The sequence below is a fragment of the Pongo abelii genome, chromosome 2 (assembly GCF_028885655.2).
Source record: "Pongo abelii isolate AG06213 chromosome 2, NHGRI_mPonAbe1-v2.0_pri, whole genome shotgun sequence".
NCBI lineage: Eukaryota > Metazoa > Chordata > Mammalia > Primates > Hominidae > Pongo > Pongo abelii.
Window position 1 is genome coordinate 196,598,027 of NC_085928.1, and position 117,759 is coordinate 196,715,785.

General features: G+C 43.2%; 3 protein-coding genes and 1 long non-coding RNA gene across 4 annotated transcripts; 3 read left to right on the forward strand and 1 right to left on the reverse strand.

The window, feature by feature from the left end:
* Positions 1-12,651: 12,651 nt before the first annotated feature.
* AHSG (alpha 2-HS glycoprotein) lies at positions 12,652-20,828 on the forward strand. The gene is made up of 7 exons (XM_002814384.6): positions 12,652-12,879; positions 15,214-15,324; positions 15,969-16,053; positions 16,712-16,875; positions 18,061-18,162; positions 19,373-19,456; positions 20,102-20,828. Exons 1-7 carry the CDS (start codon positions 12,667-12,669, stop codon positions 20,444-20,446), a joined length of 1,104 nt encoding a protein of 367 aa, XP_002814430.3. The 5' UTR covers positions 12,652-12,666; the 3' UTR covers positions 20,447-20,828.
* Positions 20,829-42,813: 21,985 nt separating this feature from the next.
* FETUB (fetuin B) lies at positions 42,814-56,149 on the forward strand. The gene is made up of 7 exons (XM_002832761.4): positions 42,814-43,614; positions 43,964-44,074; positions 45,406-45,493; positions 47,682-47,851; positions 49,241-49,342; positions 54,183-54,266; positions 55,228-56,149. Exons 1-7 carry the CDS (start codon positions 43,390-43,392, stop codon positions 55,594-55,596), a joined length of 1,149 nt encoding a protein of 382 aa, XP_002832807.3. The 5' UTR covers positions 42,814-43,389; the 3' UTR covers positions 55,597-56,149.
* LOC134761131 (uncharacterized) lies at positions 44,443-67,950 on the reverse strand. The gene is made up of 3 exons (XR_010139418.1): positions 67,895-67,950; positions 44,889-45,063; positions 44,443-44,557 (listed from the first exon to the last, which is right to left on the reverse strand). It is a non-coding gene; the product is annotated as an uncharacterized LOC134761131 (long non-coding RNA).
* Positions 67,951-68,350: 400 nt separating this feature from the next.
* HRG (histidine rich glycoprotein) lies at positions 68,351-80,507 on the forward strand. The gene is made up of 7 exons (XM_002814385.6): positions 68,351-68,533; positions 71,284-71,400; positions 72,286-72,376; positions 73,993-74,159; positions 75,153-75,233; positions 77,409-77,510; positions 79,326-80,507. Exons 1-7 carry the CDS (start codon positions 68,351-68,353, stop codon positions 80,157-80,159), a joined length of 1,575 nt encoding a protein of 524 aa, XP_002814431.2. The 3' UTR covers positions 80,160-80,507.
* The last annotated feature ends 37,252 nt before the right edge of the window (positions 80,508-117,759 follow it).

The following is a 117,759-nucleotide window of genomic DNA, read 5'->3' on the forward strand; positions in this document are numbered from 1 at the left end:
AACTCTGTCCTGTTTAATTCAGGAGCAGGAGCTCAAACTTTTAGAAGCTATGGGACACATATTGGAAAAGAAAAATCAAAGCTTGGCAGGGCGTGGTGGCTCACGCCTGTAATCCCACCATTTTGGGAGGCGGAGGTGGGTGGATCACTTGAGGTCAGGAGATCGAGACAAGCCTGGCCAACACGGTGAAACCCCATCGCTACTAAAAATACAAAAAATTAGCCGGGCATGCTGGCGGGCACCTGTAATCCCAGCTACTTGGGAGGCTGAGGCAGGAGAATCGCTTGAACCCGGGAGGTGGAGGTTGCAGTGAGACGAGCTTGTGCCACAGCACTCCAGCCTTCCACTCCAACAAGAGTGAAACTCCATCTCAAAAAAGAAAGAAAAAAGAAAAATCAAAGCTTGTTGAGCATGTGGCAAAGCTCAATATTTATGCAAATCTAAGGAATACAACAACATGTACATTGGCATGTCATTCACGATATGCTGAGTTAATATAAGTAATGACAGTCATATGTTCATAGACATACAATTTCAAATGCAAATTTTAGGATAGTCAGTTGAGGGTAGAAATTGTGAGATTTTTAAAAGAAAAATGCCTTTTTCTTTTTATGTTGTTTCTCATCTGTGTCACTATGATATGACTCTAGGTGATTTTATAAGTGCCAACACTTGCACTGTTTTCTGAACCACTCCAGGCTTCTGTTTGGGGAAACCCACCCTGAGGGAGTGAAGCAGGAGTTGTCGCACTGTGGGGCACAGGACACAGGGCAGGATTTGGATCCTGGTGAGAATTCTGCCTCTACCTCTTGCCAGCTGTGCAAATCCCTACACAGAAGTTGTGATATAAAAGACCAAGAGAGCAAGTTAGATGATGAGAATTGTATATATTTTTTCTCTTCCTTCCTTCCTTTCTTTCTCTTTCCTTCCTTCCTTCTCTCCTTCCCTTCCTCCTTTCTCCTTCCTTCCTTCCTTCCTTTTTCTTTCTTTTCTCTCTCTCTCTCCCTTCCCTTCCTTCCCTTTTCTTTTCTTTTCTTTTCTTTCCATGATGTTTTGCTACATTGCGCAGGCTGGACTCAAACTCCTGGGCTCCTAGTAGTCTCATCAGCTACTAGATACTCCTAGAAGCTGGTGATACTATAGGCACATGCCATGACACCCAGCTTGATAGGGATCCTTAATTGATTTTTCCCTTGGTCTGTATTTGATCTATTATTTGACCTGTTTTTAGTATTTTTCTTTTATTTAAATAACAATTTTTCCCCTTTTTTCAAGTCGGGGTCTCACTCTGTCACCCAGGCTGGAGTGCAGTGGCACAATCTCGGCTCACCACAGTCTCCACCTACCAGGTTCAAGTGATTCTCCTGCCTCAGCCTCCCGAGTAGCTGGGATTACAGGCGCCCACCACCACTCCCAGCTAATTTTTATTTTTAGTAGAGTCTGAGTTTCACCAGATTGGCCAGGCTGGTCTCAAACTCCTGACCTCAGGTGATCCACCTGCCTCGGCTTCCCAAAGTGCTGGGATTACAGGCATGAGCCACCACGCCCGGCAGTGACCATATTTTCAATTAAAAATTTCTGATTCTTTAAAAAATCTGCTTTTCTCCACCTGTGCTTTGAGGTTTCGATGAATAACATGGCTGGATTTGATTTATTAGTTGGGCAGGCACCTAGCAGAGTGGTACTTGGAAGAAAGGATTTAAAAGGCCTTGAAAAAGGCTCCCTGTAGAAAGGCCTGCTGAGCATGGCATTCCTATGGAAGGGCCCAGATGTGAGCAGCTCAAGAGCAGACTCCAGGTTCACAAGGATTTCTACCATTCCCTAAGCAAGGTCCATACTCCTACACCTCAACTTTGCCAACATATTCCTTCCAACCAGTAGCTGTACTCCCATTTCTATCTATCCAAATCCTGCCCATCCTTCAGGGTCAAATTCAAAGTGTCCCCTGTCCACAGCACCTTCTTTCCTCTCCCCCTGTCCACCCTCAGCTGGAAATGATCCACTCCCCCCACACCACCCCCACTCTCCTGCAAATGCCTACAGCATTTTGTTCCTCTAATGTACTAGTTATGATTAATGACCGGCTATATGATTTACATGGCCCAATGCAAGATGAAAACCCAGGGCCCTTGTTAAAAATTCAGGCTGGTCAACATGGTGAACCCCCGTCTCTACTAAAAATACAAAAATTAGCCGGGCGGGGTGGCACGTGCCTTTAGTCCCAGCTACTCAGGAGGCTGAGGGGGGAGAATCGTTTGAACCTGGGAGGCGCAGTTTGCAGTGAGCCCAGATAGCGCCATTGCACTGTAGCCTGGGTAAAAAACCGAGACTCTGTCTCGAATAAAAAAAGAATTTCAAGACAGCCACAGCAGAGCATTCCACAAGCACAGGGTCCTTTTAAGTGCAGGGCCCTGCACAGGACACACACCTGGGAAGCCGGCCCTGGTGATTATACTTGCAAACTCCAATGGGAAGCTGAAAGTCCACCGGGCAAACACAATCTTTTAAATGCCTATGGAATCCCCTCCCAGGGAAGCTTCTGAGCTGCTCGCCTCTCCTTCCTCAGCCCTGTTTCAGTGTCCCAGCACCTCTGTGCCTGCTTCTCCACCTTGCTGGAAACTTAGCTGTGTACTCTGCATCCCGAGCCCCCACCAGCCACTCTGACTATGCCTACTGCCTTCTTCTCTTTGAGTCCTGTCTCACTGGGTTCCCTGAGTTGGCCACTGTTCCTTGTAGCACAGGAACAATGGTCTTTGTAGCACAAAGAATGGGGAAAGATTGATCGGTTGTTTTCCTACAATACCACTATCCCCTTTTTTTTCTGGTTCCTCTTGCTACAGGAAGTTGCCGACACACAACCCTCTCTTTGCCAGCATGTTGATGCAAAAAGATGTGGCCTCTAGCACTGTTTACCTGTTATATTTCTACCATCTGAGTAAGTGGTAATATAGCCGCTTACCTGATGCCAGGAATGCTAAGCATACCGTATTATTTAATGCTCTCATTAGTCCTTTGAAGTATGCATTGCTGCTATTCCTTTTACAGAAGGATAAAATGAGATGCAGTGAGTTAAGTAATTTGCCCGAGGTGATAAAGCTAAGGAGTCCTTACTCTTAGCCACCGGGATGTATCGCTTCTAAAGATAGGCCACTTGAAGGCAAAGACCGTATCTTGGTCTTTAGTGTTCCCTATATTGCCTCTTTGTGCTCTCAGTCCTAGTGTATTATTAGAGCTATTGAGAACTCTCATTTATCGGCCAGGCGCGGTGGCTCATGCCTGTAATCCCAGCACTTTGGGAGGCCAAAGCGGGTGGATCACCTGAGGTCAGGAGTTCGAGAGCAGCCTGGCCAACATGGTGAAACCCCATCTCTACTAAAAATACAAAAATTAGCTGGGTGTGGTGGGCATCTGTAATCCCAGGTTCTCGGGAGCCTGAGGCAGGAGAATCGCTTGAACCCAGAAGGTGGCGGTTATAGCAAGCCGAGATCGCGCCCCTGCACTCCAGCCTGGGCGACAGATTGAAACTCCATCACCCCTCCTAAAAAAAAGGACCCCCACTTATTGATAGCTTACCATGTGCCAGGCCCTATGCTGAGCATTTTGCAAATGTTATCTCACTAAATTTTCAGCTCATCTCTACTAGCCAGGTTTTACTGCCCATGTTTAACAGATGAAGAAACAAAGGCATAGCCAGATTTAATCTCTAGTTAGGTCACACAGCCAGTAAATAGTGGCACCAGGGTTTGGACTTGGGTCTATCCTGATTCTCCATGTAAGCTCCCTCATCAGGTTGCTCCCACATTCCTGCCTCCCACCCATCCAGCCTCTCTCCATCTTACCCTTACCTTCCTGCAAGTATCCATCCTCCCACGCTTCAGTCTCCATTAGAATCTGAATTCTGGCCGGGCGCGGTGGCTCACGCCTATAATCCCAGCACTTCGGGAGGTCAAGGCAGGCAGATCACCTGACGTTAGGAGTTCGAGACCAGCCTGGCCAACATGGTGAAACCCCATCTCTACTAAAAATACCAAAAATCAGCCGAGCGTAGTGGCGGGCGCCTGTACTGTAATCCCAGCTATTCTGGAGGCTGAGACAGGAGAATCGCTTGAACCCACGAGGTGGCGAGATTGTGCCACTGTACTCCAGCCTGGGTGACAAGAGCAAAACTCCGTCTCAAAAAAAAAAAAAAAAAAAAAGAATCTAAATTCTGGAGGCTCAATCTGTTGCTTAACCCACCAAATGATCTCACTGCCTGTTGCATAATCCCAGCACAGACAGAAAACTGCCCACATTAGCTGCCCTGGCCCTGTGATCTGCACCCTTTTAATTTCAATTCATCTCCTTCTACTATTCTAACAAGAACATGAGAGGCAAAGACTGCCCATATCCTCAAGTGCATTCAAGAGATCAGACAACAAAGAGTAAAGAAATGCTACAGCCAAGAGCCATGCCAGATCCAAGCAGAGTGGGAAGCTTAGTCCCCTCTTATGGGTCTTCCATTAGCCTCATATATTTTCCCTCTCAACATTCAAGAAGTCTCATCAAGGTAGTCTATGGAGAAGAAGGACTTGTTTGTTGGTTTCATTGTTAATGTTTCTGAGGGTCCAGATATGCCTCTGAAAACCAAGAGAACCCCTCCTGTCCTGCCAGTAGCAGCTGGCTAATCTTCATCCTGTAATTGCTGAATTGTCCACATGTACACACATGTGCATGCACCAGATCACACCCACTCAGAGAGCTAAGAATTAATTTCACTCCTAATCACAGGATGATTCATCCTATTATTTAATCATTGGTGCTAGTCTTGCCTGGTCAATAGGATGATGATGTAGTCTCAAAACTAATTCACCTGAGAAGTATCTAAAGGAATAGGGATATTGGAGGCCAGAGAAGGAAAACAAAATACAGCACAGATGTCTCTAAATACCTGAAGCATAATATAGAGACCAGGGATTTAGTCTGTATAGTGTTTTAGTTCGTGTAGCTCCTGAGGGCAAAATCTGGGTTTGTTGGTGAGGTTACAAGGCAGGCAGGGAAATCTCTTAGTAATCAGTGTGAAGCAACAATGGAATGGGCCGCAGGAGTGGGAGAGAGGCCCTCATATCTCCACATCCTCAAGCAGACACCAAACACTGGAGGGAAGCTCTGCATTGAGTGATGGGCTGGTCCAGAGCAACCCCGTCAGTGATCAGGTTTGGGGCCCAACTGTGCTGGGCAGGAGGCAGATGCTGGAAATCAAGAGTTAATAAGGCATGGACACTGCTGTCGTCTGGAGACCCTTCCACCTCAGGGACTGTTCTCCTCAGGCTGAGGGCAAGAACCACAGCTTACACTTCCCTCGTGTGTTCACAATAGTTGTATGGCATCAGACCCAACAGTGAATACCCAGAAGACAAGAATTATACCTTCCATTTGTGTTTCCTTAGCACCTAGCACAATGTCCAAGAAACAGTTTTGAAGTTAATGAATGTGTCCAGAGAATACCCAATATGTGTCAATAAATGGTTCCACAGAATCTTCAATATTGACTCATTGTTGAAAGGACCCTTTCCAATCCCAGTAATCTGCATGATGGATAAAGAAGTGCCTAAATGTAATAAGGTGCAATGAGTTACTTGACTCCAGTGGCCTCTGTGTAACCTTCACTGGTAAGGCCATGGCTCTTCTGAAAATCTCCGTGACCAAGGACATCAGCAAGCACAGCACGGGGCTCATTAGAAGAAGATCATTTCACCTGCCATCTTCCTTCTTGTCTGATTTTACCTGCCATCTTCCTTCTTGTCTGAAGAGTGCCACTCACTCGCCTTGCTTTGAAGACATCAAAGTCTGGTGACAGAAACCAGCAGGAAAGATGGATGTGACTATCTGCATTGACTAGCATTTTCCCTGAAAAATATCTGACTAGAAACAGTGTAATCATTTACCCTTTATTTACCTTCTAAACCTGAAATAGAGATAACTTTAATACCGGCTGAGTCATTGCTAAAGTCAACAAGTCAAAGTGTTTTTTGGAAAAACTAAGATCCAGATATTTTCTACTGACTGAAATTATGGGCGCAAACTAACTTTTAAATTATTTAACTGTTGACCAAACTCAATACATTTTTCTGTTCCTTTCTTTTTTTATATTTTACATTTTTATTTTCATATCAACAAGATTGAGTTTGAATCAGTTTTCTTTTCTAATATAGCAACACGCAGCCATGTTTTCTTTTTTATCATTATTATACTTTAAGCTCTAGGGTACATGTGCACAATGTGCAGGTTAGTAACATATGTATATATGTGCCATGTTGGTGTGCTGCGCCCATTAACTCATCATCTACATTATGTATTTCTCCTAATTCTATCCCTCCCCCCTCCCCCCACCCCACGACAGGCCCCGGTGCGTGATGTTCCCCACCCTGTGTCCAAGTGTCCTCATTGTTCAATTGTTCAATTCCCACCTATGAGTGAGAACATGCGGTGTTTGGTTTTCTGTCCTTGCAATAGTTTGCTCAGAATGATGGTTTCCAGCTTCATCCATGTCCCTACAAAGGACATGAACTCATCCTTTTTTAATGCAGCCATGTTTTCTATTGTCAAGAATAATGATTTGCTCAATTTAGTGTCTAGCAGGAGACTGGTGTCTAGCAGCCAACCTCCCCAGCTTTTCTTGGGCCCCTTATACTTTTGGTTTGGGGTTAATACAGAAATAAAGTGATTGGGTTAAATCCAGGCCCTTCCATTTTCTTGGCGTGTGATGTGGTCAAGTTCCAGAACCTCTCAGCCTTTTTTCCCTCTGTAAAGGAGGAAGGATAAGAATAGTTCAGCTCTCATGCCTTTTATGAATAAGTCAGTAACAGGAGCTATGATGACGCTGTTTTCCTGAGCAGGTGCTGTTCCAGGCCTGGAAAGCTCAACTCTCCCGATTTCTTTAACCGTGAAGTGATTCTCTTATAAGACAGAATGTTTAAGTGAGTGTCAAGGCCACACTAAACAGTATGTAGTAGTAAGTCTCCTTCCTATTGTACAAAAGAGAATGGAAGGTTTCCCATTGTTTCTTATGTGATGATGAAAAGTTTACTGCAAGGATTGCTGTGTTTTGGGGCCCATTGCACACATAGGATCACCAGCCCAAATGTTAAAAGAACTTCCCTTGAAAGAGAAAAAATATTTGATGAAGTAGAAACATTTTTTCTTTTTTGGAGACGGGGTCTTACTCTGTCACCCAGGCTGGAGTGCAATGGCGCAATCTCGGCTCACTGCAACCTCCACCTCCTGGATTCAAGCGATTCTCCTACCTCAGCCTCCCGAGTAGCTGGGATTACAGGTGCGCACCACTATGCCTGGCTAATTTTTGTATTTTTAGTAGAGATGGGGTTTCTTCATGTTGGCCAGGCTGGTCTCAAACTTCTGACCTCAGGTGATCCACGCGCCGCGGCCTCCCGAAGTGCAGGGATTACAGGTGTGAGTCACCGCGTCCAGCCAGAAACATGTATTCTATCCTGGGTTTCGATTATGCCTCTTCCACAGGGCAGGACAAAGGTGCAGCAAGAGAGGTCTAGAGCACAACATTTAAGAAGCAGCAACTCCAAGGGAGAGGCCTCCTTGAAATCTGCACTTTTACCCACTCCCTTGCCCTACTCTAATCCAGGCCTTACTCTTCCCTTTATATGTTCTCAAATGCAATTTCCTTTCTGGGGTTTGGATTTGCAGAGCTAGGTCCTGCTTATCAGGGCAGGGTTGGAGGAAGGCTTACAGAGCCCTTTTTCCACCCCAAAAGATGGAGCCATTACTTATGGTCATTTTTGCCACGCTGTGGTTGGGCCCACATCTCCCAACTTTGGCGCTGAGTACAAGGGGCTCTTCCTAATTATGGGTTGATGACTTCCAGGGCACTTGGTGCTCAGTTACTTCCACAAGAAACCAGATGGGTCCTTGGACAAGGGTAATTTGCTTTCATTCACTGGTGCTTTACATCGGCGAAGTAAATCCCAATCTGTCTCCACAGGAAATTATGATAATTTGTATAACAATATTATGATAATTTCATATATTAACATAAAGTTCTTTGCTGATCAGGCATTGCCGGACTAAATGAGTCAAGATGAGCTCCTCCAGAGCATGTGGTTCTCATTACTCTGTGTCCAGGCATCTGATAACACAGATAGTAGGTGCTCAATGAATGTTTGTTCATTGAACATATGAGTGAAGAAACACCCAGTCTTTGAGTGAAATTAATACCCAGTCTATCAGGGCCTAGGCCCTTTAAGTACCAGAAAGGGCAGAGTCATCAACCTGACCTAATGATTTAAAAAACAACCACTGCTATTTCCTCCCTACAGAAACCAGTTGTCCTTCTGGCTTTTGCTGACAGGCACTTTTTCATCTTCTGTTTTGTGAGAGGCTGGTTTCTAGCTATCACCTTAGCTCTTGCTGCCTGACTGGATATTTCACATCTTTCTATATCTATCCTCTTCCTCCTATACCCATATCCACTAATGGAATCAACCTCTGAGAAACTCCGACCCTGAGCTTATGGTGATCTTTCTTGTTGCGGTTCCTGGCCTGCAACTATAAACACTGAATTCTGCCTTGGAATAGTTTAAATACAACACCTGCTCTAGTGGCTCCCTGGCAAAGAGTCCTTTCGACAAATTCAGGAACCCTGGTGCCATCCTTAGCTGCTGCTCTAGTTTGGATGTTTATCCCCCCACGTTTCATGTTGAAATTTAATCCCCAATGTTTGAGGTGGGGCCTAATGGGAGGTGTTTGGGTCATGGAGACAGATCCCTCATGAAGGGCTTGGTGCCATCCTGGTGGTAATGAGTGAATGCCCGCTATATTATTTTCCATGAGAGCTGGTTGTTAAAAAAAAAAAAAAAAAAAAGAGCCGGGCATCTCTTCTCTCTCTTACCATGTGCTTGCACACGCCAGCTCTTCTTTGCTTTCCGCCATGAATGGAAGCAGCCTATAGCCCTCACCAAAAGCAGATGCTGGTGTCATGCTTCTTGTTCAGCCTGCAGAACCATGAGCCAAATAAACCTCTTTTCTTTATAGATTACCCAGCCTCAGGTTTTCCTTTATGGAAACACAGATGAACTAAGACAGCTGCCATCTTGAGACTTCTGCCGTCAGCCACACAAGGGTTGCACCCAGCAGGCACTGCCCGGCGCCCTGCTGCCATCTCCTGGAGATTATTGATCCTCTCCTGCTCCTTAAACTGTTGGGCCTGCTCTCCTTGACCAGTTCTAACAAGCCCTTGATATCCTCAATATACTATCAGCCATCATAGTGTGAATGGAATGAAGATTATTTTATTGCTGTGATGTGAGCCTCATAGAAAAATGCACAGAAAAGTAACTAAAATAATGCAGCAAAGGACCAGAAAACGGAGGAAATGCCTATCTCCTACTGATATGCAAAGAAGCTGGAGCCAGTTAGATCAAACTGACCCAAGATTACTCATGAGTATATGTATTCAGCATGTGAAGATCACTTATGAGTCCCACATGCATTTGGCAAGTGAGAATCTTTTAAAGTTTAAAACTGGTGTCATCAGGCACAGGGAACTACCCATTGGCACTAATGCTACAGCCATCTTGGAAAACACACCAAAATATCATCTATTTTCTTCCTCATTTCCAGTAAGTAAATGGCAACATTTCTTTCTAAGGAAACTGAAGAAATCTAAGGGATCATTCTATTCAGCTTGATACCAAAGTTATTTTAGTTTATAAGTATTAGACATACGGAGTAGTTGAGATAAAAGCAAAGGTATTCATAAATTACATTTTAAAAAAAGAGTTCTGATAGTGTTCACATATCTACGTTCCCACAAAAGTCAGCATGAAAGCAGTAGCAGAGGAAAAGAGAAAACAGCTGAGCTGACATCACACAACAGCTAAATGGAAGGGGGATAAATTGGCATAGTCAAATAGACGATTTGACTATAGAAATTAAGAACTTTAAAAATGTGCAAATCATTAGAATCAATAATTTTACTTCTAAAAATCTATCCTGAAAAAAAGAATCAAAAGCCAAAGATTCCTAAATAAAAAAGTGGGGTTTTTTTTGTTTTTTTTTGTGGTTTTTTGTTTTTTGTTTTTTGTTTTTTTTGAGACAGTCTCACTCTGTTGCCCAAGCTGGAGTGCAGTGGCACAATCTCCCTTCACTGCAACCTCTGCCTCCTGGGTTCAAGCGATTCTCCTGCCTCAGCCTCCCAAGTAGCTGAGATTACAGGCATCCAGCACCACGCCCGGCTAATTTTTTGTATTTTTAGTAGAGATGGGGTTTCACCATGTTGGCCAGGATGCTCTCTATCTCTTGACCTCATGATCCACCTGCCTTGGCCTCCCAAAGTGCTGGGATTACAGGTGTAAGCCACCGCGCCTGGCCTGTAAACATAGTTTTAAGTCTACTTAATGACATAGGAAAATATTCAAGTTAAAATGATAGGTGAAAAAATTTTACAAGCTGTATATGCAGTATAATCAAAATTATATTAAAATATTATTTTACATAGAAAAAAAGAAAAGATATAAATGCACCAAAACATTAACACTGTTTATCTCTGCATGATGAGATCGTGAATGATTTCTTTTTTCAGACAGTCTCATTCTGTTGGCTGGGCTGGAGTGCAGTGGCACGATCATAGCTCACTGCAGCCATAGCCCACTCCAGGGCTTATGCTATCATCCTGCCTTCATAGTTGGGATTACAGGTGTGTGCCACCACACCACACTTTATTCAATTTTTTTTTTTTTTTTTGAGTCAGAGTCCCACTCCGTTGCCAGGCTGGAGTGCCGTGGCGCAATCTCGGCTCACTGCAACCTCCACCTCCTGGGTTCAAGTGATTCTCCTGTCTCAGCCTCCCGAGTAGGTGGGACTACAGGCATGCACCACCATGCCCAGCTAATTTTTGTATTTTTAGAAGAGACGGGGTTTCACTGTGTTGGCCAGGATGGGCTCAATCTCTTGGCCTCGTGATCTGCCCACCTCAGCCTCCCAAAGTGCTGGGATTACAGGTGTAAGCTACCGTGCCCAGCCCTTCAATATTTTTTAAGATTATATAAAGAAAAGCATAACTTCCACACACAGTTCAGGAGTCAGGGCCCTGAGTGAAATGGAGTATAAGGTGATGGAAGGTTGCCCCTGGCTTTGAGGATCATCTTGCTAGATGACCAGAGTGTGTTTTGCATCTGGAAGAGTCATGTTCCCCCTCTTGGAGAAAACCTGGAGTCCTGGCCACACCTTCTGAGCTTCTGTCATTAAGATTCTGTGCGGTGTGTGAACAGCTGGGAGTAAATGTGAAAACAGTCCTGCCAACTACCTTCTCTGCCCCATCACCACTCACTTCACCTCCCTCACCCCAATCCTCACCCCAGAAAATCAATATTAAGCTTCCCTTTGGAGGGGCCCCTCTTCTTCCTTTTTTTTAACCAGTTTTTTTTTTCTCTGAAGCAATATCAAACATTAGAACAAATTCACCCGCACACAATGATGGCCTCTAAATATTTGAAGCCCATGTTGGTCTCCATGAGAGGGCTTCTTTGCTTCAGACTAAACCAAACCAGGTCCTTGTGTGATATTTCCCAAGCCTCTCTTTATCCTGCCAAACCTCCTTGGATGTCACACTTGGAATTGTCAAGGGTCACTTAATAGGCAGTGCCTGGAGTCAACACTGGCCCTCTGTTCTGGCCAGAAAGACACACTGTAATTCTGCTGAGTCTGCAAAGAATGTTTGAGGGGCATTTGTGTCTTTAGCTGCTCGTGCAGCATCTCAGCCTGCAGTGTAGGACTCAAACCCAGAGCTGTGTCAAATGAGCAGCTGTTAGATCAGGACTCCCCTCTGCTGCCCTTGTGCACTGGCAGGGGCACTAGGTTACTAGTGCTAGGAGACTCTGGTCAGTGCCCATCTGTGTTGTCACATGCAGGGCCCTGGCAGTGACGTCTGGAGAAGGAAGAGAAGGGGCAGGGAACCCCACATGTTTTGCTGGTCATTTCCCACCCTGGTCCTGCCACAGGAACCCCCTCCTTCCACCTCCATTCTCCACTTTAGGCAGAAACATCTCTCACCCTTTCTTCTTTTCTCCAAGAATCTTCCCCCAAAATCTTGGCATCTCCTATACACATCTGTACCTTTGCTATATCTGTGGGCCTTGTTCTCCCTGTAGGACTCCTCTTGGAAAGCTAATTCCTCCTGACATTAGAGAATTTTATCAAATTGCTGAGTATCCTCCCTTCCCTCTCACAGACCCCATGGCATGCTCAGATCACAGTAGAAGACATTTCCTCTGCTGCCAAACCCATGGCACTCTGAGGCTGACCATGTCCACCTCATTCCCTCAGCTGTCTTCTCTTTGCTGCTATTACCATGTTCCAAGCAGACTTTGGAGCATCTCCCCCACAGTGGCATGGACTTTGGCAGATTTCTTGGGGACCAGCGATGTCCTAACCTGTTTGCTTTTCCAGGGCTGATGTTTGCAGGGTGTTTTTTTTTTTTTTTTTTTTTTGAACCAAAGCAGAAATCATCCTATATCCTTATGCAATTCTTCCGGCAGGCTCCAACAGATAAATAAAGCCCACCACTCTCCATGGGTCTACCTTTCCCAGCAGAGCACCTGGGTTTGTCCCGAAGCCTCCAACCACCTGCACGCCTGCCAGGGCCTCTCTGGGGCAGCCATGAAGTCCCTCGTCCTGCTCCTTTGTCTTGCTCAGCTCTGGGGCTGCCACTCAGCCCCACATGGCCCAGGGCTGATTTATAGACAACCGAACTGCGATGATCCAGAAACTGAGGAAGCAGCTCTGGTGGCTATAGACTACATCAATCAAAACCATCCTTGGGGATACAAACACACCTTGAACCAGATTGATGAAGTAAAGGTGTGGCCTCGGGTAAGTGGACCTGCTGTGTATGAGCTGAAATAATGTGTACGTGGAGCTCAATCAGGTGCCTCAAAAGATCACCATCACCCAGTGCAAATGAAACCACAGAGGAGTAAGTTCTCTGATTTCTTCCCAGGAGTGAGGGAAGGGGCAGGCAGAGCGCAAGAGAGGAGACATTCTGTACGGCAGTCATGGGTGTCAGGAGGGAGCTGGGTGGGGTGTGGGGTGGTGTGCAGAAGAAAAAGTGCTTCAAATGGTAGTTTGCAGATCACAGATGGAAAGTGTAACTTGCTGGAAAAACTAAGACCCAAGAGACCAGCTCCTAGTTGCCAAGTTACCACTGGCTGAAAATCACGTATCTGTCTTTGGTTGGTTTCTCTCTAACAAAGACTGAGAATGAATAAAACTAGCATCTGGCAGATGCCTACTATATGCCAGCCCCATTCACACAGATTATCTCATTTACTCTTTCCTGGTCCTGCCTCCTAGTGCTGTGTGGTACATATATACATATATTGTTCTTGTCTTACCCAAGAGGAGACCAAGGCCCTGTTGTGTGTGTGTGTATGTGGGTTTTTTTGGGGGGGTGGGGGGGGGTCCAAAATCATATAATTACTAAGTCTTCAGGCTGGGATCTGATTCCAGATCTGTGTTACTTCTTCTACACAAACTGCCTCCCAAAGAGAGTTACCCACATCCCAGAGAGAAGTCTTGGCATAAACACAATTCACCTCCTCACACACTAGACAAGAAACCAACACAGCTTGAAGCCAGTGACAAGAAAAATCAAGCTGGAAATATGCCTCGGGGATCAGTCAAGAGATTTGGAGAGGTGGGAAGAAGCTGTCTGTCTGTCTACTGCCTGTTTTGAAATTAGATTTATTTCTGATTAAGGACAATTATTTCAGCAAATATGTATTACAAGCCTTCCTTGGACAAGAACCAGAGATATTAGGTTGAACCATATAAAACTGCCATTTTTCTATATCAAAAGCAACCAAATATTGGCCGTTTTAATGGTTCAACCTAATACAGTGGTGAAAAAGGCATAATATGTGCCCATAAGAGCTTACAATCTAGGTTGGAAAATAAGGTCAACAACAGGAAGCCTGGACCGACTGACGACTGCCATCCGTCTCACAAAGAGACAAAATATTTCAAATCAGGATTGCTCCGGATGGATTTTAAGAGTGCTGCAGCCATATTAAAGCACAATGGTGGTTAGGAGGAAACACTGATCAATTCAGGAGAAATGAACACGCAACACGCACATCTGAGGGAAAAGGTAATCATGAATGGGCATTGTGCCTTTCACTAAAGGCAGAGCTTCAGAGTTGGTTTCCTTGAGAAACCCAGGTGCACCCGGTTCCTGTTCGCCAGAGCTGTGAACGCTTTCAGGCAGTCACTCTGGGCACACCTGGACATTATAAAATGCAGAGCTTCTCCCAGGGGAGGGGATGCTGAGGCTTCAGGTACTAGTGAGTCAGGCAGAACCAATGAGAGGCAAGCAGAGCTGGGCTGAGAGAAGAATAGGCATACTTGTACCTTCTGGATTTTTCAGGCTTCGAAGACAAGATACAGAAACAGGTGAACTGACGAGAATATCTCCAAGGATTGTTGCAAGCTCCCTCATGTCTGCACTAGTGACATCCAGTTTCCTGTCAGAGGGAGACATGCCCTTCCCCATTATCGCCAGCAGGGGGAAGTAGAGAGCAGCATCGTTGCATGCCGGCACCTGCTGCACAAGCCAAGACAGAGGAAAAGCCAAGGACAACAGCAACAAAAACCTCTAGGAGGGAAAAGAAAATGGAGGAAGGAAGGAAAGTAAATAATGAAAAGGAAGAAAGAAAGAAGGAGAGGAAGGGGTAGAGGAGATTTAAAAAAAGACAGTAAGATATTACCCTACACCACCTTATTTTGCAGCTTGTCTGAGAAAAATCCAAACCTGCATTTTCCAAAGCATTGCTTGAAGAGTGAAATCTTAAAAATAATAAATAAATAATAAATACAAATAAGTGTTAATACTCATTTGTAGTTTTCAAATAGAGCTCAGAGTGAGGGCTGTGGCTCCATCGACTTGTTCAAGCCCAGGACCCCGTCTGCTTTGCGAGCATCATCTGGTGCTTTCTTAATCAACAGACGAAGACCAGACAAGCCCTGGTCATTGTCCTGCCCACAGGCCAGTTCAGAGCTAGACAGAGTTGCAGACTGACAGTAAGAATGACATTTCCCTCACCTCTCCAAAAGGGGGGTGCGCTCAAGCCCAATGAGGGCGCACACCGTGGCCCGCACCACAGGATCAGGGGAATAGGCTGCTCACGGCTTCACTCTTTGTCTCCACAGCAGCCCTCCGGAGAGCTGTTTGAGATTGAAATAGACACCCTGGAAACCACCTGCCATGTGCTGGACCCCACCCCTGTGGCAAGATGCAGCGTGAGGCAGCTGAAGGAGCATGTGAGTACCCTTCTTAGGATGACTGTGGGTGGCCCTTCGGCCAGCTCCACCGATTCACCCAGCTTCTCAGCCTGCCTTCTTGGCTAGCCAGGGTGCAGTTTCTAAAATTGCCATTTGTGGCTGAGCGCAGTGGCTCATGCCTATAACCTCAGCACTTTGGGAGGCTGAGGCAGGTGGATCACCTGAGGTCAGGAGTTCGAGACCAGCCTGGCCAGCATGGTGAAACCCCATCTCTACTAAAAATACAAAAATTAGCTGGGCGTGGTGACGGGCGCCTGTAAATCCCAGCTCCTCGGGAGGCTGAGGCAGGAGAATCGCTTGAACCCGGGAGGCAGAGGTTGCAGTGAGCCAAGATCCTGCCATTGCACTCCAGCCTGGGCAACAACAGTGAGTCTCTATCTCGAAATAATAATAATCATCATCATCATAAATAAAATTGCCATTTGATGCCACTTGCCCTGGGGCTGATTTTTACAAGCGATTAACTATATCGTTGTATCCCTGAAAGCAGAGAGTGCCATGTTTCAGTATTACCCAGCGAAGGCGATTTTGCAAGGGGCACCTTTGACAGCCATGCCTGGAGGGAGCCTTCCCGGGGTGAGAAGGGGAAGGGCAGCCATCCTCACGTGGGTTTCTTTCTCCAGGCTGTCGAAGGAGACTGTGATTTCAAGTTGTTGAAACTAGATGGCAAGTTTTCCGTGGTATACGCAAAATGCGATTCCAGTCCAGGTACAGATGACTATTCTTATTCTTATTTTTTCCTTGTAGAGAAAGTGGGGAAGGGATCTGAATAATTTTCAACTTAAGTAGTTCTAGCTGCTTTGTCGGTGAGGAAAAGGAGAAGCCAAATTTCCTGGGTTCTGGGATTTTTAAAATTGTGTTTTAAGAAGCTACTCTTGGCCTGGTGCGGTGGCTCACGCCTGTAATCCACTCACCCGAGGCAGGTGGATCACCTGAGGTCAGGAGTTCGAGACCAGTCTGGCCAACATAGTGAAACCCCCATCTCTACTAAAAATAAAAAATGTGGTGGTGCTCGCCTGTAATCCCAGTTACTAGGGAGGCTGAGGCAGGAGAATCCCTTGAACCCGGGAGGCAGAGGTGGCAGTGGGCCGAGATCGCGCCACTGCACTCCGGCCTGGGTGACACAGAGTCAGACCCTGTCTCAAAAAAATAAGAAGTTATTCTTACTGGAGGTGAAAATTGCCTCGTGATGATAAGAGCTCCTGCGGAAATGTCAGCATAGCACGAGCCTTTTGAAGGTTTAGTAAGAAGCAGAGAAAGTGCCTGAAGCTATTTGGGGCATGCCTTAGCCCTTGCTAACGCAGCAGAGCTGGGGCCATGCCAGGGAGAATGGCTGCCCACATCCTGGTTTCCTCTCTCCGAGCAGACTCGGCCGAGGACGTGCGCAAGGTGTGCCAAGACTGCCCCCTGCTGGCCCCGCTGAACGACACCAGGGTGGTGCACGCCGCGGAAGCTGCCCTGGCCGCCTTCAACGCTCAAAACAACGGCTCCCGTTTTCAGCTGGAGGAAATTTCCCGGGCTCAGCTTGTGGTAAAGACTGAGATTCTTTTGACAGGTTGGGCGGTTCGGTGGCACTTCAGGAATGTACTGTACGTGGTGGAGCGGGAGGGAGGGAAGAACAGGCGCAGGGGCAGCGATGAGAAAGCAAGGAGAGGGTTGTTTGGAAAGGGAAGAAAGCATCCTAAGGGGGTATGAGGTTCCTGAGTGTCATGAGGACCCCAACACCCTCAGCGCCTCCCCCATGCTGAGCCACTGTAACGTCCAGCAGCCACAGCTGCCGGCAGGTACATCCCCACTCCCTCCGTTCCAGCTAAAACCAAAGCTCAGTGTCAGCCGGTAGAGGTTCCCACGTCGGCCAGAAGCACTCACTGTAAATTTGCTGGGCTCCATTATCACCCATCTCCGCTGAACGTCTGCCACAGACTCGTAATTAATACTCACTTGTGCTGATAAGCTTATAATGGCAAGATCCTAAAATGCCTTTGGAGTCACTGGAGAAAACATCTCATTGTACTGTGGGTGGTTTAGCACATTGGAATGCAACAGAATTCAAATGTTTAAGAAAATGTATTCTGGATATCAGCCATGGCCATACTTGGAAATACGCTAGTATAGACGGCAATTCTATTAATCAGAATATGTTATTCTCAGAACATCCCCACCCCAGACTACACCAAATAACAGATATTTTATTGTGTCCATATGCTCCAACTACTATAAGAAAGAAAAGCTCAAGTGATATCTTCCATACTTTCATCTAAATCTTTTCATTTGATCCTGCTCTATGAAACAGGTGGAAGAGGTATTAATCTCTTCACTTTCCCACCCTATCTTGGAGTAACCTGAACCTTGGGTCTCAAGTGCAGCCCAAGAGTGAGGGCTGCGGGGAGGCAGGGTTTCCACTCCTATCAGTCTAAGGCTGGCCTTCTGATTCCTGTTTCCTATCTGCAAACTCACCTCCACCCTGAAGGACCGGTGATGGATACTTGCCCCTCCTACAAGGAAGACACAACCCCTACCTCTAAATTACAAGCACTTGAGAACACAACCCCATAGCAACTGCCCTATGTAAGCCATTGAGGGACATGTCTTCTGGGCCGACCCATGGTCTGCATGAATGGTGCTCCCCGAAGGAGGCTGCTTCCTGCTCTCCTTCTCTGCCCTTTTCATTGTAAGTCATCTTTCCTCAAGAGCATTTTCATGTACTCTTCTCAGCCCCTCCCACCTTCTACCTATGTGGAGTTTACAATGTCTGGCACTGACTGTGTTGCTAAAGAGGACACAGAGGCAGCTAAGTGCAACCTGCTGGCAGAAAAGGTGAGTGGGCCGGGACCTTGGGGTATTACCACTCGGACAGAGCTGTTTGTGGAACAGAACCTCCTTGGTTAGTTTGTATCTCGGGGCTGCAGACAGAGAATAACAGTGCAAATGCCCACTCCCTGTGGATCACGGCAAGCCTTCCTTTAGGGTGTCGCCTCATCCCTTTAAGAGCTGTCATCAAATCATCTCACCCACTGGAAGCACATGGAGTTAGGGGAAAGACAGAGGCTATTTGCTAATGAAGCCAAGTCACGCCCACCCACTGGGAATGTGAAGTGCACATTTTCTATACATATAACCCTGATACAAAAGCTTTCAAGTCCTTGAGCCGATAATGTACACTTCTAGGATTTTAGTCTAAAGAAGTCATCAGTGGCCGGGCATGATGGCTTATGCCTGTAATTCCAGCACTTTGGGAGGCCAAGACGGGCGGATCGCGAGGTCAGGAGATCGAGACCATCCTGGCTAACATGGTGAAACCCCGTCTCTACTAAAAATACAAAAAAATTAGCCGGGCATGGTGGTGAGCGCCTGTAGTCCCAGCTGCTCGGGAGGCTGAGGCAGGAGAATGGTGTGAACCCAGGAGGCAGATGTTGCAGTAAACTAAGATTGTGCCACTGCACTCCAGTCTGGGCAACAGAGCGAGACTCTGTCTCAAAAAAAAAAAAGAATTCATCAGTGACATTTGACAGAATGTATCTATAAAAATGATTTATTATAGATATAAAGAGACCAAAAAAGAGAGATCTGTATGTCCAACAGGAAGGTGTCATTGAATAATGCATGCACATCAGTAAATAGAAAATTGTGCAGACAGTAAAAATTGTGTTTTCAAGGAATAATGAATGATATGAGAAAATGCTATTATGGCAAGTGAAAACACACAGGGTACAACATCGTATAGTCACAATGATCTCAATTTTTAAATCATATTTAATAGTATTTTAAAATAAGAAAGAAATGCATCAATGTCAACAGTCCTTCTTTCTAGGCCATCACCAGAAAGGGATTATGGGTAATCTCTCTCACTCTCAAAGTATTTCTGTATTTCCATGTTATATATAGAATCATATACCTCCCACAAGCAGAAACTATAACTTTAAGAAAAATGGTTTTTCAAACTAATTTAAGGTTGGAGTGTCAATGAAATTGGGGGGGGATCCATTTTTTAAATTAGTTAAAATAACTCCTCTTTCTCTGTGGGCAGCAATATGGCTTTTGTAAGGCAACACTCAGTGAGAAGCTTGGTGGGGAAGAAGTTGCAGTGACCTGCACGGTGTTCCAAACACAGGTAATAGCTCCGTGAATATTCTTGCCTACACCTTCAGAATACAACGACCCCTTCACATTTATGCAGTACAGTAGTGATGACAGGACATTTGCTCTCCTGTGCTTCTGAACCTCACAGTATGAAATAACACTCGGGTATGTGGAATCATCATCAAACGGAAGGATATTTTAGCTATGCCTTTCTCTCCCATGAACTAGTGACTACAGGGAAGAACAATCTTACTGTGTAGTTGACAAAGCCACCTTTTTATTTGTGGGAGGTGGGAGTGGTTTTCTGAGTTACAGAGACCAGGTGGCCAGATCTACCTGTTAGCTCCCAGTGGCTGCAGCTTCAGACGCCAAAGAGGGTTGCACTGCTGGGCAAGGGTGAGCCATAGGTGGAGTGCTTTTACTCATTGGACATGTGTGTGTGAGTCCACCATCACCAAGACAATCCTGGTGAGGCCAGGGCCACCATAGGCCAGTCACCCCTCCTTGTAACCTTGATGACAATCCCTCGTACTTAGGTAGGTCCTTTCTTGCTAGACTCTTTGCAAATAAAAATGTATAATGTGAGGAAATTGGGTGCCAGTGCCACCTGGGCCTGTGGGTGATCTTGCCTGGGAGGAGGAAGCAAACTAACTGAAGGAAATGGTCCTTTTTCCAGCCCGTGACCTCACAGCCCCAACCAGAAGGTGCCAATGAAGCAGTCCCCACCCCCGTGGTGGACCCAGATGCACCTCCATCCCCTCCACTTGGCGCACCTGGACCCCCTCCAGCTGGCTCACCCCCATACTCCCATGTGTTAGCGGCAGCTTCCCCAGCACACCAGTTGTACCGGGCGCACTACGACCTGCGCCACACCTTCATGGGTGTGGTCTCATGGAGGTCACCCTCAGGAGAAGTGTCGCACCCCCGGAAAACACGCACAGTGGTGCAGCCTAGTGTTGGTGCTGCTGCTGGGCCAGTGGTTCCTCCATGTCCGGGGAGGATCAGACACTTCAAGGTCTAGGCTAGACATGGCAGAGATGAGGAGGTTTGGCACAGAAAACATAGCCACCATTTTGTCCAAGCCCGGGCATGGGTGGGAGGCCTTGTCTGCTGGCCACGCAAGTGTCACATGTGATCTACATTAATATCAAGTCTTGAATCCCTACTTCCCGTCACTCCTCACGGGACAGAAGCAGAGTGGGTGGTGGTTATGTTTGACAGAAGGCATTAGGTTGACAACTTGTCATGATTTTGATGGTAAGCCACCATGATTGTGTTCTCTGCCTCTGGTTGACCTTACAAAAACCATTGGAACTGTGACTTTGAAAGGTGCTCTTGCTAAGCTTATATGTGCCTGTTAATAAAAGTGCCTGAAAGACCTTCCTTAATAAAGAAGGTTCTAAGCTGAATGTGGTCATGCTTATTGCAACTTCATCCCAGTTCCCCTCACATGCATAGCCTCTTATCCCAACAACCACATAGTGTCCCTAATCAAAATCAAAGTGAAAATAGAACCAAAAGAGAAAAAAACCTGCTGTATTGCCAGATACAGGAAAAAGTGAGACTAGGATCTTTCCACAACCCATAAGATATGACCATTTCTTTCTTTTTTTTTTTTCTGAGACGGAGTCTCACTCTGTCACCCAAGCTGGAGTGCAGTGGCATGATCTTGGCTCACTACAAACTCCGCCTCCCAAGTTCAAATGATTCCCCTGCCTCAGCCTCCCGAGTAGCTGGGACTACAGGTGCGTGCCACCACACCCAGCTAATTTTTTTGTATTTTAGTAGAGACAGGGTTTCACCATGTTGGCCAGGATGGTCTTGATCTCCTGACCTCATGATCCACCCACCTCGGCCTCCCGAAGTGCTGGGATTACAGGTGTGAGCCACCGCTCCCGGCCAAGATATGACCATTTCTTTATGAGAAAATAATTCTCATTTTATAAGAGAGAGAAAATATTGCTAAAGGTGGGCCAAGCTCCTGAACTTTGTACAGAATAAACTATCCATTGATTTTCTCCAGTACCGAGGTAAGGAGGGATTAGTAATTAATACAAGATCCTCACTTTATATCTGTTGTTAATTATGTTTAAGATGTATGTTGAGTGTACTGTATACACTTCATTTTATAATACAAGATTGGTCTTCCTAGCCAATCTATTTTAAGGACCCAAGTTAAAGCTGTGACTTGTAGTATCATTAGATAAAGGATACCTGGACAGGTGAATCCCGTGGACATTTGTAGACACCATCCAAGTGCTCAGATAGCATATGTGAATAAACGCTCCCCATTTTAGCATGGTCCCTGGGCAATTTCAATTTTTGTCCATCAGCATTAAGTTTTTCTGATCTGCCTCAGTGATGGGCCCTTTCAGATGGAATTTTAGAGGGTAGGACTGACACCCAGTTGAGTGACTTCACTTTAAACCAAGGAGAATGAATCAAGTGTTGACACTCACCTTATCACTTGTGCCTAGAGGTTTTGCCAATATTCCAGTAACCAAAAGGAAAGGCCAGAAAGGTAAAAAAAACCACTAGGTGTCACGGAAGCCAGAGAAGAAGGTATGGGCAGCTGTGCTAAATGCTGTAGAAAGAGCAGTAAGGATGACTGACTCTGAGGTCATGGTGACCACTGGCAGATGCAGTTGCTCTTGGGGCATCCTGGTTATCAAGAGTTTACTGGTGTTGTTGCTGTAGGGAGAGTGGAGAGTGGGCTGTAGCTGGGCAACAGTAGCCACAGGATAGAAAGTCACTAGAGCTTTCTAGAGAAAAGATGAACATGAGTTGGTCTAAGGTGGTGGGCAGCGGACATGATAAAAAGAGGATATAATTTGGAGGTAGAACTCCCAAGACCTGCTGATGAATTTGATGTGGGAGTGAGAAAGACATGAAGGATGATAATTCCTGGATTTGTGGCTTTGTGAACTGGATAGATGAGTGGGCAGGGGTGGGGGGGCGCATTTACTGAGGCAGTGAATTCTAGTTTGTTTCATTTGCATTACCTCAGTTTCCCTCCTCTCCAACTTAAAATTTGTGCAGATGATTTTTCTATGTCTATTTTTCTATGTCTGGCTAATGCATGCCTTGATCTCATGTCTCTCAAGGAAGCAGTGAAGTCATATAGACCTGCAAAACCTGAGCCAAACTGCTTCACCTTTCACTTCCTGCTGCCCACATTATACAACCAGACATAGATAACAGCTGATGTACTGGTGTTGGGAGGATTAAATGAGATGCTACAGATTTATGTAGGACACCTTCTTGACACATTCTAGGTTCTCAGTAAGTGCCCTCCCTTTCTGCTGCTGCTCCTCATCCTCTGAATTTGGTGGCCTCAGAAGATTATGTTGTTGACCTTCTCTTAAATATGTACTCTGCTTGGCAAGTTTATCCTCTCTCATGATTTAAACTATCATTGTTACCCAGATAACTGCAACTTAATAGCTCCAGATTGGACCTCTTTCTTGAATCCTAACATTGCATTTCCAAATGTCTTCAGGATTTCCTCACTAGAATTACCTAAAACAGTTTCCTATGTGACTTGTTTCCTCTAAATGATGCATACCTGGAGACAGCATTATTCAAAATGTGCATTATTTTAGAATTACTTATTCCCAATAATAATAGAGAGAATGAGTTATAGAGCTGTTAAATCTACTACCCTTATAGCACATTTTTTGTATTAATGCTGCTCTGTACTTTCTTAACATTATTATTTTACAGCGTGTTCTCTCCTAAATTAATAGCATTACATATGTCTCATTTATTTGCCTTCTTAGTGGATTTTAATCATGTCTAACACATGTTTCAAAGTTATTGGATTTCAGGTGCATTTTTCCATACTTGTGTCACTACTACCAATTAAGAATATTTGGTGGATGTCAAGATAATACAAAAATTGTCCAGGCGTGGTGGCTCATGCCTGTAATCCCAGCACTTTGGGAGGCCAAGGCAGGTGGATCACCTGACGTTAGGAGTTGGAGACCAGCTTGATCAACATGGTGAAACATCGTCTCTACTAAAAATACAAAATTAGCCGGGCGTGGTGGTTGCAGTGAGCTGAGATCGTGCCATTGCACTCCAACCTGGGCAACAAGAGCGAAACTCCATCTCAAAAAAAAAAAAAATTTCTGTACTAGTAGGCTGGCTAGTGAAATGATGTTATCTTCACTCCATGGACTACTTTGCAGAAATTTAAAATCGTGTTTATAAAAAAGTAACAATTAAATGTTATAAAAAAAGTAACAATTCATATAGAAAAACATTGATAATATATTTTGAAATGAAAAAAGTGGGTTATAAAGTGGCATAATCCTGAATTTCTAAAACTAATTTATATATATGTAGACATATTAATATATACATACAGACATAAAAAATTACCAAGTTACAGGAAGAAAAGCTAAAATACTAACAGTGATTATGTCTGAATTATGGAATAATGGGGAGCTGCTTTTCTTTTTGTATTAATGCTTTGTCTTATTTCCTAAACTTTCTATAATGCTCAAGTTTTACTTTCGTAGAAAGATATTTTTATTTTGTCTAGAATAGGGGTTAGAAAACGTTTTAGTGAAGGACCAGATAGTAAATATCTTTGGTGTTATGGACCATGTGGTCTCTATTTCAATGCAACTCTGCTATTTTAGGAAGAAAGCAACCATAGCCAATATGCCAATATATAAATGAATAGGCATGGCTGTGTTCCAATAAAACTTTTATTACAAAGTTAGCAGGGAGCTGAATTTGGCCTTTGGCTATAGTTTGCCAGGGTAGCCTAGAACAGTGGAAATAAGGAGAAATCGAGTTGGGGGAAAAAACGACAGTCAAAGAGTAGATCAGTTTCACGTGGAGTTAGATGCTGGTCTCTGGTGTCAAGCTGGTCAGGTGAGAAAGAAGTAAGGGTGTTGTCTGTACAGAAGATGAATCCATGTGAATAATGACAAGTGTGAAGGTGGAGGGCAGGAGTATAAGCCAGGAGACAAAGATGTTAGCAACATAGAGAGGCCAGTAGGTCAGAAGATGGCAGGAACAGGAAGAGGAAAGTGTCTGCAAGCTAGATGGCATGGTCCTCAAAGAAAAAGCGTTCTTTTGTTTTGTTTTGTTTTTGTTTTTGTTTTTTTTGCTCTTGCTGCCCAAGCTGGAGTGCAATGGTGCAATCTCGGCTCACCACAACCTCTGCCTCCCGGGTTCAAGCGATTCTCCTGCCTCAGCCTCCCAAGTAGCTGGGATTACAGGCATGCGCCATCATGCCCAGCTAATGTTGTATTTTTAGTAGAGACGGGGTTTCTCCATGTTGGTCAGGCTGGTCCTGAACTCCCGACCTCAGGTGATCTGCCCACCTCGGCCTCCCAAAGTGCTAGGATTACTGGTGTGAGCCACCACACCTGGCTGAGAAAAAGGGTTTTATGCGAGCACAGAGGACTAATATCCTGGAAGTAACATTGGAAAATGGGGAGGATACCAATGTTACTAAAAATAAGCATCCATTCCAGAGTTGTTATGGAGAAGTTGTGCTTGAGCAAAAGTGAGACTCAAGTTGAGCACAGAAAATGACTCAGTTAGTAGGGCAGGTAGTCTTTTATCCACTATAGAATGGAAATTTCAGAAGGCCTGGTGGAAGGATTTGGGCAAAGGAGGCATACCTGATGGTAAAGCAAGTCGAGGAAGAAGAAGCAGAAATCGAAAAGAGATGATACTTCTGAGAAAGGACAGACAACAAAAAGGGTTCTGTTTGAGGCATATCAAGCTTTCAGGAGCTAGGGTCCAGAATGAGTAGGCAGCAGCCTGCCTTGATCGTAGTTTGATGATTCAGGTCAAGACCAGGCCATGGGATGAATGAACTCTCAGGCCCTCAATACAGGAAGCGATGGCAATCTCTGGAGGATGGGAGGACTTTTCCAAACTGGATAGCTGCCAGCCCCTTTCTGGAATCCCATCTCATCCATAGCCCATACATTGCTGTGTTTCCTTAGGTCTCCACTGAGACAAGCCATGGCTATAACTGGATTGGGCAATAATGTTTTTATCATCTCCATCTCATCCTCCATTGCACTCTCCATAGCACCCAGTCCTGACTTTCTTTTTCACTTCACTACTTCTTGGTACACTGCCTAGAGGAAGGACTCAACAAGGCTTTACAAATCTGTTCCTTCCCCTTCTCCATCCTATTTCCTTTAAATACTATACTCTAACCAGGTAAGATCAGCTACTAGATCTTACTCGAACAAACCTGGGATTTCTTGTCCCTCGGTGACCGCATATTACTCCGTGTGTATTGCCTCTTGCCCCATTTCCCAACACCATAAGTCTAAATGCTACTTCCGCACCCACCTCAAATATCATTTTTTTCAGAAGCCTTCCCCTGAGCCCCAACTAGGAAAACCTCAGCTTTTTCTGGACCTATTTTATGGTACAGAGGTCTTTCTGATCTGTTTTGCGTTTTTTGATATACATGTGGCAGCTTGTCTGATCCATTTCAATTCTCTCCTCCCCTGCCCCAGCCACATTAATGACCCTGCTGATGGCCCACTCATCCAACATCTGCATCTCTTTCCATCTTGCCTTCTCGAACTCCACAGCATTTCTGCCACCCCCTGGTTCCCTCAGTCACACCCTCATGGATTAGTGATCCTCTTCCTGGATGGCAGACCTCACGTCCCCCTCACTCTGTCCTCAGCCACCTTTTGTCCACCTTTGATTCACTCTTGATCAGCTTCACTGAGAGCATCAATCCCTCTGTCCTGTGTATTGCTCAAGGTGTCAGACACTTCCTGGCTTCATTTCCTTGTCTTCTGGCCCCAACCCCACATTGGTCATTTCAAAGATATTCATGTAAGCACCCTCTGTGGATCTTAACCTTCTGTCCTCCAGACAACTTGCCCTATCAGGGCCCAACTCCAGCTGGACTTTCTCTCTGCTCCTGTTGCCACCCTGCGGTTCTCACTGAAGGGCTCTCCAGAGCGTGGCTCTTGATGCCCTGACAAAGGTTGTGCTCCAGCCTCAGGCGGGATCCCCTCAGAGCCCCACCATTATTCTTGTCTCCTCATGACTTCATTTCCCACTCCCCACAATGACTCAGCTACATATTTCCCCCTCTCAAATCCTAATCACACCCCCATATCTCAACCCTCAACAGTTGAATCTCCCAGCTTCCAAAGAAAATAAAAGCTATTAGGTAAAAATTCCCTCCAATACATCTCTGAAGTCACCCACTCTCACCTCCTTCTCTCTGGCTCAGAGGAAGTATCTTTCTCCTCTGTTAGGTTGGCTGCTCCTCCCACCCTCACCTTCCCCGACCACTTCGCCCTTCCCAGCATCCCCTCCACCTACACCAGCATCACCTTGTCCACTGACCACACTCTCAGATGACACCCATGCTAAATGATCACTCTCAAGCCATTTCCCTATTTCCCCCTTTGTTTTACTACCAAGCCTCCTTTTAAAAAACATTTATTCCATGGTGTATATGTGCCACATTTTCTTAATCCAGTCTATCATTGTTGGACATTTGGGTTGGTTCCAAGTCTTTGCTATTGTGAATAGTGCCTCAATAAACATACATGTTCATGTGTCTTTATAGCAGCATGATTTATAATCCTTTGGGTATATACCCAACATATACACCATGGAATACTATGCAGCCATAAGGAATGATGAGTTCATGTCCTTTGTAGGGACATGGATGAAGCTGGAAACCATCATTCTCAGCAAACTATCGCAAGGACAAAAAACCAAACACCGCATGTTCTCACTCATAGGTGGGAATTGAACAATGAGAACACATGGACACAGGAAGGGGAACATCACACACCGGGGACTGTTGTGGGGTGCGGGGAGGGGGGAGGGATAAAAAATAAAAAATAAAAAAATAAATAAATCTGTGTTTCTAAAAAAATAAAATAAAATAAAATAAAAAAGCCAAAAAAAATTTATTTCTACAAATTTCTAAATGCGACACGTTTACTGAAAAAATTATGGAAAACACTGAGAAGTTGAAGGAATGAAAATAAATGCCTCCCACAATCCCATATCTCAAATACAAACACCATTAACATTTTCCTGTATTGTGTTACCTTGCTTCTGCCTCCCACCTGCACCGCTGTGCAGGGGTGCTTTAAAAACACAGTGCTGTGTCACGGCAGTGTAGTTTCAATTGTCTGTCCTGCTTTGCAAGTTAACATTATAACATAAACATTTTCTATATCACTAAACATCATTTGTGATGGCTAATTGGTATTCATCAAATGTAGCCAAATTCAAGCTGGTACCACTTGCTGCACAACAGCCAGTAAGTCAAGAGACAAGGCACTGGGGCAAGGAAAGCAACTTTATTCTTACAGCAATACTTATTCTTTATTTATTCTTCTCAGCAAACTGAGAAGATGGGCAGACTCATGTCCTAAAAAGCCACCTTAAGTTAATATGCATTTCAGGCTCCTTTTATGTTAGGGTAAGGGAGAATAGGGAGGTGGTTGAGGTAAAGAAATAACCAATGACAGGCACCTGGGTGGCAGCAAGGGTCTGAGGAGGTGAAACTTCTTTGTCCTTGGCCAGGTCACAATGCTCTTATAAATCTTTAACATAACATTGTTACTTGTGTGTACACCCTTCTTTTCTCCTTGGGAGTTAGTTTTGGGAAGAGACTATTATCATCCTTGCTTTAAAGTTAAACTGTAGGCTGGGCGTGATGGTTCACACCTGTCATCCCAGCACTTTGGGAAGTTGAGGCAGGTGGGTCACCGGAGGCCAGGAGTTCGAGACCAGCCTGGCCAACATGGTGAAACCCCGTCTCTACTGAAAACACAAAAATTAGCTGGGGGTGGTGGCAAGTGCCTGTAATCCCAGCTACTTAAGGAGGCTGAAGCAGGAGAATCGCTTGAACCCAGGAGGCGGAGGTTGCAGTGAACCGAGATCATGCCATTGCACTGCAGCCAGGGCAACAAGAGCGAAATTCAGCCTCAAAAAAAAAAAAAAAAAAAAAAAAAAGTTAAACTGCAAACTAAATGCCTCCCATAGTTAGGTTGGCCTGTGTACAGAGATAAGCAAAAGCAGTTAACCTAAAAGATAACATTTTGGATGGAGTTGCAGGGAGATTGGGAGAAAAATGGAGTTAGTCATGTTAAGCCTCCTTTTCACTGTTACCTAAATGGAAGTTTACTTAACCATTCTCCTGCTGTTGGACATTTAGATGGACACTTTTTCATGCTTGTAAATGGCATATCAATAAATATTATTATGCATAAAATCTTTCCTATATGTGTGAATACTTTCAAAGGTAGAGTCTCATAAATATTACTAATATTCCAAAATAATATGAATATCTTACAACTCTTGACATGTATTGTCGAAGTGCTTTACAGACAGATTTTGCCGATCTGCACTTCCAAAACCTGAGTGTGCCCATCTCACTGAACCTTTGCTATTACTTGGCCTTATCATTTCTCTCCCCCCAAAATACCAATGTATAAGTGTCTTAGTTATTAAGAGATAACTTATTATCTCTTCATCACATCTCAATCCATTATACTTTGGTTCATATTCACACCAGTGTAGTAAGGTTATTCTGGCAAAGGTCATTGTTGATCTTCTTATTGTCAAAACCATTGACCCAGTAATTTGTTTTTCCTTCTTATGCTATTTGGTCTCTCTCCAATGTTTGATGTTATTGCCTACCTCCTACTTGGAACTCTTTCTGCCTCCATCTCCTCCAGTTGCCTCTAAAATGTTAGGGTTCCTGAGATTTTCACCTTTATTTTTCTCACTTTATATGTTCCCATTGGTAATCTTATCCACCCTTGTAACTTCAGTTTATTCTGTCTAGACTCCATCTCAAAAAATATATTTTATTTTATTTTATTTTTTGAGAGTCTCGCTCTGTTGCCCAGGCTGGAGTGCAATGGTGTGATCTCGGCTCATTGCAGCCTCTACCTCCCTGGTTCAAGCAATTCTCCTGCCTCAGCCTCCCTAGTAGCTGGAATTATAGGCACGCACCACCATGCCCAGCTAGTTTTTTGTATTTTAGTAGAAATGGGGTTTCACCGTGTGCCCAGGCTGGTCTCGAACTCCTGAGCTCAGCGAATCCACCCACCTCAGCCTCCCAAAGTGCTACGATTACAGGTGTGAGCCACCACACCCAGCTTATTTTTTATTTTGAGACAGAGTCTCACTCTGTTGCCCAGTCTGGAGTGCAGTGGTGCCATCTCAGCTCACTGCAACCTCTGTCTCCTGGGTTCAAGCGATTCTCCTGTCTCAGCCTCCCAAGTAGCTTGGATTACAGGTGTGCACCACCACACCCAGCTAATTTTTGTGGGGTTTTTTTGTATTTTTAGTAGAGATGGGTTTTAGCCATGTTGGCCAGGCTGGTCTTCAACTCCTGACCTCAAATGATCTGCCTGCCTTGGCCTCCCAAACTGCTGGGATTACAGGCGTGAGCCACTGCTCCTGGCCTTCTATTTATTTTTTTAAAGGTCTTTCCTCAACCTTGTATTCTTCTCTTTAATGCTTGTTTTCCTTCAACAAGCTTTTATAAACAATGGTCTATACTTGCTTGTCTCCACTTCCTGAACTCCTATTCATTTTTTTTTTTCACAGTAATCTGGCTTCTATCTCCACCACTCCTCTGAAACTGCTACCAACAAAGATCACGGGGGAACTTCTGGATCAAATGGATACATGTTTAGCCCTTTTTTATTCAAGCTCTCCATGGCATCTGACCCTCTGACCACGCCTTTCCTTTTTGAATGCAATTCTTCCTGGTCTATGGAGCTGTCTTTCTTCTCTGCAGCCTTTCAATCTCAGACTCTTTTTCTTTTAGCTCATCTTCCTCTGCTTCCTCCTTAAATATTAGTTTTCTCAGAGCTCCACCTCATTCTCATCTCATTGCCTTACCTGCCCTCCCAGAATGATCTCACCCTCTCCCAAGATTTTAGCCTCCACCTCTGGCTAATGATGATCTTGCTCATCCCCTTTAAACCTTGAGTCCATACATCCAACACATATTATGAGTCTCCACTTAGAGATTGCTCAGATTCTTCAAATTTAACAGCCTCAAACTCAGGTCCCCATCCCCTCCCCCTTCCAAATCTGCTCTATTCCTGTAATGGTAGCTCAACTCTTTGACTCGGTCAAATAACCTAAAAACTCTGGAGTCATTCTTGATCCCTCACCCTTTCTTGCTGCCATATTTTATTTGATTTCCTACATCCTCATTATATCTCGGATCCAGTCCTTTCTCTCTGTTCCCACTGTCACTTCCATCTTTTCAGCAGTGTCTCCTCTGACAGGCTTTTCTCACTCATAACTGTACCACTCAGGGTTCAGCCAGGTTTAGCATAACCGGGGAGGTATTATAGGGAACTGGCTTATGCAATTGTGGGGGCTGGATAAACAGTCCCTGTAAGCCTGTCTCTGTATCTGATGCTGGAGCCTGAAGTCCACAGGACAGGTGTTCAGAAAGAGAAGATGGATATGAAGTAGGGGGAATTGACAGCAGATTGGAACCCACAAGCATGAGCTGAGACCCTACGAGGATGGACCGTCACCCACATCTGTTTTTGTTGCCTATGGCCTTGGTGATAAGGGTATCCTGCAGAAGCTGGGGCCTTTCATCGCTGCTACCTGGAATGATCTTTCTGAGAATCTAGTTCTTAAAACCTTCAGTGATTCCCCAGTACTTTTAGTATGCTATGCAAATCATTACAGCGCAGAAGACTCTCAGGCTTTTGCCTGACTACTATTCTGCCCTTAATCTTGTCATTCCCTCGCCATGCCTCTTCTCACCTCTTCCCTCCCACTTTCTAGTTCTCTCTCTCTCTCACAACACACACACGCACGCACACACACACGTGCGCACACATAATCTCAAGCTATAAAGAATTACAGTAGAAAAAATTTACCCATAATATTTGGAGCCTGGTTTACTCAAAATTAACTATCTTAACTCCAGAAAAGAACACTTGAACAATTATGTTGTTACCTGCTAAAACATATGGAAGGCAAGAATTGTCACAAATTTTACATTACAAGCCAGATATCTCAAATATCGTGCGAGATTTCATTTCAAAGAGTGTTGCCCTGTTCTCATCAGGTAGGCTGTCCTCCCTGTTGTCACTGACCGGTCCTTGGCAGCCCTGTGGTGTCTGTTATGTTACACTTGAGCAAAGGATTCTTCAATTGTTACAATGCAGAGGATTGAAAACTAGGCACTTATTTATTTATATTTATTTATTATCTTTTTGAGACAAGGTCTCGCTCTGTCACCAGGCTGGAGTGCAGTGGCACAATCACGGCCCACTGCAGCTTTGACATCCTGTGCTCAAGTGATACTCCTGCCTCAGCCTCCCGAGTAGCTGGGTCTACAGCTGCATGCCATCATGCCTGGCCAATTTTTAAATTTTTTTTAAGAGATGGGATCTTGCTATTTTGCCCAGGCTGACCTAGAACTCCTGGGTTAAAACAATCCTCCCAACTCAGCCCCACAAAGTGCTGGGATTACAAGCATGAGCCACTGTGCCCAGTTAGCTTTTTAATTTTTTTATCCCCAACATCTGGCATAGTGCCTATCACAGAGCAGTTACTTCACTCACTGGAGAAGAACTTACGACATTACTTGAATGAAGGAACTTTCTTCTTACCCCCTAAACTCCTGATCCACCAGTCCATGGAGGAGCCCAGAAAGTCAAGCCTCACAGCCTCTCTCTGCTTTTTTAAAATTTATTTTATTTTATAATTTTTTTTTTGAGATGGACTCTCACTCTGTTGCCCAGGCTGGAGGGCAGTGGCATGATCTCGGTTCACTGCAATCTCCACCTCGCAGGTTCAAGCGATTCTCCTGCCTCAGCCTACCGAGTAGCTGTGACTACAGGCACGCGCCACCACACACAGCTAATTTTTGTATTTTTAGTAAGGACATGGTTTCACCATATTGACCAGACTGGTCTCAAACTCCTGACCTCATGATATGCCCACCTCGGCCTCCCGAAGTGCTGGGATTACAGGCGTGAGCCACCTCTCCTGGCCTCTCTACTCTTTCAAGATAAGTTTTTGTTTACTGTGCTTGGAACATTCAAATGAAGATCATTTCCTAATGCTTTATCCACTGCTGGTGTGAAGGCTATTGTTATAATATTTCTGGAGAGCAACATGGCAAATTATTATAATTATTAATTTTTTTTTGAGACACTGTCTTGCTCTGTCACCCAGGCTGGAGTGCAGTGGCACAATGATAGCTCACTAAGTGCTCAAACTCCTGGGCTCAAGTGATCCTACCACCTCAGCCTCTGAGTAGCTGGAACCTTAGATACATGCCGTCAAGCTCAGCTAATTTTTAAAACATTTTTTATGGAAATGAGGTATTGCTGTGGTGCCCAGGCTGGTCTTAAACTCCTGGCCTCAAGTGATCCACCCACCTTGGGCTCCCAAAGCACTGGCATGAACCATTGTATCAGGCCTAATATGGCAAATTACATCAGAAGCTTTAACATTAAGAATTGCCCTTGACCCAGTGATTCCATTTGAGGCATTTGTACTAAGCAAATTATTAAGGATATGAACAAAGATCTACTCACAACAATGTTAATTGCAACATTGTTTATAATAGCAGAGAATTGGAAACAATCTACCTGTCTATCAAAGACAGTTGGCTTGAAGAACTGACTCACCTGTCAACAGACTATTGTGCAATAATTAAAAATTAAATTGCAGAAATGGGTTATTTTATATGTCACGATGCTCAGGATCTATTGTTGGATTTTAAAGGCAAGTTACTATATAGTAAGTATACTACTACAGTATTTTTGTATAAAAATGCTTGTGATATATGCATACAGGAAAGTCTGGAAGGACATCCATCAACTATTAACAGTATGGTCAAATATTTTTGTCTTTTTATTTGCTTTTTAATTTTCTATAAGGTGCATATCACTTTGGTAATATTCTTCTAATGAGAAAAAAAGTTTAAATAACTTGTATTGAGTTCTCCAAGCCCTCCACCCAGCTCCATTCATAGTCATAAATACTTTTGGACCAAAAGAAAGAAGAAAACAATGACCAATTACCAAGACTTACTGTTGGGTGGGCATATATCACATACATGATCTCATTTAGTCCCATAAATATGCATGTTGTCTCCATTTTTACTGATGAGAAAACTGAGTGCCAGAGAAAATAAATGGTAGTTGTGCCTGAAGTCACACGGCTAGTAACAGATCTCATCTAGCGGGTCTACCCAACTATAAGCTCCAGCCCTTTCCACTACAGCACACAGCAGAGGGCTCTCCTGAGAGCACCCACCTCTGAGGCCATGGTCAGCACTGAGAAGGGTGAAAATAAATCAGTTCCCAGGGTCATTGTCCTCTGATGTAAGCCCACCAGAGGTCAGGGACCTTTGCATTAGTGGAAGCTGGGTCGAAGCTGCGGGGGTGTATATTGGCTTGTGGTTAATGGATAACAATGTATTTGTCCGAGTATTGACCCATGATGAACAACAACAACCAATATCATGCACTCACTGTAAACACCTGGCCAGAGAGTCTTGGGCTTAACTCCTGGCTGGATGTGTGGTCTTAGGCAGGTAATTCAATTTCTCAGGATTTTGGTTACATCATTTCAAGAAAGTAGGGTTTGGCCTACTGACTCTCTAGGGACCCTTCAACCTCTAACACTTTATGATTCTTTGATGAGTTGCAGATATCATGCACTTTTCTCTTTATCCCTAATTATCTCAGGGTCTAACTTTCTCTTACATAATCACCATATAGTTATCAAATTCACAGAATTTAACATGTGTACATTATTACATAATTTGCATTCCATATACAAAATCTGCCAACTTTCCCATGATGTTCTTTAGAGGAATTTTTACTTCTTATCTCAAGAGCCAATCCAGAATCAAACTGATTGCATGTTCATTTAGTTATGTAGTCTCTTTAGTCTCCTTTAATCTAGAACATTTCTCCAGCCTTTATCTCTCATGAATTGACATTTTGGAAGAGTACAAGCTAGTTGTCTTGCAGAATGCCCTTCATTTGGGTTTGTCTCGTCTTTCCTCGTGATTAGTGTAGGTTACCTGTCCCCTTTGGAATACCATAAAAGTGATGTTGTGTCCTTCTCAGTGCATCGCATCAGGAAACACATGGTATATGTCTGGCTTGTTATTGGTGATGTTGATTTTGATTATTTGGTTAAGGTGATGTCTTCCAGGTTCCTTTGGTATATAATTATAATTTCTCCCTTTACAGTTATTAAGTAATCTCTGGGGAGATACTCAGAGACTATGTAGATAACCTCTCCCATTTCAAATATTTACTCCCTAGTTTTAACATATATTGATGATTCTTGCCTGGATTTGTTATTACAATGATGATTGCAAAATGGTGATTTTTCTAACTATCATCTCTTCTATGTTTAGCAATTGGCATTTTATCGTAAGCAAACAGTTTTCCTTCTTTCTTATTCACTTGGTATCAGCATGGACCCATGGTTTGCTATTTTGTTCAGTGGATTGTAATTCACTACTATCATTATTTGTTTTGATGCTCAGCTTGTCCTAGATTTCACAATGGATTCTCTTCAAGTGGTTTCTTTTTACATGGACTTATCATTCTTTGAGTCCTTCCTCACTTTCTGCACAGGATCAACTTATACTCTCCCTTTTCCTGGAATCAGCCATTTCTTCAAGGAGTTTTGGTTGCTTTTAATGGGGAATCAGATTTAGAAACCAAGTTCTGATACTAGGTGGGCTTATTGGTACTGAAATATTCTTGCTTCTAGGGCTTCTCAGTGAACAAAGTTAGAAAGGACAGTAATTTCATATGGGTTCATATAAAATTATGACTTCATTCTGCTACCTCTAGTACCAATCCAAGATCCCAGAGTTTCTTGTCTTCCCTCATTCTCACTCTCTCTCACAGTGAGAATCCTGGTTTTCAAACAACAGTATTAATTTGCTCAAGATTACAATACACATAAACAGTTTTAGGAATTGCTACACCCATTCCACTATGGAAAAACAAACCTACTAAGTAGATTCCAAGATTTGGTTCCATTTCTTTTTGTTGTTGTTGTTTTTTAGACTGATGATATATACAATTGTCCCATGGTATCTGTGGGGGATTGGTTCCAGGACCCCAAAGGATACCAAAATCCAGGAATGCTCAAGTCCCTTATATAAAATGGCATAGTATTTGCATATAACTTATGACATCCTTCCATATACTTTAAATCATCTCTAGATTACTTATAATGTCAAATACAATGTGAATGCTGTATAAGTAGTTGTTACACTATATTGCTTTTTAATGATTTGTGTTGTTATATATATTTTTTGTTTTTTTCAAGTATTTTCACTGGTTGAATCCAAGGATATGGAACTTACAAATATGGAGGGCGACTGTAATCAAAGAATTGTGTCCAAAAGTTACTTGGATTAGTTTTCTTTTTCCCCTTTCATTGTGTCTAGTATTCATTTGAAACACAGTTAGGCTTATTTGTTTCTGTTTGTCTTTTAGTTTCCATTCCCCTATCTTTGCTCAATTGATTTTGTTTTAAATATATAAAACGCTAACCTGATTCCAAAAGTCAAAATTAAAGAAATACTCTGAGCATAGTATTGGAAATTTTGAGTAATTTTTTCTTTTACTCATATTTAGAATTCTCTTTTAATTATTACTGGATATACCTTCCTTCAATAGGATTTGACGAGATCGCCATTGAACATACCTCCTCCTTGCTCCATTCAATTTTGGCTGTCCCCATATACTTCTTTTGTTGTTGAGACAGAGTCTCGCTCTATCACCCAGCCTGGAGAGCAGTGGTATGATCTTGGCTCACTGTAACCTCTGCCTCCTGGACTTAAGCAATCCTCCCACCTCAGCCTCCTGAGTAGTTGGGACCACAGGCACAGGCCACCACATCTGGTAATCTTAAAATTGTTGTAGAGATGGGTTCTCCCTATATTTCCCCGGCTGGTCTCAAACTCCTGGGCTCAAGCAATCCTCTCACCTCGGCCTCCCAAAGTGCTGGGATTACAGGTGTGAACCACTGTGCCCAGCCCCCATATACTTTAAAAAAAAAGTTGTTGATGTTTTTATTGAGTTTTATTTTTAAAACATTTATTTATTTTAGATACAGGAGGTACCTGTGCAGTTTGGCACATGGGTATACTCTACCTAGGTAATGAGTGTAGTACCTAATAGGTAGTTTTTCAACCCATACCCTCTCCCATCCTCCCCACTCTAGTAGTTCACAGTGTCTACTCTTCCCAAGTTTATGTCCACGTGTACTCAATGTTTAGTTCCCACTTGTAAGTGAGAACATGTGGCATTTGGTCTTCTGTTCCTGTGTTAATTCACTTAGAATTATGGCCCTCAGCTGCATCCATGTTGCTGCAAAGGACAAGATGTCATTCTTTTTTATGGCTGTGTAGTATTCCATGGTGTATATGTACCACATTTTCTTTACACAATCCACCATTGATGGGCACCGGGGTTGTTTCCATGTCTTTGCTACTGTGAATAGTGTGGCGATGAACATACAAATGCATATGACTTTTTGGTAGAATGATTTATTTTTGTTTAGGTACATACCCAGTAATGGGATTGCTGGGTCAAATGACAGTTCTGTTTTAAGTTCTTTTCCAAATCTCCAAGCTGCTTTCCACAGTGGCTGAACTAATTTACATTCCCACTAATAGTGTATAAGCATTCCCTTTTCTCCGCAGCCTCACTGGCATCTGTTGTTTTTTGACTTTTTTTTTTTTTTTTTTTTTTTTTTGAGACAGAGTCTCGCTCTGTGGCCCAGGCTGGAGTGCAATGGAGCAATCTTGGCTCACTGCAACCTCCGCCTCCTGGGTTCAAGCAATTCTTCTGCCTCAGCCTCCTGAGTAGCTGGGATTACAGGCCTGCACCCGACCAGCTAATTTTTGTATTTTTAGTAGACATGAGGTTTCACCACGTTGGTCAGGCTGGTCTCAAACTCCTGACCTCGTGATCTGCCCACCTCGGCCTCCCAAAGTGCTGGGATTACAGGTATGAGCCACCGCTCCTGGACTTGACTTTTTAATAATAGTCGTTGTGACTGGTGGGAGATGGTATCTCAATGTGGTTTTGATTTGCATTTCTCTGATGATTAGTAGTGATGAGTACTTTTTCACGTTTTCTTGGCTGCTTGTATGTCCTCTTTTGAGAAGAGTCTGCTCATATACTTTGCCCACTTTTTAATGGGGTTGCTCACTTTTGTTGGTTGATTTACATTCCCTGCAGATTCTGGGTATTAGAATATGCATATTTTGCATATTGTCATATGCATAGCTTGTGAATATTTTCTCACTATCTTTAGGTTGTCTGTTTACTCTGTTGGTAGTTTCTTTTGCTGTGCAGAATCTCTTTAGTTTAATTAGGTTCCACTTATCAATTTTTGTTTTTGTTGTAATTGCTTTTGGGGACAGCCAAAAATCCTTTGCCAAGGCTGACATTTAAAAGGGTATTTCCTAGGTTTTCTTTTAAGATTTTTATAGTTTGAGGTCTTACATTTAAATCTTTCATCCATCTGAGTTAATTTTTGTACCCATATACTTTTATTTCTTCATCAGAACTTTAAAAATCTCCAATATTCAGGACAAATCTAGGAAAGAAGCAACTGAATCATAGCTGAGTTTCCACTGAGAGAAAGAGTGCCAGAGCCGTGACCTCTCCATGAGGATATGGTTTGCCATCAGATCCTGGCTCTGTTAATCTGGCAGATGTTATCACTGTGGGGTATTTGAAAGGATACATGCTTTGAGGTGACACGATGGTCAAATGGGATGAAGATACCTCCCAACAAAGCCTCATAGGATGAAATGTATGTACCTCACATTTAGCACAGTACCTGGCATACAGTAGGCAGGTGGTCGTGTTAATTCCCCTTTCCTTCTTTGGTCAGGGTATGGGTAGTACTGCTTATGATGGAATTTGGCAATAAAACTACCCATTGGGAGTGACAGCCCTAACAACCAGCAGCACTGAGTGAAGCAGTCCATCTACAGAGTGGCTGCACTCTCTGAGTTGGCTTGTAAAGATGTTGATGAGGTAATCTGGGAAGAGCCCAGGTCTGTGCAAAGTGTAGGGCAGCTCCTGAGAAAAAAGACTCTACCTAATTAAAGCTTAGCCTTCTGCCTATCACCCTGCCTTCAATTCAGGATTCAGGGTGTATGCCTGGCACTGGAATCCAGCTAACCACCTGTATTGTTACCAGGTGTTCTGAAGTGACGATGCAATCTGTTTGCAAGATATAGAAGGACAATCAGAGAGGAAGAACTTGTCAGCATTTGTCCAGCCCTGCTGGAGAGCCACTAGGAGAGGCATCTGTCTCCAGTACAAATTAACAAACCGACTTCTGGCTTATATATCAGTTGCTTGTGCATAGGGTCAGTGTACTCACCCCCAGGCCTGAACAACTCTGGGTCCTCAGGAACCCTGAAAGCGTGACTGGCAAAGCTGAGGCCCTGGCTCGGGAGCTGCTTCCCTGAGAGGACTGCGCCTACAGCATCCTTGACATCTTTTCATGAACCAGCACAACTGTGAGTATGAGATACGGCTTGAAGATCCTACCTGCCCCCTTCTTATCTTTTAGAATTTCTTTGGTGAGGTACTAAGGGCAAACTGCATGCCAGGCACTTAGTGTATAAAATCTCCCGTGGTCTTCATGTCCATCCTGTGGATTAGCCGTAGCCTCAGAGAATGTGAGAAACCCATCCTTGCACAGACCTAATGAATGGTGGAGCTGGGATTTGAACCCCTGTGCTCTTAGCCATACCGCCATAGGGATTTGTGGAGGAAATCCCACTTTTGATGCTATAAGGCAGATTTGCCCTAAGAATATTTTTGATTCTGAAAAGTGTTCTCTAAACATTTTGATTTTTTTCCACACATTGTCTAAATATGGCTGATAAGAGGAAGAGGGAGATTCCAAACATAGGATACTTCAGGAAGGAGTCAAGGACAAACTGCCACAAGGTAGCCCTGAGGCTAGCAGGTGGTTTGGGAGCCGCAAATACTATCCCAATGGCAGAGGAGACAGCTGCGAAAGTTGCAAGGACATAGAAAGTAAACGATGTGATTTACAATTTTTGCCTTTACAGCTCCTGCAGGAAAAGTGAACGCTCTGTTAAATACGCTCCCTGCCTTGTGCCTCAGGCATACTCTGTTCTTCCTTCAAGCTCCAGAGTGAATGTTACCCCCTCTAGGAAGCCTGTCTTGACTTCCCCAGTAGAACTAGTTTCTCCCCTTTGTGCGTTCCTAGCATCCACTCCTTGAGGGCAAGAACCATGCCTTCTTCTCTGAAGCCATATAGATTGGATGCAAACCCTGGCTATAAGACCTCAGTCAGGCAATGTAACCTTTCTGTTCCTCAGCCTCCTTATCTGTACAATGGGAATAATAGTGGTACCTACAGGCCTCGGTTGGTCATGGGCTTACATGAGAGAAGGAACACAGAGTGTTTAGCACAGGGCTGGGCACACACTGAGACATATCAGTTTCATATATAGTGCTGGGCCTTGGCAGTGAATGGAGTAGATGTTCATTCAGTGTTTGTGGAAGGAAGGAAAAATAAAGGGAGGAAAGGGAAGAGAGAGAGAAACACAGCAACTAGCTGCAGAGACCATCATGAACCAGGCAGCACCCACCTGGTATTTTGGAGCCATGGCTGCCGTCCAGTTTTGCTAAGTACACACCCCATCCGCTTAGGCCAAGACTTGGTACCTAGATTTCTAATTCCCCAGACGCCTAATCACGTGTGCTGTGTCTCTCTCAGCTCTGCAGCCAACAATGTCTCACCTGTCTGATCTCTCCCTGTTCTCAAATCCATAATCCTAAGTCACTGCCCTGGATCACACCTGTGTCAGGAGGTGGGCAGGCCAGGAAGCCCTGAGCCTCCCTCCTCACTCAAGGAAAATCAGCCTTGTTTCTCCCAACCTGGTTCACCTGGCGATGCATCCATTCAAGTGTAACCAGAAAAAGGCCACTGGCAGAGTCACATAAGAATCTGCACTGTGGGAGACAAAGTGAGGACTGCAGGGTACAGTCACAGCACTGACAGCTGTCCTTGGACGTTGTCTCTGGACGTCCTGTGCACCAGGGCTGTGCTAAGCACCTTTGCATACTTCCCCTGTGATAAGTCCGTATTGCAACCTCAGGAGATGGAGAATCCTGCTACCTTCCTTTTTACATGGGAGGAGCCTGAGGCTCCCAAGAGCTAGACCTGGGCTGTCTGATAAGGTACCCACATGCAACTCTTGAGCATCTTAAATGTGGCTACTCCAGATTGGGGCATGCCATAGTGTGAAACAAAGAATGTAAACTGTGCCTTTCATAATTTTTATGTTAATCACATATTGAAATTATAATATTTTGGATTAATAGGTTAAGCAAAATATTGTTAAAATTAATATCATCTGTTTCTTTTTACTTTTTGAATGCAGATACCAGAAATTTTAAAATTAAATATGTAACTTGCATTGTATTTCTATTAGACAGCACTGGATTCGACAAAGCCTAGATTGATCTATTTCCACAGCCTTGTTCTTCACTCCTGTGCTGAAATTTAACTTCCATGCTGATACTAAAGTTGTTCCCATATGTGATGGGAACCAAACACAAGTGTACCTGGGTTGGGCTTCTAGGGAGAGAGGAACTCTATTCTCTTTCTACAGGCAGGTGCAACTGTGCATGTATACATATGCTGGGAGTGCCATTGTTTTATGAATAAGGAAACAAAATGCTGTGTGGCACACCCAGTGTCACAGGCCCTCTTACCGTGCAGTGGAAGAGGTGGAATTTAAACCGAAGACTGCCTGATGCCAAAGGCTGGACTCTTCCCCTGCTTCCTCTCGCAGGGCTCCCATACTCCACAGCCTAGGAGAAGGCCAGCTCAGGTTGTTTGAGACTGGGTTGAAACCCAGGTGCGTAAGTGGTGGTGCACAAGTTCCATGTTATTGGATCTTTTTATCTGTTTGAGTCCTGCCTTTTATTTTAGTTGCACTCATGGCCTTCACCTATATAAGTCTAATATATTCCTCAGGTCCCAGACCATTCTCCTCCTCTTTGTTCTGTGTCCTCAGGCCCTACATCCTTCTCAACCTCTTTCTGTACATAGCTCAAGCTCAGTGAATGTTTGTCTCCTCACTAGCTGAAGCTAAACCTTTGTTGTGCCCCAGAATCTGAATGTCTGGTTTCCGTACACATTTTCTTAGTATCGTTCCTATTTGAAAACAATGCCTACAGCCCACATCCACGGAGCTGGGATCTTTAGATTTGGGTTTTTCAATCAATCCTCAAAAACTATTTCTCTCCAGAGATTAATTAGGGCTGTGCCTCGGTTAGTTTTGTGTAGTTATAACAGAATATCAGGGACCAGGGAATTTATAATGAACAGAACTTACTTTGGCTCATGGTTTTGGGGGCTGGGAAGTCTAAGATCGAGGGGCTATACCTGGTGAGAGCCTTCATGCTACATCATAACATGGTGGAAGGCATCACATAGGTGAAAGGAAGAGAGAAGGGGACCAAACACATCCTTTCATCAGGAACTCACTTTCGAGATAATGGCATATTCCATTCATGAGGGTGGAGCCCTCATGAACTAATCACCTCTTAAGGGCCCCAACTCTCAACACTGTTACATTGGGGTTAAGTTTCCAACATGTGAACTTTGGGGACATATTCAAACTATAACAGACTGTATCTTATTAATCTTAAAAGTTTTATTAACCCTTGATTCCCCCAGAATCTTATCTCAGTTCCTGGCATTTGTGGAGTTGCTCAATAAGTGCTTGTTGAGTTACAAGTAACTATCAGGATTACACAATAGCCACCACTGTGTACCAGCAAGCACACAGAAGGATTCAGCAGTTCCTAAACTTATTTGAATGCAGAATCCTTGGACAGAGATAGGAAGGAAGAAAGGGCTAGGAGTAGGGAGAGTTAGGGGGTGGTTACTCACCTCATGGACTAGGGCTTTATAGAATGCCCTTCATGATAACATCTTCTAGAGGCTTCTTTCCCATTTTGTCTCTTTTCTCTCATGACAAACTACTGCTGATATGTGTTTTTTGTTGAAATACAAAGTTTTTAAAAGATAATTGTCTTTTGTATGGTCCCAATAAGTAGAACCTTTCTGAACCACAAATAGAAGCTAAAAAAAAAAAAAAAAAAAAGAAGGCAAGAGTCCCAACCAATGTGTTGCCACCCACCTGCCCTTCAGTATCTTTCTTTTAGCAAGAGTATGGGGTTTCAGTCTCTTAATGAGTTTGCTTCCATACATATGCATAAAAGGAAGAATAGGCTTGAAATATGATGTGAAAACTTTTTATATCTCTTTGACTTTTTCCCCTTAAAAGTCATTGTTTAAAAATAACTTAAATGATGATAAGTAGAACATTTTCCACCCAGATGGCCAAAGTGCTTAAGGAATCTCAACTGTGCTTCTGGCAGATGACTGTGGGGTTCAACCACCTCCCTGATCTAACAAGGGCTTTGCACACAGAGTGTCAGCCAGGAAGTCTGAATTCACCAAGCACCACTGGGAAGTGAGATAAATATTAGAGTGGCCAAGGAGACCTCCACAGCAAAGGTGCTAGGGGAGACAGGGAGAATGGGACAGTCCTCTATATTCCTATTCAAGAGGGGACCTGCAATTCAGAATCTAATCATAAGAGCCTTGAACAAATGTTATGATTTCTCGGGAAACAGTTGGGAAACTTGAATTCGTTTGTATGTACAGGTGGATATGAGGTTGCTCAAGGGTCTAAGGTTAGAATCATTGGCAAATGCTATCCAAAGTACTGACTTAGGAAAATCCAAGTTCGGAATTCAAGGTGAACTTGGTTAGCCCTTCCAATTGTAACAAAACCGCTCAAGTCTGCCTTAAAGAGCCTCACAAGCCAGCCAGTCCCTGCAGCTCCACAAACTGACCCATGTTCTCCACAAAATGGGTCTGCTCCTTCCCCTGGCACTCTGCACCCTAGTCCTGTGCTGCGGAGCAATGTCTCTGCCCCAGCTGGCCCTCAACCCCTCGGCTCTGCTCTCCCGGGGCTGCGATGACTCAGATGTGCTGGCAGTTGCAGGCTTTGCCCTGCGGGACATTAACAAAGACAGAAAGGACGGCTATGTGCTGAGACTCAACCGAGTGAACGATGCCCAGGAATACAGACAGGCAAGTAGTGATGGTCCCCACTCTGGGGCAGGGATGTGGGCAAGCTGGAGAGACTGGCCAGGGTGAGGGAACTCAGAGACACCCTGGCAGATGTTTTCCATATTGGAAGCCCTGCCGAGAACTCTGTGTTCTCCTCTGCCAGGGTCAGCGACAACGCACTTATTGTTAGTAAAAACAAGTGTTAACAGTGATCCTACTCTGACACTTGTGTCAGATTTAATGGTTTACGGGGCATCTTCACAAACATTCTTTGGCTTTCCCATAAAGCAGGGTTTTTTTTGTGTGTGGTGGTCTTTCTGGGTTTCTGCTTCCTGTGAAATGTGTTGCATTTCTCTACCCCTTCCCACAGGATGGCCTGGGATCTCTGTTCTATCTCACACTGGATGTGCTAGAGACTGACTGCCATGTGCTCAGTAAGAAGGCATGGCAAGACTGTGGAATGAGGATATTTTTTGAATCGGTGAGTGCTTGTTTTTATAAACCATTAAGGGCCCTAGGGAAAGCAAGTAGGTACACTCTTTCTACAGGGTCAAGGGTGCTCAATATCTGCCATCTTTTAAATGGCCCACTTTATAATCTCCTGGCAGGTGCCCATGAGCTTATTCTAATGCTCTAGACAGAACAAAGTTTAACTCATGAGAGGAGTTTCTGAGAAGTCCCATTGCAGTCATGCAGAACAGAATGGAAAAGTTGCCCCAAGTTGTGTTTTTACCTCCAAGACCTTCTATTAGGCTCTGAACCAGTGTTTAAATTGTGAGAAGAAGACCTGAGGTATGAATATTCTGGATGTGGGGTTAATGTAGACTGCAGAAGTGATGGAGGTAGAGCTTTGTCTATTTGTTTTATTTTGCTTTGTTTTAATAAACACCGATGCCAGGTTTGAGGGGAGGAAAATGGATAACTTGCGGTATGAAAGCTCTCAAGGGCACCGTGTAAGGATTTCCTGAAACCACACAGCATAATAAAGGGCCTCAGAATTAATCTTCTAAAGATGATCATAGAAGAGACTTGAAAATAGATAATCCATTTCATTTCATTCTTAATTATCCTGGGATAATTTTCATTAATTGATATAAAACTTTACAATGTGAGTGCAGAATAGTGATATAAGTGTTTAGAAGACAACGATTTGATCAAGATATTTTTCCTAATCATGTAGCCAATTGGTCAAACTGTACCCAACTTGATTTTGAAAAGTGAGTATCCTGTTGTGAATTATATTTCTTATGGTGACACTAGCTACTAAAACACAGACACAAAAACTGTATACTCACTCTAACATGATAGAAGTTCATTTCTCACGCATGTAAAGTTGAAAGTAGAAGTTCCTGATTAGATGGGGGCTTTGCTCCAGGGGTGATTTGAGACCCAAGTTTATTCCACGCTCTGGCTCTAGACTCTGCAGCCTCAGCTCATGACTTCCATGGCTACCTGCTCATCTGCATCAAGCTGTGCACAGAGAAAGAGCATAGAGGACAGTGAGAACGTGGGAGACCCTTATGAGCCAGATCTGGAAATGGTTACCCCTCACTTCTGCTCACCTTCCTGTGGTTAGAACTCAATTATACACAGTCACACCTGTTGGGGAGGCTGGGAAACATATTCTAGCTGTGTCCTAGGGAAAGGTTAAACAGTTTGATCATCAACTGCAGTTCCTCCCAGCCAAAACCACAGAATTTGATCTTAAGTTTCTAACTACTTTAAAAGAAAATGTCTGACTTTAATTTTGGAGGTATTTTAAAAGCTCATAGTTGCATTCGCTATGTCATAAAATGTATTTGTTGGTTTCAGGTTTATGGTCAATGCAAAGCAATATTTTATATGAACAACCCAAGTAGAGTTCTCTATTTAGCTGCTTATAACTGTACTCTTCGCCCAGGTAAGAAATCACTACGATTTTGTTAGTTTCAATAAAGGATGGAAAAGAATACTTAACCAGGGCTTTGCCAAGAATGTATAGGGTGTCTCTCATTCTTATTTTCTGTTTATTCTTAATGCCAGTTTCTTAATATTTCCAGTACTTACCTCCTTACTGAAATTCATCCTATACTGCTCCTCTTCCCATGATTAATCTTACTAAACTACCTCTACATTTATATGCTGCATCAGATCTTACATTTTCAGTCTGACATAAATGGTATAATTTCTATGACTGTTCCCTCAGGCTTCCTTTCTTGCTATCTCTGCCATTATTTCCCAGACTACACCAACTCTTCACTCCATTCTACTGGATGCCACACTGTTTTCTGAACATGCACTGCACTTTCCAGTCTCTGTGTCTTGCTTGTGCCTCTCCCTCTGCTGAGCATGCCCTCCCGTGATGACCTCTGACCTTGGAACACACCTATTCTTTAAGGATCACCACCACTTCTTCCACAGTGTTCTCTATTCTAGAAAGGAATGGTGCTTTTGTAATCTGCATTCCTATAAAACTTTGTCTAAACTACTCAGGGAACACAAAATGCACTGCCTTGATATGAGGGTCGCATATCTTATATCATGTAGAATAGTTTCTCCTTTCTTCCTCCTGCTGCACCCTTCCTCAGTTCCCATCAAGTAGAAGGTGTCAGTAATGTTGTTAAGTAAATAATTGGACTAGAAATGAGGCTGAAACTTAATGACACTTGAAATATGCACATGCATTCATTTGGGACCTTCCTTTTCTCAAGGGAAGGTCTTTGGAAAGAGAGCATCCACAGTGCGGGAAAACAGAATTTGGTCCCCTGTCGAACAACTATGTGCATGTCGCTCCCCTGGTGGATCCTGTGCAAGTGTAGATTCTGATTCCATAGGTCTTGGTCAGGACCTGAGATCCTGCATCTCTAACAAGCTCCAGGAGATAAGAATGCTGCTGGTTGCTTTGAATAACAAGGCAAGCGAGCAAGCATTTTGTTAGGCACACTTTAAGGTTCCTGGTTGTGAAGGCAAGATTCACCGAACAGCAAGTAGTAAACAGTCTCAGGACTTAAATGGAAGTCATAGGTATCAGAGCTACGGGAGGTCAGGAAGTGACAGGTGGTGATTATTCAGGAGTGACAAGCTGTGGCTGGAAATCCCCCATTATCTCCACCAGTCCCCAAGTGCAAGCAGATAAACACAAAATTTCTAAAAACAATGTGTTTGCTCTGCAAAAGCAGCTTCAAGATAAATTCTGTACCTTGACTTTCACACTAGGCTTACTGCCCTCAGCTCCTCCCAAACAGAAATCTGACTGTACTTAATGTGATCATTCTACCCAGTCACACAGTGACTTTACCCATTTTGTTTTCTGACTCACTTGCATTTTTCTTCTTAAAAAAATATTTAGTCTTATTTTTTATTGATAAATAATAGTTGTACCTATTTATGGCATATATAGTGATATTTCCGTATATATACTGTATTGTGATCGGATTAGGTTATTAGTATATCCATCATCTCAAACCTTTATCACTTCCTCGTGTTGAGAACATTCAATATCCTTCTTCTAGCTATTTGAAATTTTATCTTATTGTTAACTGTAGTCATCCTACATTGGTCTAGAACACTAGAATTTATCCCCTTATCTAGCTGTAATTTTGTATCCTTTGACAGATCTCACTTGCATTTCTAACAAAAACAGGGTGCGGTTCCGCCTTCTACTATGCCATTCACTTATCCATTCATTCTACAAGCATTTACTAAGCACTTCCTATGTATCAGATATGATGTTCGGTGTTAGGAACTGAAAAGTATATAAGATATTGCGGTAATGAAATCCCAACCTCTGAAGACACTCAGTCTACTTTACAGGGTCAATAATGAGAAAAGATAGTGAACTAGTTGGAGGAAAAGGTCCTATTTTAATATGCTATATTACATGTCTTTGAACAAAATTCTCAGAGTAAATGTGTGTGAGGTGAAAACTTTGCTTTGCTTTGGTCTCTTTTTTAATTGTGAAAGTAATACATGGTCATTACAGAAAACACTGCTGACAGCTAACTTCTATTCCAGAAAATGTCTTCCTCGCCCCATCCTTGCCTCTTTGCAGTCATATGATTTATTGAAAATTAATAATATTTAAAAACTTTTGTTATTGGCATCAACAGTTTCAAAAAAAAAGATTTACATGACGTGCCCTGACTGCCCAAGCTCCATACCCACTGACTCTTCCAGTCGCCAAGTGCTGGAGGCTGCCACCGACTCTCTTGCGAAATACAACAATGAGAACACGTTCAAGCAGTATTCTCTCTTCAAAGTCACCAGGGCTTCTAGCCAGGTAAGGCTAAACTGCTCAAGCCAGTTACACAGTGTGTCTCATAACTGTTGCTGTAGGTTCCTAAGCTGGGAGGAGAATGTTAAGGCACTCATTTTGATTAGAACCAAAATACCTTTCTCTACTTTCCCCACTTTGATAGACCTGATGCCCATTGTATCATGTTTCACTTTCTAAGTGATTCCATGGCATTTCTACAAGAGTCAGGCGGCTTGATTTTGCTTCCCTAACCTTAAGGCAAGAAGAGAAATGAACTCCTAGTCTCCTTGGGGGATTATCCATACGTTCACCACTTACTGCTGTATTCTCAAATGTGACTGATCATGGACCATTTTACAACATAACTTTTACTCTAAGACCAGAGTGGGTGTTGAATTTTATGGATTAGGGAAAATGAAGGCTCATTTGTATTTAGATTATGTTGATTTCTTTCCTTCTTTCTCTATTTCATTCTTTCTTTTTATTTTTTGAGACAGAGACACTCCTTTTTTTCTCTCTCTCTCTCTATTTCTTTCTTTCTTTTTATTTTTTGAGACAGAGACACTCTGTCACCCAGGGTGGACTCAAGCAGTCCTCCTACCTCAGCCTCTCAAGTAGCTGAGACTCCAGGTGCATACCACCACACCTGGCTAATTTTGTATTTTTTGTAGAGATTGGGTCTCACTATGTTGCAAAGGCTGGTCTCGAACTCCTGGACTCAAAACAATCCACCCGCCTTGGCCTCCCAAAGTGCCGGGATTACAGGCATGAACCACTATACCTGGCCCGATATTTCTTTCATAAGCAGAAAAATCTAAAAGACAATTCTACATAAGGAAAAATAAACAAATCAAAAGAACGTGTTTAGGGCCCATTCAAATCTTTTTTTTTTTTTTTTTTTTTTTTTTTTTGAGACAGAGTCTCACTCTGTCGCTAAGCTAGAGTGCTGTGGCGCGATCTCGGCTCACTGCAACCTCCAACTCCCTGGTTCAAGGGATTCTCCTGCCTCCGCCTCTCGAGTAGCTGGGATTACAGGCATGCGCCACCATGCCCGGCTAATTTTTGTATTTTTAGTAGAGATGGGGTTTCACTATGTTGGCCAGGATGGTCTTGATCTCCTGACCTCATGATCTGCCCGCCTTGGCCTCCCAAAGTGCTGGGATTACAGGTGTAAGCCACCATGCCAGGCCTCAAATCTTAAAGAAGAGAAGAAAGGTGTGAGATTATGTTTTCTTAATAATTAAATCATGGTACATGGTTTGATCAGTGTGGGGATTTGTGGAACAACAGATATGTGCCTTGACAATGCCTCTGGTGACATATTGTTTCTGTAGATATAATGGTGCCAAACCTGAGTCTTTTCCCCAGGCAGAAATGTTTGATTTTTATGTCTCAACTCTTGTCTCATAACAGTGGGTGGTTGGCCCTTCTTACTTTGTGGAATACTTAATTAAAGAATCACCATGTACCAAATCCCAGGCCAGCAGCTGTTCACTTCAGTCCTCCGACTCTGTGGTGAGTTTTTCTGAATGTCTTCATAATTTGAGTGTTCACAGATCATCTCTAAGTGTTTGTGGAGCATAAATTACATATGAGGTGTCATAAGGCATGAGATGCTTTTCTTCCCCTCAAGGAGCATCTGACTAGTTAGAGATTAGACAGATCCAGACTGCATTCAATTGTAAGTGCAATTTTCATCAGTAGTTGCAAAAGTGATTATATAGAGCTGTAAAATATAGACATCTCAGTGATGGGTAATGGCCCTGCTTCAGTCTAACACAATCCAGTTACGTTTGTAATACAGCATGGTGTTCCATTCCTTGGACCACTCTTTAAGAAGGACAAAGTCAAATAGGCCTTCATTCAAAGAGGCATCCAAGGAAAGTGTGCCTTGAAGCCATCTGGAACACACCTGGTGGGAATTTAACTTGGCACGATGTGTTGGAGTGCAACTGGGCAAAATGCACCAAAATACTTTTCCTCTCATTTACTTACAGTAACAGCTTTATTAAGAAATAATTCATATGTTGTAAAATTCATCCATTTAAGGTGTACAGTTCAGTAGTTTTTAGTATGTTCACAGAGTTGTGCCACCATCACCACTTTCTTATTTTAGGATATTTTCATCAGCCTCAGAAGAAACCTCATGCCCACTAACAGTCATTCCCCATTGCCACCTTACCAAGCCCCTGGAAACCACTTACCTACTTTCTGTTTCTATGGCTTTGCCTATTCTGGACATTTCATATAAATAGAATCATACAGCATATGGTCTTTTGTGTCTGGCTTCTTTCACTTAGCATAGTGTTCTCAAAGCTTCTCCATCTATAAATAGATGTAGTTTTACCTCTTCCTTAGCAAATAATATTTTATTGCATAGATATTGTTTATTGTTTATCCATCTATCAGTTGATAAACATTTGAGTTGTTTCCTGCTATGAGCAAGTGTGCAAGTTTTTATGTACACATATGTTTCCATTTCTCTTGAGTATATACCTCAGAGTGGAGTTTTTGTCATATGAAAAACAACAACAACAAAAAACGCTCCATGTTTAACCCTTTCACTGCTGTACTGTTTTCCACTGTGAATGCATCAGTTTTGCAATCCCATCAGCAATGTATGAGGGTTTCAATTTCTCCACATCTTTGCCAACACCTATTATGATCTTTCTTTTGGTTATAGCCATCCTACTGGGCATGAATTGGTACCTCATCATGATTTTTATTTGCATTTTCCTAATAACTAATGATGCTGAGCATCTTTTAATGTGTTTATTATCCATTAGTACGTTTTCTTTGGAAAAATGTCTACACAAATCATTTGCCCACCTAAAATCCAATTGCTTATCTTTTCATTGTTGAATAATAAGAGTCTTTACATATTCTAGATACAATGTCCTTATCAGATATATATTTTTAAGTATTTTTCTCTCATTCTCTGGGTTGTCTATTCACTTTCTTGACAACGTTCTTTGAAATACAGAAGTTTTAAATTTTGATGAAGTTCTATTTATATATATTTTTTCTTATTTTGAATGTGCTTTTAATGTCATGTCTAAGAAACCATTGCCTAATCCATAATCACCAAGATTTACATGTGTAAAAATGCACGGGATCCAGAATGCCAAAATAATCTTCAACAACAACAACAACAAAATAAGAAGACATACTTCCCAAACTCAAAACTTACTACAAAGCTACAGTGTTTAAGACAGTGTCTTGGTGGTATAAGAATGATATGTAGATCAATGGAATAAAATTGAAAGTAAAGAAATAAGCCCCTATATGTAGGCCTATGACACATTTTGAGTTTTTGTACACGGTGTGAGGCAGGGAGTTCGACTTCATTCTTTTGCATGTGAATATCCAATGTTTCCAGCACTATTTGTTAAAAAGACTATTCTTTCCCCCATGTAGTTGTCTTGGCATGCTTCTTGAAGATCAATTGACCATAAATGTAAGAGTTTATTTCTTTAATCTCAATTTTATTCCATTGATCTACACTTCTAAGCTTATACCAGTATAACACTGTCTTGAATACTACAAAGCTTTGTAGTAAGTTTTGAGATTGGAACATTTAAGTCCTCTTATTTTGTTCTTCTTGTTCAAGATTGCTTTGGGTATCCTGGATGCCTTGAATTCTCATGCTGATTTTAGGACCAGTTTGTCAATTTCTATTTTTAAAAAGGCAGTTGGAAATTTGATACATTTGATTGCATTGAATCTGTACATCAACGTCGAAATTACTGTCATCTTAACAATATTAAGTTTTCAGTTCCATGAATATGTGGTATCTTTCCATTTGTTTAGAACTCATTTAATTTCTTTCAACAAAGTTTTGTAGTTTTCAGTGTACAAAACTTTCATTTATTTTGGTCAATTTACTCTTCGAATATTTTGTTCTCTTTGATGCTAATGTAATGAAACTGTCTTCTTAATTTCATTTTTGGATTGTTCATTGAAAGTGTGTAGAAAGACAATTGATTTTTTATATTGATCTTATATCCTATAACCTTGATGAACTCATTTATTAGTTCTAATAGTTTGCTAGTGGATTTCTTAGGATTTTCTATATGATCATGTCACCTGAAAATAGATAGCTTTTTACTTCTCCCTTTTAAATCTGGATGCCACATGTGTTCCCAGCCTCTAGGGCTCACATGTTCAGCACACTCATAAAGTCCCTTTGTGATCCACTCTAGTGTCAGCGCCAGGTAGGCCTATGAACTTTGGTAGCTCAGCAAATCCTAGCTAGGGTGGGAGTGGCCAGATCTCCTTGATGCAAGTAACTGCAGTTTCTCCAGAAGGTTCTCTGAGAGCCCCTCCTCTTTGTGACTTGGTGATGAAAAGAAGGAAAAGGCTGAAGCACCATTCCCCAGACAGTTCATACTTTAATAGCTTTTCCCACTTTAAGGAATTTCTAGTCTTTTTTTAATATGCTCTGGAGCTGAGTGACAGAGTGATATTTAGGCAATCTGTTTAGACACTTTTTTTCTTTTTGTAGATTTAGGGATACAAGTGCAGTTTTCTTACATTAATATATTGCATAGCGGTGAAGTCTGGGCTTTTAGTGTATCCATCACCCAAATAGTGTACGTTGTATTCAGGGTGTTTTGTTTTTGTTTTTTTTTTCTTTTTTGAGACAGAATTTTGCTCTGTCGCCCAGGCTGGAGTGCAGTGGCGCAATCTCAGCTTACTGCAAACCTCCATCTCCTGGGTTCAAGCGATTCTCCTGCCTCAACCTCCCAAGTAGCTGGGACTACAGGCACCTGCCACCTCACCTGGCTAATTTTTGTATTTTTGGTAGAGACAGAGTTTCACCCTGTTGACCAGGCTGGTCTCGAACTCCCGACCTCAAGTGATCCTCCTGCCTCAGCCCCCAAAAGTGGTGGGATTACAGGCGTGAGCCACCACACCCAGCTCAGGATGGTATTTCATCCCTCACCACCCTCCCACCTTTTGGAGTCTTCAGTGTCTGTTACTCCACTTTGTGTCCATGTATACCCTTTCTTTAGCTTCCACTTTTAAGTGAGAACATGTGGTTTTTGGCTTTCTGTTTCTGAGTCATTTCACTTAGAATAATGGCCTCCAGTTCCATCCATGTTGATGCAACAGACATGATATTATTCTTTTTTATAGCTGAGTGGTATTCCATGGGTGTGTGTGTGTGCGCACACACACACACATGCACATCACCTTTTAATCTAACCATCCATTGATGGACACAACATCGGCTTCACATATTTGCTATTATGAATAGTGCTGTGATAAATATACAAGCGCAGTTGTCTTTTTCTTATAGTAGTTTCTTTTTTGGCAGGGGTGGGGGGGTAGATAACCAGTTGTGGGATTGCTGGATCAAATGGTAGTTCCATTTTTAGTTTATTTTTAGACAAATTTAGTAAATTTTATGTGGATATACTTAAGAGCTCTTCTTTAGAAACTGAGGCAACATTTTATTATAACATTCTATTTATGCTTGAAAATGTACATACGGTATGACTCTAAAATTCCTCTTCTAGGAATTTATCCTAAGGAAGTAACTAGGAATACATGAAAAGATATAACTTCGATGTTTAAACAATAGAAAAATTAGATTCAATCTAGCCGTCCAACAAAAGAGAGCTTGTTAAACATCACAGAGGAATACTAGGTAGCCATTATTTTAAAAACCCTAGAAGATCATTCAATGCCATAAGAGGGTTTTTATAATATATTGTTAAGTGACAAAATAGAGTTATAAAGTAATATATATATAATATGACTCTATTTTGTAGAAGAAAAATGTATATGCATAGGAAGAAAAGAAATCAAATCACTACAGGTAACAAATATATTTCATGCAATTTACAGGTCTTTATTTTCTTTTGTTTATCTATATTCTAACTATTACATTTGTAATAAGGAAATAAAGCTACTTTACTTTTAAGTAAAGAGAAATTTAAGGAGCTGAGAGTGGTTTTGTCTGAGAAGAGAAATCTCAGGTGGAACACACTTAAAGGGCTGCTACATAAAAGATGAAAACACGTTTTCTAATTGACCCAAGGGTAGAACTAAGGCCAAGAGGTAGAAGTTGTATAGACATAACTTTCCACTCAACGCAAAGAATTTTTTTTAATAAACAGAGTTTCATTCCTCAAGAAATACTTAGTTTCTTATTATTGGAGGCAATTTAGCCTAATTTGGATGATTTCTTAGTAGGGGTGATCTAGAAAGAATTGACTCAGAGTCTACCTGTTACATAGTAGAAGCATAAAAATGTTGATTGGCTGTGTATCTACACAAGTAGAAAGCTAGTTGATTTCCATCTGTGATCACTGGTAGTACTCATATGACACTGTATTTTCTCTTTTAGCCTGTTGGTCTTTGCAAAGGTTCTCTGACTCGAACACACTGGGAAAAGTTTGTCTCTGTGACTTGTGACTTCTTTGAATCACAGGTATTTTTCAATCTAATTGCCTGTCTTTCTGTGAAGAAGAGCAGATTATCGATAGTTACCTGCCACTACCTTACCCCCTCCTTTGATTTTCCCAACCACCTTGCTCACCACTTTCTGCAGGCTACCCTGAGGCCACACCCACAGGATAGCTAGTCAAAGACCTGTTATGCCTTGTTTCAGTCACAATATGGTCCTGCAGAATAAGCAAGACAAATTCAGAAACAGGGAACTGCTGGCTTGGATGTGATTCAAGCCTCTGAGACATTAAATTCAGTGTCCCAAAGAAACCTTACCTCAAGCCACAGGGAGAAGTTATTTCCATGAAAATATTCAATCCCTTTCCAGAAGTGTTTATTGTGCACTTATTATAAGGTAGCCTGGTATATTTGAGAGGCAGTTTATATTTGAGGTATATTTGTGCCTGGTATATTTGAGGCAGTTGAAACAGGACACTTGGGATCCAGTTTTGCTCTGGTACCTGTGAGCTGTGTAACAGGCACATACTTACCTGTTTGAGTTTTGGTTGCCTCATTTATAAAATGGGATTGCAACACTGCATCATTCAGATCCCTGTGAGAAGCAAATGAAAGGACCTGAATGAAGGGTGCGGTACAAGGCCTGGTGCAGAATAAACAAGCAAGGAAAGGCACCTGCTGCTTCCACTACTGGGAACAGAAAGATAGCTTGCTGGAGACTTCCAGTGAGTCATTGAACCTCTCTGGGCCATTATTCAGCTCTGAAATTGTGAGACTCACAGTCTCACAGTCAAGCTTCTACAGGTCCTGGTTCCCCCTGGCCCTTATCTGTTTTGTTTTTTAACCCTTTCACCAGGAGGCCCATCCCTCTACCTAGTCTCCCTTTGAAATGTTCCAACAGAAAGGCACAAATCAGCTTAGGCTGGTACTAGGCATGGGCGGACCTTCCCTGTGGAACTCTGCATTCAAAAATGTTCTCATTCCAGGCTCCAGCCACTGGAAGTGAAAACTCTGCTGTTAACCAGAAACCTACAAACCTTCCCAAGGTGGAAGAATCCCAGCAGAAAAACACACCCCCTACAGACTCCCCCTCCAAAGCTGGGCCAAGAGGATCTGTCCAATATCTTCCTGACTTGGATGATAAAAATTCCCAGGAAAAGGGCTCTCAGGAGGCCTTTCCTGTGCATCTGGACCTAACCACGAATCCCCAGGGAGAAACCCTGGATCTTTCCTTCCTCTTCCTGGAGCCTATGGAGGAGAAGCTGGTTGTCCTGCCTTTCCCTAAAGAAAAAGCACGCACTGCTGAGTGCCCAGGGCCAGCCCAGAATGCCAGCCCTCTTGTCCTTCCGCCGTGAGAATCACACAGAGTCTTCTGTAGGGGTATGGTGCGCCGAATGAGATGGGAGGTGAGGGGGACGATGGACAGAGACAGAGCGTGCACACGTAGCGTGGCTAATGAAGGACGCCTTTTTGACTCTTCTTGGTCTCAGCATGTTGACTGGGATTGGAAATAACGAGACTGAGCCCTCGGCTTGGGCTGCACTCTACCCTGTACACTGCCTTGTACCCTGGGCTGCATCCCTTCCTAAATTGAGCAGTCTCATACCATGGAGAGATGCCCCTCTTATGTCTTCAGCCACTCACTTATAAAGATACTTATCTTTTCAGCAGTATATATGTGCTGAAATCTCAGCATGAAAGCATTGCACGAGTAAAGCTACTTTCCCTAACACCAGGAGGCATGAGCAACTAATGCCCAGCACAGTTTCAGTCCCTAAATTCCCTTTAATTCCAGGACAGGTATTAGCTGCATAGGGCCCATACCATTTCCAACCCCCTACCTCTTTTCATCTGTCTGGAAGTCTCCAGGTCTCAACAGTGGGGTAATTCACGTAGAGCTGGGGGCACATAGAAGAGAAGTGCACATGTGGCCTATGCTAGACACGGTGGGAGCAGCAGACCGTGACAGTTCTCATCACTGTTATAATTTCTCTATGACAGTTAGAGGAGGGCCCATCACAGCATTCAATTGCAGTCTACGTTTTCCTTCTTTCAAACACTGCAGGACCAATTTCCCCTCATTCAGTAATACATATGTGCACATGCACACATGCACTGCTGATAAGACTTTGGACATTTTGACAGATAATTTACAGATGCAGCTATTGTCCTCTACCCTGGTGGCTGTTAGAAGAGGCACACAGGCCTCGGCATAATTTGCATAAGAGAAGTAGGCAATATTCACACTCTGTTCCTCTTATCTGCTTCTCATAAGAAGGAAGTGATTATGTGGGGGTGTCATGTGGGGTCTTACACCCTGTTGGGCAGGGTCTGAAAGAAGCAGAATTGTACTCAGGTGGCTCAACTAAAAAGACTTCAGTTGGCTCAGTGCACTGGCTCACGCCTGTAATTCCAGCACTTTGGGAGGCTGAGGCGGGCAGATCACTGGAGGTCAGGAGTTCGAGACCAGCCTGGCCAACATAGTGAAACCCTGTCTCTACCAAAAATACAAAAATTAGCCGGGCATGGTGGTACATATTTGTAATCCCAGCTACTCGGGAGGCTGAGGCAGGAGAATCGCTTGAACCTGGGAGGTGGAGGCTGCAGTGAGCTGAGATAATGCCACTGTATGCCACCAGCATGGGTAACAGAGCTAGACTTCGTCTCAAAAAAAGAAAAGGACTTCAGTGAAGGGACCTTTAGTGAAGGCTTGTGGCTCAGGCGAAGGGAAGGCCAAGGGATGCTGAGGCACCTGGACAGCAGCATCAGCAGGGAGCCTTTGCCACCGAGGCTGAGCAGGAGCAGGAGAGGCTGGCTTCCCCGCTCTGTTGGAACTATCCTGTGGAGAAGCCACCCTGCAGGAGCCACCCTGGTGGAGGGATGCAGCCCCTGCAGAACCCGGTGCTGGAGCGAGAAGGAGCAGGGAATAAGCACCCTCCCCTCTCCCTCCCTTCCTGCTTCCTTCCAATCTCCTCCCAATGGCTGTTTGAACTCGATGGTAAACTAGCCAGCAGGGAGAGCCTGGGTCATTCAATTTCGTGGAGTCAGCCTGGGAGACAAGGCCAGGCAGAGAAAGTCAAATGATGGCCCTGAGGCAAACAGAGAGAAACCATTAGGAGCCTCAACTGGGGTTTCCCAAGGGGTGTTCTATAAGGCCCTTCTCTACTGTTAAAGGATGGGGAATGGCCTCAGACTTTGTTTCTCCTTCTATCTACCACCTCCTTTCTCTTTCCATGGCTTAATTCGTGAAAAACTAGATTGTTCCCATGCTTGCCACTTCCCCACCACCTCTTCATTCCTTAGGTCACCGTAATGTTAATCCATATCTTTTCACATAACCCACTGACTTGGTGTTCCCTAACAATCTTTTATTTTAAATAAAAAAAAAAATTATGTTCACTTTTACTTACACTTTCAAGCATCTGGCAATGCTGACTTTGCTTGCTCTTCAGACTTTTTCAAGGCGATTTTGTCCCACAGCCTCCAGGTTTTTCTTCTACCTTTTTGACCACTCCCCCTCATATCCTACCTTGGGCTCCTCTTTGGCTCATCTCTTAGATGCTGTTTCTGGCTTTCAGTCCTTGATCTTTTTTTCTTACTCTGCAGACTCCATGCAGACAAGCTAATCTGCATCCTTGTCAATAGCTGCAAAATGCTGCATTTATTACTGATCTGAGGCTCTTGTGTTCAAGTCATCAGTAGTTTGCAAATTGCTAACACTAATCTTCTACAACAAAATTTCAGGAGCTGAGTATTTCTAGTTATATAATATTAAGAGTTACCTCAGCTGAATGTTTAAAATGAACATATTCAACAATAGGAAAATGAACAACCCAATTTAAAAATGGGGCAAAACATTTTTTAAAAAAATGAGATCGTGTCTTTCGCAGGAACATGGATGGAGCTGAAGGTTATTATCCTTAGCAAACTCATGCAGGAACAGAAAACCAAATACCGCATGCTCTCACTTATAAGTGGGAGCTAAATAATGAGAACACATGGACACATAGAGGGAAACAACACACACTGGCGCCTACTCGAGGGTGGAGGGTGGGAAGAGGGAGAGGATCAGAAGAAAATGACTGTTTGGTAGTAGGCTTAGTACTTGCCTGACAAATAATCTGTACTACAAACCCCTGTGACATGAGTTTACCTATATAACAAATGTGCACATGTACCCATTAACTTAAAATAGAAGTTAAAAAAATAAAAATAAAAATGGGCAAAAGATTTAAACCTTACCAAAACAAAAAAATGGTAAGTGAACATCTGAAATGCTGAACTTCAGTGAACTTCATATGTCACCAAAGAAATGCAAATTATAACAATGAGATATCACTATATATCTGTCAGAATGGCCAAAATCCAGAACACTGACAATACTAAATGGTAGCAAGGATATGGAGCAAAAGGAACTTCTCATTCATTGCTGCTGGGAATGCAAATGGTACAGCCACTTTGGAAGACAGTTTGGCAGTTACTTTCAAAACTTAACATACTCTTATCATATGATCCAGTAGTCACACTCCTTGGTACTTACCCAAATGATCTGAAAACTTATGTCCATACAAAAACCCACACATGGATATTCACAGCAGATCTGCTCATAATTGCTAAAATTGGGAAGCAACAAACTTAGGCAAAACAATTCTAGTGATTCTCAAAGACATAGTCAGAGATTTACGAAGAGGTCCACTGTAGCATTACTTATAAGAACAAATAATTGGAAACAATATACATGGCCAAAAATTGGGGAATGTTGAATACATTAACACATATATAACATCCAATATTATGTAATCTCAAAAATAATCTTTCTGAAGAATATTTAATGATCTGAGAAAGTCCTAATGGTACAACCTTAAGGGAAAATACAATATTTAAGCCATATATAACAAGGGATTGTTAAAAGTCCTTCTCTTGGGAAAGAGTTTGGGAGGTGAAGAATGGAGGAAAGAGACTTAATTTTTATTTTACAATATTCTAAAATATTGTTTGCTTTTTTACTTTGTGCAGGGATTGTGTTTATGACTAAAAATTGTATACTTAAAATAACTCAAAATTTTAAAATCCTATAAAAGCACAAAAACATTTATAAAGCTTATATGGTTTCTATTAGTACCTGAAAAAAATAGAGGTTATAAGTAAATACATACTCAACTACAGTGGAGGGAAAGAAACACCTGTATGTACAGAATAATTCTAATGATGCAAAACATATATATTACATATATTCAAATAGCAAAAAGTGTATGAAGCAATTATGCATTATAAATAGTTGGTTTTCCTTATGGTTGTAGAATTAGAGGTGAATTTTCTTTATGCTTTTTGTATTTTCCACATTTTTTGCAAAGAGCATGTGTTCTATTATGAGTCAAAAAGGTTTAAAGAATAAAAATTCTGTTAGCTAACTCTTTTTTCTGATAAAATGGCCAGGACACACAGAAATAACATAAATGCGGAATGAAAATGTGAAGACGGCAGGGCGCAGTGGCTCATTCCTATAATCACACCACTATGGGAGGCCGAGGCGGGTGGATCACCTGAGGTCAGGAGTTCGAGATCAGCCTGACCAATATGGTGAAACCTTGTCTCTACTAAAAGTACAAATTTTAGCCAGGCGTGGTGGTGGGCACCTGTAGTCCCAGTACTCAGGAGGCTGAGACAGAAGAATTGCTTGAACCTGGGAGGTGGAGGTTGCAGCAGTGAGCTGAGATGGCATCACTATACACCAACCTAGGCAACAAAGCAGGCAAGGCTTTGTCTCAAAAAAAAAAAAAAAAGAAAAAGAAAGAAAGAAAAAAAAGAAAAGGTGAAGATGAAGATTCTACCTGCCCAGTCTGCCCAGATACTGTCAGGCCTCTGAGCCTAAGCTAAGCCATCATATCCCCTGTGACCTGCACGTACACATCCAGATGGCTGGTTCCTGCCTTAACTGATGACATTCCACAACAAAAGAAATGAAAATGGCCTGTTCCTGCCTTAACTGATAGCATTATCTTGTGAAATTCCTTCTCCTGGCTCATCCTGGCTCAAAAACTCCCCCACTGAGCACCTTGTGACCCCTACTCCTGCCTGCCAGAGAACAACCCCCCTTTTTCCTTTACCTACCCAAATCCTATAAAACGGCCCCACCCCATCTCCCTTCGCTGACTCTCTTTTCGGACTCAGCCAGCCTGCACCCAAGTGATTAAAAGCTTTATTGCTCACACAAAGCCTGTTTGGTGGTCTCTTCACACGGACACGCATGAAATTTGGTGCCGTGACTCAGATCGGGGGACCTCCCTTGGGAGATCAATCCCCTGTCCTCCTGCTCTTTGCTCTGTGAGAAAGATCCACCTACGACCTCAGGTCCTCAGACCGACCAGCCCAAGAAACATCTCACCAATTTCAAATGCTGTGAGCGGCCTCTTTTTACTCTCTTCTCCAACCTCCCTCACTATCCCTCGACCTCTTTCTCCATTTAATCTTGGCGCCACACTTCAATCTCTCCCTTCTCTTAATTTCAGTTCCTTTCATTTTCTGGTAGAGACAAAGGAGACACATTTTATCCATAGACCCAAAACTCTGGCGCCAGTCATGGACTAAGGAAGGCAGCCTTCCCTTGGTGTTTAATCATTGCGGGGATGCCTCTCTGATTATTCACTCAGGTTTCAGAGGTGTCAGACCACGCAAGGACACCTGCCTTGGTCCTTCACCCTTAGTGGCAAGTCCCGCTTTTCTAGGGGAGGGGCAGGAACCCCGACCTCTTATCTCTGCACCCCATCCGTTATTTCCGTGCCCCGACCTCTTATCTCTGCGCCCCACTCCCTATTTCCGTGCCCTGACCCCTTCTCTGCTTTTCTGGAGGGCAAGAATCCCCCACCCCTTCTCCATGTCTCTACTCTCTTTTCTCTGGGCTTGCCTCCTTCACTATGGGCAAGCTTCCACCTTCCATTCCTCCTTCTTCTCCCTTAGCCTGTGTTCTTAAGAACTTAAAACCTCTTCAACTCTCACCTGACCTAAAATCTAAGCATCTTATTTTCTTCTGCAATGCCGCTTGACCCCAATACAAACTTGACAGTAGTTGCAAATAGCCGGAAAACGACACTTTCAATTTTTCCATCCTATAAGATCTAAATAATTCTTGTCATAAAATAGGCAAACAGTCTGAGGTGCCTGATGTCCAGGCATTCTTTTACACGTTGGTCCTTCCCTAGTCTCTGTTCCCAATGCAACTCATCCCAAATCTTCCTTCTTTCCCTCCCACCTGTCCCCTCAGTCCCAACCCCAAGTGTCGCTGAGTCTTTCCAGTCTTCCTTTTCTACAGACCCATCTGACCTTTCTCCTCCTCCCCAGGCTGCTCGTCACCAGGCCGAGCTAAGTCCCAATTCCTCCTCAGCCTCCACTCCTCCACCCTATAATCCTTCTACCACCTCCTCTCCTCACACCGGGTCCAGCTTACAGTTTAGTTCCGCGACCACCTGCCCAACAATTTCCTCTTAGAGAAGTGGCTGGAGCTGAAGACATAGTCAAGGTACGTGTACTTTTTTCTCTATCAGACCTCTCTCAGATCAGTCAGTGTTTAGGTTCTTTCTCATCAGACCCCACTAAATATATACAGGAATTCCAATATCTAACTCTGTCCTACAATTTAACCTGGAGTGACTTAAATGTCATCCTGACTTCTACCTTCTTCCCAGATGAACAGGAAAGAGTTTTTTCTCTAGCCCAATCTCACGCTGATAACCATCAGCTTCACAAGCCAGACCTCCAGGAAGGCATTAGGGCAGTTCCCCGAGAAGATCCCCAATGGAACTATCAGGCAAATTCCCCAGGTATAGCTAGGCAAGATTACATGATTTCCTGCCTAGTTGAAAGGCTTAAAAAGGCAGCTTACAAAGCTGTTAATTATGACAAGCTTAAAGAGACTACCCAAGGTAAAGACGAAAACCCAGCCCAGTTCATGGCCCACTTAGCAGCAACCCTTAGATGCTATACCGCCCTAGACCTAGAAAGGCCAGAAGGCCGCCTTATTCTTAATACGCATTTTATCACCCAATCCACTCCTGACATTAAGAAAAAACTTCAAAAATCTAGCCCTCAAACCCCACAACAAGAATTAATCAACCTTGCCTTCAAGGTGTACAATAATAGAGAAGAAGCATCCAGACAGCAACGCATTTCTGAGTTACAATTACCTGCCTCTGCTATGAGACAAAACCCAGCCACACCTCCAGCATACAAGAACTTCAAAATGCCTCAGCCGCACATGCCTCAGCTGCAGCAGTCAAACATTCCTACAAGACTTCCTCCATCAGGATCTTGCTTTAAGTGCCAGAAATCTAGCCACCAGGCCAAGGAATGCCTACAGCCCAGGATTCCTCCTAAGCTGTATCCCATCTGTGTAGGACCCCACTGAAAATCAGACTGTTCAACTCACCTGTCAGCTACTCCCAGAGCCCCTGGAACTCTGGCCCAAGGCTGTCTGACTGACTCCTTCTCACATTTTTTCGGCTTAGCGGCTGAAGACTGATGCTGCCCGATCGCCTCAGAAGCCCCATAGACCATCACGGACACCAAGCTTGAATTAACTCTCACAGTAGAAAGTAAGTCCGTCCCCTTCTTAATCAATACGGAGGCTACCCACTCCACATTACCTTCTTTTCAAAGGCCTATTTCCCTTGCCTCCATAACTGTTGTAGGTATTGACAGCCAGGCTTCTAAACCTCTTAAAACTCCCCAACTCTGGTGCCAACTTAGACAATACTCTTTTAAGCACTCCTTTTTAGTTATCCCCACCTGCCCAGTTCCCTTATTAGGCCGAGACACTTTAACTAAATTATCTGCTTCCCTGACTATTCCTAGGCTACAGCCACACCTCATTGCCGCCTTTTCCCCCAGTTCAAAGCCTCCTTCACATCCTCCCCTTGTATCTCCCCACCTTAACCCACAAATATAAGACACCTCTACTCCCTCCTTAGCGACCGATCATGCACCCCTTACCATCCCATTAAAACCTAATCACTCTTACCCCGCTCAATGCCAATATCCCATCCCACAGCATGCTTTGAAAAGATTAAAGCCATCACTCGCCTGTTACAGCATGGCCTTTTAAAGCCTATAAACTCTTCTTACCATTCCCCCATTTTACCTGTCCTAAAACCAGACAAGGTTTACAGGTTAGTTTAGAATCTGCACCTTATCAACTAAATTGTTTTGCCTATCCACCCCATGGTGCCAAACCCATATACTCTCCTATCCTCAATACCTCCCACTACAACCCATTATTCTGTTCAAGATCCCAAACATGCTTTCTTTACTATTCCTTTGCACCCTTCATCCCAGCCTCTCTTCGCTTTCACTTAGACTGACCCTGACACCCATTAGGCTCAGCCAATTGCCTGGGCTGTACTGCCGCAAGGCTTCACAGACAGCCCCCATTACTTCAGTCAAGCCCAAATTTCATCCTCATCTGTTACCTATCTCGGCATAATTCTCATAAAAACACACGTGCTCTCCCTGCTGATTGTGTCCGATTAATCTCCCAAACCTCAATCCCTTACAAAACAACAACTCCTTTCCTCCTAGGCATGGTTAGTGCGGTCAGAATTCTTACACAAGAGCCAGGACCGCACCCTACAGCTTTCTGTCCAAACAACTTGATCTTACTGTTTTAGCCTAGCCCTCATGTCTGCGTGCAGTGGCTGCTGCTGCTTTAATACTTTTAGAGGCCCTAAAAATCACAAACTATGCTCAACTCACTCTCTACATTTCTCATAACTTCCAAAATCTATTTTCTTCCTCATACCTGACGCATATACTTTCTGCTCCCTGGCTTCTTCAGCCGTACTCACTCTTTGTTAAGTCCCACAATTACCATTGTTCCTGACCCGAACTTCAATCCAGGCTCCCACGTTATTCCTGATACCACACCTGACCCCCATGACTGTATCTCTGTGATCCACCTGACATTCACCCCATTTCCCCATATTTCCTTCTTTCCTGTTCCTCACCCTGATCACACTTGATTTATTGATGGTAGTTCCACCAGGCCTAATCACCACACACCAGCAAAGGCAAGCTATGCTATAGTACAAGCCACTATCCCGCCTCTTAGAACCTCTAATTTCCTTTCCATCGTGGAAATCTGTCCTCAAGGAAATAACTTCTCAGTGTTCCATCTGCTATTCTACTACTCCTCAGGGATTATTCAGGCCCCTTCCCTTCCCTACACATCAAGCTCAGAGATTTGCCCCCGCCCAGGACTGGCAAATTAGCTTTACTCAACATGCCCCAAGTCAGGAGACTAAAATACCTCTTGGTCTAGGTAGACACTTTCACTGGATAGACAGAGGACTTTCCCACACTGGATAGGTAGAGGCCTTTCCCACAGGGTCTGAGAAGGCCACCACAGTCATTTCTTACCTTCTGTCAGACACAATTACTCGGTTTGGCCTTCCCACCTCTATACAGTCTGATAGCAGACCAGCCTTTATTAGTCAAATCAGCCAAGTAGTTTTTCAGGCTCTTAGTACTCAGTGAAACCTTTATATCCCTTACAGTCTTCAGTCTTCAGGAAAAGTAGAACGGACTAATAGTCTTTTAAAAACACACCTCACCAAGCTCAGCCACCAACTTAAAAGGGGCTAGAAATACTTTTACCTCTTTCTTTTCTCAGAATTCAGGCCTGTCCTCAGAATGCTACAAGGTACAGCCCATTTAAGCTCCTGTATAGATGCTCCTTTTTATTAAGCCCCAGTCTCATTCCAGACACCAGACCAACTTAGACTCTGCCCCAAAAAACTTGTCATCCCTACTATCTTCTGTCTAGTCATACTCCTATTCACTGTTCTCAACTACTCATACATGCCCTGCTCTTGTTTACACTGCCAGTTTACACTGTTTCTCCAAGCCATCATAGCTGATATCTCCTGCTGCTATCCCCAAACTGCCACTCTTAACTCTTGAAGTAAATAAATAATCTTTGCTGGCAGGACTATGCTGAATCTCCTTAGGCACTCTCTAATTAGATGTCCTAAGTCCTCCCAATTCTTAGACCTTTAATACCTGTTTTTCTCCTTCTCTTATTCTGTTTAGTTTCTCAATTCATACAAAACCGTATCCAGGCCATCACCAATAATTCTAAATGACAAATGTTTCTTCTAACAGTCCCACAATATCACCGCTTACCGCAAAATCTTCCTTCAGCTTAATCTCTCCCACTCTAAATTCCCACGCCACCCCTAATCCTGCTTGAAGCAGCCCTGAGAAACATCGCCCATTATCTCTCTATACCATCCCCCAAAATTTTCGCTGTTGCAACACTTTACCACTATTTCGTTTTATTTTTCTTATTAATACAAGAAGACAGGAATGTCAGGCCTCTGAGCCCAAGCTAAGCCATCATATCCCCTGTGACCTGAACGTACACATCCAGATGGCCGGTTCCTACCTTAACTGATGACATTCCACCACAAAAGAAATGAAAATGGTCTGTTCCTGCCTTAACTGATGGCATTATCTTGTGAAATTCCTTCTTCTGGCTCATCCTGGCTCAAAAGCTCCCCCACTGAGCACCTTGTGACCCCCTACTCCTGCCTGCCAGAGAACAACCCCCCTTTTTCTTTTACCTACCCAAATCCTGTAAAACGGCCCCACCCCTATCTACCTTCACTGACTCTCTTTTCGGACTCAGCCCGCCTGCACCCAGGTGATTAAAAGCTTTATTGCTCACACAAAGCCTGTTTGGTGGTCTCTTCACACGGACGCGCATGAAAGATACCATCTGTGTAAAGTCAGCACTTCCATCTGAGGCTACTCTCTAGTTCCCATCATGCTAATAGGAACCATCCCCAAAGCCAAATATCACTTCCTGGATCACAGTTCTCAGGACAGAATGTCTCTCTTACTACCATCCAGCTTCCTCCCCACCATTACCATCCCAGCACACTTAATGTGCTCTCTCCCGTGAAGCTGCTCCAGTTGCTAGAATGGAATCATTAATACTGTATCGCTCTTTAAGATTCAATAAAGCAAGAGGAAGAGGATGCATGACTCCCTGAGGTACTCCTTAGTGTCAGCAGAACAGTACTGTAGGAAAATTATATTCCTGCTCTTGATGCCTCTTCCCATTCCCTCAACATTCCCATTCCTTTCCCTACACCAATATTTGGTTCACCCAGGACACCCCATTTAGGGTGCAGCCAATACAGCCATAATAGAAAAACTTCATTAAGGAGCTCAACTCATAATAACAAAAACCCAAAACAGTTTTTGTTTTAACCAATAGCTTTCCCCTTCCCCACTGGGTTGGAGCCTCTTAACACCTTGACCAGATTTCATACATTCCTGTCATTCTCCGTTACACTGGACTGGTCCCATTGGGTATTTAAAAATCAGGGTTACTGACATTAAAAGTTCAGTTGCAAACATTATTCAAAACATGTTGCACTCATTAACCCTGTGACTTGTGGAAATGAGATCTACTTTTCATATACCTCCCTTTTCTTTCTGTCTTCAAATCCTTTCCCTCTCTTCAGTTCACTCTAGAATCCCAGTGATTCTCAACCTTGACTGCACACACTGGATTACCTAGGAGTTTTAAAACTACCAATACCAAAGTCCACTCCCAGAGATTCTGATTAAATTGTCCTGCAGGGAGTCCTTGACATCAGGACTTTTTAAAGCTCCTGGGGTGTTTCTAACATGAAGCCGAGTCTGAGAGACATTACTGCAGACTCTCACAGACACTCACTGTAGACAGAACAGGGAGGAATGGAGATGCTGCCTAACTGGCTCTTTGTTGGCAGTGAGGACGGAACCTAGGCTGATTCCCTCTGGTCCCTTCTGATGCTGCTGGCTCTGCTGATCTGAGGGTTGCATATACGTATATGGGTTTCTTCTGAAGGGTGAAGGTAGGGGGTCAGCTGTATCATAGCCCAGTCCCCCAATGCTCATCCCTTCTCACAGTGGGACAGGCATCCAACTATTTGACTCTTACTCTCACCACCATCCTCTTCCACGTGAATCAATTCTTTTTGCAGGGAATTGGGATGGCATGAGGTATCCCCAACTTCTTCACAGGCACACTAATAATAATAAATAGCATCACTTATTCAGCATCTACTCTATGCCAAGAATTATATTGGTTGCTTTCTTTTTTTCTTTCTTTTTTTTTAGATGGAATCTCACACTGTCACCCGAGCTGGAGTGCAGTGGTGCGATCTCAGCTCACTGCAATCTCCGCCTCCCGGGTTCAAGTGATTCTCCTGCCTCAGCCTCCCAAGTAGCTGGCATTACAGGCACCCGCCACCATGCCCAGCTAATTTTTTGTATTTTTAGTAGAGACAGGGTTTCACCATGTTGGCCAGGCTGGTCTCAATCTCCTGATCTTATGATCAGCCCGCCTCGGCCTCCCAAAGTGCTGGGATTACAGGCATGAGCCACCGTGCCCAGCCTGTTTTCTTATTTAATTATCACACAAGCCTGGCAAGAAGTATCAATCCATATTTCATAAATGAAGAAACTAATTATCAGAGAAGTTTTGTTGCTTACCCAGCATTACACAGTAAGAAAGTAATAGAGCCAGGTTAGAAATTCAGATCTGACTTCAAAACGATAGCCTCTTCATTATTCTATTTTACCTGAAGTCACTTCCTTTTATAATGGTACTTGTTTAACATGTTCCCTCCCTTAGATAATGCAGCTGCCTTCTACTGAGGAGTTTTAGTGCCATGATCCATCAGTCCACTGACTGATGATGGAGATTTCCAGCTGAGACAGACAGGCAGACGGAGGAAAATTATCCCTAGCCCCACCCCCTACACCAACATAGGCACTGCTTATGTTCAAAGACGTACTTTAGATCTGCTATCTACTAGAAAAATCCAGATTTGTGCAGATCACAGTTCCACCCACTCATCAGCAGCATTTCTCAACTTTCTGTCCCCAGGACCCACTAATCATTTACAGCTTGTTGATGGTTATTTGAACCCAGGGTCAAGGTGAACACCCCCAGTTACACAACAAAAATGTATCAAGGTTTTGTTTAATCAATTGCATGTGTTTCAGAAATTCTGTATAAAATTCTCTGCAGTGGCAGATCATAGCAAGGGATGGTTTAACAAAATGAAGGCGCTCATTGCAGCACTGCTTTTGATCACACTGCAGTATTCGTGTGCCGTGAGTCCTACTGACTGCAGTGCTGTTGAGCCGGAGGCTGAGAAAGCTCTAGACCTGATCAATAAAAGGCGACGGGATGGCTACCTTTTCCAATTGCTGCGGATTGCTGATGCCCACTTGGACAGAGTGGTGAGGAATTGCCAATGGCAGAGCTGAGTTGGGAGATTATGCACGGGGGCAAATGTGACTCTACCCCCTAGGCTTACTGCTTTGCACAATGAATGGCTTTGGTCAGAGTTTTTTGTTTGGCTTCTGTGGCTGCTCTAAATTGTTCTTTTTTCCTTCAAACTAACATTTGTTATTAGTGTGCCCTCAACTATGATTCGATTTGTGGGTACGTATAAGCATTTATGCTGAGCCCAGTTACATGCCAGAGAAACATTAATGCTGCTGAGCCCAGTTACTGCCAGAGAAACATTAGAACAAACTATGGGTCTTGGCCTCCAGGAAATAATAATATGCTGGCACATACAGGCAAACAGTGTAAGTTACTAGGATAAACTAGAGAGAAGGAAAAGTTTTCTCAACCTTCCTAAGGCTCCTAACTGAGCCTGAAATAAAACTGGTAGACAAGGCCAGGCACGGTGGCTCACGCCTGTAATCCCAGCACTTTGGGAGGCCAAGGCGGGCGGATCATGAGGTCAGGAGTTCAAGACCAGCCTGGCCAACATGGTGAAACCCCGTCTCTACTAAAAATACAAAAACTAGCTGGTCATGGTGGTGTGCGCCTGTAATCCCAGCTACTTAGGAGGCTGAGGCAGAAGAATCACTTGAACTCGGGAGGCAGAGGTTGCAGTGAGTTGAGATCGCGCCACTGCACTCCAGCCCAGGTAACAGAGCTAGACTCCATCTCAAAAAAAAAAAAAAAAATAGAAGAAAACATACAAATTTACTTAATCCAAGGTTTACCTGACACTGGAGTCTTCATAAATGAAGACTCAGATATCCAAAGAAACTGGCCACTTGCATACTTAGAATCCACTAAGGCTGTGCAGAATACAGAAGTGTGATGGGACAAAAGGCTGTAATCTAAGAATCATAGACTGAAAGAAGGACCCAGCCAGGCCTCTCTGTTTGAGTTCTTCATGGCCTCTCTGTGTGACATTTCTTGCTCCCAAGTATGGGACAGGATCCCTTTGGAATGCGGATCTGAGGACCTACTACCAAACAGAGTAGGTCAGAGAATTTCTTTATGGCCAGCTCCTACAAAGAAAGATGCAGGGGGAAGGTTAGATTCATATTTTAGGATTTATGGATGCTTTCGGGGAGAGGGATTCTACCGTCTGTGACCTGCCCTGGAGAAGAGAAATTTTAGTTTCTATGGCTTGCGTTGGGGGCGAAAGCAGAGTAGGAGAACAAAGGGCAGAAGGTCAGACAGATCTGGCTTCTGAGGCCCTTCCCATTTCCTTCAGTTCAAAGAACTCAGCATGCCAAAGTACCATACTTTGAGGTACCATGTTCTGAGCCCCAACAACAGCCAAGTGACCAAAGGAGTGGTAAATGTACTGGAGCAGTTTAATGAGGGGAGATCTAGTAAGACTGGATGGGAAGAGGCTTCTGCTGTGTAATGACGCATGGGTAGGATTTGAACAGGTCTGGGTAAATGTGTTCCTGGTGAATTCCTGGCACCACCACTTCTAGGTGGGTATGGAATCAGGAAGAAGGGTGTTAGGGAGCCATTGAATATAAACAGGTGGGTTCCAGAAGTTCCATGTGGGCTCTGGAGCAGGCATCAGGTGGGAGCCAAGCCTGTGGCCTTGTCTTGAGGTGAAACAAGCTTATTGTCTTCACTTAGATTACACGCCTACCTAAACTGGACTAGAGGAGCTGATAGACATTATAGAGAGACATGAAGCCTGCCTCTAAGCTCCCCAAATAACCTACTCTCCCTCTGATGGAAAAACTGAAATTAGGGAGGCCAGACAAGGAGTACTACAGAGGACAATTTACCCTTCTGAAAGTATCACAGAGGGACACAGTGTGGGTTGCAGAGAACAGGTGTGCAGAAGTTTAGGATTCAACCAGTAACTCAGTGACCATTAGTCCCATGCCAGGCTCGTTGACACGTTAGGGTGTAAGATGCATCAGCACAGAGCTACCTCTGAGAGCTAGCGTAGAAAGCGGGTGGATGGGGAGGGGTCCTGATGTGCCTGGGGAACCTGAGGCAAGAGACAGGGACATGAAGTAGAAAGCTATTTATGTGTTCAGGAATGAAAGAACAAGGGTCAGACCTGGGTAGTGGGAGACAGGGCAATGAGACTGAGGAATAGACATGAGAGACGTTGCCAAGAAAAACCGTTCAGGGCCTGGTAATGGATAGCAAAAGCAAGGACAAGTAAGACATCTCGTAGGTTTACATGTTTTACCCCAGATTCTAAGGCAATATGTTGTTAGTGGTGCCACTGACAAAGACAAGGGAATTGGAGAGGGCAGCTGGTTTGTAAGACAAGAGAAAGGATTTAGCTTTGGGCAAAGCGACATCAAAGCAGAAAATCCCATGATTAGTAATAGAGGGGAGCAAGAGGACACAACTACAAGGACAGATTGGAGGCCCTGATGAGGTCGTCATGACTTATACTTCTAGGCGTGTATAGGTGATGACGCCTCCACTAAACCACCACTGCCATTTAGTGATAGCTTCTTAAAGTTTATGGTCAGAAGACAAATCAGGACCACTTAAAAAGATTTGGAAATAACTCATTGAAGCTATGTATTGGAATCAATAGATCAAATGACACAAAGGTAGGGCATCTGCAAAGACAGTGAGAGGAACAGGAATTCTGTTTAAGTAATAAATATATAGCTTTAATAAATAAATAAATAAATAAACCCGCTAGGTTTCCATGTGCTACTCACATGTTGCTTTTGGCATTCCTCAGGAAAATACAACTGTGTATTACTTAGCCTTAGATGTGCGAGAATCTGACTGTTCGGTCCTATCCAGGAAATACTGGAATGACTGTGAGCCACCTGATTCCAGACGTCCATCTGAAATAGTAAGTAAAGAGGGCACCTTCCCTCTGCTCTTATCATTCTTATTTTCCATCTACTCTGTTCACTCAGACAATGCCTGGGCTAACACAGTAGAAGAGAAAGGGCAGCTTTTGCCTTGAGATTCATAAAGATGATGTTAACCTTGAGCAATACTCTTGAGAGTCTTTCCTGGGAACCCAGTTCAAGACAACTCAGCAGGGCATGTGGTCCCATCAAAGAGCATAACCAGCTGTGAGTCCTTGGGCAAATCATCTAATAACATCCCTCCACTTTGGTGTTTTTTGACTGTGAAATAAGAAGTGGGTTTAGGAATTCATGGACTCTAAGGGCCTTCCACTCTTGACAGTTTACAGGTATGAGAATCTATGAACTTGTAATTGTGTCCTATGAACAATGGTCCTATTTTCAGGAACAGCTGAAGGAATTACTTGCAGTGAGGAATTGGGTTTTGTTCAGCACCTAGGATATATGCTGAGGAATAAGATCTGGCTTTGCATGTGGGAGGTGGGTACTCAAATGCCAGGCTCTCTGATGCAGGTGGAGAACATGAAGATGAATAAGCAGAGATTCAAGATTTCATTTCTAGAAAATGAGAGGTTCACACTCCTGGGACTTTCACCACTTTTTCCCTTGAAAATGTTTGGGGCATGGCCATGATGCTTTAAATAGTTTCTCACTGATTCTCCTGAGGATTTTGAGTGCCAACAGGATGCAGCACACAGAAACTGACTAAGAAAATGCAGGGTTTGAGACAAGCTTTGATGAAAGAAATGTGTTTTAAATGACCAGTAGGAGGGTGTTGCATCACCTTTTTGCTCTTTCATATCCGACCTGAGGAAGGCAGGATGCAATGACTCAGCAAGTCCTCAAGAGCCTCTTTCTTACAGGTGATCGGACAATGTAAGGTAATAGCTACAAGACATTCCCATGAATCTCAGTACCTCAGAGTGATTGACTTTAACTGCACTACAAGTTCTGGTATGGTAATCTGTTAAATTGCTAATTAATTCTTGATTAATACAAATTCAATCATACAGTGGTATTTGTCTCATCTATGTACATATGTATTCATATATATTCAGATGTATTCATGTACATCTATGATGTACATGAAAGAAAAGCCTTCATAGACTCCATTATTATTCATTCTCCAGAGAATAGAAGGGAGACAAGTTTCCCTGGTACTGGTACACCTTCTTTTAAAGAAATTCAACACATAAAAATAGAGATTTAGGAGAGGTAGGTTAGCATCATTATAGATATAGGCTTTGGAGTCAGACTTGCTTTAGCTTGAGTCATCATCTGCCAGTTGTATGTATAGTCTTGGGAGGAAGTAAAGTCTTGGGACTATGAAGTAAAGATTATGACACTTTCTATTTAAGACAAAATAATTGACTCATTGACTCTCAAAGAGGTTAAATGACTTGGCCTTGAGAACAAAGCCAAGATATTGTGAAGATGTGACACTATCCCAGAAGTATTAACTCTAAATTCCATAGCTTATTTATTTACTTATTTTTATTTTTGAGACAGAGTGTCGCTCTTGTTACCCAGGCTGGAGTGCAATAGTGTGATCTTGGCTCACTGCAACCTCCGCCTCCCGGGTTCAAGCAATTCTCCTGTCTCAGCCTCCCAAGTAGCTAGGATTACAGGCATATGCCACCACATCCAACTAATTTTGTATTTTTAGTAGAGATGGAGTTTCTCCATGTTGGTCAGGCTGGCCTCAAATTCTTGACCTCAGGTGATCTGCCCACCTTGACCTCCCAAAGTGCTGGGATTACAGGTGTGAACCACCAAGCCCGGCCTCCATACCCTTTTAATTTACATTTTCAAAAAGAATTATCACAGGTTTCCTTTTTAAAATAGCAAGTCCAAATATGATATTATATACAAAAATGCAAGCTACTGCTACAGGAGTTTGCATTGAATAAAGGATGATCTGTATCTTTTCCTCTCTCTGGGCAAAATTCTATGTTAATGCTCTGTCTTCCTCCTTGGCAACAACAGGAAGAACTTATTAAAATATTAGTGGCCTAGGGCAGTGGCTCACATCTATAATCCCAGCACTTTGGGAGGTTGAGGCCAGAGGGTTGCTTGAGCCCAGGAGTTTGAGACTAGCCTGGGCAATGTGACTCAACCCCATCTCTATTATTTAATATATATGTTAATATATATATATATCATATTAATACATAAATATATGATATATTATATAATATAAAAACATACAATATATTATATAATATATAAATATATAATAGATATTATATAATAGGTAACATATATTTATATATTAACAAATGTCGTAGTTGTCATATTTATATATATATATGTTAGCACTTTATCAGTGGTACTGGTGAAAGCATCATGAGTAGGGGTCACAACATAGACATGGGGATCAGAAAGACTCGAAGGAAGAATCAGCAGTTTAGTTCAGTTGCCAAATGGCTGATTGATCTTGAAGCAGTTACTTAGCTCTTCCAACCCTCAATTTGCCCATCCTTAAAATGAAAGTTATTGTCATTCTTGCCACAAAGCCACCATTAACATTTCCAGCCCTTTACTGTGACACTGCTATCTTCTTTCTCCAGTCTCTTCAGCACTGGCCAATACCAAAGATAGTCCGGTCCTCACAGATTTCTTTGAGGATACTGAGCGCTACAGAAAACAAGCCGACAAAGCCCTTGGGAAGTACAAAGAGGAGAATGATGACTTTGCCTCTTTCAGAGTGGACCGAATCGAGAGAGTTGCAAGAGTGGTGAGTCTCCACTAAGGTTCAGCTGGAGTCTGAAGGCCCAGACTCCAACCTGGCAGCAGGAACTGAACGGCACACCCTCTCCACCTGCCTCAGTTGATCAGCTGCCTTTTAATTTGTCACTTTTGGGGCCATAAAAGACAGGCAGCAGGTATTAAAAAAATACCAAAAAATTGACTTCCTCAAACACTTTTATTTTTAAAGGGTGGGTAGGGGACTGGATGTCTGACAGAGAGGGAGAAAATCTAAAGAGGAAACAGGGAAAGAAAGAACATATGAGGGTTGTGTCATTACAAAATCATCCAATACTAACCTTCTTGTACTATGATGGAAAACTGAAGTTCAGAGAAACTACCTCACCACACCCAGTAATGTGCCTATAGTTAGACGGTTCCCTGCTCTCTCTGCAAGGACCCAAGTGCTTTCACCCAGAGCTGTCTTGTAGAGCAACTGGTTGACATTTGCTATGCATTCAGAAAATGCAGCGTTAAATAGATTGTGTTGCATACAAGTGAGGAAATGAGTACCATGCAGTTGCTCAAAGAATGTTTGGACTCATGCACACTGGAGTTTGAAAACATATTGGTACAGGAAAATGCAGGTTATAGAACAGGACTTAGACTATGGACCCTTTTATAAGAAACACTTAGATCTACCTGTGTATGTGTAACACATCTAGGAAAACACTCGAAGAGGAAACACATCAAATAAATGAGAATGAAAACTCTGGGAAGAAGCTGGAGTGCAGGAGGGGTGATTTTTCACACTCTACTTCATCATGAATTTATTATTTGAACATTTTCAGTGCAATGGTATTCACCTTATCACTTAGGTGACACATTTTTAAAAGGCAGAAACCGTTTTAAAAAATGACACATACTGGTGATTTTGAATTCTCATACTGCCTTAAAAAATATTGAATGGTAGTTATCTACTGCTTTTCTTTTCCTTTTTCTTTCTCTGTTCTTGAAACCATTTTGATCCCATCTGTTCTAGAGAGGAGGGGAAGGAACCGGTTACTTCGTGGACTTCTCTGTGCGGAACTGCTCCAGACACCATTTCCCCAGACACCCCAATGTGAGTATAAGAAATGTCTGTGATCGTTGACTAGAGTCACAGAGAAAAAAGAAAGAGAAGAAGAAGAAGGAGAAGGAGAAGGAGAAGAAGGAGAAGAGGAAGGAGAAGGAGAAAATGGGGAGGGGGAGAAGGAGGAAGAAATATCTGTGAAATACAAAGTATCATCTGGGAAGCACTTAGCACCTGCCAGGCACTCTTCTACATGATTTACACATCGGATAACTTATTGTTTTGTTTTGTTTTTGAGATGGAGTTTCGCTCTTGTTGCCCAGGTTGGGGTGCAATGGCACGGTGTCGGCTCACTGCAACCTCCGCCTCCCGGGTTCAGGTGATTCTCCTGCCTCAGCCTCCTGAGTAACTGGGATTACAGGCATGCACCACCACGCCCGGCTAATTTTTGCATTCTTAGTAGAGATGGGGTTTCACCATGTTGGTCAGGTTGCTCTCAAACTCCTGACCTCAGGTAATCCACCCACTTCGGCCTCTCAAAGTGCTGGGATTACAGGCGTGAGCCACCATGCCCGGCCTATGATAACTTATTAACCCTCACACTACCATATGAGATAGATACTATTTTTATCCCAAATTAGCAGATAGGGAAACTGAGGCACAGAGCACATAAGCAAACCATAAGTACATGATTTTATAATATACATGATATATACCTAAACTTAAAACTAAGTTTCTAACTCATTAGGATTAAAGGCTTAGTTAGAACTATAGCAACTCGTACTAAGACCCTACACCAAGTGGTATTATTAATTCCACATCATCACACTCACAGGTATCCCACTTGACAAATGAGGAGGTAACTGAAGCTCAGCAAAGGAAAGGTCTTGCCGATGTTCACAACCAAGCTGAGATTAAAATTTAGTTATTCTCATAGAAAGTCCAGTGGGATTTTTCCTCGAATCATTTACAAATAGATTCCCATGTACCTGCCGGAAGTCATTATTAATACCACCTGGCATTTGCATGGTGACCTACAGTTAAAGAAACACCTCCACATCTGTTATTGCCAGGTCAGAGCCTCATGAAAATCCTGCTGACAAGGAAAAGCAAGTATCTGCCTACATTTCCCTGTGACAAGGGGACCTAAAATTAAAACCACTTACCTAAGGGCACTTAGCTAGAGAGTGTTAGGAAATGGAATTTTAATTATGATGCCAAATCCAGGATTTTTCTGAGGTTTAACAACACATTCTCCCTGGTCAAAAGGGAGAAACCATCCATTAGTACCTTTGTTAGCTGTTCTAATATCCACACTGAGCCAGGTCTAGAATCCTTCTTAGTGGCCGCCAGAAAAGACACCTCCCTCCCCTACTCCTATGGCTAGCAAACCCTTCATGATCTTGGTGTGGATAATGTAAACCCAGAGCTGAAGAGGAGGCTCAGGGGTAAGTGTTTTACAGCATCCTCTCATTTAATTAATCCCTCCCACAGCCTGTGAGTACATAGTATTATCCCCATTTTACAATGGCTGACTTTCAGAAATCTTTTGTAACTTTCCCAAACTCAGACAACTAGGAAATGGAGAAGCCAGGATTAACATAGGTCTCTCTGATTCCCAAACTGTACTCAGAACCTCAATGCTTAGCAATTTCTTCTAGCAGACAGCCATCCTCTTGTCCTAGTCGATCTTTCACAGGTGGGTTTAGGAGCATCTGGAGCACAGGAGTGCCAGCCAACTGTAGCCCTTGTACCTGGGTGGAGTCAGCAGACACTTGCCTTGACAATGTCCATGAAAACCCATCTTCATGCTATACAGATGCCCTCCTGTCCAACATTTTCCTCCAAGGGACCAGCTGAAGTTGCAAAAATCCCTCTTTGACACCATTCCTCATTGTCCTAGGCACAGGCAACTCAGATCTCCAGGGCAGAAGGGTTGGCCTAAAGGCAAGGCAGCAATGATGTGGTTTTTCCTCACCACCACCCATGGGGAAGCCCAGTGCTGGTGCCTGCTCACGAAAAAAACCACAGCAACTTGAGTGATACCCTTCACCACCTGCACTTTCCCCAAAGTGTTAACAAGGAAAGATTGCTGAACGACTGGTGGGAATATCTGATCATATTACCCTGATTTTTCTAAAGCACTTCTTCCTTTTCTGAATGTCTGGAAGCTAACTCTGGCTGGTCATCTTCACAACACCTGGACAGCTCCTCATTCCTTTGCAGGTCTTTGGATTCTGCAGAGCAGATTTGTTTTATGATGTAGAAGCCTTGGACTTGGAAAGCCCGAAAAACCTTGTCATAAACTGCAAAATCTTCGACCCTCAGGTGGGTTATCTAAGCAGACTTTGTCATGGCAGTGCCAGATTAAGTGACATATGTACACAAATAGTGTTGTTGGTTCCTAAAGCTCTATGTGTGTGTGTGTGTGTGTGAGAGAGAGAGAGAGAGACAGAGACAGAGAGAGACAGAAAGAGAGAGACAGACAAACATGCAAGAAAAAAGATACAGAGAGTATCCCACAACTGGGGAAAGGAGTGCGATTGCCAGATTACACAAAAAGTATGAAAACTTTTCCAAGAATTGGAGAGGGGTAACAATTGGCAGAAAATTAAAATCATGTCCAATTCAACCAAACTTGAAGGAATTTGAAAATGCTCCTTGTAGTCGGGACTCTAGTGCTGAGACTTAGTCATTCCTAAGCTTATATTATTGGGCACAGAATCTAAGGGGAATAAATCAGCCTCAAATTTATTATGTAAATGTATATAAAATAAGATGCAAAACCATATTGTGCATCTGTCTCAGAAATCTTTGGTATATTTTTTACATAAGTATGAAGATTTTCTTTATGAAATTTTTCACATTGGAAACAAAACTTAAAATAATCCAAACATCCAATCCCAAGTTTAAAAAAAAGAAAAAGGAACAAAGGGCAGGATTGTCACCATGAACATGGCTCTGTCTTTTTTTTTTTTTTTTTTTTGAGAAGGAGTTTTGCTCTTATTGCCCAAGCTGGAGTACAATGGTGCCATCTCGGCTCACCGCAACCTCTGTCTCCTGGGTTCAAGCGATTCTCCTGCCTCAGCCTCCTGAGTAGCTGGGATTACAGGCATGTGCCACCATGCCTGGCTAATTTTGCATTTTTAGTAGAGAAGGGGTTTCTCCATGTTGGTCAGGTTGGTCTCGAACTCCCGACCTCAGGTGATCCGCCTGCCTCAGCCTCCCAAAGTTCTGGGATTACAGACGTGAGCCACCACGCCCGGCCTCTGTAGCTATTTTTTAAAAATTAAACTCTGAACAAGGAAGAGAGAGAAGAGGTCAAGTGTTCAGCCTTTAGGAGTAAGGGATGTTGATACCATCAAGCCTCAGTTAAGAATATCAGTTATAAGGCACTAGTTTTCCAGTGTTGGTCTACAGATGGGTGCCAGGTCATAATATTGTTTCACCACTCTGTGTAGTAAAAATGAAAAAAAAAATGAGGATAATGAAGTTTTTTATATCTAACATTTATCCATCTAAAGGACAATCCTTTACTCTGATATTGTGTTTCTGGCTCTTTTTTTTTTTTTTTTTTAATCAAAATTTCATGCCAGGCTGGGCGTGGTGGCTTATGCCTGTAATCCCAGCACTTTGGGAGGCTGAGATGGGTGGATTACTTGAAACAAGCAGTTCAACATGGTGAAAACTGTCTCACTAAAAATACAAAAATTAGGAGCCTGGGCAAAAGAGTGAGACTCTGTCTCAAAAAAAGAAAAAAAAAATTAGGTGGGCATGGTGGCTTGGGCATGTAGTCCCAGCTACTTGGGAGGCTGAGGCAGGAGAATTGCTTGAACCTGAGAGGTGGACGTTGCAATGAGCAGAGATTGTACCACTGCACTCCAGACTGGGTGACAGAGCGAGACTCAGTCTCAGAAAAAAAAATCGTTTCTTTTGTGAAACAATGATGGTGGTAAATGATAGTTGTTTATATTTTAAATATCAACTGGGCTAGATAACAATTTGAGAATCTTTTTTCATAATACTTTTTAAATTGATTTGTGGAATCTATGATCTGGGAGCCACTGGTGTAAATCAAGTCAAGTATCTAACATCTTCTTTTATGTTACATGATGATAGGCACTTTTCTGTGACCTTTTCCAGGAACATGAGAACATCTATGGTGTACCGCCTCATTTGGGACATCCCTTCCACGGGGGTGGGCATGAGCATTCTTCTACCACCAAGCCTCCATTCAAGCCCCATGGATTCAGAGATCATCATCATCCCCACAAGCCACATGAACGTGGACCCCCACCTCCTCCAGATGAAAGAGATCACTCACGCGGCCCTCCTCCACTATTGCCCATGTCCTGCTCAAGTTGTCAACATGCCACTTTTGGCACAAATGGGGCCCAAAGACATTCTCATAATAATAATTCCAGTGACCTTCATCCCCATAAGCATCATTCCCATGAACAACATCCCCATGGACACCGGCCCCATGTACACCATCCTCATGAACATGATACCCATAGACAGCATCCCCATGGACACCACCCCCATGGACACCACCCCCATGGACACCACCCTCATGGACACCACCCCCATGGACACCATCCCCATGGACACCATCCCCACTGCCATGATTTCCAAGACTATGGACCTTGTGACCCACCACCCCATAACCAAAGTCACTGTTGCCATGGCCACGGCCCACCACCTGGGCACTTAAGAAGGCGAGGCCCAGGTAAAGGACCCCATCCCTTCCATTGCAGACAAATTGGATCTGTGTACCGACTCCCTCCTCTAAGGAAAGGTGAGGTGCTGCCACTTCCTGAAGCCAATTTTCCCAGCTTCCCATTGCCGCACCACAAACACCCTCGAAAGCCAGACATTCAGCCCTTTCCTCAATCAGTCTCTGAATCATGTCCAGGGAAGTTCAAGAGTGAGTTTCCACAAGTTTCCACGTTTTTTACACATACATTTCCGAAATAAAACGTGATTCCTTTGAAGAGGAAAATGAATACATTGAATTAGAATCATACATAAAATGACCAGTAATTGTGAAGATTACAGTTCTTTTTGACTTACTTTCATACTGAAGATGCAGCAAAATGTGAATGGGAAAAGAGATGGCCCGAGAAGAGAGATCAAATGGAAAGGAGAGGAAAGAACTCAGTGCTGCCAATTAGTAGTTAATTCTGTCACTCACCACTACATCACTTGAGGCAAATCTATGCCACTCAGAATCTCCTTCTTTCCTGGACTTAACTCTAATTCTAGAGTCTCTGTTACTGCTTGAGCTATACCTGGGCATACCAATAAAGTATGGTATTGAAACTATTGTTATCATTTATTTCATTTTATTTTCTAAGTTCCAGGGCACATGTGCAGGGTGTGCAGGTTAGTTATATAGGTAAAAGCATGCCATGGTGCTTTGCTGCACCTATCAACCCATCACCTAGGTATTAAGCCCAGCATGCTCTAGTTCTTTTTCCAAATGCTCTCCTGCTTCCCACCCTCCCCCTATTTATTATTATTAAAGTGACCTAAATTCTCTCCTAATGATTATTACTAGGCATCTAAATTTTCTTTTGGAAAAATAAGTTCTACATTCAGTCATGAAGCAAACAAACCTCTGGCTATAAATTGCAAAGAAGCTTGCTAGCATGAATCATGAAATGTGCACAAGAAATGTCACTTTATGCTCAGAACAAATTAATTTCTATTTGAGGATGCCATCCTACTGGCCTAGTGGGAAATTTAACCCCAGTCCTTCTTGGAGTCCCCTTTTCCTGCCCTGCTACTTTCCACACAAAGTTGGGCCACAGTTCTAGAATCTCACACAGTGCCAAGCTGTCCAGGTGGTAGGAAGCAGGATAGTGACTATCCCTCAGCCAGGGTGACTGTTGGTCCAATGATCATTATCATGAGTGATAGCCGTCATGCTCAGGGATAGTCACAACCCTGTTCACATCACTCTTTCAGTCTGATTTATCTGCTACTTCTGTAGAAAACTGGGGGTGTAGGAATGTCTGTACACTAGCAATGGACATGACTGCCAAGGTATGGCATACGGCTACTCTCTCCCTGGGATCTTGCTGTCTTCCCAGCTGCATGCCCAGAAAGCAGGGCAGAGGTCTCCTCTGCCTCAGAGACCCCTTACCTCACTCTTCTCCTTATACCTTCTCCCTCAGCTAAGGACTCTCTTGCTAGTCTCAGGTAACTTCACTTTATTTATGTTTAGGGCCAGAAGACTTTTTCCACTATGTACTCCTCTTTCTTTTTCCTCCTCAAATCAGGACTCAATCATTTGAAACAAACTAAAAGAATTCAGATTCTGTCTCTCTTCCAACTACAATAGTGATACTCAAAGTATTTCATAATCAACATGACCCAAGCACTGACCAATCAGACCAGAAACAACAACCTATCAGAACAGTTGCCATCCATAAACAACCAGCGTGACCACACTGGCAGGTGCAGCTGAATGTGGCCCTGCAGAATGACATTCCTCCTGGAGGCATGGACACCAGGTCAGCTGCTTGAACAGGGAGAGGAGAAAGGTGAGACCCATGGAGGGCAAAAGATACAGAGGTTAATAACTCAGAATGTATCCTCCCACAGAAGCACTGGAGTAGGGTCCAATAATTTACAAAGTACTTTCATAAACTTTGCTTGAGTTAATGAAAATATTCCTTGGAATACAGAGGAGTTGAAGCTCTCAGTTTACTTCAGTTAAGTGCATTCTTCCTATGCACACCCGACACTGCAAGCAAACAATGGGATAAGAAATCATTCCCACCCTGGGACGGTACGTTCTACTAGAGGTTTTAGACAATACACCATGCTTTTCTAGACTTCTTTTTGTTTGTTTGTTTGTTTTCACAGAGTCTTGCTCTGTCGCCCAGGCTGGGGTACAGTGGCGCGATCTCAGCTCACTGCAACCTCCACCTCCTGGGTTCAAGTGATTCCCCCGCCTCAGCCTCCCGAGCAGCTGGGACTACAGGCTTGTGCCACCACACCCGGCTAATTTTTGTATTTTTAGTAGAGACAGGGTTTCACCATATTGGCCAGGCTGGTCTCGAACTCCTGACTTCATGATCCACCTGCCTCAGCCTGCCAAAGTGCTGGGATTACAGGCGTGAGCCACCGCGCCCGGCTGCTTTTCTAGGCTTCTTATATCATCCCAGCTAAAAAGTGTGTCAATATTTGTTTACAAATATTTCATAAACTTTCAAAGGTGATGTTCACAGAGGCAACATAATTAATGCCTCTTCAAATGTCTAAAGCCCAAACTCCTCATTCTTCTCCAGAAAAGCTCTCCCACTTCCTAACATCTGTCAGTGGCAATACCATTCTTAAAATCCTTCAGGATAGAAATATTTATTGATTTTCCCTTTTTCTTCATCCCCAATTTATGCTATAACAGAAAACACTTTGTCTGCTTTGTTCATTAAAGCACTTGCCACACAATAAGGGCTTAAGAGATGTTTGTATAATAAGCAGGTACATTAAACATTTACTATGAGTCTGAAGATACGGCCGATCACAGTGGCTCATGCCTATAATCCCAGCACTTTGGGAGGCTGAAACAGGTGGATAACTGGCCAACATGGTGAAACCCCATCTCTGCCAAAAAATACAAAAATTACCTGGGCATGGTGGCTCACGCCTGTAGTCTCAGCTACTCAGGAGGCTGAGGTGGGAGAAATACTTGAACCCGGGAGGCAGAGGTTGCAGTGAGCCAAGATCCCATGACCGCACTTCAACTTGGGCAACAGAGAAAGACTCTGTCTCCAAATAAATAAATAAATAATAAAAATTAAAATTAAGTTGTTTAATATATTTTGTAATTTAATCTTTACCAACAGCTCTCTCATGCAGAAAATATCACTGTATCAGAATAGGCCAGTTGCTGGAACAAACTCAGTGGCCTAATGATGGAGAATTTGATTTCTCTCTCATGTTACAGGTCAACATGGGTTCTCAGCAGATGGCCATCCAAACGGTGATTCAGGGTGCCAGGCTCCTTTTGTCTGGGGGCTTTGCTCTCCCCTTGACCTCAGAATTGTCCCTTGGATCCTCTGCATCCAGCCCACATGGGGAGAGAGTGGAGGATCATGAAGGTGGTTTCTGTGGGCCAGGCCTGGAAGGTGCATGTATGATTTACGTTCACATTTCACTGGCTAGAACTCAGTCATATGGCCACACCTAATGCAAGGGAGATGGGGAAATGAAGTCTGCCTGTACTCCAAGGAGGAAACGGACATAGGTAGGGAAAATAGGCTGTACAATCAACCATTTCTTAGGGAAAGAAGAGAACCAAAGAGGTTGAATTACTTGCTTAGGATCTTGCAGTCAGTAAATGTGGGACTGGAATTAGAACCTTGATTGGCCTCTGCCACAGCCACATGCCGTCTTCTTGATGACACTGCCGGTGATGGTGCCCAGGCCTGTTTCTGAGTCTTCACTGGAAACACTTGCTGGTCAGCCGCTACCATTCTGGTCTACTTCCCCCTGGACAGTGCTCCCTTATGCATTTCTTTATCCTCCCAGTGTTCAGCTTCCACATTTCTGTTTCTCCTCCTTTCTCTCAACCTAAGAACTTCACAAAATCTCTTCCATTTTTCATATTTTCCACACAACTCCCCATTAAAATCTGCCTTCTTCTGTAACTATGCACTTGAACCTATTTGAGTCAGGCAGGGATTCTTAGACACCTTTCCCTAGTATTAGAGATAGTTTATAAGAACTAATCACCAGGTCCTGCACAGGAGTGAATAATTACCTCATTCACTCCTCAAAAACACCCTGTTAAGATATCATGATTTTCCACCTATTACAGGTGAGAAACCTAAGCCTCAGAAACTTTATGTGACCCTGTCTTCCTTGGGATCACATAGGTAAGTAGCAGAGTTCTGTTAGAATCCAGGTTGGACTTACTGCCAAGTTCATGCTCCTGCCCCACCCCTACAATAGCCCCATTGGCTCCCACTGCCCCTTCTTCTCCAGGGACTCCAGGGAGAATCAGTTGGCAAATTAGATTGGCAAGCGATCCTAACAGCAACAAAACTTCAATGTTTTATGTTTGTAAGACTTGAAGACACACATTTACTACAGGAAAACACATGTCTCTAACCTACCTTTAAAATTCCTCTCTCCAAATAGTCTAACATTATGAAAAAGTTTGCTTAGGCTTGGTGAATGCAAAACACCATATCCACTGTAGGGGCAAAAGGTGCAACGCCCTTCCTCACCCAACCTCAGGGTCACAGCTGACTTACCTACAACAAACGACAGGTAGGCAAGAGAAAGCAGAGCATATTTATTTATTCAATCCAAGTTTCCATAACATGAGAGCCTTCAGAATGAAGGCCCAAAGACCCAAGGGACAACTGTCCATTGCTAAGCTTAGATTCCATGAAGACTGGACAGCAGCGTGATCCAACAAAAAAGAAAAGATCTGATAGTAATAGACTATCAGGGAAACCCCACAAGGCCTTCAGTTGGAGTTCTCCACGGCCCCTCTGTGGCATTTCTTGCTCCCACTTACGGTGCAGGACCCATCTGTCATGCAGATCTTAGGACCTACTGGCAGACAGAGTAGATTAGAGAATTTATTTTATGGCCAGCTCCTACACAGAAAGTCCTGGATGATAGGTGAGAGTCATATTTTAGGTTTTATGGCTGCTTTGGGGCAGAGGGATTCCTTTTTCTCTGACCTGCCTGTGGGAAGAGGAATTCTAGTTTCTATGGCTTGCCTTGGGAGAGAAAGGCGAGTAGGAGAACAAAGAGTGGGAGCAGGTCAGACAGACCTTGCCTCTGAGGTCCTTTTGGTTTCCTTCAGTTCAATGGGCTCAGCATGCCAAGGCACCATACTGTGGGGTATCCTTTTTTGAGCCCTAAAATATTCAAGTGAACACAGGAGTGGTAAATGTACTGGAACCATCTAATGAAGGGAGATCTAGTAGGATTGCATGGGAGAAGCCTTCAGCCAATGTATTAGTCTGTTTTCACGCTGCTGATAAAGACATATCTGTGACTGGGCAATTTACAGAAGGAAGAGGTTTATTGACTTACAGTTCCACATGGCTAGAGAGACCTCACAATCATGGCGGAAGGTGAAAGGCATGCCTCACATGACAGCAGACAAGAGAAGAGAGTTTGTGCAGGGAAACTCCCCTTTTTAAAACCGTCATATCTCATGAGACTTATTCACTATCATGAGGATAGCACAGGAAAGGCCTGTCTGCATGATTCAATCACCTCCCACTGGGTCCTTCCCACAACACATGGGAATTCAAGATGAGATGTGGGTTGAAACAGAACCAAACCATATCATTCTGCCCCTGGCTTTCCTCAAATCTCATGTGATCACATTTCAAAACAAATCATGCCTTCCCAACAGTCCCCCAAAGTCTTAACTTACTTCAGCATCAACTCAAAAGTTCAAGGTCCAAAGTCTCATCTGAGACATGGCAAGTCCCTTCTGCCTATGAGCCTGTAAAATCAAAAGCAAGGTAGTTACTTCCTAGATACAAGGGGGTTACAGGCATTGGGTAAATACACTCATTCCAAATGGGAGAGATTGGCGAAAACAAAGGGGCTACAGGCACCATGCAAGTCCAAAATCCAACAGGGCAGTCAGATCTTAAAGCTCCATCATCTTTGACTCCATATCTCACATCCAGGTCACGCTGATGCAAGAGGTAGGTTCCCATGGTCTTGGGCAGCTCTGCCCCTGTGGCTTTGCAGGGTACAACATCCCTCCCAGCTGCTTTCATGGGCTGGCATTGAGTGTCTGTGGTTTTTCCAGCCACACGGTGCAAGCTATCAGTGGACCTACCATTCTGGGGTCTTTAGGATGGTGGCTCTCTTCTCGCAGCTCCACTAAGTGGTGTCCCAGTAGGGACTCTGTGTGGGGGCTCTGACCCCATATTTCCCTTCTGCATTGCCCTAGAAGAGGTTCTCCATGACAGCCCCACCCCTGCAGCAAACTTCTGCCTGGACATCCAGACATTTCCTTACATCGTCTGAAATCTAGGTTGCAGTTCCCAAACCCCAATTCTTGACTTCTGTGCACTCGCAGGCTCAACATCACATGGAAGCTGCCAAGGTTTGAGGCTTCCACCGTCTGACACCACAGCCCAAGCTCTACATTGGCCCCCTTTCAGCAATAGCCGGAGTGGCTTGGATGCATGGTATCAAGTCCCTAGGCTGCACACAGCACGGGGACCCCGGGCCTGGCCCAGGAAAACACTTTATCCTGCTAGGCCTCCAGATCTGTGATGGGAGGGGCTGCTGTGAAGCCCTTTGAAATGCCCTGGAGACATTTTCCGCATTTTCTTGGGGATTAACACTCGGCTCTGCAGCCGGCTTGGATTTCTCCTCAGAAAATGGAATTTTCTTCTCTATTGCATTGTCAAGCTGCAAATTTTCCAAACTTTCATGCTCTGCTTCCCTTATAGAACTAAATGCTGGCCAGGCACAGTGGCTCATGCCTGTAATCCCAGCACTTTGAGAGGCTGAGGCGGGTGGATCACCAGATGTCAGGAGTTTGAGAGCAGCCTGGCCAACATGGTGAAACCTCGTCTCTACTAAAAATACAAAAATGATCTGGGAGCAGTGGCAGGTGCCTGCAATCCCAGCTACACCAGAGGCTGAGGCTGGAAAATTACCTGAACCCAGGAGGCAGAGGTTGCAGTGAGCAGAGATCATGCCATTGCACTCCAGCCTGGGTGACAAGAGCAAAACTCCGTGTGAAAAAAAAAAAAAACCCAAATGCCTTTGACAGCACTCAAGTCACCTCTTGAATGCTTTGCTGCTTAGAAATTTCTTTCCCCAGAACCCATCATTCTCAGCAAACTAACACAAGAACAGAAAACCAAACACCGCATGTTCTCACTCATAAGTGTAAGTTGAACAATGAGAACACATGGACACAGGGTGGGGAACATCACACCGTGGGGCCTACTGGGAGGTGGGAGGCACGGGGAGGGAGAGCATTAGGACAAATAACTAATGCATGTGGGGCTTAAAACCTAGGTGACAGGTTGATCGGTACAGCAAACCACTATGGCACATGTATACCTATGTAACAAACCTGCACATTCTGCCCATGAAACCCAGAACTTAAAGTAAAATAAAAATTAAAAAAAAAGAAATTTCTTCTATCCGATGCCCTAGATCATCTCTCTCAAGTTCAAAGTTCCACAAATCTCTAGGGCAGGGGGAAAATGCCACCAGTCTCTTTGCTAAAACCTAACAACAGTCACCTTTGCTCCAGTTACCAACAAGTTCCTCATTTCCATCTGAGACCACCTCAGCCTGGACTTTATTGTCCATATCGCTATCAGCATTTTGGGCAAAGCCATTCAACAAGTCTCTAGGAAGGTTCAAACTTTCCCACATTTTTCTGTTTTCTTCTGAGCCCTCCAAACTGTTCCAACCTCTGCCTGTTACCCAGTACTAAGGTAACTTCCACATTTTTGAGTATCTTTTCAGCAGTGCCCCACTCTACTGGTACCAATTTACTGTATTGATCTGTTTTCATGCTGCTGATAAAGACATACCTGAGACTGGGCAATTTACAAAATTAAAGAGGCTTATTCAACTTACAGTTACACGTGGCTGGGGAGAACTCACAGTGATAGTGGAAGGTGAAGGGCACGTCTCACATGGTGGCAGACAAAAGAAGAGAGCTTGTGCAGGGAAACTTCCCTTTTGAAAACAATCAGATCTCATGAGACTTATTCACTATCATAAGAACAGCATGAGAAAGAGAGCCCCCATGATTCAATCACCTCCCACCTGGTCCCTCCCATAACACATAAGAATTCAAGATGAGATTTGAGTGGGGACAGAATCAAACCATATCAGCCAGGCAGTGATGCATGGTGGGAAATGCAATAGGAAGAGGGTCTGGGTAAAGGCATTTCTGGTGAATTCATGGCACACCACTTCTAGGAGGGCAGGGAATCAGGAAGAGGGGTGTTACAAGCCATTGAATATACACAGAGGGATTGCAGAAGGTCTATGTGGGCTCTGGAGCTGCCATCACATGGGAGGAGAGACTGTGGACTTATCTTCAGGCAAAGCAAGCTTACTGTCTTCACTTAGATTATTTGCCTACCTGAAGTGGATTTGAGGGGCTGATGGACATTATGGAGAGAACTGAAGCCTCCCTCCTCCATCCCAAAATAAGCTACCCTCCCTTTGGTAGAACAATTGAAATCAGGAGGACAGACCAGGAGTACTACAGAGGACAAGCAGAGCAATTCACCCTTCTACCCTCCTTAAAGTATCAGAGAGGGGGGCATTGAAGGTTGTAGAAAACAAGAGTGCAGGAGTTTAGGATTCAACCAGTAAGTCAGTGACCATTAGTCCCATTCCAGGCTCGTGGACACATGTTAGGGCACGGGATGCATCAACACAGAGCTGCTTCTGAGAGCTAGCATAGAGAGTGGGTAGGTGGGTAGGGGACCCAATGTGCCTGGGGAAACTGAGTCAATAGACAGGGAAATGAACTAGGAAGCTATTTTATGTATGCAGGTGTGAGAGAATGAGGGCCAGACACAGGCAGTGGGATTCAGGGCAATGAACATGAAGAATAGACAAGAGAGACATTGCCAAGAAGTCTATACAGGGCCTGGTAGTCGATAGCAAAAGCAAGGACAAGGAAGACATCTTATAGGTTTACACTTTTTAACCCAGAGTCTAAGGAAATATGTTGTTAGTGGTGCCACTGACAAAGACAAGGGAAGTGGAGAGGCAGCTGGTTTGTAAGAGAAGAGAGAGGATTTAGCTTTGGGCAAGGTGACATCAAAGCAGGAAATCTGTGATCAGTGATAGACCAGGGTGAGAGGACACAACTGCAAGAACAAACTGGAGGCCCTGATGAGGCCGTCATCACTTATACTTCTCAATGTGTCCCTTCAACACTTCCACCAAACCACCACTGCCATTTAGTGATAACTTCTTAAAGCTCAAGGGCAGAAGAAACATCATGACCACATAAAAAGAAGATTTGGAAATAACTCATGGAAGCTATTTATTCAAATTAACACATCAAATGACACAAAGGTAGGACATCTGCAAAGATGTGGACAGCAGTGAGAATTCTGTGTAAGATATAAACATAGACATTACCTTTATTAAAAAAAAAAAAAAAGAATTGGGAGGCCAAGGCGGGCAGATCATGAGGTCAGGAGATCGAGACCATCCTGGCCAACATGGTGAAAACCTACCTCTACTAAAAAATACAAAAATTAGCTAGGAGTGTTGGCACGTGCTTGTAATCCCAGCTACTTGGGAGATTGAGGCACAAGAATCGCTTGAACCCAGGAGGTGGAGGTTGCAATGAGCTGAGATCACGCCATTGCACTCCAGTCTGGCGACAAAATGAGACTCTGTCTCAAAAAAAAAAAAAAAAAAAAGAAAGAAAAAGAAAAAGATAAAGGAAAAAAAAAAGAAAAGAAGAAGAAAACTGGACTGCCACATGCTACTCATGTGTTGCTTTTTGCATTCCTCAGGAAAATGCAACTGTGTATTATTTAGCCTTAGATGTTCAAGAATCTGACTGCCGGGTCCTATCCAGGAAACACTGGAATGACTGTGAGCCTGCTGTTTCCAGGAGTTCATCTGATATGCTAAGTAAATAGGGCACCATCGCACTGTTCTATTCATTCTTACTTTCCGTCTACTCCATTCACTTGGGGCAGCCAATGCCTGGGCGAACATAGTGGAAGAGAAAGGGCAACTTTTCCCTTGAGATTCATGAAGATGATGTTGACTTTGAGTGATACCCTTGAGAGTCGTTCTTGGGAACCCAGTTCAAGATACCTCAGCAGGGCTGTGGTCCCATCAAAGAGCATGACCAGCTGTGAGTCCTCGGGCAAATCACCTAATAACATCCCTCCTCGTCAGGGTTTTTGATTGTAAAATAAGAAGAGGGGTTTGGAGTTCATGAACTCTAAGGCCTTCCGCTCCTGATCATCTATGAGTATAAGAATCTATGAACTTATAATTGTGTCCTAGGAACACTGGTCCTATTTTCAGGAATGGTCAAAGCGACATGTTGCGAATTCTCAGGGGACATGTGAGGACTCGGGTCTGCTTCTGTGCTTTCCTCATACACTGAGGAAGAGGGTTTCACTGTGTGTGTGGGAGGTGGGTACTCAAATGCCAGGCTCTCTGACACAAGTGGAGAACATGAAGATGAACAAGCAAATATTCAAGACTTCATTTCCAGAAAATGAGAGGTTCACAATCCTAGGAATTTCACCACTTTTTCCCTTGAAAATGTTTGGGGTATGGCCATGATGCTTTAAATAGTTTCTCTCTGGTTCTCCTGAGGATTTTTGGTGCCAACAGGAAGTAGCACACAGAAACTGACTAAGAAAACGCAGGTTTTGAGACAAGCTTTGATGAAGGAAACCCCAAATGCATTTTAAATGGACAGTAGGAGGATGTTACTTCTTTTTGCTCTCTCATATCTGACCCGAGGAAGGCAGGATGCAATGACTCAGCAAAGCCTCAAGAGCCTCTTTCTTACAGGTGATTGGACAATGTAAGGTAATAGCTACAAAACATTCCCATGAATCTCAGGATCTCAGAGTGATTGACTTTAACTGCACCACAAGTTCTGGTATGGTAATTTGTCAAATTGCTAATTAATTCTTGATTAATATAAATTCAATCCTACTGTGGTATTCATCACATAATGCCATAATGTACACAAAAGAAAGGGTCCCTGCCCTCCTGGACTCCATTACTCACTCTTCAGATGGTAGAAGGGAGACAGGTTTCCCTGGTACTGGTACACCTTCCTTTAAGAAAATTCAGTACATAAAATTAGAGATTCGGCTGGACGCGCTGGCTCATGCCTGTACTCCCAACACTTTGGGAGGCCAAGGCTGGCAGATCACCTGAGGTCGGGAGTTCGAGACCAGCCTGACCAACATGGAGAAATCCCGTCTCTACTAAAAATACAAAATTAGCCAGGCGTGGTGGTGCATGTCTGTAATGCCAGCTACTCGGGAGGCTGAGGCAGGAGAATTGCTTGAACCCGGGAGGCAGAGGTTATGGTGAGCCAAGATCGCACCATTGCACTCCAACTTGGGCAATAAGAGCGAAACTCCATCTCAAAAAAAAAAAAATAGAGATTTATGAGAGGTAGGAGAACATCATTACAGACATCATTACAGAGACATAGGCTTGGTCAGACTTGCTTTAGTTTGAATATGAATCTCATCACTTAGTAGCTGTGTAAGATTACACAAGAGGGCAGTTACTTAAACTTTTTAACCTTTTATCACTTGTAAAATGAGGATAGTAACAGCATTAGCTTTCAGGATTCTTGTTAGAATTGAATAAGATGCTCCATGTAGCACACTTTGCAGATTATTCTTAGCACTCAATAAATACTGACATCAATGTTTAAATGCCATGAATTACTCTACAGTTTACAAAGCAATGATACCTGTTATCTCATTTAATCTCCCAACAAGGTAATAAAATATAGATTATGATACCGTCAACTTACGAAATAAGTAATTGTGATTGGAAGAGGTTTAATGACTTGCCCTCAGGAACACAGCCAAGGTGCGATGAAGATAAGACTCTATACTAACAGTGTTGACACTAATTTCCATGCTCCTTTTTTTTTTTAACTTTTTTAAAAAAGAATTATCACAGAATTTTTAATGACAAATTTCACTATGATTCTATACCCAAAAATTCAATAGGCAAGCTACTGCTATAGGAGGTTGTTTTAAAGAAAGATTCTGTATCTTCTCCTCTCTCTGGGCAAAATTTTATGTTAATGATGCCTCCTCCCTTTTGACAAACACAGGAGGACTTCTTTAAAATATTAGCACTTGAAGAGTGGCAGTGGTGGAGGCATCATGAGTAGGGGTAACAACTGAGACTCGGACATCACAGGAAAGGAAGGAAGGATCAGCAGTTCAGCTCTGTTGCTGGTTGGCTGATTCATCTTGAAGAAGTCACTTACATCCCCCAACCTTCCATTTGTCCATCTGTAAAATGAAAGTTATTGTCCTTCCTTCCACTGAGCCCCCATTGCCATTTTCAAACTTTAACTGCGACACTGCCATCTTCTTTCTCTAGTCTCTTCAGCATTGGCCAATACCAAGGATAGTCCCGTCCTCTTAGATTCCCTCAAGGATACCGAGCTCTACAGAAAACAAGCCAACAAAGCCCTTGCGAAGTACAAAGGAGAGAATGATGACTTTCCCTCTTTCAGAGTGGACCAAGTCCAGAGAACTGCAAAAGTGTTGAGTCTGCACTAATATCCAGCTGGAGTCTGAGGGCCCAGGCTCCAACCTGGCAGCAGGAACTGAATGGCACCCCCTCTCCACCTGCCTCACTGGACCAGCTGCCTTTTCATCTGAGGCCCCCATTGTAGCATTCGGAGGAATAAAAGTCAGGCAGCAGGTACTGCTCTCTTGGAAGAACTGCTCTCCTGCAATTTTTTTACATTTTTTGGATGGTGTGGGGGCAGTGTATATCTGTTAGAGAGGAAGGACAATCCAAAGAGGAAATAGAGAAAGACAAGAGCATATGAGGGTTGTGTCATTACAAATCATCCGATATTAACCTCCTTGCACTATGATAGAAAACTGAGGCTCAGAGAAACTACCTCACCACACCCAGTGGTGTGGCTGGAATTAGACAGTTCCTCGCTCACTCTACAAGGACTCGAGTGCTCCCACCCAGAGCTGTTTTCAGAGCAGCTTGTTGATGTTTGCCATGCATTCAGAAAATGCAACACTAAATCGATCGTGAGGCATATAAGAAATGAGGACAGTGAAGTTGCTCAAAGAATGTTTGAACTCATGTGCATTTGAAAGAGTTTCAAGACATACTGTTATGGGAAAGGTTACAGAACAATATTTAGAAAGGAGTGCAAATGCTAATATCACACCAATAGTATAAAAACTTTTCCAAGAATTAGGGAGAAATAAGATTTGGCACAAAAGTAAAATCATGTTCAATTCAATCAACCTGAATGAATTTGAAAATGCTCCTTGTAGTCAGGACTCCAGCACTGAGACTTAGTCATTCCTAGCTTTTATTATTAGGCACAGAATGTAAGGGGAATAAATTAGGCTCAAATTTATTATATAAATGTATATAAAATAAGATGCAAAACTATATTTTACATCTGTCCCAGAAACCTTAGTTCTATTTTTTACGTGAGTACAAAGATTTGCTTCATGGAATTTTTTATATCAGAAACAAAACTGAAAATAATTCAAATATTTATGTCCCAAGTTTAAAAAAAAAAAAAGAAAAGAAAAGAAAAGAAAGAAAGGGCAGGAAAGTCACTATGAACATGGCTCCACAGATTTTTAAACATTAAACTCTGAACAAGGAGGAGATGGAAGAGGTTAAGTGTTCAGCCTTGAGGAGTAAGAAATGTTGATACCATCAACATCCTCAGACCTCTGTCGAAAATATTAGTTATAAATCACCAGTTTTCCAGTTTTCCAGTGTTGGTCTACAGATGGTTGACATTACATAATATACTTTTGCCACTCTGTATTGAAATGGAAAAACAAGGATTTTCAGACATTGCAGACAAACTGGATCTGTGTACTGACTCCCTCCTGTAATATTTTTGTGTCTAGCATTTATTCCATCTAAGGACTATTCTTTACTGTCACATGGTGCTTCTGAGGTTTCTATGGTTTTCCTCACCTTTGTTATCTTTTATCACTCATTTTGTCAAACAGTGATGGTGGCAGGTGATAGTTGTTGTTTATATTTTAAATATCAATTGGGCTAGATAACAACTTAGAACCCTTTTTTTATCCTACTTTTCAAATTCATTTGTGGAATCCAAAATCTGAGTGCCATTGGTCTAAATCCAATGTCTAACTTCTCTTAGAAGTTGAAAGTCTAGCTTCTCTTTGTGTGTTACATGATAATATTTATTTTTCTGTGTCCTTCATCAGACATGTATGATCATCAATTGCATGCAACCCCGTTTGGCCTATCCCCTCCATCCTGGTGGGTGTGAACATTCTCTGATGGCAAGCCTCCATATAAGCCCCAAGGATCCAGAGATCATCGTCATCCTGAGAAGCCACATGAACATGATGCCCAGTTCCAGCAGATGAAAAAGTTGACTCGGACATTAACCACTTCAAGGGCGGGGCCCCTCCACTATTGCCCCTCAGGGTCCAGATACAACCATGTTTCTTCTAGCACGATTGGAACCCAAAGTTACTCCCATAATCATAACTCCAGTGAGCTTCATGCTCATGACCATCATCCCCATGGACACCATCTCCAAGGACACTGTTCCTATGCACAACACCACCATGGCCGTGATTTCTTTGATGATGGACCCTGTAACCCACCACCCTATAGCCAAGGTCCCCAAGGTCACCATTGCCATTGCCATGGCCCACCACCTGGGCACTCAGAAGGACGAAGTCAAGGTAAAGGACACTGTGCCTTCCATTGCAAACTGGATCTGTGTACGGACTCCCTCCCATAAGGAAAGGTGAGGTGCTACCACTTCCTGGAGCCAATTTTCCCAGCTTCCCATTGCTGCATGATAACAACCCTCTAAAGCCAGACATTCTGACCTCCCTCAATCTGTCTCTGAATCATGTCCAGGGAAGTTCAAGAGTGAGTTTCCAGAAGCATTCAAGGCTTTTGGACATACATTTCCCAAACAAAATGCAATTCTTTTGATGGGGAAAAATGTATAATAGTTTGAATTAGAATCATAAATTAAATTACCAACACTCATGAAAATCACTGTTCCTTTCACCTTACTTGCATACTCAGGATGAAGCAAAATATGGATGGGGGAGGTCATGACCTGAGATAATAGAACAAATGGAAAGGAGAGGAAAGAGCTCAGTGCTGCCAATTAGTAGTCAATTCTGTCACTCGTCACTATATCACTTTAGGAAATCTATACCCCTCAGAATTTCCTTCTTTCCTGGACTTAATGCTAATTCTAGAGTCTCTGTTACCGCTTGGGCTATACCTGGGCATAGCAAGAAAATATGGTGCTTAAACTATTATTATTATTAAAGTGACCTAAATTCTCTCCTAGTGATTGTTTCTAGTCATCTAAATTTCCTTTAGGAAAAGTAAGTTAAATTCAATCATGAAGCAAACAAACCTCTGGCTATAAATTGCAAAGAAGCTTGCTAGCATGAATCATGACCATAAATTCAGGTGCACAAGAAATGTCACTTTATGTTCAGAACAAATTAATTTCTATCTCAGGTTGCCATCCTATTGGGCTAACAGGAAATTTAACCCCAGTCCTTGGAGTTCCCTTGCTCTGCCCTGCTACTGTCCACAGTTGGGCCACAGTTCTAGGATCTCACACAGTTGCCAAGCTGTTCAGGTAGTGGAATCAGGAGGTCAGATCCTTGATCATTGGTCCAACAGTCGTCCCTGCTGAGGGATAGTCAGGACCCTGTTCACATCACTCTTTGAATCCAGTTTATCTGCTACTTCTGTAGCAAACTGTAAATGCAGGAGTGTCTGTACCCTAGCAATGGACATGACTGCCAAGGTGTGGCACATGGCTACTCTCTCCCTGGGATCTTGCAGCCTTCCTGGCTGCATGCCCAGAAAGCAGGGCAGAGGTATCCTCTGCCTCAGAGACCCCTCACCCCACTGTTCTTCTTATATCTTCTCCCTCAGCTAAGGACTCTCTTTCTAGTCTCAGGTAAGTTCACTTTATTTATTTATAGGGCCAGAAGACTCTTTTTTTCACTCCGTAATCTTCTTTCTTTTTCTGTCTCAACTCAGGGCTCGATCATTTGAAACAAGCTAAAAGAATTCAGATTCTCTGTACCTTCCAACTGCAATGGTGATATTCAAAGTATTGCATAACCAATATGAAACAAGCACTGACCAATCAGACCAGAAACAACAATCGATCAGAACAGCCGCCATCCATAAACAACCAGTGTCGCCACACCGGCAGATGCAGCTGAATGTGGCCCTGCAGAATCACATTCCCCCTGGAGGCATGGACACCAGGTCAGCTGCTTGAATGAGGAAGAGAGAAAGGTGAGTCCTGGGGAGGAGAAAAAGGTGAGACCCAGGGAGGACAAAAGATACAGAGGTGAATAACTCAGAATATATCCTCCCGCGCAAGCACTGGAGTAGAGTTTAAAAATTTACAAAGTACTTTCATAAACATTGCTTGAGTTAATGACAATATTACCTGGAATGCAGAGGAGTTGAAGTTCTCAATTCATTTCAATTAAGTGCATTCTTCCCACGCACACCCAAACTTATCCATGGATAAGAAACCATTCCTGCGCTAGGAGCATATGTTCTATACTAGAGGTTTTGCACAAAACACTATGGATCATTGTTTTTCTATACATTTTATGTCATCATGGCTAAAAAGTCTATGTATCTTGTTTGCAATTATTCCATAAACTTTCACAGGTGATGTTCACAGACAGAATATAATAGGAGTGTCTCTTCAAATGTCTAAAGCCCAAACTCCTCGCTCTTCCCTAGAAAATTTGTCCCACTTCTTACCATCACCTTTGCTGTCAGTGGCACAACTATTCTTTAAATCCTACAGGCTAGAAATATTTATTGATTCTCTCTTTTTCTTTATCCCCAATAAATTCTATGACAGCACAGACTTTGCTTTGTTCATTAAGGTGACTCCCACATACTAGGGATACAATAAATGTTTGTTTAATGAGCTGGTACAGTAAACATTTATTGTGACTCTGAAGATTTTTCTGTTTTGTAATTTCATGTTTACTAAAAAGTCTCTTATACAGAAAACATCATTGTATCAAAATAGGTCAGTTGCTGGAACAAACAAACTCAGGGGCCTAATGATGGAGAATGTGATTTCTCTGTCATGTTACAGGTCAATATGGGTTACCAGCAGGCGGCCATCTACATAGTGATTCGGGGTGCCAGGCTCCTTTTGTCTGTAGCTCTGCCTTCCCCTAGGCCTCAGAATTGTCTCTCAGATCCTCTGCATCCAGCCCACATGGGGAGAGAGTGGAGGATCATGAAGGGGGTTTCTGTGGGCCAGGCCTGGAAGGCACATGCATGATTCATGCTGACGTTTCACTGCCTAGAACTCAGTCATATGGCCACACCTAATGCAAGGGAGATGGGGAAATGAAGTCTGCCTGTACTCCAAGGAGGAAAGGGACATAGGAAGGGAAAATGAGCTGTACAATCACCATGTCTTAGGGAAGAAAGAGGAGAACCAAAGAGGTTAAATTACTTGCTTAGGATCTTACAGTCAGAAAATGTGGGACTGGGATTAGAACCTTGATTAGCCTCTGCCACAGCCACGTGCTGTCTTCTTGATGACACTGCTGGTAGACGCTGCCCAGGCCTGTTGCTTTTGTTGTTGTTGAAGAGATGGAGTTTCGCCCTTGTCGCCCAGGCTGGAGTGCAGTGGTGCAATCTCGGCTCACTGCAACCTCCCCCTCCTGGGTTCAAGAGATTCTTCTGCCTCAGCTTCCTGAGTAGCTGCGATTACAGGCACCCACCACCATGCCCAGCTAATTTTTGTATTTTTAGTAGACATGGGGTTTCACCATGTTGGCCAGGGTAGTCTCACACTCCTGACCCCAAGTGATCCTCCTGCCTCTGCCTCCCAAAGTGCTGGGATTACAGGTGTGAGCCACCACGCCCAGCCTGTTTGTGAGCCTTCTCTGGAAACAAACATTCTGGTCAGCCTTGACCACTCCTGTCTACTTCCCCCTGGACAGTGCTCCCTCATGCATTTCCCCATCCTCCCAGGGTTCAGCTTCTGCATCTCTACTTCTCTTCCTTCCTCTCTGCTCAGAACTTCATAAAATCTCTTCCACTCTACATGTTTTCCACACATTTCACCATTACAATCTACTTTCTCCCATGACTATGAACCCAAAGCTATTTGAGTCAGGCAGGGATTCTTAGACACCTTTCCCTAGCATTAGAGGTAGTTTATAAAAACTAATCACCAGGTCCTGCACATATATTACCTCATTCACTTCTAAAAATTACCCTGTTATGATATCATGATTTTCCACCACTTACAGGTGACAAACCTAAGACTCAGAAAGGTTATGTGACCCTGTCTTGCTTGGGATCACATAGGTAAGTAGCAGAGCTAGATTGGAATCCAGGTTGGACTTACTGCCAAGCTTATGTTCCTACCCCACCCCTACAAGGGCCCCATTGACTCTCACTGACCCTTCTCCAGGGACTTTAGGGAGAATCAATTAGCAAGTTGGAGATCCTAACAACAACAAAAAGTCAACCTCTATGTTTGTAAAACTTGAAGACACACATTTACTACAGGAAAACACACGTCTCTAACCTACCTTTAAAACTCCTCTCTCCATATAGTCTAACTTTATGAAAAAGTTTGCTTAGGCTTGGTGAATGCAGAACACTATATCCACTGTAGGGGCAAAAGGTGCAATGCCTTTCCTCACCCATCCTCAGGGTCACAGCTGACTTACCTACAACAAACGACAAGTGAGCAAGAGAAAGCAGAGCATATTTATTTAATCCAAGTTTCCATAACATGAGAGCCTTCAGAATGAAGGCTCAAAGACCCAAGGGACAACTGTCCATTGCTAAGCTTAGATTCCATGAAGACTAGACAGCAGCGTGATCCAACGAAAAAGAAAAGATCCAATAGTAATAGACTATCAGGGAAACTCCGTAGGCCTTCCGTTGCAGTTCTCCATGGCCCCTCTGTGTGGCATTTCCTGCGCCCAGGTGTGGAGCCGGACCCATCTGTCATGCAGATCTTAGGACCTGCTATCAGACAGAGTAGGTTAGAGAATTTATTTTATGGCCAGCTCCTACACAGAAAGGCATGGATGAAAGGTGAGAGTCATATTTTAGGTTTTATGACTGCTTTGGGGTAGAGGGATTCCCTTTTCTGTGACCTGCCTGTGGGAAGAGGAATTCTCATTTCTATGGCTTGCCTTGGGGGAGGCAGGAGAGTAGGAGAACAAAGAGTGGGAGCAGGTCAGACAGATCTTGCCTCTGAGGCCAGATTTGGCTTCCTTTTGGTTTCTTTCAGTTCAATGGGCTCAGCACCCAAGGCACCATACTGTGGGGTATCCTGTTCTGAGCCCTAAAATACTCAAGTGAACACAGGAATGGTAAATGTACTGGGGCAATTTAATGAAGGAGGATCTATTAGGATTGTGTGGGAGGAGGCTTCAGCTGGGTAGTGATGCATGGGAAGGATTTGCATAGGAAGAGAGTCTGCATAAAGGCATTCCTGGTGAATTCATGGCACACCACTTCTAGATGGGTAGAGAATCAGGAAGAAGGGTGCTAGGGAGCCATTGAATATACACAGAGGGGCTGCATCTATGTCGGCTCTGGAGATGCCATCAGATGGGAGGAGAGACTGGGCTTATCTTCAGGGAAAGCAAGCTTACTGTCTTCACTTTTAGATTACTTGCCTACCTGAAGTGGATTTGAGGGGTTGATGGACATTATGGAGAGAACTGAAGCCTCCCTCTTCTATCCCAAAATAAGCTACCCTCCCTTTTGGTGGGACAATTGAAATCGGGAGGACGGACCAGGAGTACTAGAGGACAAGCAGAGCAATTCACCCTTCTACCCTTCTTAAAGTATCAGAGACGGGGGCACTGTAGATTGTAGAAAACACATGTGCAGGAATTTAGGATTCAACCAGTAAGTCAGTGACCATTAGTCCCATTCCAGGCTCATTGTCACATGTTAAGGCACAGGATACATCAGCACAGAGCTATCTCTAAGAGCTAGCGTAGAGAGTGGGTGGGTGTGGAGAGGACTCAGTGTGCCTGGGGAAACTGAGGCAAAAGACAGGGACATGAACTAGGAAGCTATTTTATGTATGCAGCTGTGAGAGAATGAAGGCCAGACCTGGGCAGTGGGTATTAGAGCAATGAGAATGAGGAATAGACAAGAGAAACATTGTCAAGAAAGACCATTCAGGGCCTGGTACTGGATAACAAAAGCAAGGTCAAGTAAGACATCTGGTAGGTCTACATGTTTTACCCCTGAGTCTAAGGCAATATGTAATTAGTGGTGCCACTGACAAAGACAAGGGAAGTCTTTGTCAGTGGCACCACTAATTACATATTGAGAGGCAGCTGGTTTGTAAGAGAAGAGAGGGGATTTAGCTTTGGACAAAGTGACATCAAAGCAGGAAATTCGTGTTCAGGAATAGACCTGGGCAACAGGACACAACTACAAGTACAGACTGGAGGCCTTGATGTGGCTGTCATCACTTATACTTCTCAGCGTGTCCCTTCAACACTTCAACACCTCCACCAAACCACCACTGCCATTTAGTGATAGCTTCTTAAAGCTCAGGGGCAGAAGAAACATCATGACCACATAAAAAGAAGATTTGGAAATAACTCATTGAAGCTATTTATTCAAATTAACGCATCAAATGACATAAAGGTAGGACATCTGCAAAGATGTGGAGAGCAGTGAGAATTCCATGTAAGATATAAAGGTAGATATTACTTCTATTTAAAAAAAGAAAAAAACCTCTGGACTGCTGCATGCTATTCACGTATTGCTTTTGGCATTTTTCAGGAAACTACAGCTGTGTTTTATTAGTCAGTGTTCTCTAGAGGGAAAGAACTAATAGGATATATATATATAGGAGTTTATTAAATATTAACTTACACAATCACAAGATCCCACAATAGGCTGTCTGCAAGCCTGAGGAGCAAGGAGAGCCAGTCCAGGTTTCAAAATGGAAGAATTTGGAGTCCAATGTTCCAGGGCAGAAGCATCCAGCAAGGGAGGAAGACATAGGCTGGGAGGCTAGGCCAGTCTTGCCTTTTCACGTTTTTCTGCCTGCTTTATATTCGCTGGCAGCTGATTAGATTGTGCCCACCAGACTAAGGGTGGGTCTGCCTTCCCCAGCCCACTAACTCAAATGTTAATCTCCTTTGGCAACAGCCTCACAGACACACCCAGGATCAATACTTTACATCCTTCAATCCATTCAAGTTCACACTCAGTACTAACCATCACAGTGTATTAGTCTTAGATGTGCAAGAATCTGACTATTCGGTCCTATCCAGGAAACACTGGAATGACTGTGAGCCAGCTGTTTTCAGATGTCCATCTGATATGCTAAGTGACAGGGCACCTTTGCCATGCTCTTATCGTTTTTACTTTCCATCTACTCTGCTCACTCAGGGCAGCCAATGACTGAGCTAACACAGCAGAAGAGAAAGGGCAGCTTTTGCATTGAGATTCATGAAGATGATACTGACCTTGAATAATACTATTGAGAGTCATTCCTGGGAACCCAGTTTGAGATACCTCAGGAGGGCTGTGAGCCCATGAAACAGTATGACCAGCTGTGAGTCCTTGGGCAAATCACCTAATAACACCCCTTCACATCAGTGTTTTTTATTGTAAAATAGGAAGAGGGGTTTGGAGTTCATGGACTCTAAGGCCTTCTGCTCCTGACTGTCTATGAGTATAAGAATCTGACAGAGGGAGCAGGAATAAGACTTTAGAAATATCAATTCTAATGTTCTTTAGATTATAATGTTCTAATGTTCTTTAGAAGCTCTGGCAGGTATAAGCAGGACATGGACTGGAACATATGCTAAATGACAGCAGACAAATTCTATTTCCTTACCTGAGCAAATATTTTACTGAAACTGCTTATATATATCAAAGGAGCCCACAACTTCAGTTACAGAGCTTTTTGTATTGAAAGAACTCATACTTTTTGTAGCTTTTATTTCACACTTAATTTAAAATGACTTTTAGCACTAAAATGCCTAGAAGATTTTGCTCCAGACCTATAAGGAAACGTTTAGTTTTTATGAAAAATGACAAGTCAGTGGTTAAACTTCTCATGTCTTTGGTGCTTTGGCCCTAATAGTGCTGGACAACACCACAACCACATGGAAACATATTTTTGGAAGCAAAACTTTAATTTTATATAACGTATGCTATACAGAGCTAAGAAAATTTAAGGACTACTTGTTTTCTTTTTTTTTCTTAATGAAATGGAATCCACTAGGTTGAAGACTCTTGATAGCATGTGCTTGTCTAGCCATTTTTTGTTTTATAAATTAAAATAAAATCTAGTTGTGATCATGGTCATCAAATGGATTTGTTTGGAAAGCTACCTCTTACTTGTGAAATGTTTTTTAAATCAGAGTAACCATAAACTGATTCATTCAGCTTTTCATTAGGTTGTTTTGTTCTTGGCTATAATACTTGTGATTCATGAAGAATTATGTTAACAAGCAGGATAAAATTCCACATGCATTTTATTTCCCAGTGAATTGTATAAACTTTATTTTTATTGAAGGTTGTATGTTAAATCAATATTACATTATTTTATCACTTCTTGAGAAGGAAGTTCCAATTTGAATTTATCATTTCCTTCAAAATGAAGGGGAGTGCTTCGTTAAATAAAAGATTGATGATATCTTTTCAGCCAAAAAAAAAAAAAAAAGAATCTATGAACTTGTAATTGTGTCCTATGAACACTGGTCCTATTTTCAGGAATGGCCCAAGGGATATGTTGCGAATTATGAGGGGATGTGTGAGGGCTCGGGTCTGCTTCTGTGCCTTGCACATACACTGAGGAAGAGGGTTTCATTGTGCATGTGGGAGGTGGGTACTCAAATGCCAGGCTCTCTGACACAGCTGGAGAACATGAAGATGAATAAGCAAAGATTCAAGATTTCATTTCCAGAAAATGAGAGGTTCACACTCCTAGGAGTTTCACCACTTTTTCCCTTGAAAATGTTCGGGGTATGGCCATGATGCTTTAAATAGTTTCTCGTTGGTTCTCCTGAGAATTTTTGGTGCCAACAGGATGCAGCACACAGACTGACTAAGAAAAATGCAGGTTTTGAGACAAGCTTTGATGAAGGAAACCCCAAATGCATTTTAAATGGACAGTAGGAGGTTGTTGCTTCTTTTTGCTCTCTCACATCTGACCTGAGGAAGGCAGGACACAATGACTCAGCAAGGCCTCAAGAGCCTCTTTTGTTTTTTTTTAATTTTAGATTTTTTGGAGATGGAGTTTTGCTATGTCGCCCCAGCTGGAGTGCAGTGGTCCAATGTCAGCTCACTGCAACCTCTACCTCCTGGGCTCAATCAATTCTCCTGCCTCAGCCCCCAGAGTAACTGGGATTACAGGCCATGCCACCACACCTTGCTAATTTTTGTATTTTTAGTAGAGACGGGGTTTCACCATGTTGGCCAGGCTGGTCTCAAACTCCTGACCTCCACTGATCTGCCCACCTTGGCCTCCCAAAGTGCTGGAATTACAGGTGTGAGCCACTACGCCCGGCCTCAAGAGCCTCTTTCTTACAGGTGATCAGACAATGTAAGGTAATGGCTACAAGACATTCCCATGAATCTCAGGATCTCAGAGTAACTTTGACTGCACCACAAGTTGTGGTGTGGTAATCTGTTAAATTGCCAATTAATTCTTGATTAATATAAATTCAATCATACAGTGGTATTCATCTCATAATGCCATGATGTACATGAAAGAAAGGATCCCTGCCCTCATGGACTTCATTACTCACCCTCCAGAGAACAGAAGGGAGACAGGTTCCACTGGTACTGGTACACCTTCCTCTAAAGGAATTCAAGACATAAAAATAGAGACTTATGACAGGTAGGGTAGCATCACAGAGAAATAGGCTCTGGAGCCAGACTTGCTTTATTTTGAATCTGAACCTCATCACTTAGGAGTTATGTAAAATTACACAAGGCAGAAGTTAACTCAAACTTTTTAAACTTTTATCACTTGTAAAATAAGATAGCAACATCATTAGCTTTTTGAATTCTTGTTAGAATTAAATAACATGCTCTATGTAGCTCACTTTGCAGATTATTCTTAGCACTCAGTAAGTATTGATGTCAACATTTAAATGCCATTAATTACTCTACAGTTTACAAAGCAATGATACCTGTTATCTCGTTTAATGTCTCAACAAGGCAATAAAATATAGATTATGATACTGTCAACTTAAGAGATAAAATAATTGTGACTGGAAGAGGTTTAATGACTTGCCCTTGGGAACACAGCCAAGGCGCAATGAAGATAGGACTCTATACTAACAGTGTTGACACTAATTTCCATGCTCTTTTTCTTTACTTATTCAAAAAGAATTATCACAGAATTTGTTTAATGGCAAATTTCACCATGATTCTATATATAAAAATTCAGTAGGCAAGCTACTGCTGAAGGAGGTTGCCTTAAAGAAAGGTCGAACTGTATCTTCTCTGCTCTCTGCACAAACCTTTATGTTGATAATATCTCTTCCTCCTTGGCAAACACAGGAGGACTTTTTAAAAATATTAGCACTTGATGAGTGGCAGTGGTGGAGGCATCATGAGTAGGGGTAACAACTGAGACTCGGGCATCACAGGAAAGGAAGGAAGGATCAGCAGTTCAGCTCTGTTGCTGGTTGACTGATACATCATGAAGAAGTCACTTACATTCCCCAAACTTCCATCTGTCCATCTGTAAAATGAAAGTTATTGTCCTTCCTTCCACTGAGCCCCCATTGCCATTTTCAAATCTTAACTGAGACACTGCCATCTTCTTTCTCTAGTCTCTTCAGCATTGGCCAATACCAAGGATAGTCCCATCCTCTTAGATTCCCTCAAGGATACCGAGCTCTACAGAAAACAAGCCAACAAAGCCCTTGCGAAGTACAAAGGAGAGAATGATGACTTTCCCTCTTTCAGAGTGGACCAAGTCCAGAGAACTGCAAGAGTGTTGAGTCTCCACTAATATCCAGCTGGAGTCTGAGGGCCCAGGCTCCAACCTGGCAGCAGGAACTGAACGACACCCCCTCTCCACCTGCCTCACTGGACCAGCTGCCTTTTCATCTGAGGCCTCCATTGTAGCATTTGGAGGAATAAGAGTCAGGCAGCAGATACTGCTCTCCTGGAAGAACTGCTCTCCTGCAAGTCTTTTAATTTTTTGGAGGGTGTGGGGGCAGTGAATATCTGTTAGAAAGGAAGGACAATCCAAAGAGGAAATAGAGAAAGACAAGAGCGTATGAGGGTTGTGTCATTACAAATCATCCAATATTAACCTCCTTGCACTATGATAGAAAACTGAGGCTCAGAGAAACTACTTCACCGCACCCAGTGGTGTGGCTGGAATTAGACAGTTCCCTGCTCACTCTACAGGGACTCAACTGCTCCCACCCAGAACTGTTTTCAGAGCAGCTGGTTGATGTTTGTCATGCATTCAGAAAATGCAACACTAAATCAATTGTGCTGCATACAAGTAAAGAAATGAAGACAGTGAAGTTGCTCAAAGAATGTTTGAACTCATGTGCATTTGAAAGAGTTTCAAGACATATTGTTATGGGAAAAGGTTACAGAACAATATTTAGAAAATTAACCCATTTATATTAATTACTTAGGTCTACTTGTATATGTGGTACATATCTAGGAAAAGTCTAGAAGGAAAAACACATGAACTGAATGAGTGAAATCTCTGAAAAGTAGAAGTTGGGGTGCAGGAAGTGTGTTTTTTTTTCACACCCTGCTTCATTGTGTTCGTATTATTTGAGCCTTTTCAATGAAATGGTATTCACCTTATCACTTAGGTGCTATATATTTTTAGAGGGCAGAATCCATAAGAAAAATGCACATATTGGTGGTTTTGAATCCTCCTAGTGCTTTACAATATGTTGGATGGTAGGTATCTGCTGCTTTATTTTTTCCTTTTCACTGAAAACTGAAAACTGTTTTGTTCCTGAAACTGTTTTGTTCCCACCTGTTCTAGAGAGGAGAGAAACGAGCCAATTACTATGTGGACTTCTCTGTGAGGAACTGCTCCAGGCACCATTTTCCCAGACATCCCAATGTGAGTGTAAAATATGTCTCAGCCAAAAAATTATCTTGAGAGCACTTATTATCTGCCAGGCATTCTTATAAGTGCTTTACATATATGGTAAATTATTAGCCCTCCCACCACCCTATAAGATAGATACTTTTTTTTTCCGAGATGGAGTCTTGCTCTGTCACCCAGGCTGGATGCAATGGCCCGATCTCAGCTCACTGCAACCTCCGCCACTCGGATTCAAGCAATTCTCCTGCCTCAGCCTCCTGAGTAGCTGGGATTATAGGCGTGTGCCACCACCACCATGCCCAGCTAATTTTTTTTTTTTTTTAGTAGAGACGAAGTTTCACCGTGTTGGCCAGGATGGTCTTGAACTCCTGACCTTTTGATCCACCCGCCTCGGCCTCCCAAAGTGCTGGGATTACAGGCGTGAGCCACCGTGATCAGCCGAGATACTGAGATAGATACTATTTTTATCACATTTGCAGATGGGAAACCTGAGGCAAGAGAAGTTATGTGAATCATGCTTCCTCCCTTCTAAGGAAAGAATTAAAAAAAAACAAAAACTCAGTTTTAAGTTTAGGTATATATCATATATATTATAAAATCATATAATTTTCATATAATTTCATATATCATATGAATCAGATTAAAGACCACTAAAAATAATAACCAGCTTTTATTTATTTTTTATTTTTTTAATTTTAAGTTCTGGCTACATGTGCAGGATATGCAGGTTACACAGGTAAATGTGTGCCATGGTGATCTGCTTTACCCATCAACCCATCACCTAAGTATTAAGTCCAGCATGCATTAGCTATTTTTCCTGATGCTCTCCCTTCCCCCGCACCCCCCTAGAGGCCCCAGTGTGTGATGTTCCCCACCCTTTGTCCATGTGTTCTCATTGTTCAGCTCCCACTTATAAGTGAGAGCATGTGGTATTTGGTTTTCTGTTCCTGTGTTAGTTTGCTGAGGATAATGGCTTCCAGCTCCATCCATGTCCCTGCAAAGGACATAATCTTGTTCCTTTCTATGGCTGCATAGTATTCCATGGTGTATATGTACCATATTTTCTTTATCCAGTCTATCACTGATGGGCATTTGGGTTGATTCCATGTCTTTGCTATTGTGAATAGTGCTCCAGTGAACATATGTGTATGTATCTTTATAATAGAAGGATTTATATTCCTTTGAATATATACCCAATAATGGGATTGCTGGGTCAAATGGTATTTCTGGTTCTAGGTCTTTGAGGAATCACCACACTGTCTTCCACAATGGTGGAACTAATTTACATGCCCACCAACAGTGTAAAAGTGCTCCTATTTCTCCACAACCTTGCCAGCATCTGTTATTTCTTGACTTTTTAATAATTGCCATTCTGACTGGCATGAGATGGTATCTCATTGTGGTTTTGATTTGCATTTCTCTAATGATTAGTGATATTGAGCTTTTTTCCTATGTTTATAACCAGCTTTTATTAAGACCCTACACAGCAAGTATTTTTATTCATTCCAACTGATTGACACCCACAAAAATCCCATTTGATAAATGAGGAGGTAACTGATGCTCAACTAATGAAGGGTCTTGCCGACATTCACAACCAAGCTGAGATTAAAATCCATTTCTTTTCATGTATAGTCCTGTGAGATTTTTCACCTGATTATTTACAAACTGATACCCATGTACCTGCAGGAAATTATTGCTAATAATAACTGGTATTTGCATGGTGACCTACAGTTTACAAAACACTGTCACATATACTACTGCCATTTCAGAACCTCAAGATAATGCCACTGACAAGGAAAAGCAAGTGTCTGCCTCCATTTCCTTGGGAAAAGGTGGCCTAGAGTTTTAAACACTTACCAAAGGGCAATTATCTAGAAAGTTTTAGGACACACAATTTTAATTCTGATTTCACATTGAGGATTTTTCTGAGGTTTGACAACATATCATTCGTTGCTGGAAGGAAGGAATCATATATTAGTTCCTTTTCAGGTTGTGGAAATTTTCAGCCTGAACCAGTTGTAGAATTCTGCTTAGTGGCCACCAGAAAAGACACCTCCTTCCCCTATCCCCATCCCCAACTAACTCTTCATGAGTTTGGTGTGGGTAATGTAAGCCCCGTGGTGAACCATGGAAGCTGGAGAAGAGGCTCGGGGCTAAGCATTTTACAGCATACTCTCATTTAACTGAGCCCTCCAATGCCAGGCGTGATGTCTGTAATCCTGGCACTTTGGGAGGCAGAGGCAGGCGGATTACTTGAGGCAGGAGTTCAAGACCAGCCTGGCCAACATGGTGAAACCCTGCCTCTACCAAAAAATACAAAAACCAGCAGGGCGTGGTGGCAGGCTCCTGTAGTCCCAGGAACTTGGGAGGCTGAGGTGGGATAATCGCTTGAACCCAGGAGGCGGAGGTTGCAGTGAACTGAGATCTCACCACTGCACTCCAGCCTCGATGACAGAGTGAGATTCTGTCTCAGTAATAATAATAATAATAATAATAATAATAGAGCCTTCCTACACCTGTGAGTACATATTATTATACCCATTTTACAACAGCTGGCTTTCAGAAATTTTGTGTAACTTTCCCAAACTCACAACTAGGAAATGGAGAAGCCAGGATTAACACAGGTCTCTCCAATTCCCAAACGGTACTCAGAACCTCAATGCTTAGCAGTTTCTTCTAGCAGACAGCCGTTCTCTTGTCCTAGTCGATCTTTCACAGCTGGGGTTAGGGGCCTCTGGAGCACAGGAGTGCCAGCCAGTTGTAGCCCTTGTGTTTACAGTAGAGCCAGCAGACACTTGCCTTGACAGTGTCCATGAAAACCCATCTTTATGCTATATGGGTTCCCTCCTGTCCAACACTTTCCTCCAAGGGACTAGCTGAAGTTGCAAAAATCCCTCTTCAATACCATTCTTCATTGTTTCTAGGCACAGGCAACTCAGGTCTCCAGGGCAGAAGGGTTGGCCTAAAGGCAAGGCAGCAATGATGTGGTTTTCCTCACCACCACCCATGGGGAAGCCCAGTGCTGGTGCCTGCTCATGAAGAAAACCACAGCAACTTGAGTGATACCCTTCACCACCTGCACTTTCCCCAAAGTGTTGACAAGGAAAGATTGCTGAACAACTGGTGGGGATATCTAATCATATTACTCTTATTTTTTCTAAAGCTCTTCTTCCTTTCCTGAATGTCTGGAAGTTCACACCTCTGGTTGGGCATCTTCACTTCCCCATGTGTGCACATATACACCACACATACACACACACACACTAACAGGTTTATCTCTCCTTTGAAAGTCTATGGAGTCTGCAGAGTATATTTGTCCTATGATGCAGGAGCCTTGGACTTGAAAAGCCCAAAAGATCTTGTCGTAATCTGCAAAGTCTTCAACCCTCAGGTGGGTTGTCTAAGCAAACTTTGTCATGAGCAGTGCCAGACTAAGTGACATTTGCACACACATAGTGTAATTGGTTCTTATGGCTCTGTAAGAGAGATTGTGTGTGAAAGAGAGAGAAAGAGAAAGACAAGAGATAGAGAGCATGCCCCATACTGGGGAAAGGAGTGCAATTGCTATTATCACACAAAAAGTACAATACTTTTCCAAGAATTGGGGAGAAACAAGATTTGGAAGAAAAGTAAAATCATGTCCAATTCAATCAACCTTGAATGAATTTGAAAATGCTCCTTGCAGTCAGGACTCCAGTGCTGAGACTTAGTCATTCCTAGCTTTTATTATTAGGCACAGAATCTAAGGAGAATAAATTAGCCTCAAATTTATTATATAAATGTATATAAATAAGATGCAAAACTATATTTTACATCTGTCCCAGAAATCTTAGTTCTATTTTTTACATGAGTACAAAGATTTGCTTCATGGAATTTTTTATATCAGAAACAAAACTGAAAATACTCCAAACATCCACATCCCAAATTAAAAAAAGAAAGAAAGAGAAACAAAGAGCAGGGTTGTCACCATGAACATGACTCTATAGATATTTTTAAAAATTAAACTCTAAACAAGGAAGAGGGGGAAGAGGTTAAGTGTTCAGCCTTGGGGAGTAAGGGATGTCGATACCATCAAGCCTCAGACCTCTATCAAGAATATCAATTATAAGGCCAGGTGCCGTGGCTCACGCCTGTAATCCCAGCACTTTGGGAGGCTGTGGCGGGAAGATCACGAGGTCAGGAGATCCAGACCATCCTGGCTAACAGGGTGAAACCCCATCTCTACTAAAAATACAAAAAATTAGCCAGGTGAGGTGGTGGACGCCTGTAGTCCCAGCTACTCAGGAGGCTGAGGAAGGAGAATGGTGTGAATCCAGGAGGCGGAGCTTGCAGTAAGCCGAGATCACGCCACTGCACTCCAGCCTGGGCGACAGAGCGAGACTCCGTCTCAAAAATAATAATAATAATCAGTTATAAGGCACTAGTTCCCCAACGTTGGTCCACACATGGGTTCCAGGCCATAATATAGTTTCACCACTGTCTGTTAAAATGAGAAAAATAAGGATAATAATGTTTCTTTTTTTTTTTTCCATAGAGATGGGGTCTCGCCATGTTGCCCAGGCTGGTCTCGAACTCCTGAGCTCAAGTGATGTGCCCACCTAGACTTCCCAAAGTGCTGGGATTACAGGCATGAGCCACCATATCTGGCTGATAACAATGTTTTTTATATCTAACATTTATCCTTCTATAGGACTATCTTTTACTCTGAAGTTGTATTTCTGACCCTTTTGTAAAATGATGATGAAAGATGAGAGTTGTTTATATTTTAAATATCAACTGGGTTAGATGACAATTTCAGACCCCTTTTTTAAATTCTACTTTTCAAATTCATTTGTGGAACCCAAGATCTGGGCGCCATTGATCTAAATCCAGTTAAATGTCTAACTTCTCATTGCGTGTTACATGATGATATTCACTTTTCTGTGTTCTGTACCAGGAATATAGAATCACCAATGGTGTAAATCCCATTTGGGCTATTCTTTTTTCCCATTTGGGCTATCCTTTTTTCCCATTTGGGCTATCCTTTTTTCCCATTTGGGCTATCCTTTTTTCCCATTTGGGCTATCCTTTTTTCCCATTTGGGCTATCCTTTTCACTCTGGTGGTCATGAGCATTCTCCTACTGCTAAGCTTCCATTTAAACCCCATGGGTCCAGAGATCATCATCATCCCCACAAGCCACAAGAACTTGGATTCCCACCTCCCGCAGATGAAAAAGAACACTCGGACAGACCTCCACTTCAACAAAAGGGCTCCTTCACAATTGCCCCCTTCTTGGTCAACAGGTCATCACACCCCTTCTGGCACAAACAGGACCCCAAATCACCCTCATGACTCTAATTCTACAGTTTCTATTACTGCTTGGGCTATATCTGGGCATACCAAGAAGGTATGGTACTTAAAGGATGGACGATGATAGTGATGATGATGATGACTATTATTATTATTATAAAAATGATGCAAATTCTCTCCTAGTGATTATTTCTAGTTACATAAATTTCCTCTTGGAAAAATAAGTTCTAAATTCAATCATGAAGCAAACAAACCTCTGGCTATAAATTGCAAAGAAGTTTGCTGGCATAAATCATGATCATAAATTCATGTTCAAAAGAAATATCACTTTATGTTCTGAACAAATTTATTTCAATTTCATGTTGCCATCCTACTGGCCTAGTGGGAAATTTAGCCCCAGTCCTTCTTGGAGTACCCTTGCCCGGCCCTGCTATTTTCCACACAAGGTTGGGCCACAGTTCTACAATCTCACACAGTGCCAAGCTGTCTGGGTAGTGACCACCAGAAGGAGGTCCGATCCTTGATCATTAGCCCAACAGTCACCCCTGCTAAGGGATAGTCACTACTCTGTTCACATCACTCTGAGTCTGGTTTACCTGCTACTTCTGTAGCAAAGTGTGGATGCAGGAGTGTCTGTAACTAGCAATGGACAGGACTGCTGAGGTAAGGCATGTGACAATTCTCTCCCTGGCTTCTTGCTGCTTTCCTGGCTACAGGCCCAGAAAGCAGGACAGAGGTGTCCTCTGCTTCAAAGACCCCAGGCCCCGCTGCTCTTCTTATATCTTCTTCCTCAGCTAAAGGCTCTCTTTCTAGTCTCAGGCAAGTTCGCTTTATATATTTTTAGGGCCAGAAGACTCTTTTTCCATGCTGAAATCTTCTTTCTTTTTCCTTCTCAAATCAGGGCTCAATCATTTGAAACAAGCAAAAAGAATTCAGATTCTCTACACCTTCCAACTACAATGGTGATACTCAAAGTATTGCATAACCAATATGAAACAAGCACTGACCAATCAGACCAGATAAAACAACGAATCAGAACAGCCGCCATCCATAAACAACCAGTGTGGCCACACTGGCAGATGCAGCTGAATGTGGCCCTGCAGAATGACATTCCTCCTGGAGGCATGGACACCAGGTCAGCTGCTTGAATGGGGAGAAGAGAAAGATGAGAACCAGGGAGGACAAAAGATACAGAGGTTAATAACTCAGAATGTATCCTCCTGTAGAAGCACTGGAATAGGGTTCAATAATTTACGAAGTACTTTCATAAACATTGCTTGAATTAATGACAATATTACCTTGAATACACAGGAGTTGAAGCTCTCAATTCATTTCAATTAAATGCATTCTTCACATGCACACCTGATACTGCAGGGGAATAATGGGATAAGAAACCATTCCTGGGCCGGGCGCGGTGGCTCACGCTTGTAATCCCAGCACATTGGGAGGCCGAGGTGGGCAGATCACGAGGTCAGGAGATTGAGACCATCCTGGCTAACACAGTGAAACCCCATCTCTACTAAAAACATAAAAAATTAGCCAGGTGTGGTGGCGGGCGTCTGTAGTCCCAGCTACTCGGGAGGCTGAGGCAGCAGAATGACGTGAACCCGGGAGGCAGAGCTTCAGTGAGCCAAGATCGCACCACTGCACTCCAGCCTGGGAGACAGAGCAAGACTCCGGCTCAAAAAGAAAAAAAAAAGAAAAGAAAGAAACCATTCCCACCCTGAGAGCATACATTCTACTAGAGGCTTTAGACGATACACCATGTGTCCTTGGCTTTAGACGATACACCATGTGTCCTTGCCTTTCTAGACTTTTTATGTCATCATGGCCAAAAAGCCTATGAATCTTTGCAAATATTCTGTAAACTTTCACAGGTGATGTTCACAGAGGGAATATGACTGTCTCCTCAAATATCTAAAGCCCAATCGCCTCACTCTTCTCTGGAAAATTTCTCCCACTTCCTACCATCACCCTTGCTGTCAGTGGCACAACCATTCTTTACGTCCTACAGGAGAGAAATGCTTATCGATTCTCTCTTTTTCTTCATCCGTATAACAGCACAGACGTTGTCTGGTTTGTTCACTAAAGCGCCTCCCAAACACTAGGGCTTCAAGAAATGTTTATTTAATGACCTGGTATAGTAAACATTTATTATGACTCTGAAGATTTTTCTATTTTGTAATTTCATCTTTACCAACAAGTCCCTTATACAGAAAATATCATTGTATCAAAATAGGTCAGTTGCTGGAACAAACAAACTCAGTGGCCTAATGATGGAGAATGTGATTTCTCTCTCATGTTACAGGTCAATACGAGTTATCAGCAGGCGGCCATCTACATGGTGATTCGGGGTGCCAGGCTCCTTTTGTCTGTGGCTCTGCCTTCCCCTAGGCCTCAGAATTGTCTCTCGGATCCTCTGCATCCAGCCCACATGGGGAGAGAGTGGAGGATCATGAAGGGGGTTTCTGTGGGCCAGGCCTGGAAGGCGCATGCATGATTCATGCTGACGTTTCACTGCCTAGAACTCAGTCATATGGCCTCTCCTAATGCAAGGGAGATGGGGAAATGAAGTCTGCCTGTACTCCAAGGAGGAAAGGGACATAGGCAGGGAAAATGGGCTGTACAATCACTATTTCTTAGGGAAGAAAGAGGAGAACCAAAGAGGTCGAATTACTTACTTAGGATCTTACAGTCAGAAAATGTGGGACTGGGATTAGAACTTCGAGAGGCCTCCGCCACAGCCACGTGCCGTCTTCTTGATGACGTTGCCGGCAGACGCTGCCCAGGCCTGTTTCTTTTGTTGTTGTTGTTTTGAGATGGAGTTTCCAGCTCGTCGCCCAGGCTGGAGTGCAGTGATGTGATCTCGGCTCACTGCAACCTCCCATTCCTGGGTTCAAGAGATTCTCCTGCCTCAGCTTCCCAAGTAGCTGTGATTACAGGCACCCGCCACCATGCCCAGCTAATTTTTGTATTTTTAGTAGACGTGAGGTTTCGCCATGTTGGCCAGGCTAGTCTCACACTCCTGACCCCAAGTGATCCGCCTGCCTCTGCCTCCCAAAGTGCTGGGATTACAGGTGTGAGCCACCGTGCCTGGCCTGTTTGTGAGCCTTCACTGGAAACACACATTCTGGTCAGCCTCGACCACTCCTGTCCACTTCCCCCTGGACAGTGCTTCCTCATGCATTTCCCCAACTTCCCAGCGTTCAGCTACCGCATCTCTACTTCTTTTCCTTCCTCTCTGCCTCAGAACTTCACAAAATCTCTTCCACTCTTCATGTTTTCCACACAACTCCCCATTACAATCTGCCTTGTCCCATGACTATGAACCCGAAGCTATTTGAGTCAGGCAGGGATTCTTAGACACCTTTCCCTAGCATTAGAGATAGCTTATAAGAACTAATCACCATGCCCTGCACATATATTAATATTACCTCATTCACTTCTCAAAAACACTGTTAAAATATTATGATTTTCTACCATTTACAGGTGAGAAACCTAAGGCTCAGAAAGGTTATGCGACCCTGTCTTGCTTGGGATCACATAGGTAAGTAGCAGAGCTAGATTGGAATCCAGGTTGGACTTACTGCCGAGCTCAGGTTCCTGCTCCACCCCTACAAGGGCCCCATTTGCTCCCACTGACCCTTCTCCAGGGACTCCAGGGAGAATCAACTGGCAAGTTAGACATCCTAACACAACAAAACTTCAAACTTTATGTTTGCAAGACTTGAAGATAATACATTTGCTAAGGACAAACCCATGTCTATAACCTACCTTTAAAACTCCTCTCTCTGAATAGTCTAAATTTATTTAAAAGTTTGCTTAGGCTTTGTGAATGCAAAACACGATATCCACCGTAGGGGCAAAAAGGTGTGATGCCTTTCCTTACAGATGTGACCCTTATAAGGGTCACAGCTGGGACTCTTACAACAACAAAAAGGGTTAACAAGGGAAAGCATAGCATATTCATTTAATCCAAGTTTTTATAGCGTGGAAATCTTCAGAATGAAGACCCAAACACACAAGTGACACTGTTCATTATTAGGCTTAAGTCGATGAAGACTGTACAACAGTATAAAATGTGATCGGATTAATAGGGAAAGATCCCATAATAATAGACGGTCAGGGGAAACCTAGCAAGGCCTTCAGTTTGAGTTCTCCATGGCCCCTCTGTGTGGCAATTCTTGCTTCTGGGTATAGGGCCCAATCCCTCTGGAACGTGGATCTGAGGACCTATTATCAGATTGGGTATATCCTAGAATTTCTTTTATATATATATATAAAATATATATTCTTTATTTTATATATATATAATATATATTCTTTATTTTATATATATATATAAAATAAGAATTTCTTTATTATATATAAAGACCCAGGGGGGAAGGTAGAGCTATATTTTAGGTTTTATGGCTGTTTGGGGGCAGAGGTATTTCACTTTCTGGGACCTGCCTAGGGGAAGAAGAATTCTAGTTTCTATGGCACCTTAAGGGAGAAAGGAGAGCACCTTAAGGGAGAAAGTAGAGTGGGAGAAAGTCAAACAGATCTTGCTTCTGAGGCCCTTTTGGTTTCCTTCAGTTCAAAAGACTCAGCATATCAAGGCACCACAGTTTGGAACATTGTGTTCTGGGTCCCAACAATATTCAGGTGAACACAGGAGTGGTAAACGTACTGGGGCTATGTAATGAAGGCGGATCTATTAGGATTGCATGGGAAGAGGCTTCAGCTGTGTAGTGATGCATGGGTAGGATTTGCATAGGAAGAGGGTCTGGGTAAAGGCATTCCTGGTGAATTCCTGGCACCACTACTTCCAGGTGGGTAGGGAATCAGAAAGAAGGGTGTTGGGGAACAATTGACTATAAGCAGGGGGGTTCCAGAAGTTCTATGTGGGCTCTGGAGCTGTCATTATTTGGGAGATGAGCCTGTAGGCTCATCTTAAGGCAAAGCAAGGCTACTGTTCTCACTTCGATTCTTTGCTTACCTGGAGTGGATTTGAGTGGCTGATAGACATTATGGAAAGACATGAAGCCTCCCTCCTCTCTCCCAAAATAAACTACTCCCTCTTTGGTGAAACAACTGAAATCAGGAGGACAGACCAGGAGTACTACAGAGTACCACAGGAGTACTACAAAGCAATGTACCCTTCTTAATGTATCAGAGAGGGAGCACTGCAAGTTGCAGAGAACAGGAGTGCTGGAACTTGGAATTCCATTCAGTGACCCTTACTCCCATTCCAGACTCTGCTCCAGGTTATAGCACAGCATGCATCAGCACAGAGGTGCCTCTGAGAGCTAGCATACAGAGTGGGTGAGTGGGAGAGGCTCCAGTGTGCCTGGGGAAACTGAGGCAGGCGACAGGGACATGAACTTGGAAGTTACTTTATGTATGCGGGAATGAGGGCCAGACCCAGGCAGTGGAAATTAGGGCAATGAGAATGAGGAATAGACAGGAGAGATACTGCCAGTTGGTTGATGTTTGTCATGCATTTAGAAAATGCAAAGTTAGGCCAGTCATGATGGCTCACGCCTGTAATCCCAGCACTTTGGGAGGCCGAGGTGGGTGGATCGCCTGAGGTCAGGAGTTTGAGACCACCCAGGGCAACATGGTGAAACCCCGTCTCTACTAAAAATACAAACAATTAACCAGGTGTGGTGGCACGCACCTGTAATCCCAGCTACTTGGGAGGCTGAGGCAGAAGAATCGCTTGAGCCCCAGAGGTGAAGGTTGCAATGAGCCGAGATCATGCGACTGCACTCCAGCTTGGGCCACAGAGTGAGACTCCATGAGGAAAAAGAAAGAAAGAAGAAAAGAAAGAAAGAAAGAAAGAAAGAAAGAAAGAAAGAAAGAAAGAAAGAAAGAAAGAAAGAAAGAAAGAAAGGAGGGAGGGAGGGAGGGAGGGAGGGAGGGAGGGAGGGAAGGAAGGAAGGAAGGAAGGAAAAAGAAAGAAAGAAAGAAAGAAAAAAGAAAGGAGGGAAGGAAGGAAGGAAGGAAAGAGAAAGAAAGAAAGAAAGAAAAGAAAGAAAGAAAGAAAGAAAGAAAGAAAATGCAAAGTTAAAGAGATTGCAATGTATACAGGCCATGAAGTGAATAGAAGGCTAGAAGGAGAAGCATATAAAATGAATGATAGTGATACCTCTGAGAAGAAGCTGGGGTGCAGGATGGGTGATTTTTCACATTCTTCTTATATTCCTATCATTTGAATCTTTTCAGTGAAATGGTATTCACATTATCACTTAGGTGGTACATTTTGTGAAAGGCAGAATGAAGAATAGTGTTGAAGCACAGGCAACTCAGGTTCCCAGGGCAGAAGGGGTGGCCTAAGGGCAAGGCAGCAATGATGTGGTTTTCCTCACCACCACTCATGGGGAAGCCCAGTGCTGGTGCCTGCTCATGTCTAGCAGACAGCCATCCTCCTGTCTTAGGTCACCTTTCACAG

Bases quoted from the DNA above. Each gene is read 5' to 3' on its own strand.
- HRG (XM_002814385.6), top strand. From the start codon at position 68,351: ATGAAGGCGCTCATTGCAGCACTGCTTTTGATCACACTGCAGTATTCG. The intron at 72,377-73,992 runs GTATGGTAATCT...TTCTTTCTCCAG, and splicing joins TAACTGCACTACAAGTTCTG to TCTCTTCAGCACTGGCCAAT. The intron at 74,160-75,152 runs GTGAGTCTCCAC...CATCTGTTCTAG, and splicing joins TCGAGAGAGTTGCAAGAGTG to AGAGGAGGGGAAGGAACCGG.
- FETUB (XM_002832761.4), top strand. From the start codon at position 43,390: ATGGGTCTGCTCCTTCCCCTGGCACTCTGCACCCTAGTCCTGTGCTGC. The intron at 43,615-43,963 runs GCAAGTAGTGAT...CCCTTCCCACAG, and splicing joins ATGCCCAGGAATACAGACAG to GATGGCCTGGGATCTCTGTT. The intron at 47,852-49,240 runs GTAAGGCTAAAC...GTCTCATAACAG, and splicing joins TCACCAGGGCTTCTAGCCAG to TGGGTGGTTGGCCCTTCTTA.
- AHSG (XM_002814384.6), top strand. From the start codon at position 12,667: ATGAAGTCCCTCGTCCTGCTCCTTTGTCTTGCTCAGCTCTGGGGCTGC. The intron at 16,054-16,711 runs GTACAGATGACT...CTCTCCGAGCAG, and splicing joins AAAATGCGATTCCAGTCCAG to ACTCGGCCGAGGACGTGCGC. The intron at 18,163-19,372 runs GTGAGTGGGCCG...CTCTGTGGGCAG, and splicing joins GCAACCTGCTGGCAGAAAAG to CAATATGGCTTTTGTAAGGC.